General features: G+C 36.7%; 8 protein-coding genes and 2 non-coding genes across 19 annotated transcripts; 5 read left to right on the top strand and 5 right to left on the bottom strand.

Moving 5' to 3' along the window:
- The first annotated feature begins 5,251 nt into the window (after positions 1-5,251).
- On the top strand, positions 5,252-8,137 carry gpr101 (G protein-coupled receptor 101). 2 transcript variants are annotated; one of them, XM_055177264.2, is made up of 2 exons: positions 5,252-5,641; positions 5,991-8,137. In XM_055177264.2, the coding sequence occupies exon 2, from the start codon at positions 6,061-6,063 to the stop codon at positions 7,351-7,353; it is 1,293 nt and encodes a 430-aa protein (XP_055033239.1). In that variant the 5' UTR covers positions 5,252-5,641; positions 5,991-6,060; the 3' UTR covers positions 7,354-8,137. The 2 variants fall into 2 exon arrangements, with proteins under 2 accessions (XP_055033239.1, XP_055033240.1); XM_055177265.2 differs by having other exon boundaries at positions 5,252-5,787.
- Positions 8,138-12,166: 4,029 nt separating this feature from the next.
- On the bottom strand, positions 12,167-28,060 carry tm9sf5 (transmembrane 9 superfamily protein member 5). Of its 2 annotated transcripts, XM_073854218.1 has the most exons (18): positions 27,759-28,060; positions 27,446-27,513; positions 27,276-27,369; positions 25,558-25,685; positions 25,211-25,340; positions 24,864-24,989; positions 22,846-22,952; positions 22,369-22,455; positions 22,171-22,276; positions 20,366-20,407; positions 19,973-20,099; positions 17,988-18,113; positions 17,797-17,854; positions 17,556-17,715; positions 17,092-17,243; positions 16,880-16,991; positions 14,482-14,653; positions 12,167-12,840 (listed from the first exon to the last, which is right to left on the bottom strand). In XM_073854218.1, exons 1-18 carry the CDS (start codon positions 27,894-27,896, stop codon positions 12,773-12,775), a joined length of 2,001 nt encoding a protein of 666 aa, XP_073710319.1. In that variant the 5' UTR covers positions 27,897-28,060; the 3' UTR covers positions 12,167-12,772. The 2 variants fall into 2 exon arrangements, with proteins under 2 accessions (XP_073710319.1, XP_073710318.1); XM_073854217.1 differs by lacking the exon at positions 20,366-20,407 and having other exon boundaries at positions 27,759-28,059.
- A 614-nt stretch (positions 28,061-28,674) lies between these two features.
- Positions 28,675-33,653, top strand: rbmx (RNA binding motif protein X-linked). 6 transcript variants are annotated; one of them, XR_008637510.2, is made up of 11 exons: positions 28,675-28,824; positions 29,559-29,683; positions 29,868-29,974; positions 30,167-30,332; positions 30,508-30,633; positions 30,713-30,827; positions 30,913-31,047; positions 31,165-31,256; positions 32,583-32,708; positions 33,346-33,441; positions 33,526-33,653. XR_008637510.2 is itself a non-coding variant. In XM_055178744.2 (9 exons), exons 2-9 carry the CDS (start codon positions 29,575-29,577, stop codon positions 32,083-32,085), a joined length of 1,146 nt encoding a protein of 381 aa, XP_055034719.1. In that variant the 5' UTR covers positions 28,675-28,824; positions 29,559-29,574; the 3' UTR covers positions 32,086-32,371. The 6 variants fall into 6 exon arrangements, 3 of the variants coding, with proteins under 3 accessions (XP_055034719.1, XP_055034716.1, XP_055034718.1); XR_008637511.2 differs by lacking the exon at positions 32,583-32,708; XR_008637509.2 differs by having other exon boundaries at positions 32,583-33,441.
- LOC129422977 (small nucleolar RNA SNORD61) lies at positions 30,006-30,082 on the top strand. The gene has a single exon (XR_008637609.1). It is a non-coding gene; the product is annotated as a small nucleolar RNA SNORD61 (small nucleolar RNA).
- LOC129422978 (small nucleolar RNA SNORD61) lies at positions 30,385-30,447 on the top strand. Its single transcript, XR_008637610.2, has one exon. It is a non-coding gene; the product is annotated as a small nucleolar RNA SNORD61 (small nucleolar RNA).
- Positions 33,654-33,821: 168 nt separating the features above from the next.
- Positions 33,822-72,017, top strand: arhgef6 (Rac/Cdc42 guanine nucleotide exchange factor (GEF) 6). 2 transcript variants are annotated; one of them, XM_055178737.2, is made up of 22 exons: positions 33,822-34,151; positions 35,409-35,492; positions 37,377-37,461; positions 43,699-43,820; positions 44,291-44,495; positions 44,743-44,813; positions 44,906-45,000; positions 45,111-45,206; positions 52,537-52,659; positions 55,486-55,624; positions 55,713-55,772; positions 58,077-58,223; positions 59,672-59,758; positions 59,893-59,974; positions 60,054-60,169; positions 62,521-62,700; positions 63,131-63,151; positions 66,988-67,081; positions 67,436-67,528; positions 68,159-68,258; positions 69,967-70,021; positions 70,115-72,017. In XM_055178737.2, exons 1-22 carry the CDS (start codon positions 33,987-33,989, stop codon positions 70,238-70,240), a joined length of 2,346 nt encoding a protein of 781 aa, XP_055034712.2. In that variant the 5' UTR covers positions 33,822-33,986; the 3' UTR covers positions 70,241-72,017. The 2 variants fall into 2 exon arrangements, with proteins under 2 accessions (XP_055034712.2, XP_055034713.2); XM_055178738.2 differs by lacking the exon at positions 63,131-63,151.
- A 3,401-nt stretch (positions 72,018-75,418) lies between these two features.
- Positions 75,419-77,964, bottom strand: cd40lg (CD40 ligand). Of its 2 annotated transcripts, none has more exons than XM_055178746.2 (4): positions 77,680-77,964; positions 76,493-76,517; positions 76,320-76,397; positions 75,419-76,207 (listed from the first exon to the last, which is right to left on the bottom strand). In XM_055178746.2, exons 1-4 carry the CDS (start codon positions 77,854-77,856, stop codon positions 75,837-75,839), a joined length of 651 nt encoding a protein of 216 aa, XP_055034721.2. In that variant the 5' UTR covers positions 77,857-77,964; the 3' UTR covers positions 75,419-75,836. The 2 variants fall into 2 exon arrangements, with proteins under 2 accessions (XP_055034721.2, XP_055034720.2); XM_055178745.2 differs by having other exon boundaries at positions 76,320-76,400; positions 77,680-77,963.
- A 5,869-nt stretch (positions 77,965-83,833) lies between these two features.
- On the bottom strand, positions 83,834-90,519 carry tmtops3a (teleost multiple tissue opsin 3a). The gene is made up of 4 exons (XM_055178656.2): positions 90,020-90,519; positions 87,677-88,005; positions 84,581-84,814; positions 83,834-84,167 (listed from the first exon to the last, which is right to left on the bottom strand). The coding sequence occupies exons 1-4, from the start codon at positions 90,387-90,389 to the stop codon at positions 83,973-83,975; spliced, it is 1,128 nt and encodes a 375-aa protein (XP_055034631.2). The 5' UTR covers positions 90,390-90,519; the 3' UTR covers positions 83,834-83,972.
- Positions 90,520-92,883: 2,364 nt separating this feature from the next.
- LOC129422501 (uncharacterized) lies at positions 92,884-97,295 on the bottom strand. Its single transcript, XM_055178465.2, has 4 exons — positions 97,155-97,295; positions 94,437-94,640; positions 93,951-94,343; positions 92,884-93,866 (listed from the first exon to the last, which is right to left on the bottom strand). Exons 2-4 carry the CDS (start codon positions 94,624-94,626, stop codon positions 93,826-93,828), a joined length of 624 nt encoding a protein of 207 aa, XP_055034440.2. The 5' UTR covers positions 94,627-94,640; positions 97,155-97,295; the 3' UTR covers positions 92,884-93,825.
- On the bottom strand, positions 96,820-113,682 carry adgrg4a (adhesion G protein-coupled receptor G4a). Its single transcript, XM_055178464.2, has 27 exons — positions 113,524-113,682; positions 113,269-113,348; positions 112,487-113,110; positions 112,227-112,324; positions 112,014-112,072; positions 110,610-110,658; positions 110,498-110,526; positions 110,249-110,397; positions 110,096-110,182; positions 109,907-109,981; positions 109,525-109,610; positions 109,378-109,442; positions 109,122-109,270; positions 108,885-109,011; positions 106,954-107,063; positions 106,637-106,841; positions 106,267-106,432; positions 103,070-103,219; positions 102,606-102,725; positions 102,275-102,320; positions 102,093-102,196; positions 101,709-101,830; positions 100,207-100,475; positions 99,989-100,085; positions 99,615-99,895; positions 98,254-98,355; positions 96,820-98,136 (listed from the first exon to the last, which is right to left on the bottom strand). The coding sequence occupies exons 2-27, from the start codon at positions 113,339-113,341 to the stop codon at positions 97,979-97,981; spliced, it is 3,600 nt and encodes a 1,199-aa protein (XP_055034439.2). The 5' UTR covers positions 113,342-113,348; positions 113,524-113,682; the 3' UTR covers positions 96,820-97,978.
- Between the last annotated feature and the right edge of the window lie 4,635 nt (positions 113,683-118,317).

Genomic DNA, 118,317 nt, shown 5'->3' with positions numbered 1-118,317 from the left:
GCTTTGCTTTCTCGGCTATGACCGTGAGATAAAGGCGTTATTTTACATTGATGTGAACATGGATGCATTCTTATTCTATCATTCCTTCTTTCTTTTTTCCCTCTCAAACACACACACATACGCTGTGACTATTGTCTAGAATGGTGGTTTGTGGTTTTATTGTGTGTGGGGTGTTTTCTTTGAGGTTGGGGTGGCCGCACACGCCCTCCGGGAGGCAGTGATGGACACATGGACTGGTGCTTTGATGGAGTTATGAGTGCCAGCGCAAAGCTCTCTATAGTCGTCATTGGTAAGGGGGTGAAGGGTGACCTGGGCTAATCCTCTGATCGACTCTTTGGTGTGGTGCCGTCTTATGTGCTTTCAACTACAACATCATTACGAAGAGCTTTCAGGGGCATTTTTAATGTATTTATATAATTATCTGACCAAATTATATTTTATTTATTATAAACTTATTCTTTCTGTTTGTCAGCATAAATTGTCTGATAACACATCTGCCATCTTACAGGCTATTGTCTGTTTAGCACCCAGACAGCTAGTCGGACACCTCCCGCTAAACTGGCCATGCGATGTGTATGTTTCAGGGCCGCCTGTCAGATAGTGAGATTTAATTAAAGTCTACTTTGTTCCTTTAAGCTGTCTGACCATACAACACCACTACTCTGAAATTAATTAGAGCGGCTGTATTTGGTAGACACGGGGCGGACCCTTAATGGGCGATGGCAGAATCACCTTACTCTGAAAGGAGGCTTCCATTTAAGACACTTTATTTTAACACACTTGAGGTTTGTTGTTTTTTGTGGTCATTACCCTTTTCAATCTTGGCTTTTATGCAGCTGTGGCCCTGGCTAAAAAAATAAAGGCCTTTGTACCGGCTTCATGAATACAAGCAATGGCTCCATGGCAGGTAGCCCTTATAGTAAGTTAATCTCTTGAAAGAACCCCATACAAGTAGTTTAAATGTCTTCCTTTGGCCCAGTGAGGACTGTCATCAATCGAGCACTTCTCTCCTTTGTGGCCGCGGTCCGGTCGCATGAATGGGAAGCCCCGGCCTGTGACAATGGCTGCCAAGAGTGGCAAAGTAATCACCTTCCAGGGAAAGCATAAGTAATCACGTCTAAACTGTCTGAGCATCCATACAAACAGCATTGTGTGATCTGGGAATGTGAATGGGAGCTTTTCTAAAGTGCTTGTGCTTGCCGTGATTCTGTTTGTTTATCTGTCTGCACCAGAACTGCTCTGTCACTGTGCGCTTGGCCCTGAAAAGAAAGTGGGCTTTAGGCATGCACATGTCTGTCTGTGGTGGGGGGGGGGGGGGGCGTCAGGTATACTTTGCTATTATTTACTCACCCTCATGTTGTTTGATCCACCAGTCTTTCTTGGTTCTTTAGCACCTTAATGTATATTTAAAAAGAAAATGTTGTTTTAAGCTTCAAAAGGACCCTTAAGTGTTAAATAAAACACTCAACTTACTTTCTTATTGTGTATATAACCATTGTTTTAGTTGTTTTACTGTACATTATTTTAAAGAGCACCTACTGTCCGATTCATGTTTTTAAATTTCCTTTGGTGTGTAAGTGTGTATTAGTACATGTTAATGATATGCAAAAGGTACAAACCCCAAAGGAAAATATGACGCTTATCATCTCCAACGTAAATCTCTTTTCTTGGACTACAACAAACACACGGATTGTAGGCAACAGTTCACTTCCTGGGATTGGTGATGTAGACCAGACCGATATTATCATAATCCCTCCCTCTTCGGATTCACAGCCTGTAAATTAACTTCTGTTAGCAACCAAATCTTTCAAATATGGTAAGGAGTGTCACATTTCTATTGTATGATATGGTATTGGAATCTTTTAAAACCAGCCAGAGTGTTCAAAGGAAAGCTTTTTAAAACACATACATCTACTACAGTCCCTGCAGACCAATCACGACATACAGATTAGGTGGCCAATCAGGGACACAGAGCTTTTCAAAACCGTGCGTTTCAGGAAGAGAGTGAAATCTGGAGCTACAAAAATGTACGGTATGTGGCAAATAATGTGTTTTTTAACCATAAACCACACGAACACATTGTATTATACCAAATGCACAAAATAACGTTGTTTTTTAGCAATGAAATAGGTGCTCTTTAAGTATTTGAAGCTTGATGAGGTGGTCACCATTCACTCCCACTGTAACCAGAAAACGCAAAACAATACTTCAAAAAAAATCTGGGTTTCGGTTGTGAAGAACAAAAAAGACATTTGGGAATCAAACAACATGAGGGTGAGTAAAAAATTACACAGTTTTCTGTTTTGGGTGAATTATCCTTTTGCAAATTTAGGTTCGTCTAAATGAATTAAGTCAATAGAGACACTAGGTGGCACTGTTTTCCATTAGTGTTCAAAATATGGCTTACACCAAAACAAATTTGGAGTGTATTTTCTAGTAAAACCATACACTGAAAAAATAAAATTAAGTTATGTTTTCTTAAAACGATTTTTCTTTTAAATAAAATATTGGATCTACGTAATTTAATTAGGGGAGACCGGGGCTGGTTGTCTCACGGGTTGGTTGTCACACTGCTTATTCCAGACATACTACATGGCGCTGTGGTACAATTTTGATATCAATTTGTTAGCCTTTAATAGCTTACTCATTTGCACTTGCAATTTTGCTGAGCAGACAGAAAACATTGAGGTTAGGAGACAATTTTTAATTTTTATGGGTCAGAGTAAATTTTCATGTTGGTGTTGTTTTTGTGTTGAGATCTTGTAGGATATTAGTCATTCAAAAACAAAACACTCATTAAAAAGCCAAAAGTAGTAGCTTTATTTTGAGTCATCTTTTAGCGATCAAGTCAAAGCCGTGTGGCAGCTAGCTTAGCATGTTTGTCAAGAAGTCAGTTGGGGATGGTTGTCACATTGCGGGGTTGGTTGTCACATAAGAATATTGGACATGTAGACCTTTTAAGACTTTGTCTGTTTGTTTGTTTTTGTTTGCTGTTAAAATAAAATAAATAAAGCATTAAATAAAGAGGTTTTAACACTAAAAATTATTTCATTTTGTTTCTCAACACAGTAGACATTATGCCCAGCTGCACTACTTCCTGAACTTCAGCCAGCTTCTTGTTTCCTGTCTGCCATTATTGGACAAACTGATTAATCCAGGTGTGCCTGACCTCAGTAGTCACAACAATAATAATCAGACACACCTGGATTAATCAGTTTGTCCAAAAATGGCAGACAGGAAACAAGGAGCTGGCTGAAGTTCATAGTGCAGCTGGGCATAAAGCCTATTCAAGTAACTGATCACCCACTTTAATCCCATTTTTTAAACATAAGGGGCATTAATAACAACTATCATAGGGGTGGTATTCATATTAAAACTTATTTGAAGTTTCTAGCTTAAAAAACGAAAAAGTTACACATTATCTTTTCAGATCCCAATTTATCACTGAAATCCTATTGAACCTCAATAGGGACAACCAACCCCATACCCTGTGACAACCAACCCCGTGATGGGGTTGGTTGTCACATTGTGTCAGAGTGTCTTTGATGGTTAATTACTTTCTGTTACAATACATTCTAAAAGTAAAAAGTATACACATTTATAGCCAAGACTCCAAAGTTTCATTTCATGTAGGAATTACTGCTGAAAGATTTTTTGAAGATGAGCAATTCATGCATGAGTAAAAATTGTGACAACCAACCCCGGTCTCCCCTATGTACACCAGTTCAACACGATTGAATCAAGTTTTCTTAAAATGAAATTATTTTAATTAATTTTAAGAACCTAATTTAATTAAAAATCTGTTTTTTTCCAGTGTATTTGTATTATTTATTATAGAGCTTATATTTCTCTGATAACAACAGAACAAGTTTGTAGAGGAAATTAAGATTGAGATGGTATTTTAAGGTGTAGTATTTTAAAGACTTGATATAATTTCTCATCAGAAATCATAAAAAAATCAACAGTGCCTTAGTGAGAAGTATGAAATAAATGAACTAAATGAACTAAATTTTAAAACGTAAAGGGGTATTACAGACCTTATGCAATGACTCTCTTTAAACACTAGGTGATGCTAAACACCAGCAACACGTTGATAGCTCTCATTTGTTTGTCTGAGTGGCTGAATTTAATTAGTAATATTAGCACAACCCTAAAGTAAACATAACCTGATTAATAATAACCCCTGAGTCCACAAGGGTGTTCCAACATGGAGTGATAAATCGAATGCACAGTTAGGAATACCCAGTGTTATTATAGTATTTATTACACTTGATTTTTTTTATTTATGTGTTGACTGTTTTTATGGGAAAATTAGTCTAAAGTGTATGCCAAATATACTTGTTGTCACAGGAGGAATAGCAATTTGTGCTATACTTGACAAAATGCAGATTTATTGCTACTTTATGTCTAATAAACTCCAACATATATATAGTGCACAGGCCTTCTCTCCTGGGACCAAAATAGAGAGTGTTAGACTAAAGATCTTAAGGTCTCATGTTCAATCCCAGATTTTGGCATGGGTAGCCCAGGATGAACCGGTCGTCTGCGTGCAGAGGACAAGAGGGTTCGGGGAATGGATGGGTGATATGCACTACAATCAAGTTTATAAGGGGACATTTCACAATACTTTTTTAAAATGCTAAATCAATCTTTGGTGTCCCCAGAGTACGTATGAGGAGTTCTAGCTCAAAATACCATATAGATCATTTATTATAACATGTTAAAATGGACACTTTGTAGGTGTGAGCAAAATGTGCCACTTTTGGGTGTGTCCTTTCAAATGCAAATGAGTTGCACGAAATGGCAGTGCTGTGGTTGGATAGTGCAGAATAAGGAGCGGTAATATCCCCTTCTGACATCACAAGGGGAGCCACATTTTAATTACCTATTTTCACATGCTCGCAGAGAATGGTTTACCAAAACTAAGTACTGGTTGATTCTTTCACACATTTTCTAGGTTTATACAAGCTCTGGGGACCCAATTATAGCACTTAAACATAAAAAAATCAGATTTTTATGCTATGTGCTCTGCTCTTGTACTCTTTTGTATAAATACCTATACTAATGCATACTCTACATACAGAGGTCCGATTGAAGTATTAACCTCTGCCCAATGAGCACTGCTATGTGGTAAACTATTCCAAAGCGTCACTGTGTAATTTACAGCATTCTCTATTATTTGTACACGTTACAGCACACAGTGTACTGTATAATATGTTTGCTGAGAGAGAGAGAGAGAGAGAGAGAGAGAGAGATTCGGTCCTGATGATGGTTTGAATGCATGATGCTGTGGTGCTGATGAGGGACAGATGTTCATATTACAGCTGTAACACTGCTGTATTGTATTGCATTGTACTGTGATGTTCACAAGCAGGCTTCAGTAATCCACAGCGGTGAGAAAATATCAATGCCGACATAAAAGGCGCGAGCGCTGGGCTGTTTGACGGCTCTCCATCACTGAATGAGATCCTCACAATGAGAGCCGAGCAGAGGCGAAAGGACGCGACTGCCATCCATTACGCGGAAGAGACTGAAACAGGGGAACGTCACTGGAGCCCAAAAAGGCACAAAAGACGACCGAAAACCGACATCCATTCGGGAAAATCTGAAAAGACGGTTCGTTTTTAATGATCGTCACACGGTAATTGTCCCCCGTTCGTATTGGTGATGTTTGCATGAGAAGCCAGCGCGGTTAACAGTGGGATTGTGACAGCGGTGATTTCCAGCTGTTTCTCATTGTTTGCATGATAACAACCTGTGTATACCAACACATATTTGTGTTGAAAGGTAAGAAAAATGCACAGTAAGCTGTGAAAATGGCTTTAACGTGTTGTGTGCGTGTGGATGTATATATATAGGTGCACAGGTACTGTATTCACAATATCATGTTTCAATGGAGGATTTGCTAATGAGAGTATTTGTAATGAAAAATGACATGTTATGTTGAAAGCAGCCCTTTTTAAGTGTCTTTCTATCGCTTCACTCTCAAGGTGTGAACATATTCGACAGGTCGACCTGAAAAGCTCCTAATGTGTTATCTCCCACCTAGTTTCTATCACCATGCCCGCCTCTCCACCTCCCGGACCGGGCAGTAACTCCAGCACAGTGCCCTGGGACCCAGGCGCGCCACTGTCACCCTCTCTGGTAAACAGCACGGTAAAGATGGTGCTCATCTCTATGATCGTGTGCACCTCGCTTTTCGGAAACATAGTGGTGCTGCTGGTGTTTCAGCGCAAGCCGCAGCTGCTTCACGTCGCCAATCGCTTCGTGCTCAACCTAATCCTGGCCGACCTCCTGCAGACGGTGCTGGTCATGCCTTTTGCCATCGCCGCCACCGTGCCCGAGGTCTGGCCCCTGCATGCCCATCTGTGCCAGGCACTTGTGGTCCTCATGCATCTGTTCGCATTCGCCGGTGTCAACACAATCATCGTGGTGTCTGTGGACCGCTACCTTGCCATCATCCACCCGCTGTCGTACCCGACCCGCATGACACCCCATCTTGGCACCAACTTGATTGCTCTCACGTGGTTCCTCAGCCTGCTTCAGAGCACGCCACCGCTGTATGGTTGGGGAGCCATCGAGTTTGACCGCCGCCACAACGCATGCACCGTGGTGTGGTCCGCAAGCTACTCTTATTCGGCCCTCGTGTCAGCGCTCTCATTCTGGTTGCCCGTGGTGATCATGCTTTGCTGCTACTGGATGGTGTTTCGAGCTGCAAGGAGACAGAACGCTCTCGTTCACCCCATCCAATCAAATCCTCCGCCGGATTCCCAGGCATCCTGTCCTAGTCCTCAAAGGATGCCGCCTCAACCAGAGGGACCCTTCTCAGCCTCCTACCCAATGAGGACTCGCCACAGACGCTTCCATTATCACTGCAAGGCAGCACGGGTGGTGTTTGTCATCATGGCATCTTACGTGCTCAGCATGGGCCCTTACAGCGTTCTGAGCATTATATCTATTTACTCTAGCGCGTCAGTGCCTCCCTGGTTGGCCTCTATGGCCCTCATTTTGTTTTTCCTGCAGTGCTGCCTACACCCCTACATCTACGGCTACATGCACCGCAGCGTACGCAAGGAGTTCCTAGCCCTGCTCTGTGGGCCGCTGTGTGGACAGCGCAGAATCAGTCAAGGCTCTGCTGTGGACAGCTGCTTCACGGTGACGGATGGGCGTTTGCCGCACACCCACCTGTCGAGTCAGGCTGCCCGCGTATGCCCACTCCGCACCTGGGAGGAAGGGACCACAAGTGACTCCCCTACTGAGGGGAGGTCTAAGGATAGCCGTAAAGAGACAACCTCCATCAGTCTAAGCTCAGAGAAGGAGCTCACCGTTCACAGCAACAAGCAAACAACTTAGGACACAGCAGTAAGGCCAGTGAGATTTACAGTATTGGGGTATAAATATATTTATGGTTTCGAAGAGTTTTAAGAGGGGCACAATTTGACAATAAATCAAATGACTATTTTGGTGCCTTTTGTTGCCTGTATCTCTTAACCATATGTATTAATAAGGCTAAGGCTGTACGTAATTTTCTTTAAAAAAAAAAATCCAGATGATTTACCGCCATGTCATCCAGAGTGTTGGTGTCTTTCTTTGTTCAGTCGAGAAGAAATTGTGTTTTTTGGGGGAAACGTTCCGGGATTTTTCTCATTTTGGTGGACTTTGGTGGACCCCAACACTTGACGGTTTTAATGCGGTTAAAATTGCAGTTTCGGAGGACTCTGAACGGTTTCAGGCGAGGCATGGGGGTCTTATCTAGCGAAACGATTGTCATTTTTTGGCATGAAAAATAAAAAATATGCACTTTTAAACCACAACTTCTCTTCTTCCTCCGGTCCTGTTACGTGCCAGCGCAACCTCACGCAATACGTCATCACGTCAAGAGGTCATGGAGGACGTATCGAAACTACACCCCAGTGTTCAAAAGTCTGGAGAAAGAGGACTGTTCTGACGTTGTTGTATGTGGAATGATACCTATTAATGTCTTTGTGTCAAATGTGCGTTTCATATATGTAACACGTGACCTTTCGACGTCATTACGCAATTGCGTGAGGTCGCGCTGGGGCGTCGCGGGACCCGAGATAGACGAGAAGTTTCGCTAGATAAGAGCCTTGTGCCTTGTTTGGGATCGTTTGGAGTCCTTTGAAACTCCGTTGAATCTGCATTTTAAGCTGTTGCGTGTTGGGGTCCATTAGAGTCCATTGGAATGGGAAAGATCCTGGAGTGTTTTCCTCAAAAGGCATGGTTTCTTCTCGACTGAACAAAGAGGGACATCAACATTTTGGATGACATGGCGGTGAGTGAATTATTTGGTTTTTCTTTTAAAGAAAATGGAGTAATCCTTTAAGGGTGTTTTCACACCTAGTTGGTTGAGCCCTCCAAATGCTCTTGGATCAGTTCAGTGTGTATATGTGAACAAAGCAAGTGATCTCAGACACCCCTAAACTGACCCTAAAGCGAACCACGTCTGGAGGAGGTCTGAGTACGGTTCGCTTTTGGGTTCTTTGTGGTTCGATTTCTTTTTGACATGCGAAAGCAACAAGGTCGCCGTCCACTTTGCGTGTCATTTTATGTATCAAAATCAACTGCTGCACAGAAAGCTAAGGTCTTATGAAGTTGTGATGTGAACAAGAAAGGGTCTGAGTTCACTTCAATTCTAAAGAGGACCAAAAAGAACTGGGTCCTATATATTGTAAACACCAAAAGGACTGAGGTCACATTCGAATAGTTCCTTTTCTGGTTCACTTTAAGTAAACTGGGTTTGGTTCTTTTAAAATGAACTATATGTGAAAACACCCTAACCATGGGTTCACACTAGCCGCGTTTGAGGCGTCAAATTCGCGTCTACTGCATCTTGAGTTTACTCGCTTCATTCACGCGTGAAAGCCACACGTGAAATTCTAGTCATCGAGACATTCACACGGAAATTCGCGTCATGGGAGGGGCTTCTGCGACTCCGCTCGCTTCCTGTAATCACGTCACTACTAGAGCAAGCGCCTGATTGGTTAACGTGAAATGTTTTTCCGCCAAAATTTTTAACGCGTGTTTGCCGGCAATGCTCAGTTCACCCGAACTAGACGTGCGAATGAGGCAGAATCGCGTCTACCGCGCCATGCTAAACGCCTCATTCGCGCCGCGAGACCTCCAGACGCGCATCAACGTGTCTTCACAATCATTCGCGCTTGATGCCTCTACCGCGGCTGGTGTGAACGCAGAATTAGTCTTGTCAGGAACTATCGAGATTCATGCCAATGGTGAAAGAGTATTAAAAATTCTCATTTTAGTCATGAAGTAAGTTTGTGCACATGCACTAAGTCATGAAGTAAGTTTGTCATAATGGTTATTTACCTTGAAAACAAGGTCGAGTTTAAAAAGCAACTATGAAATACTTAATGTTTAAATGTATCATAATAGAGACATGGTATGAAGCGCTTCATCAAAGATACGTTTCTTTTGTGTTAAAATTGCAGGAATAATACACTGTCAGAATTAAATGGTCCCTTGCTGTCCCTTAGGGGTATCCTTTCAGAAAGTACACCTTTGCATATAAAGAGTGTATATTATTAGTAACTTGGAGGTACAGATTTGGTACTCAAGAGTGTGTATTAGTACCTCAAAGGTAGCCTATAGATATGGTACACATTAGGGCCTTTTTAAAGGGTACTGCCCCGATGACAGCTTGAGAGCATTTTTTCTGACAGTGTAGGGAGTAAACTGACTATATAAAGAAGTGTATAATATATCAAAACAAAATGAATGTTCTTTGTATAATGTACAGTACATCCGTGTGAAAAGGAAAAACTATATTGTTCTTAAACATTACAATTTAAAAACAAAAGATTTTTATATAGTGTTTATTAATTTATACAATCTAGAGTACACTCTCAGAAATAAAGGTACAAAAGTTGTCACTGGGGCAGTACCCTTTCAAAAAGGTACACCTTTGTACCCAAAGAGTACATATTAGTACTTTGAACTGCCAAAATGTACCTTTAAAGGTACATATTTGTACCTAAATGGTACATATTAGGACCTTTTTTAAAGGGTACTGCCCCAGTGACAGCTTCGTACCTTTATTTTTGACAGTGTATATGGAAAACTTTCAAGCGTACATATTTAATTTGATCAATAAATCACTGGAATCAAAATTCTCTGATAGAAAATGTGTATTAAATGTCAGACTGATTGTAGAGGTACAATCGTTTTTGTTTTAGAAAATGTGAGAATTTTAATTTATTGTTTATTAATTATGTACCAATATAATACTCAAGCATTGAATCTCATTAACATTATATGGGTCGGTTATTCAGAACTGCTGCTTTTCCAACCATTAAAGTCTCAGTAGAAATGTGCTGTTATGAAGTAGGAGAGAGTAAATTTTTATGTAATTTAGTTGTAAACCTTATAATTTATGTTTTTATAACCCTGGAAATTATGTGGGGTGTAGTTTACCTCCTTTCCAAAGTACACTCTCAGCTAAACATGACGTCCAGACTGTAGACTATTTAACAAAGGTGCTTTCTTGGCAGACTCTTCATTTGTATTGTATTTTTATTGAAAATGACACCACCATTATCCAACAGACAGCAGTATTACATTTCAATATTTTAACTAAGAGATTGAATCCCACAAAACGTTTTGGTGTATTTGTCATATTTCACCCCAAAATTAAAATATTTTTCCACACTTGAGCATATTCCTATAACTGTCATTATCGTAATGCAAGCAAATCTCATTGTTATTACATTAGTAAGAAGGAATGAGAATACTTTGATGTTCTTTTGCTTTTAGGGTAAAATGTGATCTGTATATGTGATTTTTTTTTGTTATTTACCCGAGCAGCCAGTGATCTCAGGGTCTTACGATGTGAGTGAGAAATGTCAGAGTGCCTCCCTATATAAATGACTTGGTTTATGAAACAGTATACTTGTAAATATGATGGCTTCATATTGTTATATATACACACCTGTTGGTTATAGTTTAATATACAAAGCGAGACAGCTAGTGCTCATTTTGGGATGTTCAGACGTCGACCTTAAAGGGCACAAATTATGCCCATTTTTGCAAGACGCCATATAAGTCTCAGGTGTGCCTAGAATTTGTCTGTGAGGTTTCAGTTCAAAATATCCCACAGACCATTTTATTATAGCATGCCCTATTTGGGAGCGAGCACAAAGCGCTGTTTTCATGTGTGTACCTTTACATGCAAATGAGCTACAGCTCCCCACTCCCTTACCAACAGACAGTGAGAGCTTATTGTTAAAAATAGATCTGATTCCTGTAAAAACAGTCGGAGGCAATAGTATTTGTGCTAACAAACACATTTAGAAAAGCCTTTGTGTAAAATTAACGCAGTTTGTCAGTGGCCTTGAGCGGGGCTTTGTTTGTGTGACATCACATTAACAATAGAATCAAAACAGCATATGAGACTGCTTTGGATTAAAACGGAGGGGGTGGATTTTTTTCACTGTAGGATTGTTGTGCCAACACACATTTATGTCCAAACACCTTGTAAAAGTGGATTTTGCATAATATGTGCCCTTCAAACAGTTTAATGTTTAACTAACAAATGAATCCTGCCATTCTTTTGCTACAACCTGTTATCATCTTGATTCCAGTAAGTGCTGCAATATATTATGGGCATTTGTCTTTCAGTGTCCATTGATGTCTGCAGCACTTACAGAACTGTAGACAATCAGACTTTCATCCGACATGGGTTTACTTCAACGGTAACACCAGACTGTTTATTAAAGTATGTTTAAGCATTTTTGTAGTGATGTAAGATGCATTTTATTTTCCTTTTATTAAGACATGTTTAAGAATGTTCATGTATACCTCAAAAACGTAATGAACATTTGGTAGGGTTTTTAAATTAAAGCTATTGGAAAAAGCAAACATGTATAGTTTTTACGTGATGGCTGTTTTTGAAACACACGTTGAAATAATTTAATAAAAAGTACAAAAGCACTAAACATCTCCCATTATTAAGATACTATTACTTGAATGCAAGTGTCCTAGTGAAAAAAATTTGTTTTTAAGTTTCTAATTGTACTTCCTCCATAAAAAGTCATTCAGTGAGATAAAAGCGTAAAAACACACAGAACAAAGCGATAACACAGCAACAGCAGCAATAATCAATTTGCCAGAATAGTAGATGACAGAAGAGCGGTCCCATGACAGATCTTTTATATACAACAGAAAAAACTATGGACAGGAATCATTGTATTACAGGAATCAACAACAACAACAATCATTGTATTCGTATTCAAATTATGTCATTACAGGTGAAGGATTTAAATAAAATAAGAAAAACATACACTGTAAAAAGTAAAACATTGTCTCAACTTCAAAGAAAAATAAAGTCTTCAATTGATAACACAAAAAATCAAGTTAGGTGTTACTAATTAAAGTTATGTTTCTTTTAAGTTGATCCAACGTTTCACAGTGTACATTCTGGTTTCAAAATGAGTATATTAAGTATATTAAGCCAACCTAACAAGATAAGGGCTTCTGCTGCGAGTACTCTGCCTTTGGAAGCTAAAATGAAGTCGGATAACGTAAAGGTCTTTGGAGTTCACATGCAGACCTACCGTAGGTCAATTCCCAAATTAAAACAGAGTGAATTGCAAACAGTGAAGCCACAAACCAGCAGTTAAGACAAGAAGAGGGTGTTTTTCTGTGATTCCTTAGAAATCTTTTCCTTCATTTTAATGTCTCTTCAGGGCTACTAATTGACAGCTGGTTTGTCGAAAGATGACGCCTTGTTGATCCTCTCCTAGTCCACTTTCAGCACACTGTAGATTTTATTTACAAACCAAAAGCAAGCGAAGAAACCTATGGTGCCTGTGAGGAAAAAATGCAGTTACGTTAGACAATGAAACATACTCTGCATACTCCAACATACTCCATATTACGATCAAATTGTGAAACAGTGTACATCATCAGACAGCACATCCATTAAAATCACATTTAGAGTAATTTGGGTGGCATTTTACAAGATAACCATCTGTGAACAGAGCCATTTCAAATGTAGCAAATTATCTGACGGAGCTAAACTGAGCTGAGCGTAATGAAGCGCCGGATTAAATCGGATCATCGCTAAAGGGGGGCTTGACAGATAAAAACCAGCTCTGTATGAGATGAGCCACTTAACAATAAGTCTGACATAAGTCTTGGCTCTGAATCTATTTTCAGATGTATTTTTATACCAAAGATTCACACAACTCCCCCTCACTTTCCACATATACTCTTAATCTTTTGGTTCGCTCTCAGGATCATGCTAGGATTAGAAGAAACACATCATTGGGTGGTATGAACATTATTTTCAATTTGGGGCAAAGAGATGGTGTTGTGCTTAGAGACTGACAGCCTCGTAGGCTTTTAATGGCAATCCAGTAAACCTCTTGTTTCTCTTCGGCCAAACATTTTTACCCCTCAAGCACCTGCGCATGGAAGTTGCCATAACAGCTGTAGCCAGGGATCCTATCCATGGCAACTAATAGATTGTGGCTAATAATAATAAAAAAAGCCTGATGATGTCCCATCATTCAAAGCAAAGCCGTGTGATGCCGATTACAAAAGATAACCTGAACCATTTCTGTAAAAGCCTCCACACTTAAAAGAGCTTGGGCCATATCACTGCTAGTCCTACTTTCATGTCCTGTAGTAGTAGCTAAAAGAAAATAACAAATGAAAGGAGCTGTAAAACCTCGGAGGACATGAGCAAGCATGTGTTCATGTTAGCCCTTTACAGCCGTAGGTTCTGAGGCCATGGCTGGCAGACAGCTGGCCGCCTCTCGCCACCTCAGTCTTGGCATATGAATGAGGAGAAGCGAGGTAGATGTGATTAAAGCCAGAGGAAGCGCTGCTATCTTTCAACAACAACGCTGAAGGATGAGCAGGAATATTTATAAGCGTCCCAATTACCCATGGACAAAACACAGTTGTCGGGCAGGAACAAAGTGGCTAAATGTGGTCACCTGCCAGACAAAAGCGTCAGCAAGGAAACATTCTGCTGCTTCTGAAGCGCAGACATTATGACCCTTTTATACAATGAAAAGGGTGTAGTTGAAGTGAACAACATGACCCTATTTGCTTACTTTTGAGGAAAGTAAACATTTCAACGTCTGTCTTAGAAAGGGGAGGGGGTAATTTGCAAGTCACACAAAGTATTGCTTTAAAGGAACAGGATGCGTATCCTGAAGCCTTTGAGTTGTACACCAATGGATTGACCATGACAGTCATTTCCTGTATCGATTTGTAAACATGGTAAAGGGTGCACACTCAGATATGTGGACATTATTTGTTTATTCTTCTTGCAAGGCAGTGTGATGATATTTACCAACTGTGTTCCTGTAGCTGAACTGGTAAAACAATGGATCGGTAGAGCAAAGGTCAAAAAATGTACTTTTTATAACAAATTTACTTAGATTAACAAAGTGTAAATCAATGAATGAAACATCTGAGAAAATGCATAAATCATACCTGTGAAAATAAAGAAGATGAGCACCATGATCAAAGTGTAACCAAAGTAGAGGATGGTGCTTGCGGCCTCTATGATTTGAAGCTTTGAGAAAAAGTAATGCACTGCGTAGATAAACAGATACGCGGCTGTGAAGCCGCTGGTCAGGAACGAACGCCACCACCAGTGGTAATCCTGTCAAGTAAAAAATGAGAAAGCTTTAAACAAAAAGGTTGCAAACTCTTCGTTCAGCAGTTAAAGGTGGACAAAATAATTATTAAACTTAAAGGTGCAGTGTGTAATTTTTAGAAGGATCCCTTGACAGAAATGCAAAATAATATACAAAACTATATTATCAGGGGTGTATAAAGACCTTTTATAATGAACCATTATGTGTTAATTACCTTAGAATGAGATGTTTTTATCTACATACACAGAGGGTCCCCTTACATGGAAGTCGCCATTTTGGGCCGCCATGTTTCTACAGAAGCCCTTAACGGACAAACTTTTTTCATTAAGTTGTCTCCGACGATGACCTGTTTGTCCGGTGGTGGCTACAGTAGCTTCTCTATGTGTTTTAAAAGCGAGGGGTAAGCAGTGGACTGAGCCGTTGGTTGCAATTCACAACCTCACCACTAGATGCCACTAAAATTTACACACTGCACCTTTAAAGGAACAGTATGTAGGATTGTGACCAAAACTGGTACTGCAATCACACGACTCGTGGCTAATACACAACATGACAACATAAACATCAGTTGAGGGCTGCAACTCCACTTTTTAAATGACAATATCCTGGCCAGACCACTGTTGTCAGTGATATAAGTATTTGACATGAAAATGATTTCTTAATGTCTAGATACATATCAGGGCCATTTTATGATTAATTGATATTAATTTCTTACATACTGTTCCTTTAAAGTAACACTTGAAGAAATGAATAACACTTCTGATACACATTTAAAATGATGTCTATTCCCATGAGATCACTCATATCAGTAACCATTTTATTCTACATAAGGTATGACCAAAGTCCTTTCGGGAAGGCGTGTCACTAGGCGGACATGTTTGCAATGCTTCCAGGTAATTATTTCAGTCACGACTAAAATCCTAACTTGAATGGGAAAAGACAGATATCTCTAAAATCATGTTCTAAAAATCACAATTATTATTATTATTGTCTCTAAACAATTAAACCTTATATAAACTGCTACATAATGTTTGTTTCATCTACTGCACATGCACACAGGTTGGCAAGGGTCTCGCGTGACTCTTTATATGGCCCCTCCCCCAGAAAATCGTCAGTCTATTGATTGATGATTGGTTCTTTTAACTGGAAGGTGGGACTTCTGTTGCCAGAGCTGTTATATTGAGAATTTCATTGTCCCCTATTCATAGTAACAGCAGTGCTTAATCTTGTTATATCCAATATTCAGGGTTCCCACACCTTGGTAAACTTCAAATTCAAGGACCTTTCAAGGACTTTCCAGGTCCAATACCATTAAATCCAAGCACTTAATGTGGGGACACATTCTAAGTGACAGCAATGTTACATTCTGTTACCTTGTAAGATACATTGTTACAGTTTTCACGTGTCAAACACAACTATGCACAAAAGCAAATTTTGATCCATACCAAAAATGCATACAGGAAATATAAGCATTTAAAACTAAAGGGGATCGCACACCGGACGCGCAGCTCAGCGCCGCGCCATTCTAAAAAAATGTAACACATTGTTTTCTATGAGTGTACGCACATTGGCGCCGCCAGGTGGCGCCTGTCCGCGCCGCCCAGCTGTGACTCAGGAAGTTGTTCAAATTCCTGTCGCGCCACTCACATAGTTTAACATTAAATAACATCATATGTGTCCCACATCATTAATGATTAACATTGGCTGCTAACGTATATTTTACATTTTGAAGTAGACGCTATCTGACGAAGCTCGCGCTATTTACTGTGCACTTCCGGTTTACAATACCTCCGAGTTCTCCTAGGCGCGACGCGGCGCTGAGCTGCCCGGCGGTGTGCGATCCCCTTAATAGTTTAGCACGTCACCTAAAAAAAGTCTAGAGTATTTATGACCTCATCCAACACTACCCAGGAAATAATATGGATTTTTTCCAGAGAAATAGATATTTCTTGCACAACATAGATTCAAGCACTTTCAATGACCTATATCTATTTATGTTTTTTTTACTACTTTCCATGGCCTTGAATTCCCCCCCCCCCAGATATATACAAACTTTCAAGGATTTCAAGGACCCGTGGGAACCCTGAATATCTTTGGTACTACTCACTTTGTCTCTGTATCCCTCTTATTACCTTTGCATGGGCCAAGACCACTGGCATATTAAATTTTTACACAGGCAAATGCACGCACTTAAAAACATCTATAAGCATCTGTCAAGCTTTCTCTCTCACCTCTGAACACAAATGAAAATAGCAAAGCAGAACAGTGGCCTCCGAGCAGGTTATGACCAGAATGATGAAGACCAGGAAGAGGAATCCAAACATGTAATACATCTGATGAGACCTACAAAGAAATATTTTAATGTAGCTTTTTGGTCCCAAAACATCTCCCCAAAGAATTTCAGATTTATATGCCATGTGAATTAAAAGCTGTCTGAATTTACCATATGCTGTTAAGGATGAAGAAGAGCTGGATGAAGATGCAGCCGAAGGGCAGGATGCCGCCCATGACGATGCCTGGCAGGGGTCTGGTAAAGAAGGACTGCTGGGGAATTTGCCGAGGGATCTGGTTTGTTCTCACCGGTGGCTCAATGCCCTGTAAAAAGCAGGAAAATAATAACACACCCACGTGCATCACAGCTTGCCAGGGGTAAAGGCACACACAGATGGAAAAAGCAACACCAATTGATGGTGACACAAAGCATTATGTAATATGCTGTCACTAATAAGCAAACGTAAGAATTGTGGAGCTCAGGATCTCTTGTGCATAACCTCCTCATCGTCATAATTATGATTTTTAAGGCATCCTTTCATAAAAACTCTGAACTGCTAAATGAATCGTTTTGTACACCAGCAATTACAGTTTAAACAGCTCTTCAATAACGGCTAATTATGGAGATCTACTCACCGGCTTTTTGAAGCCAAAGTATGCGCCAGCAAAAGTGAGAGGAACTGAAATGCCGAACCACAGTGCCAGGATGGCTACTAATGTACCAAAAGGAACTGCAGCAGAGGAGCCCTCTACCCACAGGATCAGATTCATCAAGAAGAAATCAACAAACACAATCCTGCAAAAACAACAAGTTATGAATTTAAAACGGTGTACATTATTTACATAATACTATGCCTATTTTCCTATTTTTACATACCCAGGGCAGAGAAAGGCTGTGAGGAGAACATTGGTTTTCCATTTCTCACCACCGAAAGCTGAAGAGACAGAAAAAATGTCTAATTATGACCCTGTCCCTAAATTGGAGTTATTATTATGTTGCAAAAAATATATTTTTAAGCCTAAAGCATGAAGGAGTAAGATTTTGTGTTGAATACTGTATATTCTTACTCTTATAAAGTCTTGCTGACACGTAGCCTGCAGGTGTGCCCAACAGAACCCACAGCACCACTGCACAGGTCATAAGAGCCCCTCTGTTGGCTGGAGACAGGAAGCCCAGACAGGCCAAGAAAAGAGAACAGAAGCACGAGTGTTATTCAAGTTTAGATAACTAAATTATACAAACTTACAGAAACGTGACTGGACCAACCTTTTTATAGTGCAGAATCAAGACACATAATTTATTTTAGAGGCAAGTTAGGGTTAGGGGAAATAAAAAAGTTACTATTGTTCCCCCTAAACCTAACTTGGCTATAAAATATGAAAGAGATCAAGATGGTGTACCTAACCCAAGTCCTAACTAGTGAATGACCAATATGGGTAATGAATGGCCAATATTGAGAAAGCAATTGTGGCCGATATAACACAAATGTAATAAAGTGAGAAAATTGGAGAAACTAAATGAACATTTACTTTGAATAACATTTATGAATATATTTTAAGTACTAAAAAAAACTTATAAACATTTGTACACATAAAACTAAATAAGTTGTAGTGCAACTTTCTCTAGTACAGTAGCAAATAACTATTACTAACTTGGGTCAAAGAATTGCATTGAATTAATATGTTTGGTCATTTTATAGGCTGTCAGATTGGGACAACCAATTTAAAGAGACACTCCACTTTTTTAAAATAGGCTCATTTTCCAGCTCCCCTAGAGTTAAACATTTGATTTTTACCGTTTTGGAATCCATTCAGCTGATCTCCAGGTCTGGCGCTACCACTTTTAGCATAGCTTAGCAAATTCCATTGAATCTGATAAGACCATTAGCAACACTGTCAAAAATGACCAAAGTGTTTCGATATTTTTCCTATTTAAAACGCTTCTGTACTTACATCGGGTACTAAGACTGACGGAAATTTAAAACTTGCGATTTTCTAGGCCGATGTGGCTAGGAACTATACTCTTATTCTGGCGTAATAATCAAGGACTTTGCTGCTGTAACATGCTGTACCGCATGTTACACAGCACCCAAAAATAGCCCGCTTGGTAACTTTCAATAGCAGGTGACTATTTTCGGGCGCTGCGTAATATCACTGCGAGATTACCCAGAGATCGGCTGAATGGATTCCAAAACGGTAAAAATCAAATGTTTAAATCTGGAAAATTAGGTTATTTTCAAAAAAGTGGAGTGTCCCTTTAAGGAACAGAAAGATTTATTGGTCAATGCCAAAAATTAAACATGTCAAATATCGGTGATATATCGGCCACAGCAGTATACTGACCTATTACTAGTTCTAACCCTAACCTTAACTCTAAATCTGATTGACAGGAGTTTTACTTAAAGGGGCCATGGCATGAAAATCTGACTTTTCCATGTTTAAGTGCTATGATTGGGTCCCCAGTGCTTCTATCAACCTAGAAAATGTTAAAAAAAAAAACCCAGTAACTTAGTTTTGGTAAATCATTCTCTACAAGCACATGAAAAAATAGGTCGTTGAAATTTGGCTCTCCTTATGATGTCATAAGGAACTCTTATTATAATAATACCACCCCTTAATCTGCACTATCCAATCACAGCACTGCCATTTAGTGCAGAGAAAAGCACAATTGAGTTTTAATTGCAACAAACCACCATCATTGTGATCATTGTTTGAATTTCATCAGCTCATTTGCATTTTAAAGGACACACCCAAAACGGCACATTTTTGCACACACCTACGAGGTGGCAATTTTAACATGCTATTACATTATATATATGGTATTTTGAGCTAAAACTTCACATATGTGCTCTGGGGACACCAAAGATTTATTTGACATCTTAAAAAAGTCTTGTGCCATGGCCCCTTTAAGGACCGGCAAGGATGTTGTTTTAGGAACATGTGCTACTCTACAAGAACAATAAAGCACAAAACTCAGTTCTGTCGAGTTTCGTTAGTCCAATACAGACACTACAAACAATTTAATTCTACACTTTTCCAAAACTTACAAAGAGTAATGAAGGTCATAATGAAGATTTGAGTGCCTTGTCCAAGGAAAACAGACAGAATCATGCCCATCCTGGGTGGCCTGAACACATCACCATGTACCTGCTTCCACCCAGACTCTTCCTGGAGATCTTCCTGTGGGTGATACAACAACAAACAGCCCATCAAAACCCCAATATGACCGCCGTTTCATTGACCATTATTACTGATCAGTTAAGGTCACATAACACTGCACTACCTCTGTGACATTACCCATTTACTGTAAATATTCAAGATCCCTTAATTTTCACCTTGATGGTGAGCAAGATTAGAGCAGGTTTTACCATACAAAAGAATATTCCCAGTAATTAAACAATCAACCAATCATAATCCCCAGCAACGGAATAAGCTTGTAAGCTTACATAGGTACTGTTTGAAGCTGTAGGGATCTTAACCCAGTCTGCCTGTGAATGTCACAACAGAGGTTTAAGTGTTGTCAGGTTTCAGTAGGTTCACTCACGATAAATACAAATGAAAAAATGATAGCTTGTTTAAACTAGAAGGATATTACTACAATCTCTCCACACCTGATTTAAAGGTGTCATATCATATAAATGTATTTTCATTTCCCTGATGTCCACTTATAATGTTAAAGGAATAGGTCACCCAAAAGTAGAGTAAATGACTACATAATTTACAGTTTTTGGGTGAACTATCCCTTTAATAAAACTTTTTGCAGCTAAAATGGTTGTTGATTACTTTTGTATCGCTTTATTCGAAAATCAGTAGGCGAGGAGTATTTCCAAATTCATAGTATTCGAAAAACTGTACCCCTTGCTACTTCCGACAAGATTTTGATTCGATGAACACTTTACTATCTCGTAAGCCCCTGGAAGAGGTGTCCACATATTCAACAATTTTGGAAAGCGGTAACGCGGCTCTATTCAAACGTAAATACATAAGGAAAACAGCTGTAAACAGAGCTCATAACAAGACATTGATGAGAAGATCAACAGCAGTAAGGCTTCAATGTATATGTATGGTAATTTTGTCAGACGATGTCGCGTTTATAAATCAGGATTTAAGCAGCAGTTGGATTAAACACGAGGTGTTACTGGGTGGTGTTTAGTAACTATTCTATAGTCTACTCATTTTATGTCTGACAACAGAACTGATAATACGTAAAAATAGCATTCAGTTGTGCTAAAATGCAATATAATGTGACAGATCAAAGAGTAAAAGTGAAACATATTTCAGGTGCCAACACTCGATCAAACGCGAACATATATGCTAATTAGCGTGTGACGTCATCACAGACACAAGTCTATCAAAATCCCGTGGGAAGCACTGATTTATCATTATCCTATCTCTATATTAATATGACCATGCTGGTTTCTATGGTTCATTCGCATCTGTTGTTGCCATTTTACAGGGCGATGTAATCTAATGGCTGTTCCCAAGCACTTTTAGGCTGAAATAAGCCACTTTTTATTTACATTATTAATGCCTAGTATGTCTATTTCAATGGTCGCGTGTGCGGGGCAGTGAGGGTTGTAAAAATATAGATACAGTTGTGCGGGGCGGGCCAAATATTTCATAAAAGCGGGACCCGCAGGTTGAAAAAAAAAAAACGCAGACCCGCGCATCACTAGTAGGTACTGTCACAGTATATGATTTCAGATTTTTGTTGCTGTGTCTCCAGGAAACATCCCTTACACACGTAAAATGTAAAACAGCATTCAATTTGTTGCTGTCATGTTAAATATATCCTTTACCTACCCCATCCTCCTTAACAATCTGTTTCACTGTTGCATCACATTACAGTCATTCGATCTTACAAACAGGATCCTTCATAATCAAATGCAAAACAAATAGCACAAAAACTCCATTTCGTACTTATCCATAGAAATTAAAACATCAACCGCTTTTACTCCTGATTAACTACAAACGTACATGCCGTTTGTCTCAAAAGAACTATAAAAATTTCATTCCTCGTGATATGACCCCTTTAAATGGCAAAAATTAACTGTAAAAAAAAAACCAGCAACTACTTGACACACTTGATAAACATTATCGAACATAATACAGTAAGTGTATGTTTTGTTTAGCTGCGCCCATGTGGGAGTGTCAACCCTATAGAGGCTCTATAGACAAGCTCTTTAGAGAAGAGGCTTAAGTGACGTTAACTATTCATCTCTTCTGTTATAACATAACAAATTCAATGTACCTGGTCCATCTGGTTGTACTTGGCAATGTCCTTGTGAAGTGTTCGAAGCATGATCATGGCCACCATGCCAGACAGGAAGAGCACGATAACCAATGAGTTCATGATGCTGAAAATCAAAAAAGGTTTGCCTATTAATGTCTAGTTACTGCTTCTTAATCTCAGTCGTACGATACTTTAAGCTAAACTCTTTGCATTTACCTGAACCACTGGATGTTGGTGTGAGGCATTGAAACCAAAATGTAATCCCACCGAGAAGCCCATCTGATCTCATCATTGCGCTTAAATGTAAAAAAAAAAAAACACTATTACACTCAGTTCTCTCCAAGCATATGTGACCCGTGCTAGCAAATTTAGTCGGAATGAGCTAATATAAAAAAATAGCTATTTATATTTTGAAATTCACAAAAAAACGTGAAATCTGACACAGAATGACAGAGCTACACCTGCTTGAAGTTAATAGAGTCAGCAATGTGAATTTTGAGATTATTTATACTATTAAGATCACTAGACGAGGCCCTAATCTACTTATTTTAATGAAATCAATTTTGACCAAAATCAATATTTATACTTTCTTTCGCCTGTAGCTCCAAATTAGACCACGCACATTCCAACTCTTTTTGCCAGCATAGGTCACATATACAAAATACGACTCACTGAACAGACTTGCGCTTAAATTGAACCGAATAGGAGTAGGACACTTTGAGATCAGTGGTAAATTCAGATGGTATGTCCATGGGAGATCCTTCACATGTTGGAGTGGACTCCTCACTATGTTTGACACTGTGAATCCAACAGAAACACATCTTATGAGCAGGACCACATCAAACCTGAGTGTGCATATCCAAAGCTTCTCAGATAACCGCAGGGCTTTCCATCATTTTCAAATTCAACCGATAATCCATCCTCTATACAGTTTGTTGTGCATACTGCAGCCAATAAGTGTATAGTATTATCGTCTCCTATCGACGATCATTTATCACATTTCACCATGTTTAAATACATTCCTCTGAGATCTTTGTATATCCACCTTTCCCAGGAGTTACAGCAGCATATCTCTTTGGCATAGTGTCAATATATTTCCTTAGAAGTTCATCAGTAATGTTATCAAGTCAAGTCAAGTCAAGTCTTAATTGTCATTCCGCTACATGTAGGAACATAGAGTGGAACAAAATGTTGTATCTCTCAGGACCACGGTGTTACAAATAGCGACATGAGGAAATAATACAGAATAAACAACATAGTATACCAGGAAGTATATCGCTATCTGAAATATTGCCAAAGACGGCATTACAGGGACGCAGGGATTATGGCAAGGGACGCAGTGTCTCGTTCCCTTCTCAGGGAACAACAGTTACATACGTAACTAGGGCTGGGCAAAAAAATAGATTTTTCGATTAATCGTGTTTTTTTTTACATGGTTGATTCAGAATCGATTCTCAAAGAGCAGAATCGATTTTTTTTCATATCTTGTTCTGCAAACATTGAACGTAAGATTAAGGTTAATCAAATTACTAGTCTTCTTCACTAGATGTCACCCTCTTTTTTGCCTCTTTTTTCTGCGATGTTACTAAGGAGCCTGTCATTCTTTCATTCAGTGCTTAAAATGGTGGTTTCAGGTGCTTCATCGACGTTGATGCCACCTTCACATAAAAAGTAAGAGGTATGGAAGCATTTTAGATTTCGCAAGCAAGACAACAACGATAGTGTTGTGGCTTTTAATTTCTTTTTATTAATTACCCACTTGTAAACTTATGTTCACGGTTTTTATTAATATAATATTTGTATTAAATCTATATTCATTGAGTTGAATCGAGAATAAAAACAGACCCGAGAACCGGAATCGAAAATTGAATCGAATTTTGATAGCTTGTGAATCGAAATCGAATCGATCTGGAACATCTGAATTGATACCCAGCCCTATACGTAACCAGAGACGTTTTCATGTGTTAAACACAACTATGCAAAAAAGCATTTTGGTATGAATCAACATTCGCATACAGAAGCATTTAAAGCAAACAGTTTAGCACGTGTGCTTAAAAAGTCTAGAATTTTTATGATATTATCCTACACTACACAGGGAATATGAATTTTTTCCAGAAAACTTCTTGCATAAAATAGATCCAAGCACTTTCAATGACCTGTATCTATATTTGTATATTTTCTAAAACTTCATAGGGCCTTGAATTATTTTCCCCAGATTCACAAACTTTCAAGGACCCGTGGGAACCCTGTTTAGGTCACTTTTCTTACTGGCCCCCTTAAAGTCCAGACCTCAACTTCAAATATGGGGCGAGTTGGAAAATAAACTGCACCTGAACACAGAAAAGCCTTTGGCTTGAGTTGCAAAGGGCATGGGAAAACATTACCTCGAAGTTCCGTGGAAATATATTGACACCATGTCATAGATATGTGCTGCAGCAACTGCTATAAATGGTTGACATGCCAAACATTAAAGTGGATAAAAACAATATGACTCACTTCATCTGATATTTATTGTTATTATAAAATTAAATCATGTTTTAGAGGCAAAAAATTCTATATTTTCAAATCTTTCAGGTGTTCTAATAATTGTGGTGTCGCCTGTATAAAATGTAGCTTCAATTATTGATCAAAGTGCATATATGTGACTAATGTCATAGAGTTTGACATTTGACTAAATGGTTTAATATAGATATAGTATGCTATCAGACACTCCGAGGTTCCAAAGTAGCAGCCACAAGCCGAGCACCCATCCCGTTGCTTTCATCTGCACTGTGGTAAGTTATTGTGATGTCCACGTGGTTGAAAATGTAGAAAGTGTTCTTTTTGTTGAAATCAGCCTGAAAGAGTACAGGATTCAAATTGATGTAATTAGGGAATCTAAACATTTATCTACCTCCACCCTACCTGGGTACACCCTTTGTTCCCAGGCCCAGTTAATAAGACCTCTTTTTCATAGGGCCCAACACTACAGTGGCCCTATCGGTTACTAGGATTTGCTTTCTATCCAAAAAAATAATAACTCAAAGTGTTTAGCAGATTATTAAACAGGCCCTCTTACATTAATAACACAGGCATCTTTCGGCTTTCCCTCTTGGTTTACTAGACATCCAATGGGAAATCCGGGGTTGCAGACTTTCTGATCATCCTCCACATTATAACACCACGTTACGGGCATGTTGTCCACAATCCTACAAAACAAAAGAATAATAAAAAAAACAAAGCTCACTTATCAGTTCTTCACATCACTCAGGTCAAGCATAAACTGAAGAAAAAATGGATTATATGTCAAACCCTAAAGTGACAGATTTTGTCATTGTTACAGTTTTTAAACGAGACATCTGTATATGCTGATAACCAGGCAAGCAAGATGCCACAACTGACACAACCACGCCCATGTTGACATACCAGTGGTGCTGGTAATTCAGCTCCATTCCTCTCTTTATAAAGTCCAACTTTAACTTATCTTCTTTTGAGGATACGTCATACTTTCTGGTACAAACCATCACACACTTCTTGTCCTCTTTAAATGAAAACTGAAAAAGGAGAAATTCAAATTAAGACCTGAAGGATGTTTATACGTTGTAAAACACCAATGAGCAGAAATACAAAACTACTATGATGAACTTGCCAGAGTAAAGGGATAGTTCACTCCAAAATTGTCTTCAGAATACATTTTTAGATATTTTTGATAAAAACTGAGAGACTTGTGACTGTCTTTCATTCCTTTCTGGGCTTAAATATTGACTATCGAATAGCAGCCAACAGGGCAGTCACAAGTAGTGATAGGACAATATATTGCAGAGGCCGATATATCGATAAAGATACATTTTTTTCAATCGGCCAGTAAATTTCTCTATTACCTTAACTTGATGTTTGTAATAAAAAAGACACTCCGTGTCACTCAATGAAAAACCAAAGTCTGACAGACAGTAAAATAACCAATCATTAATAACATTTTAACATGACATTAAAGGGTTACATTTATAAATGTTATGCATAACAAATGTTTTTTTTAAGTTTCATCAGTTTTCTGTTTGTCTCTTACGTACTGTAATAACATTTGTGTTATACTGGCTATAAAAAAAACATATTGGTCGACCACTAGTCACAAGCCTCCTGGTTTTCATCAAAAATGTATTCCGAAGACGATCGAAAAACTCACGGGTTTGGAATGACACAGGGGTAAGTGATATGATCAATTTTTTATTTTAGAGTGACATATACCCTTAGTTTTAAAGGTGCCGTGTGTAATTTTTAGAAGGGCCTCTTCACAGAAATGCAAAATAATATACAAAACCATACTATCAGGGGTGTATAAAGACCTTTTTATAATGAACTGTTATGTTTTTATTACCTTAGAATGAGACGTTTTTATCTACATACACAGAGGGTCCCCTTACTGGAAGTCGCCATTTTGTGCCACCATGTTTCTACAGAAGCCCTTAACTGAAAACTTTTTTTACTAAGTTGTCTCTGTCAATTACATGTTTTTCCGATGGCGGCTACCAAAGCTCCTCTATGCGTTTCAAAAGCAAGCGGTGAGCAGTGGACTGAGCCGTTGGTTGCAATTTGCAACCTCACCACAGGATGCCACTAGAATTTACACACTGCACCTTTAAAGAGCACATTACTGCATTTGAAAATTAGCATGGAATGTTCAAAAATTAAAATAATGCCAGAATTTTTATATAGATTTATTATGATAATGTTGAAGATAATTTCATCAATATTTTTCCATTTTGTAATATGTTTTCATTCAAAGTATTAACATCTGCATTTAGGCTTTTACAATTCTTGTTCTGGTAGCAATGCATTATTGCATATATAATAATAATATTATACTTTTTTAGTACACTTTAACTCACTTTGGGAAAAAGCATCTGACAAAAAGTAAATAAGTAAATGTAAAAATATATGTAATAAATATAAGCATTCAAAACCATGAACTATGCCATGATACCACGACTACGCAATACCAGTTAAACAGAAAAGCTATTTATGCACAGATAAGTTAGCATATGCCCTTTACATCCTGGGAAACTTGACAAACAAGATATTGAGGCAGCTAAAATGAAGACACTTGAATAAGAACAATGGTTGGTAAGATGAGAGACAACTCTTACTTTGTATGGGGACGTTTCAATTCTCTCTCCAAACAACACCTGTCCAAGGTTCTCTGAAGGCCTTTTTTCATTTGAATCTTGGCAGAAATCGAACCTAAATAATGGGAATTTGGTCATTGATGAGCTGTTCAAATAAAAAAGCAGATATAATTGTGATCACAGATACTTACGCATCATATTCATAGGGCAGGACTGATTCCACAGAGTCTAGTCTATTCACAAACAGTTGGATATTCGTCTACAGGAATAACACAGCATGAAAGAGAGATGGAAGCTGAAAATTAATCACAACTCAACTTTTTCACCCAGTCTATGATTGCTAAATGAACCCGTTTGTCCAATAAGAACAAGATAGGGACTGATTTACATAAGTTTGCACTGCAGATGGGCCTACAGAAGCGATCCAGAAAATACTTACTTCCTCGGTGTCTGAACATTAAGTATTTGTTTATAATACTTTACCAATGCAGCAAAAAACCTCACCTCACATTGCCCCGCTTCTCCCTCGGAGGGTTTTTCACAAAAACTCACTGGCGCTAAACCCGGAAGGTAAAATCCAGAGCACGAGCTAAATATGACCAAACTCCACGCAAATATAAAACACGAATTTGGTGACTTCATTTTGTAATGCTGTGGTCGTACTTCCGGTTCAATTTGTTGGAAAAAGCATGAAAATAACCGGTGAAATGAAAAATTACAAAAACATCGAGTTCGTAGTCGTCTGTGTCTGTGATGGAAGATTCCTGGATCACTTCCTCACTGCGCTTGTAGCTCCGCCTAATCATGTCTCCGCCTGTATCTCTTCTTCTTCGGGTGTTTCTCAAACGCGAGGACGCGTCCTTTTTTATTAATATTATTTATAAGCCATTATTGACACATTGTAAACAATATTTTAACAGCCAATATAAATGCACAAATTACAATTTTGAAAAAAGATGTAAATAAAATAAATAAAGACAACGCGAGGATGCGTCCTAGGAAGGCTGCATATCTCGGCTTCCACGTCATCATGCATCGCTGATGCATCGTCGTATGACGTTTCAATTTGCAGGATGTTTCGAAGGCAGCCTTCGTTTCGTGTCCTTCCTACGACCTCTTTTAAAGGACGAAAAAAAAATCACGCATTTGTCCTAAATCACGCATTTAGAACTTTCTCAAAAAAAATGATGGGTATAATGGTTATATTATAATAAAAATAATGATACATAATAATTACAGAAGTAAGGAATAAGTTAGTATTTTATATTAATATTTAGTATTATGCGTTTAGTGAAGACACGTCCAACCTTTATATACGTGGCTGAAATTCATATAATGAAAAAGGGATATCAGTGGCTGGCGTTAATAATCTAATGAATTTTATCACGGACTGCGCCATAAATACTAAAATCAAGTGTAATCTTCAAACATACCGATAGATGGCGTGAGAGTCTTTTAAACTGTTAAAGTCCGCCCTCCTACCACAGAATAAGTGGCTGTGCTTTGGGCGGACCGAAACACGAGATACATAAACCAGTGGTCTCTTTTGTTTCTATCTATTGATCCTGTGGTGAGTGAATCTTGTTGGTGGTCTGCTGCCATCTAATCACGCATTGAGATTTGTTTTATAGACGAGTCGCGATTTTACAATGTTTGGTTAATTTTAACTGTCTTAATTTGTCTATGCATATATATGCATATATTTTAGCAGCTGTAACGTTACGTTAATCGTCACCGAAAATGGCCTCGTATAACGTTAACTGGACGGTGGCAAAATATTTTAAAATGCACCATTCTGATTATTATACATTCAAATCTTGAGGTGGTTGCGTGCATTTTTGTTTATGTTTGTGAATCTTTTATCAAACGTTTTGCAGCGAGTTGACTTGACGAGGTTCATGGCTGCTTGGTCTGCACAGTAGCCGTGTGATTTTAAGCGTCGGCCATTTTGTGAAGCATGCTTTTAAAAACTAACGGTAAATGACTACAAACTGCAACAAACGCAGTTGAAGTATATTTTAAGTTCCTGACTTGATTCATTGTAATTCCTGGTGTTCGCATTAAAATGAAACGCATGTAATGCTATTACCCTCAATTAGCTAACGTTAGCATCGTATGCTTTAGATAAAGATGATGGTAACGGGACCTTATCTAAACGTTACATTTAGGCACTATTTCCAACTCGCTTTGGAGGTGTAATACAAATGCACAGACAGTTTTGAGTTTGGTGTCTGCAATTATTCAGGTCAAAACACTTGACTGATTTTAACAATGCGCAAATATCTCTTTCCCTCTCTCTTCTAGTTGCATTGGGGAAAACATGGCGGAGGCAGACCGACCAGGGAAACTCTTCATCGGTGGCCTCAACACTGAAACGACCGAGAAGGTTCTTGAAGCATATTTCAGCAAATTCGGCAGAATAGCAGAAGGTAACAGTTAGTGTAATGTAATAAGCGTGATGCAAGATCCAAACTACACGTGTATGAGAGATCTGATTTGGGCACGTGTACTAAAACGTGCAGTAAACTAAGCTATGAGAGTCATTCGTTTGTTTGCTAATGCTTGTGCATAGAATATAAGACATTTGGTGTGACTTTCATGCTTTTATTTTAGTTCTTTTGATGAAGGATCGAGAAACAAACAAATCCAGAGGTTTCGCTTTTGTAACCTATGAGAATCCTGGCGACGCTAAAGATGCTGCAAGGGAAATGAATGGCAAGGTATGTACTGCTGCTTACTCCACATTTGTAAGCTGTGATGATGGCTTGTGGCATTGATCTGTTTGAACTGATTTAGTCCACAATTGTCCTCTAAGAAGTTCTGAGCTTACATAAAAATGTGCACAATTGCATTTATTTATTTTAGTTTACGTGTCAAATTTGTCTAAACCCATATTCCTTGTGTGTTTCAAGCCCCTTGATGGAAAGCCTATTAAAGTGGAACAGGCCACAAAGCCCCAGTTTGAGTCTTCAGGACGTCGTGGTCCACCACCAGTTAGTCCAAGAAGTCGAGGTCCTGCCAGAGGCCCACGCGGGTCCAGAGGAGCACCAAGTGGAATGCGAGGACCACCTAGCAGAGGTTATTATTCACCCACTGCTTGCTTTCCTTATGGAAGTGAATTTTTCTTCATGCTATGATGACACTCTTTTGATGATCTTTTTGAACTGATTGTCCTCTAAGAAGTTCTGAGCTTGTACAGGATATGCTTGCTTGTATCTGCTAAATCTTTACAAAGATAACGTAGGGATTGTAGAACCCTTTTTTAAAGGTATATCATCCAGAGGTCCACCCCCACAGAAAAGAGGACCCCCTGTGCGAAATGGAGGGCCCCCACCCAAGAGATCTGCACCGTCGGGGCCAATGGGCAGACGCGATTTTGGTAACATACTGTTGTGAGCCGTTTTCATTTTCTTTTCATCTCTTGAGCCATTAAAACTTATTTCTCAAATATTTAACAGCACCAATGTCAAGGGACAGGGACCCATATGGTCCCCCTCCCCGCAGGGATTCACTGATGTCGAGAAGGGATGATGGTCCTTCACCACGTGATGATCATTACAGTACTAAAGACAGGTAGGGTGACGCATAGAAAAGTTTGAATAATCCAGTGTTTGGTCTGCATTGAACATTAAAACTCACAAGCTGTTTTCCTATTTAGTTATTCCAGCCGTGACTACATGAGCTCACGTGACTCTAGGGACTACGGCCCTCCTCCGCGAGACTACCCATATCGGGAGTATCCAACCCATTCCAGTTCCAGAGATGAATATGGGTCAGCATCCAGAGGCTACAGGTAATCTTACTTCCTCAAACGTTAGAGGTCTTTGAAAAGTGCCAGTTCTCAGAATCAACGTAAATAAAAAGTAGGAAAAATCTAGATTGGAAAACTTAACATTCTTTTGTATCTTAGCGATCGTGATGGCTATGGTGGTGGACGAGAGCCTAGGGGTTATATGGAGCGACCCAGTACAGGCTCCTATAGAGAACCCTACGATGGTTACGGTAAGATGAAACTTTCAGTGAGGTAAAAATGTGTTAGGGGCTGCACTTAAGCTGTCTCAAATGCACATAACAAGGGCTGTCTCGTGTGATTAGCCAAAAAATGGAAACCTCAAATGTGGCATCCTGAGTGTACCAAACAAATCGCACCAACAAGGAATCTCTCACAAGCTGCGTTTTGATCCCTAAAGCCTTGAGTCGTTCCGGTAGCTCTGTCTGAACAACCAAAGACAGAAACCGAGTATCCAATCTACCATCTAACATGGAAATCAGTACCAAAGGAAAATGCATTTACTCCACAATGGCACGCTAAAAGGCTCTGATTGCGCAATTGTCAACACTGTCGTTCTGTAGTTGTTGTCTCTTAAGTAGCACCTGGAACTTCAAATTAATTGTTCCTGGTTTGGATAGTTTACAACCTTGAGCTAACAATTTTGGGGAAATGGGCACTTGACAACGCAGTATCATGCAAAGAATGTTTAAGTAAATTTTGCCAATTACATGACCCATTGACCCTGCAGGTAACTCGCGCAGCGCCCCACCCTCAAGGGGTCCGCCTCCATCCTACAGTGGGAGTGGCGGAAGCAGTCGTTATGACGACTATGGCAGCAGTTCCCGGGATGGATATGGCAGTCGTGATGGGTATCCCAGCAGTCGGAGTGACCCATACTCCACTAGTCGTGGTGACCGCCCGGGTAGGCAGGAGCGGGGACCACTCCCTCCTCTCGAGAGAGGCTATCCTCCTCGAGAATACAGCAGCTCAAGCCGCGGGGCACCTCGGGGTCGCGGAGGCGGCCGGGCAGATAGAGGAATGGCCCGGAGCCGATACTAAGATGAACTTAAATGGAGAAATACCAAACTCTCGTTGAGATGTTCGAAAGACTCCTAAAAAAAAAACACCCTTTTAAACTCTGGATTTCAAGCTTTACCTGGACTTGTGAAAGTTTTTTTTTCCGTTCTTTTAAAATGCAAAGTTTATTTTCCCATTGCCCATCTACCATTTAATAGTACCATTTGCAAATTTAAGTGAGTGTTCTTTTTTTATTTGTATTGTAGTGTTTGTAACTGCTATGCCCTGAAATATGGCTTTCATTTAACAATAAAGTGTTTTTATGAAAGATTGAGCAACGCTGCTGTTCAAGGAAGTGAGAAACTATGAAACTCATTCAAATTTGATATCAATTCACCCAGTTGTCCTTGGTGAGCACCCCCAAATGGCATTTAATGATCAAATTCAGATTCTGATGCAAAATTCATGTAGACATGATTGTTCAGATTGTTGAAGTCAGGACAAATGTCACTTTTTTCCCAAACTCTCTATGGGTGTAGTTTTCCTCAGTGCAAATGGATCCTTCATCGCAAAGCCTAAACATTGACTGCTTGCATCGACCAATCCAAAGACAACCAAAAAGCAAGAAACAATTCAGCACCACAGATAAAACCTGTCGACAGCTGGTAAGCAAAGCAAACCCTTTTGTTCTGGTATAAGTGGCGTCTCGGTGTAATTTGAAGCCTTAAGGTTAGTGTAATTTTAGTCAAACGCCATCTTTGTTAACCTGGCTTTACAAATGCAGTTCGGTTGACTGAAATGTTTTAAAATTTCCAACATGCTTAACCAAACGTCACCTGTCTACAAAGGAGTCTATGAGCCACTGGATCATTGTGTTTAGGAGCTCTTAGTCTAAAAAAACTTCAGATTTCTACTGTTGCAAAGGAGAAAATGTCTGGATTTTTACCCCTTCGTCACATTTTAAATGCAAAAAATGCCCCTATTCTTTTAAAGGATATTAAGATGAATCTCTTCAAAGGATCTATATCTACAGCAAAATGTAAAGCAAATCCCCGCAAAACTTCTCAACCTCACAATGGGACCATTTTAAAGTTTTAGTAAATTCACTTAGTGTTAAAAGCCAGAGTTGCTCTCAAAGCATGCAAATCCTAAAAAGGAGACCACGTGGAGAAAAAACGCGCCTTTTCAACAGCCTGGAAAACCGTTCAGATTGTATTGAGTTCTTTTTGTAATACACTACTTTTAAATTTGTCCCCCAAAGTCTGCTATAACAATTTGCTGACTGTAACTCTCTTATTGCAGGATAAATGGAAGAATCAAAGCCTGATGATGATCTTCTTACTTTGCTGATCAGCACCTGTTGGTCGCAGTGAATAAGATGCTTGCGTTACGAAGCAGGTATGATAAAGTCCTAACTCATACAAATTTGTGTTGTAAAATGCATTTCTATACAACTAACTTTTTTTTGTTTTTTTTATTCAGATTGTCCGGTTCCGTAGGCAACAACTGTTTCAAGTTCATGTGGATGGAGTCATTTGGGATGCTGCAGATTTACAAATGAATATTTGACTGACTTTGTTTTTTATCCCAATAAACTAATTTATTTTAAATGTGTCTCTCTTATGTCTATGCATTTATATCTATATACCCCGTATTAAGCATTAAAGTGATGCATTTATCTGGTTAGAGTACATAATTTATTCATATTATAAAGCCCTGTGGCATTTTTACAGCAATGACAATTCCCATTGTCTTATTTAAATGAAAGAGGCTTTATACTTGCTGTAAGGCAGACGTCCGCTATAGCGCTTCCTTATGGGGCTGAATGGTCGTTATAACATCGCTGCAAAAGCAGAAGCGCGACGGATGTGGGGAGCATCACAAGCATAGAGTTGGCACACCAAGGGTGCTGTACCATCTGCAAGGCCCACGGAGCCCAAACTATGAACCCAGAGGAGCAGGCTGTTACGTGGCTAATAACGTTAGGCGTGCTAAATTCTCCTAAAAAGACTATCGCTGATCCCGAGGAGTTTTTGAAGGCATCTTTAAAAGATGGGGTTGTGTTGTGTAAGCTTGTGGAGCGGTTGCTACCTGGATCCATCGTAAAGGTAATAAACATTTACGCACATACGTCTCTGATTAAAAAGTAACTAGTACTACCAAATGTTAGTTTTTCTTTAATGCGTAAACATACGTCTACGACACTGATGTTTCGCGTTGCTTATGCTATTGTTGGGATACCTTATACGATACAAGTATGTTGCGTTATGATATTGCAAAATGTAGATTGTTGGCAAACATCAATATGAATGCGTTTACTTTGTTGTTTAACTATTCAAGACGCACAACTAAACCATGATAAATCTGACTTCCTGTTACATGAGGGTAAAATTGTTCCGCATTCTGAAAAGATAAATTTCTCTGCGCTAAACGTATTACAATCATATACGAATGACTAAGGGCATTTGTAAAAGCAATTCCCTCTTTTTTTGCTAAAGCTGTATATCATAAAGAAAACCTGATTGGGTCGACAGCAAGCGAACTGCCAGAACGGACCCCCCTTAATAGCACAAGTTGTTATTCATCCAATATTTACGTACACTTTCGCTGTTTGTGTTTAATTAAAATTGTTCAAATCCGTGGTTTAGTTCAAATGAGAGTTTGTTGCACTCAGTAACAAACGTGTTTTGCTCGAAGCAACAACCTGTAAAAGTTATTCTGTTCTGCAAGGGGCCGTTATTGGTTATTTTCCCCTTTATTTTTTACGTAAACCTATAGGCCAATCTATGTTTTACTGTTTACGATTTAAACAGGAACATTTTAAAAGGATATCTTCTTGATGCATGTATCCATATGCAGCATAAGCGGTCTGTTTTAGCGCACAACGTCACTTCCTCCTAAATATCTTCCTGGTGCCGGAGGGCCCGATGAGATCAAGCTCAGATACGGGCTAGTGTGTGCGTTGGATATCATTCGGCGCTGTGCAGGCCGATTTTACCTATGACATCAAAGTACCGCGAGAGCGACGCAAGAGCTGTTCCACTCTCTTATCGTTCTCGCGATACTTAATGTCTGTACTTGCTCGGTTTGCGCAGCTCCGCATAAAGAATGTGTATGTGTGTGAACGCATTAGGACGAAGCGCACGCGAAGAAATAGTTACTTGTTAACTGAACGGATGCGGTTTATAGCGTGTGATATCGGACAGCAGCGGCTGGTACTCAGTGGCTAATAGGCTAGACTGACATTCTTACCCAAAAACAAGATCTTTGTGATCTTGTCTGATTCTTTGCTTCGCCGTGGGGTCGCAGCGAGGTTTTCAGCAAAGTTGAGATTATTTACATCCTTGATCTTTCATTGCTTACAGTACTGTCCAGATCCCCGATGCGAAGCGGATTGCATTGCAAATATTCGGGAGTTTCTAAAAGGATGCAACTCCTTCAAGGTTGAGGTAAGATCATTTTGCGTTTGGATCTACTGTACGTTTTTTGTTAACCCAGGGTAAAACCTTAAAAAAATTAAGAGATCATGTTTGCTGTAAAGTGTTATTTTTGCAGCATGTTCATGAGATTTTTAGGTAGTCTTTAGTGCTTGTGGCACAAAACATTTCATATTAAAGCTGTAATGAACAGAGCAGTGGTTTTGTAAATGCATACTTTATGCATAATTTAGATTATGCAGTCTTTTAAACATAACAATTATATTTATATTTATATAGAGTCTAAAAACATAAACTTTGGCCTTTTTTTGGTTTTGCTAATCTGGCATGGTCTTCCATACTAGTAAATAATATTTCCCCTTGTCTGTGATGTGCATGTCAGTGTAATTTTATGTGATTTTATTGGTGAGGATTAATAAAAAGTGTCTTTGCAAAGAGAGATCTTGCTGAGGCTTGTAAATTTTGCTGAGTATACAATTGCAGCTCCTTTATACAAAAACTATGATCAAAATGTGGTTACACACTGATTAACTGTGCAGATAAAATTGGCAGACATCACTTAATGAGTGCCATTTTATTTATGTATAAGTATAAGTTTGGCTTTAAACATTAATGCAAAATATTGTATGCAAAATACTGATGAAGAGAGCGAGGTTGCAAGAGTCTATGTGATGCAATGTATCTGTGTACGTTAACACAAATATGAAAGTTTTATGCCAATCTGGCACAGGTGCTGTCCTAAGTCAACATTCTCAAAATGGCCAGATATCCGCAGATTAATCCGTCTGGTCGATCTTGATCAGCATATTAAAACAACTAACAAATGAATCTTGTTACAATAAAAGTGTTTTGCTGAGATCTTCACTGGAAAGTGTTTCCTAGCAGTTTAATTGATTGCTTTTCTGCCCTATAATTTGTGGTGACATTGAATTTAGTACTATGGACAGGGAGGGCTGTGAGTAGCTCTTACCAGCTCACTCTCTGGTCATTATTGTTTGGAAAACGCTCCTCAAGCTATGTGAAAGGCCCAATAGGCCTGTGGTTGAAGCATATCATGTGATTGGACAAAGCATAACTTTCACTTCTGCTTTTAAAGTAGCTGGAAACAAGAAGTAACCCAACACAAGCTGCAAAGCTTGATATGAGGGGGATAGAAATATTAATTTTAAAAGCAAATATTTGAAATGATGCTTACATGAAGAATTCATATGCAAACCCCTAAGTGCGTCTGACACGTTTTCTTGTAAACATGCATTTTTTATCAGACTCTTAATGGTTTCTGCCAACAAAGCGGTATTTTTGAATGGCCTGCCTGAGGCTGGGATTAAGATGATTTGAAGAAAAACTATTCGATGAACATAGAGCGGAGATGACGTTTAATGGCTTTTGCATCCAAGCTCCTCATATGTTCTCCAACATATCCCCATTTTCACAAATCCACAACCCAAACAAAACTGCTTGTTTATCTGCTTACACATCATTCTGCAGTGGTCTATAATTTTACAAGAGGTATTTAAAAAACACTGAGTGATGTGCTTCCTACAGACGTTGCTTAATCGTAGTCTCATAGTGAAACAAGTGTTCAGCGAACACAAGGACTGATGCTACTTGTTGCTGTGTAAACTCTTTAATGTTTTATTTAAAATGTGAAACCTTACCCTTCACGAGAAAGTAGATCGCTGTCTGCTCCCATTGAGTGACCGGGACTGTGAGACCAGACCACATGGCAAACCTGCAGACACATCTCAGTGCATGACATTATAAAGATGTTTCCCATATAAGCGAGATTTTATGGAGCTCTTTCTCCTGTTGATGCAATGGGTGGTGAAAGTTTCTCTGACCGATTTCTGCTTCGTGCTGCTTTTTCATGTTTAATTTGGTGTCTTTTCTTCTCAGGGCTTTGAACCAGAGTGCTTATATACTGGGGAGAACTTTGGGAAAGTTTTATCGACACTCTCAGCAATAAACATCGCGACCCAAGGTAAGTGTCAATGTTATAGATGTGCATTTTAAATGTTGTTTTGGTTTCGCTACTTGGGTGCTCATCAGCTTTGTCTTTTTTGGTTAGTGGTTCAGAACATCAAGTAACACCCAGTCACAATGTTCAGTCCATCAAAATACTCATATATGCCTCCTTGTATGTATGCAACATACTCTATATCATTATGGGGCAGTTTCCCGGACATGACTACTAATCCTAGTTCCAGATTAAAATGCATGTTTGGGCTGCCTTAATTTATAAACATCTTGCACTAACATATCTTAACATATATTAATGGCATTGATTTGTCTCAAGATGCAGAGCAGTGGCGGCCGATGACTACTTTTTTTCGAGGGCGCACAATGCGAAGTTTGTCACAATATGTATGTAGCCCGTCATGTGTGTGGTCTGTCATTTCAAAATATGTTTTCGGCGTGTCAAGTGAACCGATGTGCATTACGTTTTTTATCAAAAAAAGTGCCTGCTGCAGACGCATCTAAAGGGTTTATGATAAAAGAGACGCTCACGTTTGGCAAATACACGCATATAGTTTACTGTTAAGGGAGTGTCTTGCGTGTATTTTGTGAACTCTCTTTTATCATAAACTGTTTTGATGCATGTGCAGCAGGCACTTTTTGACAAAACACGTAATGCACATGGTTCACATGACACAACAAACACATATTTTGAAAACACGAGCAACACACATGACACTGCAAACACATATTTTGAATTTGCGCCCCTTGAAAGAGCAGTCACCAGCCGCCACTGCACATCATCAGTATTGTTTTTTGTACAGTATGTTGGCAAAAATCATCTTAATATAACTAACGCCTAGTCTTAGGTTAATCTAAACACTGTCTGGGAAACTGCCCCTACATGGTATATATGTTCAAGTGTTGCATTTAATTTAGCTGTCCATTTCAAACACATAAATGTTAAAACTCTGCTTTCTAACTGGTTACATTATATATGAGATGTTAAAAACTGAATTCAGTGTTTCTGGGTCAAACCTTAAAGCTTACCCTTGTAATATCAAGCTATATCGATGGTTACCTTTGGAGCAAACAAAATATAATCTTTTTGTTATGTTCAATAGGCTCATTTGTTTCTGCTTGCTAAAGTGTGCAGAATAAAATGACGTGCAGACACTACAGAGTGCACAGCTTGAAGACACAATATTGTTTAAAATTATCATTAAAATGTCTATAATATTTAGTATAGTAAATTTCTCTATGCTTTACATTTGATTTATATTTATGTTCGCTGTGGTAATATTTGCCAATACCTGTTCTCCTTTTTCATTACATAGCAGACAATTTCTGAACTGTCAGTCATACTTAAGACGTTGCGTCAAAGACATTTTTTTGTAAAAGTAGCTCTTGCTGTTCACTTATAAACCTATAAAGATTGTCTTTGTTTACAAGCTGTTAGCATTTTAGGCACGCCATAATAATGTTACTGGGTGAAATGAGGCATACATTTCCTGCTCCATGTCCCTGAAGACTGTCCTCTTTCAACCTCTCAGCATCAGCAGCATTTGTTTTCCCAGTGGATACAATGATTAGATTTTAACATGGTTCAGTAAACCGCTTTTAATTCCACTCTCAGGTCAAGTTCATTTTTTAAAGCCTGCAAAATGTGGTTGAGCTAGATATCACTTATAGATATCACATGCCCATGCAGGTTTATCTGTGGTGAAATCCACAGCACGCATTTTAATTCAGTGGAAGAGTACTGTAGGCATGAGATGAAAATCACATTTTTGTGAGGATAAAGATGACTGACCACTTATATTTACTGCGTGAACATCAAGAGTCGATTTGTCTAGGGCTGCGCCTGCATCTCTGTTCTTTAAACGCAGCTGCTCTCAACTACTGGAGGCCAAAGACAGTTGCTGTTTGTAGGGCCTGTCTGGGCAGCTGACTGCAGCTGCATAAGTATGCGGAATCCGTGAGGCATGTAGCTATTCTGAGTTTTTGCTTCCTTGTTATGTGTTTCCCACAGTCCATTGAGGCTTGTGCCTTTTTAGGAGAAAGTGTCTTGTAATTGCGCAAGTCATCCATCACAAGTTAACCCCACATCAGGTCTTATGCATTGACCTCTTGATTTTTCAGCTTTTGCTAATGGTATCCTCAAAGGAATAGTTTTCCCAAAAGTGATTTTTTTACTCACTCTCGTTTCTTGTTGTTTCAAACCTGCAGAAACAAAATATGAGGTGCTTGTACCATGTGCTCTGTCTGTCTATCTATCGCCATTTTTAGGCCCAATCCCCCTTGTTTTCATTATATGTAGAAGACAACCAGAATTCTTTTCAAAATTCAACTTGCTTGCTCTTTTCCTCTCCTGTTACAAATAATGCCAGTTTTCATTTTGTGCCATTGAATTATTTTTTATAAATCTGTAAGATTCAATGATTTACTAATAAATATATTAAATACATATAGGTTTATTACTGGGTGAAAGAAGGTGTTAGCCCTCGATCGTAGACATTGGTGTTTTAGTGCTGGGCAAAGATTAATCACAATTAATCGGATACAAAATAAAAGTGATTTTTTTTTGCATAATATATGTTTGTGTACTGTGTGTAATTATTATGTATATTTTACCACACACATATACATATATTCATTTCAGAATTTTAAATTATACACATATACACATATACACACACATGTAAATGTTCCTTAAATACATACATGAATGTGTATGTGTTTATATATACATAATAATTACACATAGCACACAAACATATATTATGCAAAAAAAAGTTATTTTGTATGCGATTAATCGCAATTAATCTTTGCCCAGCACTAGTATGTATCCATGAAAGCAAAGCACAATGAACGTGTCAACGTGAGCTATATTCACACTTTAAACGTGTCATTTAAATGAGTGGACCAATAAACAATTGATCGAGTGGGTGTTTGAATAACTTATGTTCATAACTTATTATTCACTGCATATAAATAACATATCACTTAACAAGTTAATACATTTTAATTATGTTTTGCAATGATTTAAGGTGTGAGTGTGTGGTGTTTTTTTTTTTTTTTTTGCTTCAGGCTTAGAGTAATTTAATTTTATTAAAGGGTCCAGTGTGGGTTTTGTAACAGAATATAGCGGGGAGATTGCAAATTGCAACCCACCTTATTTTGGAAAGGCAAAGAGAAGCTACCGTAGCTGCCATAGGACAAACATGTCGACGCCCAAGACAACGTAGGGACGAAATGTAGAACAGTTTAAACATGTAGAAAACATAATAGAGGCGACCTGCTGTGTGTGTAAACAAAAATGGCTCTTTCAAAGGAAATAAAACAATAAAGTAAGGTATTTGTACTCCATTGATAATATACTTATGTAGGGCTGGGAAACCCTAGCGCCTTAAGGTCAATCCAAAAAAGGCCATCAAGTGCATCTTCGAGAATACCGCGGACGCACTTCACACCGCGAGCAGGTACGCACGCCAAATGGTCAAAATGAGAGACAGACGTGTTGTCTCTGTCTGGAGGATAACTTGCCAACTAATAAAACATCTCGGAGAATAGCGCGGACGAACTTCACATCGCAAGCGTGCACACGTGCCACACGGCTGAAATGAGAGCCATGGTCCGTTACTGTCTGGAGGATAGCCAGTTGATAAAACGCGTGTCTGGAGAACTGTAAGTGGACTTATGTTTTGGGTTTAAGCCTGTTATTCTATTAGTCTATAATTCTTGCAAATTTAAAGCAAGTTAGCTGGTGATTTTGTAGTTTGAGAAACCTGCTAGCTAGGTTGCATGTGCTTGTTGATTTCGATATAATTGTTAAGCACTCTTGCTCACGTTATTTATGTGCATTATTTACATGCTACAGTAGTTACACTCCTTTTAAGATAATGTAATTAATAGTGGGAAATAATCAGTTTTTACAATCTTCGCGCTATCTATCATCGTTCGCCAGACGTTCTACAACATCTGCTTCAATTTGTGTTTATTAAGCCTTTAGTTTCACTTCATCACGCAGCTATTCCCGTTAGAGGTATCTGTTAAAAACATTTAATTCATTAATTATTATCTAGTATGTGTTCATCTTGTCATAGTTTCTTCAAAATTAAGTTTTATTTGAGGGTTTTAAATAAAAATATCATGACGCGTACGCCCTGCCCCTTTGATTGCAACGCCCCTGGCCCTGCCACCTGCCCAACCCTACCACCTAAACTAACAAATTTTCTGCGGGAAACCCTGTATTGTATTGCAATTCTGTCAAGAGATCCTTCTAAAAGTCCCACGTTGCACCTTTAAAAATAAAGTGTTTTTAAACTTCATGTGACATGAAACACAACTAAAAATCATAACACAACTAAAATGTTCAAAAAAAAATATTATGCATCATATTGCTTATACAACAAAAATGTAAGATCTCTATTTATTGCTAATTCTCACCACCATCTAATCTTGCATCTTACCCACATTAAGATGTTGGCATCAGTGATATTGATGCATAATTTTTTTATTTGTAAATGCAAGAACACACTTGATGTGAGCTGTGCAGAAGAGCGAGGTTATCATGAAACCGTGATATTAAGAAAGTATAATACTTATATAAAAATAATAATAATAATAATAAAAAAAGTTTTAAACAGTTCTTCCCATTAACCTGTATGTCTTGTCTTCAGAAGTCTTGGAATATAAGACTTTAGTTTGAACATGAGACTGAAGAAATAGTGACATAACGGACTTTTGTTAGACTGTAGCACAGATTTAGTTTATAAGTGACCTTGTCTGTGAAAACTCTGCTAAAGTCATTTTTATAGTGATTTACTGTTTTCAACATAAATCACCTTACATAAAAACGCAACATTCTGTGAAAATATAACCTTGGTATATATTAGTGCTGCACAATTAATCGCATCGCAATCGCGATGTCAGCCTGTGCGATTATATGACAGCAAAACGTTGCAATTATATTAAATAAATAAATGTGTGGACTTGTTAACACAAACTTTCTGATAACAGTTTGATGATTTTCCTTGCTGTTTAAAAAAAGAAAAACGAACAAAAAAGGCAGTGCACGTGCGGCATGCACGTGTGTGGTGTGCGTCGTCACTTATACCAGAGCGAAGATGGATGCAGAGGAGGTTGACAGTGATCTGGTAGCTAAAAAAACCTCTATGTCTGTTGTATGGCGGCATTTTGGAATTAGGATTACTGACACTGAGCAGTTGCTACATCACGTGGCAATACGAAAACATTTCTAGTTTTACAAATACACATTTTAGCTAAACTGTGTGTGGATTTTCCTTAAAACCCATCAAGTTGACTCATAATACCATTTAGTATAATCGCAATCGCACATCGCAATATTAGCATCAATAATCGCAATGGGAAAAATTACACAAATCGTGCAGCCCTAGTATATATTTTGTCTGAGTAAGCTCATGTCAAATGAAATCAAACTTTGGTGCTCCCAATCTCATAATTAGACATTACACTGGATTTCACAGACAGGGTCACATATGCAATGCTTTTCCTTTGATGCTGATGTCACACATTAGCAAGTATGTGGAGCGAGAGTGACTGACTGCCATCAGAGGATATCTGTTGTGACCCAGATGTAAATGCAGTGAGCTGTGTCTATTGACAGTTGAGCTAAACAGAAGAAGTGTATAAGTGCAGCAGATGTGAATAGAGAAGTGAGCATGTGCTGTGTGCCGCATGCGGGTGTCAATATTACAATTAAATATTCCTTTAAATAGAAGTGCTGAGATGTCAGTCACTCAGAATGGAAATAAGTGTGAAAAATTCATATGGGTATATTTTTCTCTGGTAGCGGAGGTCAAAAATATACAAACATGGTTGTTAGCAAAGCTATAAATTAGAAGGTTTATAATGTCCATAATAATATAGTGTCATACTGCATGCTGTGCTTTTTGAGTGGGGCACAGCAAGTTATTTGGACACTTATGACATGTACCGTGAAATATGGTGTGACATTGAATCATTTGGTATGATGGTAATTTGCCAGTCACAGTGTATGAAAAACCAGACACTGTTAAATGTAAATTGCAACAACATTACATCATGCATTAAATGCATGCCAACCACCAATGCTCCATGTGCTTTGAAGTGTAACAGGCTAAACTATAATTTTAAAGAATCCACCCACAGTCAAAAAGTGTGTTTTTTACAAGACTGAGCAATGCTTACAAGCTTTCTTTACCTTTATAACTTCTCTTTATTTTTTTCTCATATCCAGACTGCGTCCCTAATAGATCATGTCCACGGCACAGTGTTTCTGCTCCTAGTCTGTCAACCTCCTCACAAGCTGTTCCCACCTCACAGTCTATCAGGCACCTGCGGAGGCAATCAAAAGCTGTGGTAATAGAAGTGATAACTGCTACCCTTGAATTTTGTCATGTTGATAGACTATATGGGTTAAGCACCAGTTATTATTTATATATCAAAAAGACCAACCAAACCAAGTAGCTTTAGTATGTGCAAAGGTGTTGCGGTGCAAATAAACCCTGGTAAGAGCAAAATATGATAACCAGTTACCTTACATTCAGACGTAACACTTTAAGTTATTTCAGAAATTCAGTTCCTTTATAACCATTACTCCTTAAAATATTACTACGTATATAGGGTGGAAAGACTTTTATCCTAGAGCACTCGGGTCATCACATTATTGTGGGCTCGTCCGGGATTTATTATTACCTTGAGATGTTTATTATTGTGTGTTAGTGGTATAGGTTTGTGTAAATGGCTTGGGGTGCAGAAACTAATTTGGTGTTTATTTTTTATTTAGCAAAAGTGTTGCATAGGTTTTTACCTGTTGCTGTTTCGTCCAGGAAATGTCGGAGAATGGCGGTGGTGGGCAGCTGGTCGTAAAGGCACGCTTCAATTTTAAGCAGAACAATGAAGACGAGCTGTCTTTTAGCAAGGGTGAACTCATTCATGTGACACGCCAGGAGGAAGGTGGATGGTGGGAGGGAACCCTTAACAGCAGGACCGGCTGGTTCCCTAGCAACTATGTGCGAGAGGTCAAGGCGTGTGGTGAGTGGGCAATTCAAGATATTTTGTTACATGGTACGCATAGTTAAAAATGATTTACCCTGATGTGCATAATTAAGCAATAATACGATGTTACAGCACTATTTGTTCACTTGTTGCCAAACATGGCATGGCACCTATAGCACGCCTTATTGAATTTCTTACCTGTTCAGATGTAATTGCATCTAAATGGTTCCTTAGAGGTAATAATATACAATAAACCTGTGATGTTTTACTGTCTTTTGTCTAGACAAACCAACATCTCCGAAGGCAATTAAAGGATTTGATGTCCCTCAGCTAACTAAAAATTATTATAACGTGGTGAGTATTTTTTAAATAACTGAACATTAGCCCAGGATTGCTTTTCAATAAGTTCTTATCTTATAATGTTGCAATTCTGTTTATTTAACAAGGTTGTGCAAGACATTTTGGAGCACGAGAGAGAGTTTGTCAAAGAACTGCAAACGTTACTTGGCTGCTACTTGCGCCCACTACAGGCTAGCGACAAGTAAGGGAATCGCATCTGTTACCATGGTTACAGAGACCCCTTTGCTAGCAAAGTGGGTTGGTCAGTGAAAACCCATGCACAAAATGATTCTTCTGTCGCTTTCTCTGCAGGCTGTCTAATACGGACTGTTCCAGCCTGAATGGGAATTTGGAAGACATACTTTCTTTTCAACAGGGCCTGTGTCTTGCCTTAGAAGAGTGCTCCAAGTAAGTTATTTTTTTGCATGTACATTTTTTACTCTACATTTAAAGGTGTCGCGGAGGATTTTCTCGAATTTTAGAAAAGAACCTCCTTCTTCACTTTTGCAATTGCGCAACACTCCTGATTGACAACTAGGAGGACCATATTCTGAAAATATGAAGGTTTTCAAATATTGTCCTTTCATAACAAACAATACATCAATGGACAGCTTTCAGATGATCTTTAAATCTCCATTGAAATGACTGGTTCTCTGGTCCATGGTTATGTTTGACTTTCTTTAGCTGAATACAGACAAATAATTTCATATAAACATGCTGTCATGTTACAAATAAAATTAATAAACAATTAATCGTCGCTGCCCAATGAAACTCACGTATGTCCAAAACAGTAACTTTTCAGGAAGTGAAAAAACAACGTATATCAAAAGCAGTTAAATGTAGCGTTGTCATACTTGGTACGGCATCTTTACATGTAACCATATTCTTGCCAGTGTAATGATATAATCCACATTTGACGAAAATTGAGTTTAAATGGACATACGTGCATATTTTACAGTAACTGTGATCGATACGCGTTCTTCCGATCATTAATTAGAATGGCCAAGTCGCGTTTCATATTGACAGATGAATACGCTCAGTTCATTAAATAGCCTACGTCTTAGTTAAATACGCTTACTTTATTTAATATTTATTATAAGTGTATTAAATGTCTCTTGCAAGCTATGAAGGGACAATGAATCAATACACTGACATGGTAATGCTACACAGCAGGGGCGTCAGTTTGTGTTGAAAAGTGGTGGGGACAAAAGATCAGATATAAAACATTATTGCAGGACTGGAAAAATATTGAAAAACGGCGCATCAAAAATGGGCATAGCGTAGGCTAGTCAACAAGAAAATACTCAGCATAAAACCCTCAACAATGTCGACTACACATGTAACAGTCCCTGCAACACCAGCTCAACCGAACAGTGCAAAAGCACCATACCATAGAAAACAGCAGCGCGTTTAATAAATGATTACAATGAATTTTATTACATATGTACAAGAAAACACACCATAAGCATACAACGCAACATATGTGACACTAGACCACAGGGTGGTCGCTTGATTTTTTTCCAGAACATTTTAACCAAACGCCTTCAAAAAGCGGTGGGATGTCCCCAGCATAAATAACACTATGCTAGACAGATGCTTTGTTTGCACAGTCCTACCGTAATTTAGTCACTCCTAGACGTACGTCTGGCGTCAGGGGGAACATTTACCTCGATGAAGGAAAGTCATTGTCTCACCAGGCTATGTTTATTCGGCTATATCCAGTGCTGCGCTTCAATGAAACTTTACGAGACCGGCGAGACGCTTCACAGGCGGGAGATACGCGGCGTGATTGACAGCTTTGACACCAAATGGATATACGTGAAAATCAGATGACATGATTTCACAACTTTTCATTGGCCATTTAGGTATGTGACGCATACTGTATACGGAAATTAACCTGGACATTCAATCCGTCGAAAAATCTCAAAATCGGCAAAATGGACATACGTGGTTTTTATCGGATAGCGACATAATGTGGTACGGAAGCCGAGAGAGGATATGCACTATTATTATTTTTGCTTGCTTGTTTTCTCGTGATCACAACTTAATTTCTCGTGATCTCGAGAAAACAAAAGTTGTTTTCTTGTTATCCTGACATGATAATCCAGATGTCATAATGTAATTTCCTGTCCATAATATTTAGTGTATTTTGAAGTAGACTGCTAATGCATATGATTTGGGGTCTTCGCCATTACCACATGCGTAGCTGTGTAGCCGATAGACTTAATAAATAAATAAAGTTGGACGGTTCTTGTTCGTGAATTTAGGGACCATCTCTAAAGTAATACTGTACACGTTTCTATCTTCAATAGTATTTAACAGTTTATTTAAATAAATATCAACAATCTAAAAAGTGTGCATTATAGCTGACAACCACATAAACACGTTGGTTTTGTGACTGTTTGTTGATTTTCAGTCATTCCATTTAAATGAAGCACGTTTATTGAATAACTTAAAGATGGTCCCTAAATTCCCCATTGTAAAATTGTAAATATTGACAAATCTATTTCAGCTTGAGCGAATCTCTGATCCAAGTAAAATCGTATTTGTTCATCCATGCTAATTTAGCAAAATATGCTTTTGCTGTTTACAAACAAAACAACACGTTCTATCGAGTACACGTAAGCTTTAATCACATCTCAAGAGTAAAAATTTTTTTATGTCGAGATCATGAGAAAACAACTTTTGTTATCTCGAGATAACGAGAAATTAAGTCGTGATCACGAAAAAACAAGCAAGCAAAAATAATAATAGTGCATGGCCTCTCTCGGCTTCCGTAATGTGGTGAGCTTATTTATTAACTTTATTGAAACATACAGATTATTGCTGTTAGTTTGAATATGGCAGCATGTTAGTAACGTCAAATCTCATTGGTTTTTAATCTTGCATGTTTTGTAAGCTAAATGACCTCAGAATACTTATTGAAATTAGTATACAATTTGACCAGATTATGAGACCACCCCCTACGAATTAGAGTAACGATTTCACACTGATCTCACAGAAACTTACGTGGTCAAACATGACAGAAGAAAAACTAAAATTTTGGGATAGTTCTTACAGGACACATTATATATAAACCTTTGTGACAGCTATGAAATTATGCAACATATGGTTGAAGCTTGCTCGTTCTTATTGGCTGTTGTAGGTATCAGAGGCGGCCCGATCAGGGGTCGTAAATGTCAAACTCATTTGATCTTAAGGATTTGTAATTGGAGAAGCTCTAACGCATCAGAAGCAGTAAAATAATCACAACAGTGACATCATACATTTATGGAATTTTTGGACAGAAAGCTTGAATTGTCCCGTGCCACCCGATTATGTGACTGATCACCTTAATATGCAAATAAGAAGGGGTATACAAATGACTACCAAAGGATTAATTTCTAACCCAGTATAAGCATGAACATGGAACAAGATAACAAAATTACAATAAAGGTTAAGATAAACCCATGCTTAATATGAAGAGTTTGGTTCCAAAACGCAATAAATCCATTTTGACAAATTTCGGTAAAAACGTGTTTTCTATACCAAGAAAGTGACAAGATGAAAACCAATATTTTCCGTTACAAACTAGGGGTGTAACGGTACGTGTATTCGAACCGGACCGTTTCGGTTCAGGGCTTTCGGCACGGTGCGCACGTGCACCGAAAGGCCGAATGCATTTTGTGTGCGCCTGTGCGGAACATAATACGTGCGTTTCCGCACGAACATATTAAGTGGCGGAAGTCTCCGCGTTCAGCGCAAGTCTTCTGTCAAACATATAACATAATTCGGCCCGCAGAAAGATTTTTATTTACTTAGTTGTCTATCCGTTTGATTTGATGTAAACGTTTACGTGTCGTATCTAAAGGCGCGTGTTAAACGTGTGTCAACGCGCTGCTTTGTTCTTTCAAAAGTGCGTGAGAGGATGCACGTCTTTCGTTGCTACGCATTCATGAGATGCGCTTTCTGTGACAGCAAGAATAAGGAATGCGTGATCAGATTTTTCATCTGCACCTCACGTCATTCATATCATTGTCACAATGCGATCAGCTGGTCGGGACAGAGAAGAGCTGTAACCCGGGCTTACTCAGCTGTTACTCAGCTGCGGAGGGGTTCGTAAGTAAAGTCACAGCTTACATTGATGACACAAGCAAAGATTAGGAGAAACGTGCAAAAGATCAAAGATGGCTATGTATGCAGCTCACTAATCTCAAAATGAGTGTATAATAAGTATATCATCATGTTGCTTGCTATGCAGTTACACATAGAGCAGTAATATTATTTTTATACAGAGATGGTCAGTGATGCCACAGTTACTTTGAAAAAGTAATCTGATTACTGATTACTGATTACTCCTTTAAAAAGTAACTAAGTTACTTTACAGATTACTTGATTTTAAAAGTAACTAAGTTAGATTACAAGTTACTTTGTTAGTTACATTCCAGTAGCTGCCAACACCCCCACTGCCTCAACATAAAAAAATGACAGCCGGTTTTGCCAACACTCACTTTATTGGAAGTGCATTTTTAAAAGTAACGTCAACAATGTATCTCCTGACATTTTAAGTTGAACTGTTGTGTTTTAAAAAACTAAAATATATATATATATATATATATATATATATATATATATATATATATATATATATATATATATATATATATATATATATATATATATATATATATATATATATATATATATATATATATATATTTTAGTTTTTTAAAACAAGATATATATATGAGTCTTTCTTGACTTCACTAAACATAAATAGGGGTAAGCAGGGGCCATTTTCAGAAAAACTTAATTTTAAAAGTTAATGTTTTAGACAGAGATATATTTTTGTTGTGGTCAATAACTCACAAGTGTGGTCTATCAAAACCAGCTGAAATTTTGAACAAATGTAAAACGACTTCTGTATAATTTCACTTTAAACAAGAGTAGTGAATTGTTACTTTTGACCTTGACGGCAGGGACGAAAGTAACACACAGGTGGGTCAAAAGTAACACAACAAAACATGATAGATTTTTGTGTTACACTTGTTTTTATTAAATATATATTACTATGATCTCTTTAATATGTAACTGCAAACTTATTTTGTCATTTATCTTTGTAAAAAATAATTAAATTACATTTTTATTTTAAATTTCAGTTTTATCAAATGTTTCAAAAGCAACCAACAGTACAAACTTAAATTGCTGAGACAAAAAAAATTCAATAGTTTGAACACTATGAAAATAAATTAAATCAAATTAGAATAATATAAATTTTTTACCATATTATACACAGTATTAGCAGCGGGACAAAACTAACAAGTGTTACTTTTGACCCGACAGGATCTACTTACTCTATAAACTCGACTTACTTTTATTTTGAAAAACTGAGAAGTCTTCAGGATGTTATATACCTTGTAGATTTATCAGTATTGTAACACATGAAACGAGAAACACAACGCGTTGTAAGAAAAAAAGACCGCTTTTGGAATGTACTTATCATGGTTGAAAACACAGTTCTGGATCTACACGTGGAAATCGGTGAGTAAATAACGCGATATTTGTCAACTCTTTCAGAGGTTATGTGCTAATATGCTGTAATAGTGAGATTTAGATGTTATCAGGGCTCGGAGAAAATCGCTTTGTTACTTTCGTTCTTCAACTCTCCCACACTTACTGGTTTTGCACTGAAGTCCAGCTTTTTGTTTTTGTAGCTGCATCTCTCTTCTCTCTCCATTGTACGTTGTTTACGTTTGTGTCGCTTACACGTGACCTGAATTATCCTCGTGCTGAAAACGTGACTTGTCACACACCTGACTTCACTTCCCGAGACGCAAGAAGAAATATACAAGAAAATATATATTTTACTAAGGAAAATTTCAAAAAAAATAACGCACAGTGACTTGGATAAGTAACTTTAATCTGATTACTGGTTTGGAAATATTAACGCGTTAGATTACTCGTTACTAAAAAAAGTGGTAAAATTAGAGTAACGCGTTACTAAGTAACGCTTTACCGGCATCACTGGAGATGGTACATAGCCAATTCAATTCTGTGAGTTAAACAATCCAAAATAAATTAAAACATAAAATTTTTAGTGGCAAAAATGTAGGCTAATAGTTCATAAATGTATTCAGGAATTGAATTTGTTAGTTCAAGGTTTTAGTAGAAAAAGTTTAAGAGAAGGTTAAGATAAGAGTTACCCTCTGTTATAAAATAATGTAAAAAAGAACTTTGCAGTAGTATTTTATTTATTATTTTTTTATTTTATATATATTTTATCTGTTATATTTTAATAAAGTGTTTTAAAAAGTGTACACAATTTGTAAAAAAAGTTTAAAGTAATAAACAACCTGCAGTTTAATGTTTGCATTTCTCCCTTACTGTACCGAAAATGAACCGAACCGTGGCTTCAAAACCGGGGTTTGCACCGAACCGTGATTTTTGCGTACCGTTACACCCCTATTACAAACTTTCACATAGCATCTTTAGGTTATAAAAACATAAAAAATTCAAATCCATAATTTGATTTTCAAAGATTTATTATAAAAACGAATTTTTTTTCCACAAAATGCAATAAATCCATGACAAGTTTTTTTTTCCAAATGCTATAAATCTATTTAATCAATGTATAAATGTGCATTCATCTTTGCCATGATATATTCATTTAGTTGACTAGTGGTATACACTGAATAAACATTAATGGCATTAATCAAAACACTTACTTTGTGATATTAAGAACACTGTCAACACTGCTGCCATTATACTTGACGTCGTCGCTTAACATTTTTCACAGCTATCAGCTGTAAAAAATATTTTGGTCCTGCTCGATTTTCGTTGACTTTGAGTACAATAATGGAAAGTTTTTCATTAGATCCCCTGGGGTCAATGTGTTAGCATGACAGAAACTTGCTGGGAGAACAACCGGTCTCCGGAGTGCCTCTCGCGTAAATTATTAGATGTTGATGGCTTACATTTACTTCCCATCACAGAAAACCATCACACGTTTATCAATGCCATTAAAGTATTGTTTTGCTTTTGTTTGTTTGTCGATCACAAAGTACAAAGTAGATGAAGAAAACTAGGATTCCATGTACTCAACCAGCCGCCATTGTTTGTTTACATTGCTTCGAATGGTGCACTGTAATTTGTGGAGCGGATTTATTGCATTCTGTAGAAAAGGAAGAGTGGCGTTTATTGCGTTTTGGGAAAAAAGGGATGACAGAATAACATTGCGGATATTGGGTTTTGCGTAAAATTAAGAATTTACTTTTTTAAATACTGACCTGATATAATACTGAATTTGGCAGTAACTCATTTTTTTTTTTTCAAAAATGGCGTTTATCGCGTTTTGGAACCAAACTCTTCATATGTAGTATATGAATCCTATAAGAGTGTGTATAGAGCAGGGGTGTTCAATCCTGTGTCTCTGCAGACTTTTGCTCCAACCCTAATCAAAAACACCTGATCCAGCTAATTAAGGTCTTCCTAGGCAGACTAGAAACTTTTAGTCAGATGTGTTGAGGGAAGTTTCAGCTAAAATCTGCAGGACACTGGCCCTCGAGGATCGAGTTTGGACACTCCTGGTTTAGAGGATGATGACGTGATTTCTTGGGTTTCCTAGCACCATCTGGTGGTGACTTTAAGTATTTATAATCTGTTTATATCCATGTTTATACAGATAATGCATAGAAGAGAGTCCTTAACGAAATCTGAGCTTCTTTTCTTTTTTATTTTATTTTTTGTATTTTGACTTTAGGATGCCAGAAGGCCAGCAGCGGATTGGAGGCTGTTACCTGAACCTGATGTGTCAGATCAGAACACTCTACTTGTCCTATTGCTCCAGTCACCCCTCTGCAGTTTGTGTGCTGACTGATCACAGGTCAGTGTCCGCACAGCCATCAGCATTTGCATGAAATTTGCATGAATAATAAACCAATGGCAGAAGTTTGAGAAAGGGACCCAGTGTTTGGAGGCCACTAGTGGTGCAGATTTCGTTTTCTAGGTACGCTAGGACGTGGTTGCTAAAGTATAAAAATAAACCACCAGGTGTCAGTGTTAAGCTTTAATTCTTGTATAGATTATAATGGCAAGTGACTGAACAATCTTCCTTTACTGGCACTGTGCCACTGCACATTTTCACTCTTTTCAGTTATTTCCCTTTGTACATAAAAATTCACCAGCATTCAGAAATGTTTTACACACTTCCTGTATGGTGAACTTCATAAAGGTTTCTGTTAGGTTTCTCCTTCCATCTCAAAAATGCTCCACGACATAAGGAGGGAGTGAAAAGGCAAGACTCACACAGGAAGTAACGCTAACCCAACAGGATATCTATAGCTGTGGTTATGCTGATGGAGGCAGAACGCACACTTTTGATTTCTTTGCTTGCTTACTTGCAACGTTTTGCAGCATTTTCCATTGTGTAGTCAGGGTATACGATACGTTCAGATGATTCATCTTTAATCTAACTTAAGTTTATCACAATTCGGCATCAGTGATGCGCTCTTCATGCTAATTCTGTCACCTTACCCCAATTGTTATTGTTATGGTTCAAAGATAATGTTGCCATGCTGCAAATCGATTAAACCCCAGTTTACAAAACTGGCAGTTTCCCGGACAGGGTTTAGATTAATCCAGGACTAGGCCTTAGTTATATTAGGACATTTGAGTAGTTTTTACAAACTTTACCCAAAACATTGGCACAGATCTATATTATTGTCAGTGTAAGATGTTTTTAAATTAAGGCATGCAACAAACATGCATTTTAATCTGGGAAAGGGTAGGCCCTGTCCGGGAAACCGCCCTTAAGTGAACATGTGCGTCATTTTCTTAAAAAGTCCATATATTTGATGACGTCTTTATTAAAAGTCATCATGCTGTACCGCTATTGGAATCAGTATAGTTCAGGTATAGGAAAGACATAAGAAACACATTTTTTCCTGTTATTCTCTTCTGGAAACTTATGAGGAGTACAGGTGCAAAACCCGGAAAAAAAGTGCGTTTGACATGTTTTCTTGTAAGAATTGTTTTCATGCTCGTTTAGGTTGAGTAATTTCAGTGTGATGGCAATGAAAAGGTTTTAAAGGTTATTTATACAAATGTCACTTTAGTCATTTCGTTGGAATTTAAAATTGAAACAACGATCGTTTCGCATGCAATCATTCATCCAGTTTTATCTTCCGTGCCCTTAGAGGGCTTTGCTGAAAAATCAATTTGCGGTTTAGCGGATTTTGCCAACAGATTTGTATTTCTGAAAGGCCTGAAACTGCTATTAAGCAAATTTGATATGAAGGTATTTAATGAACATATAATAAGTGCCAATAGCATTCAGTTAACATCATTGTTTCATTTTTTTACAGAGGTGGCATTTAGCGGCTTTTGCATCTAAGATCCTCATTTATTACACTGCATTTTTAGTAATGTGCACAGCAATTTAGTTTACTCATTCATATCATAACTATACCTAAAGAGGTTGATAAATAGCAAAATAAAGACCATTGTTACCAAACTTTTACACTAACACAGCTTACAGTCTCATATTAGGGTCATTCTACAGAAACGTCCACTTTTGGTATGTCAAGATGTCTTAAAATTTATTTATTTTTCTAACATTTAAACTTAGAACACATTATTAGAGTACACATAAATGACAGCTTAGTGATTTTTTTATGTTTTGTGTGCATGTACTTAAAGACTGCATACACCATTTTTTGTCACTGGTGTTACCTTACTTCTTTAGCAATATTAAAGGTGTTTATGAAATATTATTTAATTTTTTTCAGCTTTAAAGCTTAACTCTTAAGTGTAGCAGAATTCAATGCATTTAAATGTATCATCAATATCACCAGTATCAACAACGAATCACCAGTCACTGGTGTTACTGATCTTCACTGGTGCTACCCATAAGGAAGGTAACACCAGTGACAGTAACACCAGTGACAATGTTCATGAAAACTGCATTTTACACAATTGCTGCTGCAAAGTATCAAACCACATGTTGTCAATCATTGTATACTCACAAAATTAAGTAGTTTAATTCATTTGTATTCTAGTTTTTTGCAATTCCCAAATAATAAAGGAGGTCATACCAGTGACTTAAACTAAAAGCTTCATATGAAATCATGACATAAATGAAAAGATTTCTGATAACTGAAAAGAGACAGTGGACTTATCATGGGCTTCTCTTCATAGATCTTCAGGAAAGTGAAAGAAGGAAGTCAAGTGATGTCATCAGTGTGATTTTGATTTATAAATAAGAGCTTTTTGTTAAACTGTAACACCAGTGACACAACTCCAGGGACCACTACTTTCATTGTATATTTTATAATATTTATTTAGCATTTTGATTTTTAATGTAATTTACGTCATATATTTGATAGTTATGGACACGTTATTGTATTTTAAATGGAAAAAAAAACACTGTTTTTGATCTCAAAATAAAGCTTTTTCCCTCTTTACATGACTGTGGGGACGAGCACTTCTATGGTGCTTAGAAGTCTAATTAATTAATAAAAATCAAATATTGCTACATTGATGGCTCAAGAAGGTGTAATTGTTCAAATAACATATTGTTTCATTTTAAAATAAAATAAAAAATTGTAACGCTAAAGTGTTTTTCAAGTGTAATATTTCTGTAAAGGCTAGGGACAGAAAAATTGACATTTCTGTAGAATGACCCATTAAATAAAGTGTTTGTCATACACAGTGAGGATCTGGACAAGTTCATGGAAAGTCAGGGTGCTACTGCTCCTGGTATCTTGACACTGACCACCAGCCTTAGCAAGCCCTTCATGAGGTTGGACAAATACCCCACCCTTCTGCAGGAGCTTGAGAGACACGTGGAGGTAACAGCAAGTGGCCAATCTCGAGTTTTACAGTGACTTACATAATGTTTTAATGACTTGTTTAAAAACGACCTCTTTTATCCTTTAGGAAGCCCATCCGGACTACAGCGACATTCTGAAAGCAACCAGCGTTTTTAAAAATCTTGTGGTATGTTACAGTTCTCTATTACTTAAATGTGCCTCCCTGACATTTTAAACTCTCCATACCTAAAGAAACATTTGTCATTTCATTTCTTAGTTTTGACCAAAATGAAAAAGTTTCCTGCCAGGGTGCTTTTGAATCTTTTCTCTCGAAATACCTTTTACTCTCATGACTAAACCACACAGCAGGTTCACTGCACTTTACAATTTGGAGGAGATCTATGTGTTACATGAAATGTAAAGGTTAAGGTTTAAGCGTGTTTCTATAAGTTGCGGTCTAAAATAGACAAGGAATAGATGAGTCATTTTGCAGACAGAAGCCTCTGAGGTCAAAGGTTTCAGCACAGTCAATTATAGTACAGGGTTATGTCTTTACTAGTGTTTGGTGGAACGGTTTGATGTGCTTTTTTCTGTCAGGTAAGGGAGAGTCCCATTGTCATGGTTTAGATCATGCTAGTGCAGGCACCTTGTAGGTTTGGTCTTCCCCCGTGCCTATGTATTTTCAGTTACATTTGGTAGTTGCCCATAATATGATTTGCATGTTATTTTAAGGTGCTCTGGTAGGAAACTGTCAGCTTGGAACATAAATGTGTAGCGTGTTGCGAAAATCGCAATGTGTAGAAGTGGTATGACAACCTCTTCATTTTCCAGGATTATTGTGTTTTGGATATGTTTACTTTACAACTCGGTGCCAACAATTATTTTAATATATGCAGTAAACAAATGTTTAACCGAAACAAATGGTTAACAAAGATTTTAGCCATCAAATCCCATACAAAGATTTTAAAATTGAACACCACACCGAGTGCAACATTGTAACATAATATGCATATTTTATTTAATTGTTGTTATCCGGTGTTGCATATCTGCTTCAATGGAGTGCCACAGGCATGACATATTTTTGTAGGCCAACCTCGGAAGTTAGTCGGACACAGGTTCTCCCGCTAAAATGCCCATTCATTTTTCCAATAGACTTTTGGACTATTGCAAACATTAAGCTCTGTGGGTGTTTAACAAAAAGTTTATGACACGTTTTGTTCAACAAGATCATCTTCACAGATGAACACAAAATTTTAAAGTCAAATTTTTTTCTAGAAATTCTTAAAAGTCGTGTTTCTCTGTAAAGTCTTGTTGGACAAAATATGTAAGCGTCAAAAGTCCATGGAAGAAATTAATGGTCTTTTTAGCGAAGGAAGGCATAATCCCTGCAGCACTTTATACTGTTTCAAAGCTATTGTTGCCAAATATTAGGAATCGGTTCAATTTACACCTGTGTGAAGATTTCCTGGACAGGGTTAAGATTAATCCAGGACTAGGCCTTTGTTATTTTAGGCCATTTAAAGGGACACTCCACTTTTTAAAAAACATGCTAATTTTCCAGCTCCCCTAGAGTTAAACATTTAGATTTTTACCTTTTTGGAATCCATTCAGTTGATCTCCCGGGTCTGACGCTAGCACTTTTAGCGTAGCTTAGCATAATCCATTGAATCTGATTAGACCATTAGCATCATGCTAAAAAATAAGAGTTGGGGTATTTTTCCTATTTAAGACTCTTCTATAGTTACATTGTGTACTAAGACCAACCAAAAATTTTAAGTTGTGATTTTCTAGGCAGATATGGCTATCAACTATACTTTCATTCTGGCTTAATAAACAAGGACTTTGCTGCTGTAACATTGCACTGCCTGAAAATATTCCCCTGCCATTGAAAGTTACTAAGGGGACTATTTTCGGCTGCTGCTGCGTAATAATATTGCACCTCCTGCAGCCATTTTACAGCAGCAAAGTCTTTGATTATTACACCAGAATGAGAGTATAGTTTCTAGCCATATCGGCCTAGAAAATCACAACTTTTAATTTTCTGTCGGTCTTAGCATACGATGTAACTACCGAAGTGTTTTTGAGCACGATGCTAATGGTCTAATCAGATTCAATGGATTATGCTAAGCTATGCTAAAAGTGGTAGTGCCAGACCGGGAGATCAGCTTAATGGATTCCAAAACGATAAAAATCAAATGTTTAACTCTAGGGGAGCTGAAAAATGGGTATAATTTAAAAAAAGTGGATTGTCCCTTTAAGATGTTTTTCCAAAAAGCAATACTGATGTGCACCTTAAGACAAAACAATGGCACTGAAGCATGTTAAGATATTTTAAAAACCCATTGTACTGACATAAGGCAGCTCAAATATGCATTTTAGTCTGGGACTAGGATAAGCCCTGTCTGGAACACCCTTAGGTGTTTAACTTTTGACTCATATTATGACCTGCATGTCACCGCATATAATGTTACTCATTCTTGTTTTTTTCCAGACTCAGTGCCAAGATCTGCGAAAAAGAAAGAACCTGGAGTTGCAGATCTTGTCGGAGCCAGTGCGGGGCTGGGAGGGCGAGAGCATAAAGTCTCTGGGTCAGGTGGTCTACATGTCACAGGTTCACATGCAAAGCAGCTCTAGCGAGGTGAGGACGAGGGTGCGAACCTAGAGTTAACACTGCAGCAATCGAAGCTGAACTCATCTTACTTTCACATATGTGTGGTTACAACGCTTCTTGTTTACACAACATAAGTGTTTCAGCCATGCTGGCACAAAATTACAACAGACTGTATGAAATCAAAGTTGTATGACAGGGATTGTATTGCACAGAACAAGGTTTTTCATGGTAAAGTTTTATTAAAAGTAACGGCCAAATACACAAATTCCCTTCTTGGATTTAGTTGCACCTTTAGTTAGTTAGTCTCTTTATTCAGTTAGTCTTAGCCCACGGATGGAAAATGATGAAGTGTAAATAGCTCAAAGCCCATGCAAAGTTGTGCATCTGTGGTCAATGAATGCGTTATCAGCTTATAACAAAACCCCCTCCAGATCTAACTATCTAGTTAAATCTAGTTAATGGAAAATCCAAAGTGCAATGTGATTGCTGATAACATCTTGAAGGGGTTTCTTGAAGCAAAACTTATAGGTTGTATAGAATAGCATTATATTGACTGTCCTAAAGTCTAGAGTTTTTTTTCCATTCCTGCTGAATATGTTCCCTTTTTCTTTCTCTCCTTTGCTTTGCTGATATTTATCTTGGTTTGCTAAAGACGAGGTATGATGTGTGTTGATCACAGGCAACCGGTATAGCAAATAAAGCAGTACACAAACCCAAAACCTTGTGTGACATAGATACATATGGTGTGTGTGTTTGATGTAAGTGCCCAGTAATGACATACAGCTTATTATAATTGCAGGTACATTTGGTGTCAAAATTCATTATTTTCTTCTGCATTTATGTTTTATTATTTTAATAATTTGGTACTCATTGTCATGGTTTACAAGATGTTACAGGTCATAACAAAATGGTATATCCATTTATTACATGGCTCGTTGGAATGCTTGATTCTGATTGGCCAGTCGCGACATTTGCAGGTTTGTTATTCCCAGATAATAACCATTTTAAAATAATACACGGTAACACGGATGCTGCAAATCATTTTGACAGATAACGTTGAATATTACCCAAAAAATACATATAAATGTGTCTCTTAATAACATATGTGATATTATATTTGCAAAAATTAAAACAAATAGCGTGTTTGTGACATTTGAATGTCTTGTCCTCTCTTAAAACCAAAAGTAAACAGGTTTTCCCCATGGATGGTTTGCATTTGTTAAAAATTAGCAAATAAAATATTTCAAAGCAATATAATGTTTCTAACCTTATTTCTGTGATAACAACTGGCTGTTTATACATTATCCTTACTCACCACAAGTTGAAAAAAAATTGACTTTAGACACCGAATGTACCTGCAGTATAATCACTCATGCACCTGCCATGAACATCATAACAGATGTGATTGTTTACATGTATTAAAATTTAAACGTGTATTGTGTATGTGATTGTGTATGTAATGTGCATTTGTTTAGGATAAAGAAGAGAAGTACCTGATGTTGTTTCCAAATGTGGTAGTGATGTTATCTGCCAGCCCAAGAATGAGTGGTTTTATCTACCAGGTGACTCACTTTTGCATTTAATAAAGACGTGCAGTATTAATGATCCAATTTCATGACGATCAGCATATTAATTTATAAAGCATGGGACAGGAGCCTCCATGTGTAACCTAACCTTACTCTATTCGGTTTCATAGGGACGGTTACCTTTGACAGGAACCACTGTAACCAAACAGCCCGAAGATGCCGAAACAAGCTATTATGCCTTTGAGATAACAGGTTTGTGTCAGTCCATATAAACAGTCCCGTTCTCGCACTTAAACAGTTGTGGATGATGGTGTTTTGGTTGTGTTTTCAGGAGGAACGTTAGATCGTGTTATAGTGTTTTGCAGCAGTTCACAGGAGCTGCAGGAGTGGTTAGAACATCTTCATGCTTACTCCAAGGAGGGAAGCCCAGTTGGTACAACACTGAAGGTAATAGACCATGATATGTTTTAATCAGATCTATTTGCATAAGAGATTATTGTAATGCATTATGGGATGTGTGAGTCATAAGAGAAGGGATCAAGAAATTGGTTTTATAATGTACTATTAAGGAAGCTTAATGGAAACTTTAAATTAAAATAATAAAAAAATGTAAAAGTCTGTCAAATGTTAGCACTATATTATAGTTTTGTTGTTGAATGGAGCTGTTGAATGCTTTATTCAGATTGGTTGAGAAATGTTCCACAGGTGTTGATTATTTTTTTGTGCTGTATCAAAATTACCTTAGAATTTGACTAAAGTTGGGTATCTTACAGTGGGTTCACACCAGCCGCGTTTGGAGGCGTCAAATTCACGTCTACCGTGTCTAGTTTGCCGCTTAAACAGTTTGAGTTTACTCGCTTCATTCACGCATGAAATTCTAGTTATCGAGACATTCACGCAGATATTCGCGTCATGCGAGTGGCTTCTGCGACTCAGCTCGCTTTCTGTCATCACGTCACTACTAGAGCAAGCTCCTGATTGGTTAACGCGTAGTGTTTTCCCCCCAAAGTTCGGCAAAGCTCAATATGCGCCATTCGCGCAAACTAGACCCGAGAATGAGGCGGAATTGCGTCTACCGCTCCACGCTAAACGCCTCAAGTCCTATTCAGACAGCCAGCGATGTTATCGCTGTGTGTGGCCCGTCTTTTTCATTGAGGCATTTTTAAATCTGCTTGTCATAAACAAATGAGTACCGTCCACTCCAGTAACTGACAAGAGAAGGATGACATAAACTCCACTGCTTCATTCTCATTGGTAGTCGCTCCTGAAATTCGCTCAACATTTGCAAGTTAAACTATCTTAACTTTCTTGCATCGCAGGACACCCCCATACAGTCGTCAACGGTCACTTTCGCTCGTGCCGCCAAAGTCACCAGGTTCCATTGAAATGAATGAGGTTGCATCGGTCTGCTACCGTTAGTCGCTGGCTGTCTGAATGGGGCATCATTTGCGCCGCAAGACCTCCAGACACGCATCAACGCATCTTTACATTGACTTAACATTGAAATCACTCGTGCTTGACCCTCTGCTGTGGCTGGTCTGAACGCAACATTAGGACAGTGGTTCTCAAACATTTTCGGCAGGGGCCCGTATACGTTCACAACGTCACCAGCAAACTGCCCTGCCAATAACACTAGAGCCCGATCGATATATCGGCAGGCCGATATTAGGCATTTTCCAAACTATCGGTATCGGCATTCATAATGGCCGATAAATGAATATTTTGTTTAAAAACGGACGAAACAGCCTTCAACCATGTCATGAGTGTTGCCCTTGTATAGTTTGTCCACAAGAGGGCACTCTACAACCTCCCTGTTGGTAACACTCGTGTATAACGCGTCACACATCCTGCAACCTGCTGATCCAGCCGGGCAGAGAGAACAACAGTTAAGTGAGTTCATGGTGAGTTGGTCACGAGATAATAAAAGAAACAAGTTCTTTTTAAAATGCATTATCATATTATTATAATTAAAACTCATAAATAACTACAAATAACTAATGTTAGGGAAATCTGTTAATGTTTTGTTGCGTGTTTCTGAAATAAAAAAAATCGTCCGATATATCGGAATATCGGATTTTTAAACCAATAAACATTTGTATATGTATCGGCGTTCAAAATCCTTTATCGGTCGTGCTCTAAATAACACTATAGAAAAATATTAGTGGACGCTCTGACGATTAAATGCAATCTCTGCAATACTCTCATATGGCAAGCCGCGGAGGACTTTTATTGGTTGCCGCCAAACAAACCGGGTCATAGCTCATTACCATAAAGTTGAGATGATTTCAACCCTCCTCGACGATCATACCGTCCAAGACCCGGCGTCGGAGCCACCAGCCGGCTCTCACTGAAAATAAATGACTTCCGGCCACTTTGGCGGCATTGTGAATGCACAGTGTGTACGGTGCATCCCTTCATTGCCTCCCCAAGAAAATTAAATGAAATAAAAATTCAATTGAATAAAAATATTTAATTATACAATGTAGTGCTACTGGTTAGTAGCCTTATTTTTCTGATGTCTAATTACACATAATTCATGATAAATTAATGTATTTTTATAAAACTAGGCCCCCCGGCACCATCTCGCGCCCCCCAGTTTGAGAACCATTGTCTTAGGACACAGAATAATTCAAGTTTTTGTTACTGGCTGCATCGGTAAAACATGAATGTGATTCCTTAAAATGTGACCTACAAACACAGCTCACCCCAGTATTTGATGTCATTAATGTGGTGCACTTGTGTGGTGCACACATGCTTGGGAAACTTGTCATTTTCAAAATGTGTTTTGTTTTTGACAGAACGTTGAGGGTAAGTCTACAACCACGTCTGGTACAGCATCCCACCACTTGCACGGTTTCGGTGCTCCTGTGGCTAACCGAGGCCCGCTCGAACCCCCCAAGATCACCAAGCCATGGTCCTTAAGCTGCCTGAGGCCGGCGCCCCCCCTCAAACCTTCCGCTGCTCTGGGTTATAAAGAGGTAACTGCCACCTCACCCAGTACAGAAAACAGTCATAAGAGTGGGAGCGTAATTCACCACTGTGTACGCCTGGTGGTCCTAACAGGAAACCTGTGCACACACAAATTGTGCTTTGACTGTAAGATGTTGTAATAAGAGGTGCGCCTTTCAGTAGGTAGTTTCCTTCATCCTCAAAGTTATGGTACCAACGTTGAGATGTTATCTCTGGATTAAAAGGAATGATTTTTGAGCTGCCAAAACTACCCAAAGCACACTTTAATATATCTTTCTACACGTGCATTGCATCTGAATAAGATGTTTGAGCTATATGCGCTCTCGTGAAATGCATGTATATACACTTCTGTTTCCATCACTGATGTTTCTCTATCATATTTCTGTTCCTATATTCTCACACACATCTTCATTCTCTCTCCATTTTCTGCTTCTTTAGAGGATGTCTTATATCCTGAAGGTAAGAAGAGTTGTGAGTCAGTGTTTTTGTGTGCGCGTGCGTGACAGTGTCTGTGTGCTTGGCTAGCATTGGTGTTGCTCGCTGTATCCATGCCTGTCTTTGCTGTAACACACTCTCTTGTTTTTCTCTGTTCTGTGGCACTCTTGTTTTTGTCCACCCCTCCTTCTGCTGTGATCGTGGCTTTGAGATTTTAATTTAAAGTTATTTATTGTTGGGATGGATGGGGTTCTAATACAAAAGGGCTGGACGATATGCTGTATATGTAATAATTATGTTTAGTTATGATTTAGTCATCGTCTATGTGACTATAGAACCGCTGAGATACATGCACAATGTCAAACAGCAGACGGTTTTAATTATTCATTTGGGGGAAAATGCATCTAAACACCATATTTGCGAGGTAGTGATTTCCTGCTTGTCAACATTCAAAACCTATCTTCGAAAGTTAAGATACCCACAAACCCGATCAACCGCTTTCATGCATGAAAAACTTGCAGCGGAACAAGTTACAATACTTAACAATACATGGCAAAAGAAAATGTATAGTAGTCAAATAGTTTTTGCCAACTTTGCAACAATAAATAAAAACTAATTTATTTTACTTGTTCCGGTGTTTTCAGTTCTCTTTCAAAATAAGAGTTGATTAATTTATGCATTTATAAAGTGTTTGACTGAGGATGTAAAAAATGAATTATATCATGAGAAAAAACTTTTTAAAGGAAAACACCACCGTTTTTCAATATTTTACTATGTTCTTAACTTTGCTTAGATCAGTGCTTCTCAATTATTTTCTGTCACGCCCCCCCCTAGGAAGAAGTAAACATTTCACGCCCCCCAACTCTCCGCCGCGACTGTAAATAGTAAATTTTGTCTATAAAATTACACATCTGCAAAACATTGTATCCTTATTAACATTAAAGAAAACACAAAAAAAGAAATATCGATCAACTTACAACAAAAAATAACTTTATTAACATTGTTTTTTAGTCTGTAACAGAAAAGACTTAAAATGCATCAATTTGCCTGAAATAAAAAAATCAATCCTTATTTAAAGTATAATATTTTTTGACCATTTGATACTGAAAAATTTTATTAAATATAATCAATAAATAATAATAAAAAACTCATGCGGCTTATCAGCGTGATTGGGGTGTAATGTCTTTAAGTGACGGTGCAAAAAAAATCACTTCCTGAAAAAGTATTTTCCCCGGGGTTTCGTGCGCCCCCCTGGTGTCGCTTCGAGCCCCCCCTGGGGGTCCCGCCCCACTATTTGAGAAGCACTGGCTTAGATGAATTAAAACCTTTTTTCAATGTGTAGCCTACACAAGTCTTTGTACTGTGCATTGTGAATGTGTTAGCATTTAGCCTAGCCCCATACACTTCCATGTTTTCCCTGTTTAAAGACTGTTACATGAGTGGTTGCACGAGTAAGTATGGTGGCACAGGATAAAAAGTAGCGATTTTTTTAAGCGGATTAAAAAAGAGAACTATATTGTATGGCGGAGGAGCGCTTGGTTTGTAGCACTTCGACCTTGGCGTGGAGTAACATCATCACTCCTTACTACTCCCCCTCTTGTTCAATCTTCCTTCAATATTACTGCGCCAAGGTCGAAGTGCTGCAAGCTGGGTGCTCTTCCGCCATACAATGTAGTTCTCTTTTTTTGTCCGCTTAAAAAATCGCCACGTTATTTTTTTTTGTGCCACCATACTTACTTGTGTAACTACTTGTGTAAAAGTCTTTAAATAGGGACAACATGGAAGTGTTTGGTCTCTTCTAAATTTATCCCTGTTTGGATCCTAAGGAATTAATGGGGCTAGGCTAAATGCTAACACATTCGCGACACGCTGTACAAAGATTAAGGGCATGCAATGAAAATGACAGGTATGTATTAATTTGTTGAGGTAAGAACATAGTAAAATATTGAAAAACTGTGGTGTTTTCCTTAAAGGTTTAAATCTATTTTTATAAAAAAAGATTTGTAACTAAATCTGATGTGGTATAAAATTTAAAGAATACTAGGATACTTAAAGGTAGGGTAACACATTTTGAAAAATGCTAACGGTAGCCGCCTAGCAATGAAATCCCGATCCCACCCTCAAGTCAAACCGCCATCCAAAGTCACGCCTCTTCCAAAACACATGAACACGCACAGATCAGACGATCACATCTCATGTCTCATTCAGCAGTGAGAAAACTTTGCAGTACAAAGTCGAATAACACTGCCAAAATAACCAAACAACTGGTTTACATCAGAATTAGTTTAAGCACACGTTCGGTTGTGTAGACGTAGTAACTATATCGTTACGCTAATCCGTAAACGAACACAAATTTCATAAGCAACACAATGTTTCATCAAAGTAGAATATCTGAATCCATCTCAATACAAACATATCGCGTACCTACCTTACCAAAATAAACTGTGCAACGACTCTTTCAGACCCTTTGCGTCCTGCAGCTGTTTTCATCTCGTGGTAAAGCAGTAAAGTTACCGATGTTCATTTGTCGCCCAACTACAAACAGAAAACTATTAATTTGTTATGGCCCTTCATATACACAGCAATGGCATTTTTTTAGGCCTGAAAGCGCAACATTTTAATAATGGATTTCACAGTGCAAGTTGTGGAAAACTACACTGTTGTCGGCTCGGTCTAAATAACAGAAACAAGAATTTGTATAAATGGTGACATCATGCGCAGGTGTATTACAGTACTTGTTCAGACATCATGTAAAATCACGATGATACAGCATGCGTAATGCAGCGTTTTTAATTGTTTTCCATTTTGAAAACATTGTCGTCTGTACGTGAAAAATTTACATTTCAGTACATTAGGAAACGTTGTTGTGATTCCATTACTACACAAAGAAACCGTGATCATGATAAACTTGTGACTAGTTAAACTTGTTAAAATGAACACTTTACAACAACATTGTATTTGCAAACATTAGTAAATGAATTAGCTAACATAACCTAACATGTAGCAATCTAGTTTTCCAGCATTTATTAATCTTTGTTACTGATAGTAATTTCAATACCTTGTTTCTTAATACTAGAAATTAGCTGACTCAAAAGTTCATGGATTTCACTAGTTGATTTTTAAGGGTGATGACATGCATTGTTTAGTCATTCAACTAATACAGTATGCGGCTTAAGTGGGGGCTGCAAATACAAAAGGTCTGGTTGATTGTTTTCACTTTACTTTACCATGATCTAAGTGTAATATCACCTTAGTCATTTTCGGTGTGCTTTCCATTTTCTCTATCTTTAGAGAGTAAATCGTAAAACAGAAATGACTAAGGACAAAATTTACCAGAAAAAATACATTTAAAATTTTGAAAGAATTATTTGAATCAGCTGCAACCGTTTGTTTTTTTGTTAAATTATAACACTTTCATTTACAGCTGTGTTTTTTTTTTTTGTATTGCAGTGATGAACAAGAATAGCTTTCAGGAAAACTGACCATTAAACAATGAGGTTCAGGAAATTAATTAAAAAACTTTTTATTAAGCTTTCAAACAGGCGGTTTCATATACATGACTCACTCTATTGTTTGCATAAATTAAATCATAAAGGAGGTGAAGCTTTGAAGCTACTGTAACAAAGTCACCAAATGACTCACACTGAAATAATTAGTTCACAAACAAAACCATCACTTAACTGCAAATTGATTTGATTTACAAATCCCTTACTTAACATTTACATTGGCGTCATAACTTATGTTAGGTACCACTTATTGCTCTCATTACTTGGCATCCTCAGACACAAATAAAAGTTTGCAGGTTAGTGGTTTTATTTTGAGCTCAGCATGCACTTGCTTCATTAAGACTGTCTCCTCAGGACACAAGCAAAAGCCCCAGACCCATCAAAAAGTTTCTTCCCAAGAGAAAAACGGAGAGAAAACCGTCAGATGATGAGTTCCTGCTTAGAAAAAGTAAGTATAGTAACATAATTAATGTAAGGTTTTTCTCAAAAATAAGATCTCTTGAACTTGAGGTGTTCCTGCAGCACACCTGTATACGCACCGTGAATGCAAGGTCATGGGTTCGATATCAAGGAAAACCCAAAAAGTCTATACCTATTTTGTTAGGTGTTTATTACTTATATATTACATAATAATTATTATACGTAGGCTAGCTTTTGGTAAAAGTGTTTGAATTAAAATAAAATAACTCCTTATATGGTATGAGCCTATAACTGTAGTAGGATTGCTGGGTTTAAGACATTAGCGTGAAGAAATGTCATAATATATGCATGTCTCTAAATTCCTTGTTTGTATGATGGACAGGCACGGCTGCTCTGGAGGAAGATGCCCAGATACTAAAAGTGATTGAGGCTTACTGTACTGGAGCCTCACCAGGTCTTCACCAGTCCACCACAGGTAAGAGCTACCAAGCGTCTGTACTACATTATTAGAGCATCTTCAGTATGCATTGCTGGTTTCTGGAAAACCTTTGTTGGGTATATACCTTATTTTCCAGACTATAAGTCTCTCCAGAGTATAAGTTGCATCACTGGACTATAAGTCGCGTTTATTTAGAAAATGATTTCACAAATCCAAGCCAAAAAACAAACATTTAATCTGGAAAGGCAAGTTATTCAACTAAACAATAGCACAGAACAGCAGGCTGAATAGGTGTCCATGCATGTTAAAGTAACATAAACAGTTATTTACACAGTTATTTTTAACACGACAAGCCAAATTAAGTTCAAAAAGGTCTCGAAGTCATTCCGCATCACTGAATCCATTGAATTACATAAATACAGGAGCAGCATAGAGCGGACTCTCGCAGCTGTAGACGATAATGGTTTCTATTGGTTCATATGAATTAATTTTGACGTATACTCCGGAAAATACGGTAAGCCTAATAGAAATGTTACCATGTGCAGATTGACAAATTTTAAGCATGTATTGGTAGCTTGGCAGTCTTTGAATGCACTGCAACCAGCAATATGAATCCAAGACGGTGGACGAAGAGCTACAATCTAATTATTATATTTATGCTCTTAGCTGTTCGTAAAGAAAGTGTCCCCCAAGTCTTGCTACCAGAAGAAGAGAAGATTATTGTTGAGGAGATGAAGAGCAATGGCCAGACGGTGATTGAAGAGAAGTATGTTTTCATGAAACAACTCCTAACCTCTTAAGACCCGAGCTTTGGTTTGTCTTTTTTTCAGATTTCTACCAGCTATTTTGGCGTTAGGAAGAAACAATAAATATAATAACCACATTTTTTCTAAGAACATGAAGTAGTGTATTTGTCCATGTTTGTGTACAACAAGTTCCAGTTACACAGAATTAAGTATTGTGGTTCAAACAACAACAAAATTGGATGTCCACATATGTGGACATCCAGGTCTAATGCTGCGTTTACACCAGCCGCGGTAGAGGCGGCAAACACAGGTGATTTACATGTTAAGTCAATGCAAAGATGCGATTAGGCATCCTGCAAGGTGGTAGGCACGGCACGTAGCGCGCGAATTGAGCATTGCCGCGGGAAACGCGCGAGTTGAAAAATCTGAACTTCGGCGCATTTCCGCGCTGCGTTAACCAATCAGAACCTTGCTGTAGTAGTGATGTGATTAAAGGAAGCGAGTGGATTCTCAGCAGAGTCGTAGAAGTCTCTCCCATGACCCGAATTTCCGCGTAAATGTCTCGAATGACAAGAATTTCACGCACGAATGAAGCTAGTAAACTCAAATGTTCAAGCGTCCAACTACGTGGGTGATTCTCACGAAAACTTGGTTTTAAAAATGTCAAGCATGAAAATGTAAAAATTGCTTAAATTTACTTTTTTTTCGACCAGACATTGAAAAACAAAGTCTGGAGTAAATGGGAACATTCATTTAAAAACTTTTACTTATCATTTAACACTTTTTGTAACATAATTAAAAAAATTAGTCCTAAAAAATCTCATTACCGCAACAGTCAGAAAACATCAACACTGACATATTTTCAAAATGACATGACAAACCTGAAAGAACATAATTTGGAGATTCTGCAGATGCATTTAAAATCAAAGTATTATGCTTCTATTAATTAAATTAACATTTAATAAGCATCTGTTGCGGTAATGATCATCAAAATGTCGTGTAAGCATTCTGACAAGACAATATTTCAAATTAACTGTAAAAAAATGATCTTACCTGGTAGCCATCTTGAAGTAACTGGTCCATGTGCTTGGTCACTCAAAATCAAACTTTATTAAAATTCTGTATGTGTGCTTAAACTGTTCTCAAAATGTGTTGCGGAGGATGAGAACATCAGGCATGGACGCATAATTTTCCTAATTTTTCTTCATTATTATTATACATGAATATTCAGTAAATATTTTTTCTGTCATCTAAAGTAGTCTAGCAAAACATCCATTTATTTTTTTTCTTAATATTTTTGTGTTCATTTGATTAAATTACAACATAACGCATGTTCAAACACAGCCGGACACATTGCGGTAATGAGAATTTCAGCAGAAAATGAGATAAAATTTACAATTATAAATTCTTATGTTGAAATCACACATTGTGCAAGGTAGAACACAGTATTGTGTTAATTCTGATGCTTTTTAATGTTACTATATTACACATTTTAAAGCTAAAATCATTAGTGCCGTGGTGTTTCAATGGTTTCGTGAGAATCACCCACGCGCGAATAGCCGCCTCTACCGCGGCTGGTGTAAACGCAGCATTAGGAGGATAAAGATGTAATATCAACTTCAGAAGATCTAGCATCTATTTAGTTTTCAATGTATGAGTAGCATTTGTGCAAAGATATTATTTTGAATACAGCCAAAAAGCCTTTTTTTTATGTTTTTGTTTTTGCAGAAGTCTTGTTGATGCAGTTTATGCTCTAAAAGATGAAGTCCATGAATTAAAAAAGGTACAGTTGGATATTTATATCTTTATGATTACCTGGACTATAATAGGCATTATGGTAAGGTACTCTTCTGATGGTGTGCGCTTGTAAATTTAGGAGAGTAAATGGATAAAGCAAAGTCTGGAAGAAGAACAGAAGTCCCGTAAAGAGTTGGAACGGGTGGTCAGGAAGTTGCTTAAGCTGAAGAATGACTCTTCCTGGGAAGAAGCAGCAGCCCACTAAAAACACTGTGGACATTCGGTGGTTTTTGCCATTTATGTGTTTTTTGTGTCTGTCTGTGTGTCCTGTATCGTGTTTTTCAAAGCGGTCTACACTGAACGTCATTTTTGGAAAATCACCAAATCTGGGATTTTCTGCAATTGCGCAAAAATTTTTAGGACAGAGATGCGAATTGCAACCCTGTGAACCCTTATTTGTGCCGCAGAATTTCATTTTTCCCCTCTGCGGAAAATTATCACTGTGCTGTTTCCTTACGCTCCTGTGATGTGCTCGGTACAAGAGAAGATGCAGCATTCCGGAAAAAAGCTTGGAACACCTCAGGAAACTGATGGATTTCTCTCCTAAACTGCTCTTTTTTTTATTTCTCTTCCGGTTAACCGGCCGTCATTCAACTCATGCACCGTCTGCACAAAAGAAAATAGGTCATCGTGGAGCAAATGAACAAATATCTGCCTCATTTTATGACTGTTACTGATTTCAGTCATGGATTTAATCTATGTCATCTACTAAATCGGAAAAGTCAGTGATGTTTTGCTCATAAACAGCATATCAACTCATGCCGCTATTGTACAAATGAGATTATTCTGTGGATCACATAGAAGTGATGGAGGTGTTGGACTTCATGGTCATTGCAAATGTTTGTGGGTCTAGGTGCACTGCAAAGCTCCAGTGATGACAAGTATTACACAAATACATCTTTCCCATTTCTGCTTTTATAATGTGAAATCGTTCTGATTCTCGAGGATCTTTTACATTTTGAGATATAAAGATGGCCTAGTTTAAATTTTACAGTTTTTTTCATCTACATGCTTGTAATCCACCATTGGACTGTAGGTTTAGATTGAATGTTTTTAAAAAGTGTGCTACGCAAACGATCCCTCGCATCAGCATTGCTTGTACAGTATTTCTAAAACAGCCATTATATTACATAATCGTGCTTTGATAATCATTCTCATACTAGTCTAAAGCTATCAGGGATATAGTTGTCAAGTTTATAATACTATACTAATACGATACATCATATAATGTCTGTATATCATATATACTTGCATACAGTATAAATATGTATATATCATAGATACTATGACAACCATAGAACATTTTTAAGTAAAAAAACTACACTCAGAAAAAGGTACAAGAAGGTACAAAAGTTGTTTTTTGTGCCTAAAAGGTGCATATTGGTTTCTCAAAGTTACACATCAGTACCTTAGAGGTGCATGCTGGTACCTCAAAGGTACATATCTGTTCAAAAATGGTACATATTCGGACCCAGTGACAACTTTTGTACCTTTTTTCTGAGAGTTTAAGAAATGTCAGCCTCTTTTTACCGAGGTATTTCATACGTATCTTGAACCAAAAAAAGAAATTTATTGCAGATTTGGTTCTTAAAGGACATCTCTGTTGAAAACACAACTATAGGCACTGATATTTATTCCTCCCTATACATAATAGGCTCATAGTAAATATAAATGCAGTCAAATCCCATTTTTAGATTTTATAAGCAAACAGTAGCCACCGGAGGTGTAGTGTGATCTAAGTATGTACTCATTTTCACTGTGGCACAGTCATGTGTGGCATGTCTTGCTTTGTTCTTGAATTCTTGCCACAATTCATAACAGTCATGTTCAGTAAATGAGTAATTACAAGGGTGATTACACAAATAACATCATGTTAGTAGGTGCTGAACCCCTTCATCTATTCATTACGACACTGTAATACATATGCTGTAGTCATGCAGCTGTTTCCCAGTAACTTACTGTAGATTTAAATGTATGTTATTTCCAGGCAACAATTTGTTCAAAGTTAAATGAACATTAAACATTAACAAGTCTTTGTCTTTACAGAATAAAAACACCCTCGTGCAAAGTATGAAGGCTTTGCATTAGAGCCCGACCGATAAAGGATTTTGAAGGACGATACTGATACAAATGTTTGTTTGTTTTAAAATACGATATTCCGATATATCGGCCGGGGTTTTTTTCAGAAACGCGCAATAAAACATTAACAGATTTCCCTACCATTAGTTATTTATGAATTTTAACTAAAATAATATGATAATGCATTTCAAAAAGAAACTTGTTTCTTTTATTGTCACAACAGATCAGAGGAACATCAAAATATATTAAAGTTCTGATAAATAAAATGTATAAAAATACAAACTTAAGATATGAAACGTTAAGGCCTTTGAACAAAAACACAAAAACGACAACAACCAAATCAAAGTTACCAGTTTTAAAAGACTTATATATATACTTATATATAACTTTGAAAAGGACTGGAGACAAATTCTGTTAAGTTCTAATAAATAACAACAGCAAAATATAAATTGCTGATCACTTGACTCAGGCAGCTGCTAGACACCTAAATCTGGACCCCACCAGCAGCTACTGGTTCAGAGCGCTCTGTCAAAAACACCAACAATGAGGAAATCTAATGAAGGCTGTTTCGTCAGTTTTTTTTTTTATATTTATTTATCGGCCATTATGAATGCCGATACCGATAGTTTGGAAAATGCCTAATATCGGCCGATATATCGGTCGGGCTCTACTTTGCATGAGTTTAATGTTCATTTAACTTTGAACAAACATAAATAAAATAAATTTAAATCTACAGTAAGTTACTGTCAAACAGCTTCCAGTAATACTGTAATTTCTACAGATATTTTGTACACTGCAGTGTAACATGTATGTGACTAATGCGTTTTATCGCTGTGAATTGGAGGAACATAAGCAGTGCATTTAAAGAGCCATATGAGAAGAGTTTGGTGGGGATTATTTCCTTTTCAAACCCACCACCAGTGCTTAATTTTGGAGCATTGCTGGTGAAAAAGCAGCGATTCGATGCAATAGATGACTGTTGTTATACTTACTGTGTGTTCATAGCCGGTTCCTCTCTTGGAAGGAGTTGGTTATACTGTATAATCGAATTAGGCAATAAGGTGTGCGCTAAAGTGCACGATATAATGCTGTTACTGTGTTTAAATCTGTTTGTGTATGTGTGTGTGTCTATTGGTTTTTCGAATTGTTTTACAACAATTAACCTTGCATGCCATGTATTAGCCTTAAATATTGTTTCAAAGTGTTAACTCCAATAGATTGTATTGTTATTGTTATTTTGGAAACTCCTGCGTTTTAAAATCTGCCTTATAGTGTGAATATAACCATGTGTTCTTCCTGATGGTCTGTGTATTTGCGTGTGTTATGTGGGATGCGATGGTTGAAATGATCAGTGGCTTGTGTGATGAATATGCACAATGCTAGTGCCACATGGAAACGTGCAGTTCGCTCGACGTGACTGCTGATCTCAACAAAATCCACTGTGTTCAAATGTCATGAATGTGTCAGGAAAAGAACTGAATACCTGATATCTGTAGCACTTTCAGGAGATCAAAAACGATGGGTCAAGAACATTCATGTCTGGTTGCTCTTTTAAAGTGTCGGCAAGCAGAGCTGATCTATGCAATATGAATGCTTATATATCATTTGTTTTTCTAATGCTTGTGTTTTTATTTTGCCCTCATTTCAATAAGGAATTGTTATAATAATAAAATAACATGATAAGATACTGTTTGCTTACTTGTATTTGTGCCAAAATACTTTTAAAATATGCAACCCAACGTGTTTCTGTGTTCCATTGTTGGGTCAAATATAAACATTTTTAAGGATAATTTAACCCTGCAGCTGTATTTGTCCCTTCTTGACCCAACGCTTTTTTTTTGGAGCGTGAAGAAGATCATTTCCAATACAGTTTGTGTTACTCATCCTGGATCGGAGTTAAAATAAGGAAATTCCATGAAACTTGGAGGTCGCAATGTGTTAATGACATCAACTTTGTGGTAGTCGAGGAAGGACAGACAAACGGATGGCAGGTGTGGAGTGAGCGTAGCAAGCTGTAAACTTCCTGTAAGCAGAGGCACTAGCGGGGCTCTGAAATGAACACGAATTTGTCACTTCAAACTCAGTGTTTCCATGGAGGAGGATCGAGGCACTGCAGAAGTTGGTTCATGATAACGTACGGTATTAAACGTAAGGTAAAAACAGAACTTGTAGGCTTGGACTACTTTCTCTTTAAGCCCGTCCTACACACTCATTCCACATGCATTCACGTTTTTTTCTAAACCGTGTGGTTAGGACTTTTTTAAACCTTTACACATACGTAGCAATGTTATGTATTAGGCGTAACTGGACCGGTGGAGACAGTGGGGGTAAAGGTATCAGAAAGCCTAACAGGAGATTGTGGGAATTGTGTGGTAGTAAGATTTAAAAACACGTTTAAATAGGGATTTTATTTTTTGGTGACACTATTAGAATTTATTTCAATTCAATTAAATAATATGTTTATAATTAACATGTATTATAATTAAATCTGCACCTGTTTTATAAAAAAAAAATTAATGAGATTTTTCACATTTTCATCTCTTAAATGGCCTTAAACACAGTTGTGTTAAAACAACACATTTTGTGTCTAATTAAAGACAACATGTGTTTTCTTCAACTAGACACATCTCTGTGTTATCTATGGGAACAACACATTTTGTGTTGTTTTAACACATTTTTTGTTGTTTATTTATTTGAACACAAAATCAACACATAATGTGTTAAAATAAGACATAATGTGTGAAATAGCATAACACAAAAAATTAACACATCCTTTCTAAGAGTGTACACTGTCAGAAAAAGTGGCCAAAATATGTATCCCAGCTGTCACTTTAAAAAAAGTATAGCTTTGCACCTAAAGCAACCTCAGAGGTATACTGTAAAAATACTTTGCTGCCTTAAAATTGTTTTGTTGAATCAACTCAGATTTACAAGTCATTTCAACTTACTATTATTTATCTTGACTAGAGATAAGTTGTTATAAATACAGGTGAGTTGATATAATTTATAAAATTAAGTTGACTTTTCTCAACTATATTTTATAAGTTGTGACAACTCATCTCTGTTGATATGACTTATACATTTGAGTTGATTTAACAAAAAAAATTTAAGGCAGCAAAGTATTTTTTACAGTGTACATATTGGTCCTATTTTGACAAGTATAGTTTATATAGCAGGACTTAAGTATATGTGTTATCACTATCAATTTAAGTACAATGTATATAGTTTTTGCTTTGTTGGATCAGGCGTTCAGTTTAGTTCAATTAGTTGCACTATGTATCAACTTAAAAAAAATCAAGTATAATTTTGTCAGTATCGCTGAATAAATATGGATAATACTTTATTATTATTTCAAAAAATAGCAAACAGTAAAAAAGGAATCTTATAAAAGCAATAAATAATTTAGTACAAACACTAGCATTTATAGGATGAAGACATTCATAGTATTCTTATCAGGTTGTATTTTAAAACTAATGATATAATTGAGCCATGAAATTCTGGATAATTCCTAAAATATTTCCATTTCCATAGAGAATTCCTCGCCTAGATTGTGATGATGACATATAAATAATAAGAGAGTGATGCATGCAATGTCTTCAGTTTAATGTCTTTTTCATGTCATGTTCAATATCCGCCATGATAGTGTCTCTGTGATCCAGTCAGTCACCTGATGATCTCATTTTGTCAGTTCTCCCTTTGACCGTTCAGTCATTCAAAAAAGTTCATTCCTGTATTTTAAATAATCCAAAACTGCATGAGCTCTTGTTCAGCAGAGATGTGTTTGTTACTTTAACATAGAGCTGTTGTCCTTCCTCAAGACGAAACACTCCTGACAGAGAGGCAGTACATAAATCTTCATTGCTTGGATTCAAGCTGCAATAAGATTTAAGTATCTCCTCGTCTTTTTCCGTGGGTTTTTTCTTCCATATACCCTGCTTCGATGAACTGATAGATTTTCTGGAGAACGTGATGTGGGAATAGATAAAGTAGAGTCCAGGATGTTGAATAATCAATGTGTCCCCTGTACTGCGAACAGCATTCAGCAGTGAATGTTCTTCATCCCAAACAAGTTGTTGGTTTGGAAATCTGCCATCTAGAAGGATGATCAAAGAAATAGAAAATGTATGTTTTGTATTTTTACCTCATTTTACTTCACATTATAAAAATAGTTGTCATTTTTCTTCATCTGAAGTGTTTTGTCTTACCTTTAGGTAGTCGTTCTTTCAGACGATACATGTGTGCTGCTGGCCTTTTGTAATGTGATGCTTCAGCTATCATAGCTGCTGCTGGAAAGCAACACAACGACATTAAATTGTACAATATGCAAAATAGTATAAAGTAAGGCTACTGTATAGAGAGGGACCATCAAAATACAAACCTTGTTGTGGACTTGTTGATGTAGCCTGTGGAATAAAAAACAAGCACATTAATAATAATTCACTTTACATCCTGGTGGGTAATTTTCACATTTTATGATTCAGATGTAAGTTTTGAATACTACTAGGACATAACTAATCCACAGTTATACATTGTCTCTAACTAATATGAAATCAATCTGGTTGATTCTATAAAATACTGAACCAATACTGAAACAAATGTATGGGTTGAGAGATGGCTAGATGTGGCTCAGTGGTTTGATTTTAAAATGTATGAACATGAGTTGATTTTTGCTTGAGCCTTTACATTTTTTTCTATTTTATTCTTTATTTGTATGTCTATTTTATTCTATTCTATTCTATTCTATTCAGAATTTGTAAATATTTTCTTGAATATTTTTGTGTTATTATTAATTATTATCATATGTGGTGGTAAAAACCAGTAGCATCTTTTGTCCCATGAGACTGCAGAATTTGTAGAGTAATTTGGTTTTAACTTCCTCTTGTGCAATAATGTTGGTTTTCGATACTTTTGTTTCTTTGATGCTCAACGTGGTGCATTGTGCATCTAACCACCCAGGAAACTGAGAACAGGCCTTCATAGGCCTTTAAGTATAAGTGCTGTTCTTTTGAGAAACTACAAATGTAAAAAATTTTAAGCTTTTTTGCTGTTATTGTTATTTGTATTTGTCTATATGACCTACATTTCCTAATTATATATAGTATACAGTAAAAATTATGTCATTTAAAAATTCTTTTATGTTACTTTAACTTAACAAATTAAGTTAAACAATTTCAACTTGTTTTTATAATTTATGTAAACATGTATGGCAAGTCAAAACTTAAGGTTGAATTGACTTGTAAAACTTCATGCTGTATTTTTTACAAGGTATGTATGTTTTAAAGACACTGCACATCTGTACGAAACATGAGTTTAACATGAGATAGAAAATTTAAAAACTTAAAAATCGTTAAACTAAAGCGACACCTGACATAATTTACATATACATCAATTATTATTTAGTTTTTAATATGCCATAAAGTATACTTAATAGTTAAAAATAATGATACAATTACAATGTAAATTTTTTTTTTAAATGTACACATAATTTTTTTCAGGTCTTCTATATACAAGTTGGAGTAAATAAATATTAAAGTTAAGATCCACCAAGAAAAGAAGATTTCTTACCACATTGAGTTTTTGGAAGAGGTAAAGAAAACCTCCGAAGGTCAGCATCATGAGAAGTAGTAGCATCACAGATAAAAACTTGACTAAAGGTGTGTTGCTTGGCAGTGGAGGTCTGCTGTATCCTGCCCGTGGAGGCACCGGCGGAGGATTGTAGCTTGTGTGAAAGGTGTTTATCATGATGGAGATAAGAAGGGTTGATGCGAGAAGGGACGTGCACTCCAGAGAAACCCATGCAGTTCTGAAGAGCTGCTCTCACCAGCAATAGAGCTCATTTGAGCACAACTTCCTGAAAGATGTCAACTTTTTAGATGGGCGAGACTGACGTTTAGTGTTTACGCAATTGTGTCTAAATAAACATGCATCCTGTGCTAAGACCTGATCAAGAAGGCACTCGTTTTTTAAAGGTTTCTTAAGCATAAAGGTCATTGTATTTCCATGCTCGTATTCTGTTCACTACCTTTGATATGTGTGTAAGTCATTTATTGTAGTTAATTGTACAATGGTCCCAAAATGCATTAAATGCCTCATAAGTTGATTTTTTTTTCAATTATGTGACAAATTTCTATGTAAGATTGTATAGTTGTATCTAATCATGTTTGTTGAATGCAGCTAAGCTATTTTTACTATTATCACAATTACATTTAACTAGTGTAATTTGGCTTTATATATATTACATTGATCCAATCCAAAACCGTTTTCTTAAATATGTAATTAAAAAAATTAAATACCTTTTTAAAACATATTGTTTATTTGAGTATAAGTAAAAAGGGTTTAACAAATAAATTGTAATGTATATGTTTACAAACATTTATTAAATATAAGCCATGGTGTAAATGAACAATAAAACAGCATTAAATCAAATTACAATGCATTTCTATGATACACTCACCTAAAGGATTATTAGGAACACCATACTAATACTGTGTTTGGCCCCCTTTCGCCTTAAGAACTGCCTTAATTCTACGTGGCATTGATTCAACAAGGTGCTGAAAGCATTCTTTAGAAATATTTGCCCATATTGATAGGATAGCATCTTGCAGTTGATGGAGATTTGTGGGATGCACATCCAGGGCACGAAGCTGAATGTCTCACAGAAATCGAGACTCATCAGACCAGGCAACATTTTTCCAGTCTTCAACTGTTCAATTTTGGTGAGCTTGTGCAAATTGTAGCCTCTTTTTCCTATTTGTAGTGGAGATAAGTGGTACCCGGTGGGGTCTTCTGCTGTTGTAGCCCATCCGCCTCAAGGTTGTGCGTGTTGTGGCTTCACAAATGCTTTGCTTCATACCTCGGTTGTAACAAATGGCTATTTCAGTCAATGTTGCTCTTCTATCTTGAATCAGTCGGCCCATTCTCCTCTGACCTCTAGCATCAACAAAGCATTTTTGCCCACAGGACTGCCGCATACTGGATGTTTTTTGCTTTTCACACCATTATTTGTAAACCCTAGAAATGATTGTGCGTGAAAATCCCAGTAACTGAGCAGATTGTGAAATACTCAGACTTAAATCACCTTTTTTTCCCATTCTGACATTCCGTTTGAAGTTCAGGAGATTGTCTTGACCAGGACCACACCCCTAAATGCATTGAAGCAACTGCCATGTGATTGGTTAATTAGATAATTACCTTAATGAGAAATTGAACAGGTGTTCCTAATAATCCTTAAGGTGAGTGTATATGATATTGTATATTAATATTAGCCTACAAAAATAAGGCTAACATAAAGAGGAACAATAACAAAGGGTTAATAATACCAACAGGAAGGGTTTAGTGCAATTAAACCATGTTGCAACCTGTTAAAAACAGAAGAATGCATGAGAACATCAATGCGTTTTTGTACAGTGGTCCCACAAATACATTGAATTTGCAAAATACCAAACCTTGTGACATCTCCAAAAAGAATGTAGCTTTTAACATTTGTCTGCTTTTGTTGCTATTTTACCAACACTAGCCAGCTTTAAGTTCACAAAGTTGGCCTTTGATAGTAACCGTATAGTTTATCAACTATGAGCATATGACTTTTGCATTGTAATTTACAACCCAATGCATTTGTCTGCATAAAATTTTGGTAACTGGCACAAGTTGTCTGAAACATTGTGTTGAGAATGAGTCTAAACCACAGGAAACTGTCTACATGCAAACATCTACACTATATTTATAACCTTTGTTTAAAAAAATCTGACCACATATCAGGTGTAAAAAAAGGTTCAGTCTAAACACGAGATACACACATGAAACTTCTTGTTTTGAGGGTGTGACTTCTCTTATAGATTATCATTGCTGATAAGTTTCCACTTTACCACATCTATAAAAAAATCCTCAACAATGTATCAAATGCATACTCATTTATGGTATTGGCCTACATTCAGCTTCCAATTTCTGCCCTCATTTTAACCACTCAGTGGCAGTGGTCTTCTCGTAAACACATCTGGTCTGTCATTCTCTGACGTAAACTGCTGTTGCTGTATGTAAATGAGAATGAGCATAGATGCACGCCAGTACTAGTTCGGTTTCTTGTTAGTGCTTGGACCTTCAATAACATAATAACTTTTATTAAAATCATATACGTTTATTTGTTAAAGTATACAGTATGTGTGCGTGTGTGTGTGTGTGTGTGTTAGGTGTGGTCTGATGTCTGCTCCAGAAACTGCTGATAAACTAGTCTCGAGAAACTCTGGCAAAGGAAAAAACAACAGGTTTCATATGAACTAAGAAGCCTAACCTCATTTCCACCCCCACTCTAATTTATATTCAGTCCCTCTCAGAACTCAGATTTTCCAAAGTCATCAGTTTACTTTCAAACATGCATTTGTTACAATCTTCACGCACAGGTTTCACCAAAGACACAACAAGATTCTGGTGAGCGACCTTTGACCTTTATGAACAGAAAGAGCTGCAAATCACACCATGTGTTTTCGACTCAGTTTGCATGCATCAGTATATGTGTGTTTGTGTGGGTGTGTGGATGCACTTTTACATTTAGCAGTTGTATAATGAAATCTATGTAGTAATCATGTGAAATGTGCTGTGATTTTGCAATTGAAGAGTTTCGTTGCGAAACGAGATAACTCAGTTTTTAATATTTTTGTCAAAACATGTTTATTGTTATTTTATCATGTTATTATTTTGTTTTATGGTGCTACTTAGCTGTATTTTTTAAGTTATGAAGGCTTAAATCAAAACAAACCAACTGCAGTTGAATTGATATTAATTGGAATGCACAACCAAAAAAGAGATTTCTGAAAATTGTAAAAAGTCGTTTTGCAACAAAACTCTTCAATTATTGTTCTTTATGTGGCATAAAGATTTTTATCACAAACGAAATCTACACAGGCCAAAATAATTTTTCTTTTGCAAATCCTAAATTTACATTTAAATGAACCTTAAAATGTATAAAAATTAAGATGTTTTTTTTTCAATTTACAAATATTGCAAGTACAATGTTATTTCTTAACCGAGTCATTTAAACCCAGCTATTAAGTAATCAAAACTGAGTAATCCATCATGTTTTTTTGTAGATATTATGCGGTGTCATACTGTACTAGCATAATATTACAGCTTCTTTCCTTTAAAGTGAGGGCTAGAGGACAGGGAAGTATGACTGACTGCATGTGACTCACAGAGGCTGAAGCGTGTGGTATATTTCTGTGTACTTATGTGCGTGCGTGTGTGTGTGTGCGTATGTGTGGAATCAGCTAAATGAGAATGGCAAATGTTACAGTTCACACCTTTTGGAAAATTATGCAGGATTTTAGTCAGGGGATTGTTGCTGGAACAATGATGTGAAACATGCTAAAATAAAAAAATGCATTACTCCATATGTTATAACAACACTAAACATAACAATATTAAAACAAGAAACTCTTATAGTCTTCTAACAAGTGAAAAACATTACAAAAAAATCCAGATATACAAATTCCCACTTCTGACATACAAATACAAACTCCAGCTTGAAATCTAAAATTGGATGCAGCATAATTCACAACACAACATTACTCACACAGGAGATTAAATAACACAGAATGAACAAAGAGTAAAGAAAAACATTAACATCTTACAAAGCAGCATGTGGAAAAACTTTCCAAAGTTCTGATATGATGGCACCGGCATCATTGTTAACTCACTGCTAATACTACTGAATGACATGGGCAGTGGCTCCTACTCTTGGCAACAAATGTTATTACAATATGGGTCTGTGTCTATTCAGCACAGTCTAGCTGCTACATTACATGTGTGATGGCAAAATGAGTCGGAATGAAATTTTCAAAAATAAGTTATTTATATTTTGGCATTCTCTATTAAAACAAAATGTTAAAACAATGTATGAGACAGAGCTACACCTGTTTGAAGTTGATAGAGTAAACAAATTCAATTTTGAAAAAAAATCTAAGATTTCAAAAGCAAAATCACTGCATTCATACCTTAAAATCATTGGTAAAACTAATAGATTTGGCACACACAAAGTCAAAAACAACATCTATAGGAAAATATATTTTTTTCTCATTTTTCTTTCCTTTATTGTTTGATGTAAGATCTACTGTAAAGCAAGGATCTAATATAATGTTACACATCAGATATTTTTCCCAACAGTTAACCAAACTGGGGAAAACCCCGCTGTGCGCCGGTGCAAAATACGAATGATACATGCGTCACTGACAAAGTCAATTGCGCTGGGTGCAAGATAGTGCCCTATATGTTATGTCTTAAAGGAAAACACCACCGTTTTCAACATTTTACTATGTTCTTACCTCAACTTAGACACATTAATACACACCTATCTTTTTCCAATGCGTGCACTTAATCTTTGTACGGCACGTCGTAAATGTGTTAGCATTTAGCCTAACCCCATTCACGCCTTAGGATCCAAACAGGGATGAATTTGGAAGCTACCAAACACTTCCATGTTTTCCCTATTTAAAGACTGTTACATGAGTAGTTACACAAGTAAGTGGTGGCACAAAATAAAACAGGGCGATTTTTTATTGTATGGCGGAAGAATACTCCCCCTCTCGCTCAAACTTCCGTCAATATTACTGCGCCCGAGGTAATTCGTCTTAGTTGAGGTAAGCCAAAGCCCCCAAACCCTTTCAGCGGTGAGGGTGGACGCAGCGATGTCCTCTGCTGACGTCAGGTCATGTGAGAGGCAGATCAACCTAACCGCTCCTGGCGTGCGCCTGGTACATCTGTCATAATAATAGCAACCTGCCATGGAACTTATTGATTTGCGCCCAAGATCCGCCCACAAAGTCACTTGCGCTTTGCGCTTCGCACTTGCGTTTCAGATCGTTAAAATAGGGCCCATACTGTATCTGTGTTTTGTCAAAATAGATATATTTTTTAAAAACTGTAATTCTGTGTATCTTTGTATACATCTGTGTACATGCTTTGGATCTGTCAATCAGCGCCAAGAAGATTGTTTTCATTGTTTATCGCTCTTAATAAATCTTTTAACATCAATCAGATCCCGAACTTTATCTCTCTTAATAACTTCGTTAACATCAATAAAGTCTTGCAGATTTAAAACCGAAACCAAATTGTAGGATGCGCATGTAGATGGGCACGCATCTTTGTAAGCATTTAGGATGGTATAGACCTCTCAGAAAACGTACAAATAAAGATCATTTTAGATGTTTAATGACTATTTAGAGCATTGGGATCGCTAGATGAGGGCTTAATGTACTTATTTTTATGAAAACCTCCATTTCAACCAATTGACCGTTTCATCGGGCGCACGTGCGGTGACGCAATAAGTGTCTGGTCCGAACTTTACTTCCGGTTTCTGTTTGTTTAATGGTCTGACCATAGACTGTAAAAAAGATGGACGACGCCCTTTCGCTCTCTTCCATTGGTGAAAAGTGAAGCCGTCAGTGTCCCGATACGGCACTGACATCTTGGATCATGAGTCTGCGCAGTAGCGATTTCGGGACCAGTCCAGGGCAGTAGTGATGACCACGTGATGACCACGAAAGCCGCGTGTTTATGTTGCTACTGCTGAAACCGTCTATACTTTCTTTTGGCTGTAGCTCAAAATTATACTGCGCGCATTCTGACTCATTTTGCCAGCACAGGTCACATATCTTCATTCAAAATTTCCTCAACATACAATAGGCAATTGTATGCAACAAGTGTACTGTAAAATAGTAATTGCATGTTCACAAAATGTAAACATACTACAAAAATGAAATAAATAATACACTTAAATGTAATTCTGATTAAGAACTGTGGTTTCTGCGTGGACATTTTTTTATGTTAATACATTGCATATTTGACAGTATGACCGTTTTTAATGGGGGTCATGGAGTGTAGTGTACTACTAAGGACAAAGTGTGCTGCTCCTTCATCTGAATCCCTCTGAAGCTGTGTTTCCATAAGTGCCCATCACAGGGCTGAGGTGCATTTGGATCGTCTTTACTGCTCTGATGAGGATTCTGGTTTTGAATAGATGCTGCTTCTTCACACTTCAAAAATGCTATGAAACACCTGTAGAACTGATGGGTACATTGAGTAAGGCTTTTTATAATGCTTTTCATTTCACATTTGTACAGAGATTTGCGACCCTTTCTGTGAAAACCAAGCTAAAATAATTTTTGTAATTTACTGTTAAAAAACAGCAAAAAAATCATCCTACATAATGCAAAGAACATTCTGTAAAAAATATTTATATTGTGACTGTGTAAGGCCATGTCAAAAATTGTAATCTCATATTAGATTGAGACTTTAGCCTGGATTTCTCAGACAGGGTCACATTTGTGATGACTCTTTAATACAATTCTTGACTAAATAAATCATTAAATCTGAAAATGTGATCACAGTGGTTTTAATAGTTTTTTTATTATGAAACATGGCACTGGAGGTAAAAATCAATATTTTTTACACCCAATTTCTCTGTGTGATTCCTCACCTGATTGTTGAAAAGCACATAGATGACAGGGTTGATAACAGTGCTACTCTTGGCCAGGACGGAGGGCACCACACTTGCTATGGGAGTGATCAGTCCCCTCCTGCCAAAGGTGGCCAGCAGTGCCACTACCCCATAAGGCATCCAGCAAAACAGGTAACAGGATACCATGGCGATTACCATAAGAAAGATGTGGTTCTCACGCCGCTGTGCGGTCAACAGGTTGATTTTAGTTACCTAAAGAACAAGAAGTAAAGAAAGAATTAAGTTAAACGATTTAAACTTGTTTTTCTAAGTTATGTCAATTTATCACAAATAACTTATATAAGTTGGTTGAATTGACATGGATAATTAAGGGCCAGATTTACTAACAGCTTGCACCAGTGCAAACCATCATAAAGACACTGAAAAGGTGTGGTCTAATTATTTTTGCGACTGACCTTATTGTATATGCATAGGAGTTTCCCTTTCAGATGCAAAATTTATGGGAGTAGAGTGTTTAAATGATTTACGCAATGCGATTTACTAATGTTTGTGCATGTGATATTACTGGTATTTGCGCCATTATTTAAGCATGTCTTAAATCATTTTGCACTTGAAATGGCTGAAATTGTAGCTGATAGTAGAGGCATCAGAGCACGTGTGGTACAAGGCAGATGATTTTTTTAACATTGATTAATTTATTTGGAATGCCAAAGGAACATTTTATTCAAAAATATTGTTTGCCAAGACATTATTTTTGATTTGCTAGAAGAAAAAAGAGGAGTAACAAGGAAAAGTCACACAATACCAAGTGTTTCAATATTGTAAACCTTCATTTTTTGCCCTCCAGTTCTTTATGTCTTCGTTGGGATGTGCGTGGTGCTGAACTCAAGCGCATTACAGGTGTTTGTATCACCCGCAACTGTGTTTTCAAAATATGTGTTTGTTGCGTCATGTGAACAATGTCCATCACATGTTTTCTCAAAATAAGTGCCTACTGCACACCATTTATGATAAAAGAGACACTCACGTTCACAAAATACACGCAAGACACTCCTTTAACAGTAAACTCTGATTACGCATGAGATTATGTGAGTATCTGGCAAACACAAGCATCTCTCTTATCATAAACCCTTTAGACACGTCTGCAGCAGGCACTCATTTTGACAAGACACGTAATGCACATAGGATCACTCGACGCGTAGAACACATATTTTAAAAAAACAAACCACACACATGACGGGCTACATACATGTTGTGACGAACTTCGCAATGTACGCCCTCAAAAAAAGAAGTCACCGGCTGCCACTGGGCTGCAGATATTGTTCAACAATCTAAATAAAGAGTTTGCTGCAAAGTTGGTTTATACTAGATACTAGTTTGGTTCTGGTCTAGCCATGATGTTAACCAGCAACAGTTAGAATTGTCATCAGGGGTAAGGTCTATCTATCTAATAATTTGTAACATAAAGGGGCTTAGAATAAATTAGCTTGCTATGTGTGCAAGCTGTCAATGAAATCTCCATTTCATGATTCTATTGTCTGCTACCTGTTAATATTCCCAATGTTCTTCCCATTATGAAGTATTCTGCACATCAGACACGGAGTGTGAACTTCCAATCAGCAGTGATGGCAGATGAGAGCGGATCTGACCAAACACAACATCATTTCAACATCACTTGTCTCTTTCTTTCTTTCTTTCTTTTCTTTTTTTCTTTCTTTCCTTCTTTCTGTGTACATGACTCTTTCTTCTGTGGAATACAAAAGAAGATATTTTGAGAAATGCCTTGGTGGTTTTGTGTCCATACAATGGAAATCAATGGAGCAAATGTTGTTTGGTTACCACTGTTCTTATCTGTGTTCAGCAAAAAGACAGGTTTGAAATAAGGAAAACATTTTTGGGTAAACTCCTTAAAAAGCTAAAAGAACGAAAACACCAAGATATAAACATTTTATTGCTGCTAAATTATTTTAATTTCTACGTTTCCATTCTATAATCCAAGATACTGCAAATAATTTACATAAAATTATAATAAAAAGCGACACATTCAAATATGAAATAAAATCACTGGTATTGAGGATGTAGTTAATTGCATATCCATAGCCAGCTTTTACTCTTTATATTTCACCTTCAGACTTCTGACATAATGGGTTCAATTTCATGTTTCCAAAAAAAATCCTGAGAGCTCCATTCAGCTATGGCAGGCCCACTCAGACGTGTAATGCCAGCGGCTCTTTTCATTTGTCGTATACACAAAGCTGCTTGTAGACCGAATCTTGGAGGAAATAAATTTGTTACCTAACAGCTTGTCACCAATAGTAACAGGCTCCACATTCTAAAAATACCATCAATGGTGATTCATTCACAGAAACGCATCAGGCACCAGTGGCTCACATCTTACAACCCACTGGAAAACTGATTACATATTCATTCACACAGCGATATGTTTATGAAATTCACTTTATGCATGGAGGAGTCACTAATATAGGAGACTTACTTTTTATTCTGAACACTGTTTAACCTAATGCATCAAAATTTTAGTTTTTTGTTCAGCTGGACAAATCGATATCAAGTGAACAAAAACAGAAAGTTAAATACTGTTGGATCTGCTGCAGATGAAAACATGGGGTTGAAATGTTAATTGGAAACTGGCTGATACTGATCACTGGAGATATGGAAATAAACTCCCTGGGGTTAGAAAATGGTACTTTAATTTTAAACAACCATTCATGTTCTGTAAAGGTATTTATTAAATGTTTCATTAGCAATTCCTTTGATATCTGCATGGGAAGTTGTCTGTGGCTTTCCTGTAGGTTTTGTAAAATCATGGAGAAATGAATCAGATTAACTGGTATTAGGGACATCACATATCCAATGAAACCTAAAATAAATACAAATAAAATCTTTATTTTTATCATTAAATTGTACAATTATTGTAGATTTTTTTATTTTGTGTGCAATGCTGTAACAGAAATATTCCTTTATGCTGTTGAAGGTTGACATATTATCCCAAAAATGTAAAAACTGCTCAAACAGTGTCTGTCAGTATCAATTTAGCTTGGTTTATTAAAAACATTAAAATGTATGAATGATTTTGCAAGCTAAATTGAATCTCACCCCTCTAATAATAAGCAGGATTTTGCCATAGCAGAAGATCATGAGCATCAGAGGCAGAAGCAGACAGAAGATGAACAGGCACACCACATATGACACGCTGCTGGTCGAGCGAAGCTGCCACTGTACCGAGCATGAAGTTCCGGCTCCTTCCGGACCGTAGCTACTCCATCCGAGGAACGGTGGCACGGTCCATATCAGTGAATAGAGCCATGTTCCGGCCACACAAATCCAGGCCCTGCGGAAATCAGACGAGTCTGCCTTGGAAGGACGCAGTAGGGCAGCGTAACGTTCATATGACAGGATAGACAGAGACATCAGAGACACAATTCCTGTTTGGGATACAGAAAATAAGTATGGGAAAATTGGTCACTGAGGTGGCAAGTTAGTAATAAAGGCATACTAAATGCTTTTCATAAAAAGCTTGTCCTACTGCCCACTACTTGCTGCTAGGATGTCACAGCCAGGTGCAATTTCTCAGGCCCCTTAAGATTTCTGTGGTATGTATGTAAAAAATGCTTAGAAATGTGTCAAGCTATTCTGTCAACAGATGCTCATTTTCAGTCACGCAGGTGAAAAATAACAATAAACCCAAATTTTAGACTTTAACAACGGAGCCTAGATTAAACAGTATACTGTACTGTACATGTTATTCCCAAACTGTTATAGTGCTGAATGATTCTGTCAACAACTTTTCTATTTCTGTGCCTGTCTGGCAACCTGAAACCCCTGCAAAACATCAGTGAACATTTCAGACACCCAAAATCAGACATGCATAGCAGAGAATCAGCCGTGTGTAAATGGTTGTGTTCACAGACTCAATAGGTTCACTATAGGGCAGTTTTAAAGGGGACATTTCAAGACTTTTTAAGATGTCAAATAAATCGTTGGTGTCTCCAGAGTACGTATGTGAAGTTTAAGCTCAAAATACCATATAAATAATTTATTATAGCATGTTAAAATTGCCACTTTGTAGGTATGAGCAAAAATGTGCAGTTTTTGTGTGTGTCCTTTTAAATGCAAATGAGCTGATCTCTGCACTAAATGGCAGTGCTGTGGTTGGATTATCCCCTTCTGACATCACAAGGGGAGCCAATTTCAATTGCCTATTTTTTCACATGCTTGCAGAGAATGGTTTACCAAAATTAAATTACTGGGTTGTTCTTTTTCACATTTTCTAGGTTGATAGAAGCACTGGGGACCCAATTATAGAACTTAAACATGGAAAATGTCAGATTTTCATGATATGTCCCCTTTAAGAAGAAGGAAGAGGTGGAAGTAAAACATGACATTGTACCTGTATATGTACAAGTTATTTACATCGTCATCATAGCTCATAGACTTGATGCAAAGGTACAGATAACAGAACTACAACACATTGTTTAGAGATGTTTAGTGATTAAAAACGTTTTGCATGAATAGATTTAATGGTAAAAAATGTTGATGGGTTTGTGGTTTTATAACACTCCCACTAGAGTAATAAATAGTATTAAATGAGCTCTTCGTTCAAATGTCAGATCACTGGGAAAAGACTGTCATTGTGTTGACTTCTTAGGTAACTCTTAAATTAGCTAAAAGTAGGCTAGGTGTGAAGTTGGCTTGTGTCTATTTTGAGCATATGTAAAAGACTTCTATCTGTGAATTTAGCAGTGAATGTTTCGGAAATATTTTTAAGAAATGCAAATGACAACACTGCTGATGATCATTCGATTGTGGTTTGGAAAACCTCAACCTCAATAATGGAAATCAATGTTGATGAAATGTTGTCTAAGCTTTATTTAATAAGAACTGAAGGTCAGTCAAAAATATGGTTCACCGCCAACACATGATACAAAAAATATGAGCTTAAAATTTTACTATGTTGAATATGTGTCAAACTTTTGTGATTTACATAACACTAAAAAAAAAGATTTCAAGCTATTGATTTTGAATGAATATGTGGGCGTTACATGGAATAACAATATGAACACGAACATAAAAATGAATCAGTGGTTTAGCATTGATACAGTAAAATAATGCTTGTTAATAGTATCATTATTATTAAAACATCTCTTGTTGTCAGACAAATAACAAGGAATTACATTTTATCAAAGTATATAAACAGTCTACAAATTCAAGTTTGCTTTAGCAAATATTGACTTTTTATATGCACTCTACACTAAATGAGTAGACAAGGACAATAACCGCCAAAATGTTTTATATTATTTTAAATAATGTTTTCCATACAACTAAATCAACTGTATACGCTATAGTTAGTGCACATAACAAAGAAAGTTGAGCTAATAAGTGTGAGATGACAATTGAAACCTGTTACGCGGGCATCTTTGCCAACTGATGCAAACTCACCAAAAAGCGAATTGGCAAATCCGTACCACTCGCATCCGTGCTGTCCCAATAGCCATTTCCCATAGAGACTGGAGGCGAAACTGAAGGGAGTCCCCAGTAAACATACCAGTACATCACTCACGCTGATGTTAAGCAGTATCAGATTGATAGGCGTCCACAGTGAGCGAAATCTCACGAAGATTAGTAAAACAAAGAGATTGTTTAGGCATCCAAAGACCAGAATGAATCCCAGACAAACGGCTATCACCGTGTGTGCGGTCCTGCTCAGGACAGGAGCTGTATCGTGGGGCGTTAACGGGTCTACTGAACTGACATAAGCACTTTGAGTGTCTCTGCTGCTAATGTTCTGACTCGAAACGTAGACGACCATAGCAGCGTGGTTTCAGTGCACTTGTATGAGGTGTAAACAATGACTTTACTGCAGGTCTGGACAGCTCTCGTCTCTCTCTCTCTTCCTCACTGACACTGACGCGCGGAATTCTCCCGCCATAAAATCCTCAGCGGCCCGTGTGTCTGCGTGAAAGCATAACCACCCTCATCACATTTCATCTCATTTATTCACTGACTTTTAAAGTTATTATTAAGTAGCATATTGCTTAAAACAAATATAAACTGTAATAATTTAAATACCACTTCACTCTTTAAAGAGTTGTTTCAGCCCATCCGTAACGTAAAAATAGATTTAAATACAGAAAAAAGTCAATACTCCCTGCTGGAAAACCAGCAAGACCAGCATATGTTGTGTTTTGCTGGTGCGCCAGCAGTACCAAACCAGCAGGGACCAGCATGGAAATTATGCTGGTCTACTAGTTTTTTTCTGTAATAGGCTATTTGCTTTCCCTTCTTAAAAGCTAAAACCAGTCTAAGCTGGTTGGCTGGTTTTGCTGCTGTACCGGGCTGATTTAGATGGGTTTTGAACACTTTTTAGCTGCTGGAAGATCTGCCCTAGCCCTACCAGCTTAAACCAGCTTGACCAGGCTGGAAGCTTGGCCGGCTTGCTAAATTAGTTGGCTGGTCTCTCAGTGTAAAGTATTACGTTGTCACCATCACCATCACAGAAATTCTATTGGTTTCATTGGGAATTTTATTGGTTCTAATGGAATATGGCCCAAAACACACTACAATGTATTGGTCTTTGTTGGTCTCTAATGCTATTGGTTCTATGTATTGGTTCTAATGGAATATGGCCCAAAACACACTACATTGTAGTGGTTTTAATGGTAAAAGCTAATGGTTCCTATTGGTATTTTAATGGAAACCATTAGAATTTTTTGTAATGGGATTATTGTTTTTTTTTTCAGCAGGACTGTGTTCTATCATGTGATATGGTTGAGTAAAATATGGACAAACCCAACCTTTGGTTTAAATTAAACTATAAAATGACCAAAGTTAACCCAACCATTAAAACAGCCTTGCATTTTAAAGTATGACATATCAGCTGTTCACCATTTACAGCCAATCCTTTATGTAGTGTGTTTTGGGTAGTATTCCAATAGGATTTTATGGTGTTCATTGGTTCCCTACCGGCAGAACCCAATATATTATCATATTGGTTTTAATGAATGTATGGGTGAATGTGAGGCAACTTGTAAAGCGCTTTGGATGGCCATAGGTCTGTTAAAAGCGCTATATAAATGCAGTCCATTTACCATTTACCATTTAATTCAAATCTATAAAAAAAAATGCATTAGAATATCTGCAATGGTTTCTTTTGTTTTCCATCAGGAAGAAAGCATTTGAGTTGTGAAGGTTTCATCTCACTGTTGTAATGTTTATAATATATTTACTTAATATAGCAGGAGCCCATTGGCGAAAACAAATTGATAAAAACTCATGCACAGCAGTTAAAGTATAGTTTTATGTAGAAATAGTTACATGGACAGTAATAATCGATAGTCTAAGCTGGTCAGTGTTATCAGTTATAGCTCACAGTAGTTACTAAAATGTGTTTAGTCCCTACTGTCAGACTGTATTGTTTTACACATTATCCTGAAAATGGCAACACTGGCAACAGAGGTAAGATAATGATGCATAATGTCAAAAATGAAATATGTCCTATTAATTATGACTCATCCGTAGGTCATCCCACTAATTGAGTTGTGTTCTGTGCATTCTCTGAGGTGTCACTGCAGACTATGAGAAGAACAGATAACGTGGAAAGAGGAGAGGGAAGGTTTCACTAGAAATAGACACAAAAGGCAAACTGAAATGCCAGAGGATTGATAAAATCTCTCTGTTGTGCACATTAACAGCGCTCGTCTTTTGAGAGTGTGCTAAATAAAATGTAGTACAGCATGGTACACATGACTTCTGTGATCTAGAGTCAAACAGAGACACATTATCATACAATACATACAATATGAGACACACATTTCTTTCAACCAATGGTATAAGAAGAGATGAAATATGGTAAAAAATATTTAAAAATATTACCCATATCAATTTTATGTCGATTGCAACCACAAAAGGGTTTATTTTAAATTATAATTTAGCAATATTATTATTAACCAAGTAAAGAGTTACAAGTGTTACTATTCATGGCGTATATACACATAATCTTCCACAAGTTTCAAATTGACACACCTTACAGATATTATTTGTTATACTTTAAAAATGTATATATATAGATATATATATTTGCTTAACAGTTGTATTTTAGGCGTAACAAAGCCCAAATGTTGTTTCTATGACTCATAATTTCCATTGAATTATGAAGTTATTGACCACTGTGTTGAATGCTGCTGACCAGAGGCGAGTCTGTATCTGTTTTTGTGATTAGCCTTGGCTTTGGTCATTTTAATTTGGAAATGGCCATGTGTGGCACCAGATGGATAATTGCTAAATATACGGCAAGGCAAGGCAAGGGCATCAATAATTCACATGCAGGGGTGTGGCTGTTCGTCCATCTGCGTTTATGAATTGGAGTCATGGTGGGGAATAGAGTTTAATAGCTAAATCATAATGTGAGATGAAGACTTCCTCCAAGACACAGACTTGCTTGTGTTATTAATTTAATTTTATATAGGCTGATGATATGCAGTGCATTATTCATTTTAGCCACTAGGGCGCAGTGTTTACATTTTCAATCCATTACATATACTGTATATAAAACCATCACCAATGCTGTTTAACATTCTGTTTTAAAATGTGTTTAATAGCACTGAATATATTTAATGTATGCACATTGGATTTATTATAATATAGCATTTTATTAGTATGTGTTTTCACAGCCTGCAGCCATCTGGCTCCACTTTATAGATTTTAATGCTGCTTATTTCAGTCCAAGTGGATTTACACTCTGAAAAACATGCTGGATTGTTTCATCCCATGGCCAAATATGGACAAACCCAGCCACTGGGTTAAAATGAACCAAAAATAAAATATAAGATATCATGAATAGTCAACATATATTGCAAGTTGCTTAATGCTCCAACCAGGTTGTCTGACAGGTTCGATCATGTGTCTGTGAGACATCTGTCATAAAATCTTCAAAGAACAAGAAATCCATCCAGTTGTACCAGATAAATTCTGCCTTAAAATGTTTAAATTTCATTTTCATCCCATGCAGGAAATATGTTTGCATGCATGTTCTTGTGTACGTGTGAAACTGCTTTAACCAAAGAGCCTAAGGCAAATCTCTTGTACAATCTCCTGTTTCTGCGATACATGCAGAGCTTGTTTTTGAACAGGTTGTCCACGGACGCCTCCAGGTTAAGCATTGCATGGTCTTTTAGTCACTTTCGTTCAGTTAAACGAAAGAGAGATACACACTTCCTCGTTCTTGGTATACAATCTTCAGCATTCAATCAATACCAATAAATATTCTTCTTTTCTATCACCTGTACACCTAAAAGGGGATCACAAATGACATTATTAACATTATGGAACAAATGTGCATTAAAAAGAAGTTAAACATGTACAGAACATGTACCAGAATCAAGGCTGACATCAGAACTCATCTGGTTGCCAAATCCAGGATACTTAGTCCATCCAGAAATCAAGTCTTGTTTGGAGGAGCCCACCACCACTGAGCCAAGGTCAGGTCGATCATTGTGAACCAAGTTTAATAGAGAATTAGTATAATGGTGTTCTGCCATCATTAAACCCTCGGTGGATACAGCTGAGGGGTAAACCATGGGCGGCAGAGCCGGACTCATGTCCTGTCTAGAACCTCCTGACCATAGGAGAGCGCTGTTTGGAGGGCGATTTAATGACATGTGAGGGTCTAATTGAGGATTGCTGCTTGTTCCTGGATGGAGTCGTTCTGAAAAAAGCATGGACTGGAATCCTGTGTGTGACTGTGCTCCCCATGGGCTTGAGTCATCTAAAAGAGCAGAAATTAATCAGTTTGACTGACTCACTGTATTTTTGTTTGTATACTACTAACAAGTCAAAGATTATGAGTAAAAGCAGTTACTTGTTACAGCAGATTTTTGGTTTCGTTTGTTTTTGGAGCGTTCTTCCTTTGGTTTTGTTGCTTTGCTCAGTGCACGGGTGAAATGTTCATCCACCATGCTGCTAATGTCTCCTTGGAAGTATGTGAGAAGGACGCTACCTGACTGCTCTTCAGTCTTCTCGGCCACACGGCTCCCTAGATCGTCTGCCATCACTGATGTAGGGACTGAGGTAATAATGTGGCATGTGTTATTTAACCTATCATTTCATCCATCTAACAGCTTCTACTGATTAGTGAGTGATTATAGCTTTGTGTAAAATCTTCATTATAATATAATCAAGCAATACTATGTCGGAATAATGACATCACTTTTCTTATCTTTGTATATACTGATGAGTAAACCACACTGTAAAAAATATTTTTAATTGGCTGCATGTGCAAGTTACTTCAACTAGCTTTTTAAAATTTGGCTTGTGGGGTAAGTTTGCTATTATTTATAAAAACAAGATTTTTGGAAAACCCTGATTTTTATTTTATAGGTGTTTTATTTCAGTTGGCACTTGGCAGAGCATTTTGTCAGCAGTGGAAAAGTCACACGTTCGATACCCAGGGAACATACATACAAATGGTTACCTCGAATGGACTGTAAGTTGATTGGATAAGAGCATCTGCCAAAATGTATGAATTAAAATAAATGGAAATAATTTGATAAGTTAAAGTAACCTAAAAACATATGACATAATTTTTACAGCGATATCATAGCCATTTGACAGTGCTTTGGTAGTGGAGAATGCAGATCTACATTTGCTAGCTGGATCACTTATACTGAATTAATCTATTATTTATGAATATGATTATTTATTGAAGCAGCTATAGATTTTGCACTGAAATATTATAATGAAGGAAAATAAAAGATAATGTAATTGAAAATTGTTGACTATACAAAGAGAAAGAAAGTTACACCCACACTGTTAACCCTGTCTTTACTTAAACAATCAAGTAAACATCACTTAATATTTTCTGTTTTGAAGCCAAAGCTTAAAGAGTTTAGTTGATTTAACTTTTAAGCTTACAAAATCCATTAAACTAAAACATTCAAGTAAAATGAACTTAAAATTATTAGTTAATGTTGTGAGGAATACCCATAATCCTTTGCGCCTGAATATTTTGATTTATTTTCTGCTTTTTCACAGAATAACTTTCTCTACTCAAATATTTGTTAATAAAATGTCATATAGGTTCAAGCTCTTATATTATTGATGTTGATTTGTTGTAAATTATAATTTTGTGAAGTCACCATTCAGGTGATCAGTGTTTCCGTACATGAAACCTGTTCAGAACATTTTATTGTATTTCTCTCCACAGCACTGACAATGTATGTCAAAAACACAATTTTGTGTGTGTTTCTGAGAATCATGTTTATTCAATGGTTGACTTAAAGTCAGTCATTAACTTTGTGTTATACCATTTATAACATCAAAAGTAATATAAAGTGATAAAAACTAAAGTTATATGTAACGGGTTTCCTCACAAATTTCTAGTAATGTCAACTAACCCGGGTCAAGAGTGCAGGAATATTAAAAGAAATTAAAACATAAAAGTACAATAAACTTAAAATTAATTGTTATTTCAACCAGGCAAAATTAACTTTTTTAGGGCAACGAGTTTCCATACATTTTTTAAGTTTAATCAACCTGCACAGACTTTTAATACACTTTAAAAAATGCTGTGTTATTTTCAACCCAGTGTTGGGTTAAAACAACCCAGCATAGGTTAAATTACAACACATCAGGATGGGTTCATCCTTTTTGAACCAACGCAAGGTTGAAAATAACCCAGCATTTTTTTAAGTGTTAAATTCCATCAGTTCTTCTCTATCAAACTGATGTTTCATGAAATAGAAAATATCAAATAACCTGTTTTGTCAGGCAAACTAATACAGTATCCTGTAAAAAGTAAAAAAAAAAGTAAAAAGTATGTGAGCAGTAGCCATAAACATATGTTTGTATGTTAATTTAACATATAAAATTAAGTTAAACAATTTTTAACTTGTTTTTATAAGCATCTTTTTATACTTTAGATTTTGCTAAGAAGGTTAGTTAGGTAAATTTCTGCCTTGATAAGGTAAAGGCAATAGCAGTCGGAGATAACACGCTACAAATTCTCCACAGTATTATTTATGTAAGCATTGATTTACTCTAACAAAAGCAAATGCTTTCAATTAGGAAGGAATCTTGAGTAAAGCAATGATTTCATTTAAACACTTTACATTGTATAGATCTGCATTATGAACATAAGAGAGAGGGAGAGAGAGAGAGCACTGTGACGCAGTTATTTGTTTACAGTACAGGTTATACACTCATCAAAAGCTGCACATTTTCTTTCTAATAATACAGTCGCTGGCCAAAAGTGTCTAGGTTTTAATCTAAAAAAATAGCATTCCGATGTAGAATAGACATGCATGCATTATATGCACCTGCAGCCCTTAGTTAAACATTTAACACAACTACTTTAGCAATATAACATACAAAATAATTAAATAGAAAATAGCTTGCATCAAATAAAAATGTAAATATAAAAAGCTTGAAGTAAAAAACGTCTAGTGACAGCAAATACTGTACTCATTTATTATACATTAGGTTGCACACAGAGCTCCTGATAATTATACAGGCCCTTGACCGACTCCAGTTGGTTTTAAAATGGTTTTACTGCAGTAATCACCATGAAATTTGTACTCACTGTGTGAAAAGTTGATAAATCCACAGTATGATCAATTGATAAGGTAAAGGCAATAGCAATTGAATTCCATAGGAGATAACACGTTACAACGCTATCTTTTTCTGAGGTTTCTCTTTGAAAAGAAGTTTGACTAAAAGAAACTAGTTTACATTCTGCTCTTATATGTTGGGGCGTAATCTCTGCACTTTAACCAGTATGAGTAGAATGTGCCTAAACAAGTCAGACCATTCAACTGTCAACTCTTTGTCTGGATAAACCACACAGAACTAATGTTTCTTCAGGGCATATGTTGTTAAATTCATTTTTGTAGAGATTAATGGTCAGATATGATTTATCAATTACATTGATCTAATTTAATGGTCACAATTTTGTTCATTAATATCACAAAATGAATATAATATTTTAAATGAATAACCTACAATAATGCAAGCACATTAAATGTTATCAAAACCCAGTTGCCGTTCATTATTATATTATTATGATACTTAAATGATTTCTTATGGTTATAGACCTGACAGAAAAATCACCACCTTTCAAATTTCTAAAAAACAGTGCTATCACTGGAGCTGAAATAATATTATAATAGTGTAAACACATCATTTCATTACTTCTGATATCTACAACAAACAAATATTTAATTTATAGGCCTACTTTTTGTATTCTATCAATACAATTTTCTGACAAATTACCAAAAATACACATTTGTACAATTTATAAAAATTATAGATTTAAACTTTTTTTATTTATTATGAGTATCTGTACATTAAATTAGTGGAGACATATCGACAATATTAAAGAAAAATAATCTGAATTCTTCCTCCTGTTTAGTTTCTGTTGTGTGTCAGGCAAACGTGATCATGGTTGGACCCTGAGTGGGAGGAGTCCGAGATCTTCCTGTCACTGGATGTCTCTGACTTTGTAGATGTTGAGACTTGTAGACCTCCTTTAACTTTGGCCCCCACTGTCACAGAGCGGCTCCAATCTAGTCAAAATTTAAAAAAAAAAATCTTGTTCTCAACTATGTTGGAGTTGGTAAATGGTTTATACATGCAGTTTCCTTTTATAAAACATTTGAAGCTAAAACACTCTTGAGACAAACCTGAGTATTCAGTGAGTCTGAAACTTCCACAACAGAGGTGTATCCTCCACTGTTTCCTTACATTGTCTTTCATCAAACAATAAAACAGGAAGATAAAAAATCCTGAAACACAATAAAGTACAAAGCATTTGTCTTGTATACAGTATATAATAATGAAAGCAATATATGAACGTCTCAGATGCAAAACCCACAAACAAAATGCTCATTTACAAGAAAACATGTCAGACACTCTGTCTTGGTTATTAGTCAGTACTTGAAATGCTTTATTTTCACAAAAGTCACTTTAGACATTTCGCTGCAAAACCCTCTAAGTGCATGCAAAAAATGTCTCCAGTCACTCTTCACTGTTCTTTCTGAAAAGACTCAAAAATTTGTTCAATATTCTAAAATATTTAGTAAACCTCCTTTAACTAGGTAAAAACTCTTGCGTCTTTGAGGACTTTGCTAAAATCGATGTGACGTTTAATGGATTCTGCCAACAAACTGGTATTTCTGAATGGCCTGAGGCTGGAATTAAGCAAGTGAAATTTGATTTGATTTTGATTTGAAGTGAAAGTACTGTATGATGAACGTATTTGTTGTGAAAAGCGCTCCTCAGTCTTTGTCGTCGGGTCGTCAGAGGGATCACTCGCCTAAATATTAACATTCACTACATTTCCCATTTATTCGACCCAGACTGTTTACTGGATTACGGTTATTGGATTGCCGCCTGCCCTGACCTGTGCTTCATTTTTTTGGATTTCGTTATTGGATTGCCGGCTGCCCCGACCTTTTTCACATTCTCTGGACTCTGTTATTTGGTACTGCCCTACCTTGTTTTGTCGAAACACCTGCCAGGTGTTAGATATTTCTGTGTGATATTAGGCCACTGTCTTTACACTCTAAAAATGTTTGGGTTATTTTTGACCCATAATGGGTAAATATTGGACAGAACACATGCTGGGTTTAAAATGGACCCAATGCTGGGTTATTTTAACTCAATTGCTGGGTTATTATACCCCATGGTTGCAACATTGGGTCATTTTTAACCCAGCACGGGGTAATTTTTAACCCAGCATGTGTTCTGTCCAATATTTACCCATTATGGGTCAAAAATAACCCAAACATTTTTAGAGTGTAATAAAGCTGCAGATGGATCCCAATCTAAGTGACAGTTCATTACAGTATTATAAATGCTGAGAGGATTCGGTCAATATCATTATCTAATTTTTTTGCAGCTTTTTCATTTGAGCTTTTCATATTATCTTTGAAAAAATACATGTTCACATGCTTATCAACTCAAACTAGTTATATCAGGAGTTCAGTTACATCTATTAAACATACAGCATTAGAAGACCTTCTCTGTCATCACTCACTGTTACCTTGAAGACTGTTCAGGATGGAGAACACGTATAGAAGAGGTGTTTTGGCTGGACCCCAGGCTAAGAAGGCTGGTAACCAAGTTAGTCCCAGCAGGAACGTCAGGCTTGCCACCACTCGTAGGTCATGCAGCAGTCCTTTTCTGCTGCTTAAGGGCTTATTAACCCTCATTTTCTTGATCTGGACAAGCACCACGATGAACACGGCAATATTACAGATCAGTATCAGAATCACGAACGAAACCACTGTCACGTAAAAAGTTATGTCCTTGTTTATCCAGCAACTAGGGGAGGATGAAAAAGTAACATGCAACAGTTTACGATCAATTGTACTGTACATGATGGCCTGTAATAGCTTGTGTTCATATGGGACCTACAATTGAGTGGATTTCTCAAAATGTATATTGGAGAAACTGTTGCCGTATGAATCTGCATCAATAGCAAGTACTAAACTCACAATCACCAGAGGTAAACCTGCAACCAAGTCAGAAATTAACCAGGAGCAAAAAAAAATTCATACTAGTCTTAATTGTAAAATATTTAATGTCATACAAATATAGGTGTCACTATAAAAGAATCTGCTGAGATGTCTCACCCCATCCAAGAGCACAGAATTTAAGAATGTATGATGGCACATATGAATTAAAGACCTTGACCAAGGCCAGATACATGTTGATTGCCTCGAGACCCATCCAGGTAAAGGCAGCCAGGAAAAAGTAATGTAAAACGGCAGCTACAGCAATACAGAGCCCATTGCTGTTAAACGAGGCAAACCAGGAGTTTACCAGGAAAAACATGTTTAATCCCAGCAAGGCCACGGAGAGGTTGATGAGGATCTTTGAAGGATTGTCCCGCCTCAGTTTCCTATGTTAGAAAATCACACATGGAAAGAGCAACAGTGGATGATGAATCAAAGACAAACTTTATTTTAAATCTACAGTACTGTGCAAAAGCCTTTGCCCACCATCACCAGCTTTGTTAGCAAAGTTTTAATGTCCATCCATATTTATTTTGTCACTCTTTTTTAAGATACAAACAGAAAATACAGGAAATATGTACACAAAATTAAAAACAAAACTATTTTCAGAACTATGACATCAGTCAGTATTTACCCTGCTGAACAAACCAGCATACCAGCAAGACCATATGTTGTGTTTTGGTGCTGGTATGCTGGTGACCACCAGCTAAACAAGCACCAAACCAGCATTAGCACCAGCTAAACCAGCATCAAACCAGCATTAGCACCAGCATCCCATGCTGGTCATACCAGCAAGAACAGGATATGTTGTGTTTTGGTGCTGGTATGCTGGTGACCACCAGCTAAACAAGCACCAAACCAGCATAAGCACCAGCTAAACTAGCATCAAACCAGCATTAGCACCAACATCCCATGCTGGTCATACCAGCAAGACACAGCATATGTTGTGTTTTGGTGCTGGCATCCTGGTGACCACCAGCTAAACCAGCATCAAACCAGCAGACCAGCATAATTCCCATGCTGGTCCATGCTGGTTTGTTGATGTTTTTTTCAGCAGGGTAGTGTTGACCTCTCTTGACACGAAACACATCTTGCGCTTTTTTGTGGAGACTGAAGTCCTGAAGTCATTCGATTAGAATTAGAAATTAGGATTTAATTTCATTTATGTTTAAAAGATCCTGCAGCTGCCTGCTATTGATCAAGTGGAAGTGGAGTTTACCCTAAATAGGCCTACTTGACAAATCAGCTTATACTTTTATACCGTTTTAATACGACATACACATTTACAGTATTTTCTGGTTGGATTCTAATAAAGAGACTGAGAAATAATTATATATGATCACTATACAATTGCAAAAACAACAAATCTAATGGTAGCATGGTAGCCTAAGTCTTTTGCACAGTAGCCTACTGTACATCATGGTTTTTATATTCATAGCAGGCCATGCAAATACAGCTAATGCATAACTCAAAGTGACTCATTGTTCAGCAACTATTTATAATGTAGTTATCCCAATTCTGTTTTTACAGCATTTACAGTAAATCAGTTAGTAGTTAGCATTAGCAGTTAGCATTGTTGTACTGTAGGCCTATTGCAGCAGAAAGTACTTTGAACTTACTCAAAGGCCACATAGGTCAGCAGGGTGACTCCAAGAAAGATGCAAGATACACCACTTCCCAGATATGAGATAACAGTTAAAATCTTTTCATCTTCTGGTTTTATTGGGGTTTTAGAGATGTCCTGAAAGACAGGGGGGACGTCAAATGATTCAAAGAAAAAGATATAGGCATGCATTATGCATTATACTTACTTATTTTAATTTTACAATGCTATAATCATGCAGGGTTAATTTACAGATGATATTCAAATCGTCAGTTTTCCATCATTGACATTGTACTGATGCAACTAAACACTGAATGTGAGATGCTGATCTGATGTCAATGCATTTCATGCCTGTTGATCTATGGGGCCATCTTTTGTTGGGTAAACAGTGTGAACTCACCAGAAGAACTCCAAAATGTGTGAGGTGATCACAGACACAAAGTGTATGAGTGGTGTTTGACGTCTTCACTTCACATCCTGTATCATTCCATCCGCCTCTGCCATCTATCAGACACATAAACTTTCACTGCCCAGCACATATGAACATAAAAATATGTTGAAATATGTGCTTGTATTACTCACTGTTCTTACTGAAATCCCAGAAGACACATTTGACAATGCTCTGATCCTGTAGCAGTAAAAGAGTAGTGTATGTGTTGAAGAATGTACATGTTTGAAGTAAATGATGACAGCATTTACATTTTGGGTGAACTATCATTTTAAATCCAAAAAATTTTTTTTATCATTCACACAAGAACTGTATTTTAGGAAACTAGTGAAATAGTTGTTTGACCAAAAGATGACATTTAGGGGGGAAAGTTTAATTTTCTTAAGTAGGCCTACAGTTGCATATACGACACAAACCGTGTTGGACACAGTTATTATATGTACTGTAGTATGTGTTTACACAGACCTCTTTTGGTTGAAGATTTTGGAAAGTGACCACCACTGGAATCTCAAGATCGCTCACTGTGGCGTTGGTGATACTTGCAGACACCACGTAAGAGTTCAGGATAACACCGCTTTGAGTGTCCTAGATGTTTTCAGTCAAGGGTAAGTGCTTATTAAATGCATACACTCTCAGAAAAAAGGAACATGAAGGTACAAAAGTTGTCGCTGGGGTGGTACCTTTTCAAAACGTACACTTTTGGACCTAAAAGCTGCATATTGGTACCAGCCACTAAGGTACACATCGGTACCTTAGAGGTGCACTGCATACTGCTACCTGAAACTTACATATCTGTACCTAAATGGTAAATATTAGGACGTTTTTAGAAGGTACCGACAACTTTTGTACTTTTATTGTGTAGAGTAGCAATTAAACGCTAGCAAAAGCTAAAGTTTTACTGTGGTTAATATAAATTGACTTGAATTTACCTGAAAAAGATTTTCTTTGCCATAGAAATGAAACTGGACCCGAGGTATGGCTTCATTGTTTGGGAAAAAGTTCTCAACAGTAGAAGGTAAAGATATGGATGCAACATGTATTGTGTTTGGCTCCTCTGAAAACACTTTGTTAAAAAATATCTGCAAAAAAATGGCAGAAAATTTTACTGCAGCTGACAGAAAAAAGCCAAACCTGATAAATTATGATTATAATAGGCACAGTTATGTTGATTCAGGTTTTTTAAAGACCCACTAAAGTGTCTTAAAATTTATGGGAAGTTTCAGCCTGATCTTACGAGAAATCTTAATTTTACGAGTTGGCTAATTTGTATCAATTCATACGAAGTTAATTGTGCAATATCGTATGATTCTCATGACACAACAACAACGAAACCGAACCCCTAACCCCGTCCCTAACCCCAACGTCACAGGGGTCAAGGCAAATAGTACCAAAACTTAAAGGAATAGTCTACTCATTTTCAATATTAAAATATGTTATTACCTAAACTAAAAAATTGTTGATACATCCCTCTATCATCTCTGTGCGTGCACGTAAGCGGTGGAGCGCGCTGCGATGCTTCGATAGCATTTAGCTTAGCCCCATTCATTCAATGGTACCAATCAGAGATAAATTTAGAAGTGACCAAACACATCAACGTTTTTCCTATTTAAGACGAGTAGTTATACGAGCAAGTTTGGTGGTACAAAATAAAACGTAGCGCTTTTCTAAGCGGATTTAAAAGAGGAACTATAATTTACGGCGTAATAGCACTTTTGGGAGTACTTCGACTCGGTGCAGTAACACCCTCCCTCTCCCATTATGAGAGGGAGAAGGGGAGCGGACTTTTCAGGCGAGTCGAAGTACTCCCAAAAGTGCTTTTACGCCATAAAATATAGTTCCTCCTCCAAATCCGCTTAGAAAAGCGCTACGTTTTATTTTGTACCACCAAACTTGCTCGTATAACTACTCATCTTAAATAGGAAAACCGTTGATGTGTTTGGTCACTTCTAACTTTATCTCTGATTGGTACCATTGAATGAATGGGGCTAAGCTAAATGCTATTGAAGTGTCGCAGCGCGCTCCAGCACTTACGTGCACGCACACAGATGATAGAGGGATGTATCAACAATTCTTAGTTAAGGTAATAACATATTTTAATATTGAAAATGAGTAGACTTTTCCTTTAATGTGGTCGTATGAATTAATACAAATCAGCCAACTCGTAAAATATGTACGAATTCTCGTGAGATAGCGTTGGAAGTTTTGGAAAGTTATGGCTCCTCTCCCTTTTAAAATAGCCAGTCAGGTTTAGTTTACCTCCCAACCTGGTGAAAACTGCGAATGATGTCATAAAATCATTGATCCTTATTGGTGGTATATTTAGATTTACATCACATTTACTTTAAATGCCTTTATTTTCTAAATGCACACATTTGTAAATGTTTGAAGCACATCGGTTTATGGATATCCTTTAGATTAAAATATTCATACTTAGAGCCAAATCTTTCCATTTATAAAAATATAAGTTTATTAGCCATATAATACAACACTGTAAAAAAAACTAACTCCTCACTAGAACATTGAAATTAATTGTAAATTCAAGTTAATTAAACTTAAAAATGTAGGTGCAACAAGGAATTTTTACAGTGCTGAGGACTAAATACATGGACAATTTCTGGAAAAGAGTATCACACCTGAGATGCAAAAAGTATTAAAATAACCCTTGAATAACGCACACAAGGTCACAGAAACCTTATGGTGATAATAGTGTGAAAAAACACTTAGGTACTGGGACATTTTAAAGTGATACCATGTAATTTTTCAACCTTCATAATAAATTTTCAAGACCCTTGTGATAGTACATCGACTTTAAATAGGTTGAATGACATGTCTACCATAGCCTGACGGGGTCTGTATCACTTTTACTCGTATTTTAAAACTTAGGGTTTGTGGTAGTAACCAGAGCACAAAAAAAACTACAAAATTCGACTGCTTTACGGCATACGTCACTTCCTCCACACAATTTGTTTTTAACGTGAATTTTGCTGGAGGCTACTTAAGGAGTGTAGAGAGCAGTTTCTATTATGTGACTCTGTGGCACAGTCTTTAGTGTCACGGACCTATGACACGGGCGACCCGGGTTCGATTCCCCTTTAAGGCAATTTTTTATATAAACTGTTGATTCATACATAAATGCGATGTTCTTTATAAATTACGGCGATTATATTGCATATAGTTCCCTGTATTCAGATGCTGTGTTCACGTATTTACCTTTCTTTTTACTGTGTCTATGATATTTACATTACAATCCAGGATGCTATAGCACTCAAACTTGCTCACAGTGTAAAACCAAACCCTATTCATTCACCAATCAGATCCGAGCGTTTCTCTCTTCTCTCTTCCTCATTTGCTGCGTTCCGCTGTCACTCGCGTGACGTATTACAAAGCGGCAGACCTAAACGCATCGGTTTACTTGGATTTGGAGCGATTTTCACACAAAAAAGAGGAATAACGAGCGCCATTGCGGAAAATCCTGGTGGCGAGGGAGAGAGAGAGGATGCAACAATATTTGTTTGGAAAAAGGCAAGGAAATACGTCTGGTCGTTTCTGAATTGGAAGGCTGCAGCCTCCGGAGGTCAAATATGCAGGCTGCACACGTCATCAAGCCTGGGTTATTAAGGTAAACTGAGCATTACATTCGCAAGTCATAAGCATACTGCAACAATTTACGATTAACTAAGTATAATAGTCAACTTTGTAATTGTTAATATTGTGAAATAAGACAGTCTTGATGACGTATTAGAAATACGACATCCGGAGGCTGCAACCTTCAGATTGAGAAATGGCTTCTGCCACGACGAGTTCCTCATCAGAAAGTTGTAACATGACTGCGTTTCTCCCTGTTGTCTCAAAATGTTGATCGTTTAGCATTTTAAATGTTTAGTTTTTAGTTTAGTTTTAAGGTTGGCCAGTTCCTTTCCTTTGCGACAGTGCTGCGGTGCTTGTGGGCTCTAGGGGCGCTAGAAGTGAAAAATACGTGTCTAGCACCCCCTAGTGGCCAAAGGTTTCATGGTGTCCCTTTAATATCACACCTCTATTTTAAAAAAAAAATAAATTTAAGGCATCCAAAATGATTGTGGTCTGATGCCTTTTAAGATACTGTATACACTCTGTCTTTGTCTCTCACCTCAGGGTTGGAACCAGTCTGAAAGGAGGACACCCCAAACGTTAGGCCGGAGAACTGAGAGGTGTCTGGGTTAATCAGCTGCAGAGCTAAAGAAGGTGCTGTAATGTTAAGTTCAGCCCCATCAAATTCTGTTCTGTCTCCCATAAGATCTGTGATATAAAGAATTCTGACAACACAATGGACAGGACAGAGAGATAGGAGGCAGTGTGGTGAAGACACAACTGAAATCAGTGATATAGTGCAATTCAAAAATCTGAGACAACATAAATAAAAAAAGAAACACAAAAACCATCATGTCTTCCAAATCCATAATTATAAATGGATTTAGTTTGTAAATGGTCTTAAATTTGTAGTATTTAGCTATACTTACTCATTGGTGACTTGGGCGAGGTTAGTTGTGTATTCGCAGATCTGTGAAAGTATATTAATAATGCTGCTGGACAGATCTGTGGTCAAGGTGGCAATCTTAGTGACTGCAGACAATTTATTAAGCACAATGTTCAGCTGCTTATCACTCAGACTGTTCTGTTTATTTAGCAGATCCGCAATCAGATTCACAATATTTGCCGAATTGTCTGGGGAGAGAGGAATCAACAGAGACGAGAGAGATAAATTTATTTGCTTTTGGTCTGTGAAATGTAGGCTACTGTATGCGTTTTAATAGGAAAAGCCCATATTTATACTTACTAACTGTAACTTCAATATTCTCTAAATCATCAAAACCTGATACAGTCGTCATACACATGCTCATGTCTGGTGGATCCCAAACTGCTCTATCAGTTGCCCCGTTTAATTTACTGAAAGGAATTTGGTAAATGTGAAACAGATTCTGATTCCACACTTTCAGAATAAAAGGTACAAAAGGTGTCACTGTGGCGGTACGGTTTTAAAAAGTACACCTTTGTATTTACAGTGTAAAAAAATGCAGCATGAAGTTAAAACAACTTAATTATGCAAGTCAATTCAACCTACTTTTTAAAGTTTTGACTTGTAAGTTGAAATAACTTAGAAAAACAAGTTTAAATTGTTTAACTTAATTTGTTAAGTTAAAGTAACAAAAATACAAGTTGATATGAAATCATTTTACAGTGTAAAGAGTACATATTAGTACCTCAAAGATACACTGTAAAAAGTAAAACTTGGATTAACTTTAAAAAATACTTCAATTGGGAACATCTAAAAAAATAAGTTGTTTTAACTTATATGTTTAAACACATTAAGTGAAAAATATAAGTAGAAAATTACCAACTGAAGCAATTTTAAGTTGATCCAATTTTTTATTTTTCACAGTGTACATTTTGGTACCAAATGTTTATCTTTACCTAAATTGTACATAATAGGATTTTTTAAAGAGTACCACCCCAGTGACAGCATTTGAACCATTTTTAGACCATATATACTGAAAAAGTATGTTTTGCCTCTTTTTAAACATATAACATATACCATATTCCATATACCATATACCATATATGATATAACATATAACATATAACATAACATATAACATAACACATATAACAATTATGTTATAACATATATGTTATATGTTATGTTATATGTTATATATGTTATGTGTTATATGCTATGTGTTATGTGTTATGTGTTATGTTTTATGTGTTATATGTTATATGTTATATATTATATGTTATATGATATGTTATATGTTATATATGTTATGTTATATGCTATGTGTTATATGTTATGTTATGTTATGTTATGTTATGTTATGTTATGTTATGTTATGTTATGTTATGTTATGTTATGTTATGTTATGTTGTGTTATGTGTTATATGTTATATGTTATATGTTATATGTTATATGTTATGTTACATAACACATAACATATACCATATTACACATAACATAAAACATAACATAACATAACATATAACATATGACATATAACACAACACATAACATAACATAACATAGCATAGCATAACATAACATAACATAACATAACATAACATAACATAACATAACATAACATAACATAACATAACATAACATAACATAACATGTAACATAACATATAACATAACAGCAATTCAATAAAAAATAATCGATTTTAGCATAACACCTTTCTATAAAGATATTCTAATGCTAATAAAAAGCCCTTTTGTTTTGCCTTGTTAGTGACAAAGCTATCTAAGTCAATGAGAATTAATTTTGTAGTCCAAGCAATAATGTCAAGCTTATTATTCAATTATGGATATTGCTTTCCATAAGTGTAAGATAAGACATAATAATAATAATGAAAGCTGACACAGGACTGTGTACAGAATATAGACTGTGTGCTAAATGACGCACAAAAGACAGATGGGAACTGAGTTTTATCTAATCAATTTTTTCAAGGCAACTAAACTGTACCTATAGAAACAAGCAAAACCGCTTACTTAAGTAACTGTAATAAAAATCTGATAATAAAAATTAGGACATCCATAAAACAGTCACAAGTCTAGAGTATGTCCACATAACTAGATTGATAGATGGATTATTTCATGTTTCGTTTATTTCATAAATTCAACAATAAAACGAACAAAAGCAAACCTTTTGCAACAACAACATACATAATAAAATACAATGGACAATAAACAGTACTGTAGTAACATACTTACCAAAACCTTGAAGCATCTTCATCGCCTTTCTCACAACCCATTGAATATGTGTTTTGAGCCGTCATTTCGGGCCATGTGTAAATCCCATACACTGTGTGCATAGTTTCCTCAGGACAAAGACCTGGTTCTGCATCAATAAAAAACAAATAGAGAACCTAAACACATATTTGTGGCTATATTTACTTGTGTACTAAAATTTAACATCAGTGCTGAGTTTTGGCTGAAATAAGGTAATACCTATATGGAGGATGTTGACTTCATTATTTGGAACAGTGATATTAATGGTGGCGTTGGAGTATCCTTGTGTTAAAAGATTAACCATTAGCCTCTTTGTCTCTTTGACATCCACTTTTCCAGATGCTTTAACCTGAAAGCTGCTGATGTATCTGAAAATCATTTTTATTTTGATACATACAGCAGTAAATTAGTTTTGTCTGCACCACTTTATAATAAAACTCAAAGTAGCCTATACATTGTTGATTGGGACATTTACTTTGATAATCTTGTTAGCACAATATTGAGTGGTTCCATTGCATGATCTCCCAGTGTTTGCTGAAGCTGAAGACAAAAGAAGCACATTAAATACAAATGAAGGCTCTGATCTGGGTTTTAGAAATGTTTACTGTTTGTATTTACTCACCCATTGCTGTAGTGTGGTTTCTGGGAATGTAATACTGCCACTCATTGTTAGGTTGAGATAGACTCTAAAAAAAGTGTCTCCAAAATCTGATGAAACGTCAGTGAATTAAAACGTAGATTAAAATTTCTAAAGGAAATGTGGTTGAGGTTCTTGCATGCAAACTCAATACTGGATTTGTGCCTAGATGCCAGGGGTCCAAATAGCCCACCTTCATAATTTTATACATATGGGGATTTTTATTTATATCCATTGCCTGACAGGTGTTCAAAGTCTGTATAAAAAACTTAATTGGATGACATCAATGTGTTATATGACATATGATAAGACATGTTATGACTTAAAAATTAAGTCGTATTTAGTGTTTCTGTGAAGCATAACTCACCTGTATCTGTCTTTGAAATTGTAGTTGAAGACCTTGCACTTTCCATTACCCTTGTCTGTAATGATGTCGGAGTTACTATAGATGATTTGTCAGAAAATAAGTATTTCTACATGAGTATACAGCTTTCCCAAACATTTAAACAATTATTTTAGCTGGGTTTTGTGTTAGAAATGAATGTCTGACACGGACCTGATGCTGTAATGTTAGTAGTTCCTATGTTTGAATACTTAGTAGTGACAGCAGTAGTCAAAGCAGGGTCATCATTGGGAAAGTAGGCTGCAATTTTCAAAAACAGACTTAGTTTTGATATACTTAATATTGTAGGAAAATCCCCACACACACCTACTGAGAGGACGCTGATAGATGTTGGATCGGTTTTTAGGATGATGTATTCATATTTGTAGCTGGGTTTTAGGAGCTTCTCTATCTCAGCCTCTGTTTCACTCACGTCAGCACCCGGTGTTTTTTTTACAAACACCAGACAGTCAAACCTTAGACCACAACAGAGTTATGACAAATACACAAAATATATTATGGGGGAAAAACAGAAATTATATGTATACTGGAGGTTTGTGAAATTTGGGATGTTACCATTGTTTCTTGTTTGATTTTCTTTCAACCTACAAAAATAATGTTACATTTACACAGCGCAAAACAGCAAAATTTAAGTGACAGTGTTGTGTGATTTTGTGTAATACTGCACCTTTTTTTGCATATCATTGTATTGATCTAAACCACCACCTGTTTGGGAGCTAAATTAGAAGACAGATAAGATAGGAGATTAAAATACATTTCCAGAAATCAATGTAAAGATAACAGTACAAGTTGTCGGAACTAAATGTGTGCATACTATTAAGTTGCCCAACCCACTATACTCTTAAAACAATACTGACTCGCTGAAACAAACAATTATTATTGCTAAAATATTACACATTATACAGTCACAGACATCCAGCCTTTCTTTGAAAAAACTATTAAAAAAATAGGGTTGTTAAAAGATTAATCACGATTAATCACATACAAATTAAAAGTTTGTGTTTGCATAATATATTTGTGTATGTTGTGTGTAATTATTATGTATATATGAATACACACACACATGTATACATATTGTTTATATATACCCAATATTTATTATATCAAAATCTAAATATATACATGTAAATGTTTCTAAAATACATGCATCCATGTGTGTGTATTAATTAGGGCTGGACATAGATTAATCTAGATTAATCTCATACAAAATAAAAGTAATTTTTGCATAATATATGAGTTTGTGCTGTGTGTTAATATTATGTATATTTAAACATACACACATACATACACATACATACATATATATATATATATATATATATATATATATATATATATATATATATATATATATATATATATATATATATATATATATATATATATATATATATATATATATATATACATTTAAGAAATGTTTTATTTATATATCATTTTTTATTTATATATAATATAGAATATATAAAAATATAAATAAATATATAAAGAGTTTTGTTGCAAAACGAGATAACCACCGTTTTTTTAATTGTTCAGAAATCTCGTTTTTTGGTTGTCCAATTAATTTCAATGCAACTGCAGTTGGTTTGTTTTGATTTAAACCTTCATAACTTAAGAAATACAGCTAAGTAGCACCATAAAACTAAATAATAACATAATAACATAATAATAAACATGTTTTGACAAAAAATTTAAAAAATTGATTTGTATATTGTACATGCTTACATTGGAAAAACATGTCAAAAAAAAATTGATTTATCTCGTTTTGCAACGAAACTCTTCATATATACACATGTAAATATTTATATGTAAATACATACATGAATGTGTGTGTATTTATATATACATAATAATTACACACAGCACAAACTCATATGTTATGCAAAAATTACTTTTATTTTGTATGAGATTAATCTAGATTAATCTATGCCCAGTACTAGTATTAATATATACACAAAATAATTACACACAGTGCACATTCATATATTATGCAAACACAAACTTTTATTTTGTATGTGATTAATTGGGATTAATCTTATGACAGCACCACTAAAAATATAATAAACCTTACCTTAACTTTGATAGGAACACAGAATGTACTGATATGGTTTCAGGAAAAACGTTTCCAAGCTGAAATATTGTAAATACAGATATAATAACACAAAATTATTTATATACTTCCCTTTTTTTAAGGGTACCGTGACAACTTTTGCACCTTTTTTCTTAGAATGTGTAGATCAAATGCTACAATTTTTGTTAATCAAATCCATAAATATAATCTTACCCAGGTCAGAACAATCTTCTTCATTTCATTCTCAGTGTAGTCATCATTAGTCTTTTGTGTAATAGACGTGTTCATTTGAATTTGATATTTTGACCATTCTGAAATTTAGTTAAATATACAGCCCATTAGAGTCCAATCAAACATCAAATGTTAAATGTTTTTTTTTTCTATTCCTGCGAATATTCTATAGTCTTGACATCTTGAGTAAAAAACAGACATAGAGAGAGAGAGATAGTATTAAAGAGATTAATGTCTCTTACCACACTTTAAGCTTTTGTCTGAAATCGGTGGGCATTCCTGATAGTGCCAGTCTTTCTCTCTCCAAGTCACAATATTCCCATCTACACACTTCCTTGCATCCAGCTGCAGAGCACTCAACTGCTCGCCCCACATTCGGAACAGATATATATCCCCGAGGAAGTTTTTCCCAGTTTCAAAATCTATTACACCTCCAACATAACTATGTGACACTCCTAAAGTTAGGGTTCCATTGGTTTCAAGGAACCTTGGAAATGTCTCGTTTAAATGAAACGTGTGATTAGCTCCATTTACGATCAGCTGGAAAAGCCTGGCATGACTTGACCATGTCAGACACACCGTGTGCCATATGTAAAGGGCCAGGTCTTGTGCAACTATCCATTCTTTTCCAAAAAGGGAGACTTTTAAATTGCCCCCGACCCCAGCCAAGCCAAGTTCCACATCCTGTCCCCCGGGACCTTTGTAAACAAAAGCAGTCCATTCAGAAGTACCAAGCTGTCGCCTAAGGTCAACACATACACTGAGTTCCTCAAGAGGTGGTATAATACACTGTTTACGCAGCTGCCATAGACAGGTTTGACTCCAAAAGTTCACCCTTTTTCCCCATAGGCTTGCATTTGGTACATCTGAAAGTTAGAATACAAAATGTATTTTACAAGCTTTATGGAATATGGCAGTGGATTCATATTTTAATCTTCACATGACACAAATAGGATGTGCAGAATTGTACAGACTCAAATGCAAATGCAATGAATGCAAATGGTTGATAATTAAAATACTGTACCTGCACGAATGTAAGAAGATACAAAAATCCACGTGTAAAGAATCAGAGGCAGGTATTTTATAATTATATGCATGATAAGCCTTGAAAAATTAAAGAAAAATAAAAACATTAAAAGCTGGGTTGTCATTACATATCTCTCTTTCATTTATCAGAGTAAAAAGTATTACATTTTGAAAACTAAACTGAATGAGAAAAAACATTTAAATTATAAATTGTTTTCATATTGTGAAATATATTACTACTTCGTCTACTTACTGTTTTATGGCATGTCTTCAGAATTCAAAGATGCTTACATATTAACAAATTAAAATATTAAACTTTGCAAAACGACAAATGTAATCTAGATTTGACTCCGAATTAGAATAGCCTACAGCAGCCGATGTCTTGCTTTTAATATATTTAGTGCAGGACCACCTTTCACATGAGACCAAATCCACGCCCTCTCTACTGTTTGAAAGTTATTTATTAAACGTTGAAGGCAATAATAGTCATAAAGGATCCACGGATCCATCAATACTGATTTAAACAGAAATCAGTTTAGTGAAGTTAGTTCAAACTTTCCATTACATAAATCTGTAAACTTCTTATTTTTATATCAAAAAGACCCAGAGACACAATAGTTGTGACTGAGGTGAATGCATTTTTTTTACATTTATAAATCACTCATTAAAATGGAAGAAGACACACCTGGTATGGTTAAAGGTTAATGGTGTGATGACATATTGCTTCAAAGGCACGACTATTGCTAAATAAAAATAAAGTTTTTAAGGGTCTCTATACTAGGTCAGATGGACAGTATAAAAGTGTAATAAAAAGTATGCTGTATTTTTTTGGAATATATATAAAAGCTTTGCCTTTTTTATTAGATGGACAGCATCACATATGTTTATGTGTGCTGTGTGTCCAGCAGGATGTTGTTTTAGATCTTACGCAAACAGTTCAGGCAATGTTCTTTCTCAAGTGTTTAGATCAGAAGCAGCTTTTCTAGATAACATTCTTCAAACAAATTTAATTACTTTTTATGGTGGCTTTGTATGTGATGTTGGAGAAACTCTAAAGGTTAAAAAAGTGATTTCAACTTGTTGACACAGTTCCCATTTACACATAAATGAACATAAATACAAAAACTGTGAATATTTTTCAGCACATTTCGATTTTATATTATTAACTACATGAAAAGTCATGAAATTACATGAAAATGTTTCTATTATTTAATTGTATAGTCATATACAGTGCATTCAGTAAGTATTAAGACCCTTTCTTACTTTTCTCAATTTTGTTATGTTGCAGCTTGATACTTCAATTGCTTAAACTATTTATTCCCTCATTAATCTGCAATCAATGAGTACCCCATTACAACAAAATGAAAACAGAATTGAAGAAATGTAAATTTATTAAAATGAATTATCACATTTCCATAAGTATTCAGACCCCTTCCAACAACACTTGAAATTTAGCTCAGATGCCTCCTATTTTTCTTGATTGTTGGTGAGATGTTTCTACACATTGATTGAATCCACCTGTGGTAAATTAAATTGACTGGACATGATCTGGAAAAGCACACAGCCCTCTAAAACAGTGGTTCTCAAACTGGCGGCCAGGGCCCCCAGGGGGGGCCGCAAGATGGTGCCAGGGGGGCCCCAGTTAAATGACATTTTAGAAAATACATTCATTTATCATGAATTCTGTGTAATTAAACCTAAAAAATAAGGCTACTAACCAACATCATTATTTTGTATAACTTAATATGTTTTGTTTAATTAAAATGTTACGTTTTAGAACACATTTGTCATAACATTTTTTGGGGGGCTGGGAAGGAATGCACCGTACACAAGGGGGGCCGCACGTTGAAAAAGTTTGAGAGCCACTGCAGCTGACAATGTATATCAGAACAAAAACCAACATGCGGTCAAAGTAACTGCCTGCAGAGCTAAGAGATAAGATTGTTGCAAGGCACATCTGCTTTCTTGAAAATAAAGGTACAAAAGCTGTCAGTGGGACCACACCTTGTACACTTTTGTAACCGAATGGTGCATATTGGTACCTTACAGATACACATCAGTACCATAGGGGTTCATGACAAGGTACATGGTTCCTCAAAAATGAATATCTGTATCACAATGGTACATTTTAGAACCTTTTAAAAAGCTACTTTTCCAATTACAACTTTTATACCTTTATCTGTGAGTTTAGGGAAGGTTATGAAAAAATCTTGCACTGAAGGCTCCCAAAAGCACAATCAGGAATTTTCCAAGAAAAGGTCCCCTGGTCGAACTGAGCAATATGGGGAGAAGGACTTTAATAAGAGGTGTGACCAAGAACCTGATGCTTACTCTTAACTAAGGTCCTGTGGAGAAATGGGACAAAGTTCCAGAAGGACAAGCAGAGGAGTGGCAAAAAGAAGCCTCTCCTCATGAAGAACCCTTATCAAACATCTCTATGTAGAGAGACCTAAAAATGACAGATGTAAAAAAAAATGTAAAAAAAATCCCCCTGCTCAGCTGTGCAAAGCTTGTTGCGTCATACCCAAAAAGACTTGAGGCTGTAACTGCTGACAAAGGGGCTTTAACTAAGTACTGATTAAAGGGTCTTAATATGTAAATGTAATATTTCCTTTTTTTCAGTTTTATCTAGACATTTTTAAATACAGTCCACATACAGTATAACCATACAAACGCCATGGCTTTTCTTTAAAGTGCCACACGGGGTCGCCATATTGTATCATTTCAAACTGTGTATTCCTAATAAACTGGCTTAAAGGGATACTTTCCCCTAAAATAAAAAATCTGTCATCATTTTCTAACTCTCATGTAACAGACCTGTTTAAATTTCTTTGTTTTGGTTAACATAAAGAAAGCTATTTTGAGGAATGTTTGTAAACAAACCGTTCATGCGTCCCATTCGCTTCCACATAATTCCTTTATCCTACTATGTAAGTGAATGGGGCTTATGATCGGTGTGGTTACAAACTTTCATCAAAATATTTTCCTTCATGTTCTTCAAAACAAAAAAATGTATACGGGTTATGACAGAATTTTTATTGAGTGAACTATCCCTTTAAGGAGTGCAGTTTTCTTTCATGCGGATGTGTTTCCTTTTGAAATGTGAAGTCAGTAGCTAATACACTTTTGTTTGTGGCTCATCCAAGAAACTGTAACCCTACTAGTAAAAAAAACAGCTTGTAGTCTTTTTTTCTACATAACACATTTCTTCATAATGTAATGATAACTCTTTGAAAAGTGAATAAGGCCATGACAAAGATTTTAAAGTGAAATTAATAAATTAAATCAAACTTTAATGCTAATTAGATTATTATAATAATTGGATATTCTGTATTGCTGGTGAAGTACAGTAGGTGGAGTAGGAATTTTTTTCTTGGTACATAAGAAACTCTATTTCTTAAAACTCATGACCTCAAAGCTAGTAGACATTGATAAGCTGTCAATTTTTATTTAATGTGGTCTTTAGAAATGATATTTACATAGAGTTGCATGTTTAGTTACTCTTAACTAAACAGACAAACTGACTTTTTGTCATGCCCAATGACACAATCTATTGTGCTTTATTGCAAAATTACTTAATTGTACACTGACCAATGCAGTATAACATTTAAAATAGTCTCCACCCATAATCATCTTTATCAGAGAGTTAAACAACTATAGTATAAATGATCCATTGAGGTAAATGAGTTTTAAACAATTTAAAGACAATCCAGAGCTATTAGGGATAATCTTTGTTAAAATAAATGACTCAAAATAGAGCAAGTTGAGAGGGCAAAATACTCTATTTCAGAGCTAAAATTTTAAACGTGTTATGGTAAGGGAGTGTTGCAGTTTTAAAAGAAAAATCATCTTTAGATTAAATTAATCTTGAGATACTTTTAACAGATAGAAAGGTTTTGTGAAAATTTTAAGTCTCCACCTCATTATTTCCTTTAAATTTCCCAATCAGTGTATTTCTGCAGGAAGCTTGGAGGAATTTACTATAATACACAGACAAATTGCATGCCAGTGTCCTATGGGGCCCCAATATATAATGTTAAACACTTCATCAATACAATATTTTTCACCAAGTCTAATAATGTAAAGATGACCTTAAATAACTTTGTGTATAAACTTTTGTAAAATTCTTAAGGTTTGTACCTAAATAAAAAAGATTTGGTATGAATATACGTATAGGCTATTCTCCAAATGTTTCATTGTTATCTTGAGCTATTAAAACCACCGGCATTAGTTCAAGTCATGCAAGTCTGTTAAACCAGTTTTGTACTGATCCCTGAATTAGTCATAGCTGCTTTTGTCATATGATCCTGAGATTATACCTGTATTGTATCTCTATGGTATGTGTGAGCAAGGGCTTTATAAACTCTGCTCTCTGTTCCATCTGAACCCATGACATTCCCTCACAGCCACATCCATTACTGTACGCTTTAGTGTTAAATAACAAAGGTCCCGGTGCATTATTTAGTATGTGTAACTTATACAAGGCTCAACCTGCTATAAAATATAAATGACGAGTGTGCAAGCATTGGCTAAAATAAGAGAAAATTGTCTGAGATGCCTGGAAAACAGTACAGCCTAGTATAATATGGTGTTTTCCTTAAAGGAGGGGTTGACCACAGTTTTACAGCTGGTCATATCAGTTTCTCATTCATGTTGTCAAAGCACCAATGGTAGTGGTGAAAAAATGTGTGTAATTCCTTACAGTCAGTACAACAGGAACCACTACTCATGTTTTTTCACGTTTCGTTTTTCACAAGTCTGATTTAAGAGGACAATGGAGACATTTTTAAAGTTGGCATTAATGAGACTTTTTAAGATGTAATATAAGTCTTTGGTGTCCCCAGACTGCGTATGTGAAGTTTTAGCTGAAAATACACCTTAGATATTTTTTAAGCATGATAAAAATTGCCACTTTGTGGGTGCAAGCATTTTAAATGTAAATGAGCTACTAAAGTGCAAAACCTGATTACCATGATGCTGGTTTGTTAAAAATGAAACTCAGTTGTGCTGTCAATTACTTTTTTCTCTTTCTTTCTCTCTGCACTAA

Source organism: Misgurnus anguillicaudatus, chromosome 16 (assembly GCF_027580225.2).
Source record: "Misgurnus anguillicaudatus chromosome 16, ASM2758022v2, whole genome shotgun sequence".
NCBI classification, from domain to species: Eukaryota; Metazoa; Chordata; class Actinopteri; order Cypriniformes; family Cobitidae; genus Misgurnus; species Misgurnus anguillicaudatus.
The sequence above is the reverse complement of the archived record's forward strand: the minus strand, read 5'-3'. Positions and strand labels throughout refer to the sequence as shown.

Coding starts and splice junctions, on each gene's coding strand:
- LOC129422501 (XM_055178465.2), bottom strand. CDS start 94,626: ATGGCAGACGATCTAGGGAGCCGTGTGGCCGAGAAGACTGAAGAGCAG. Junction 94,344..94,436: donor CCAAAAATCTGCTGTAACAA/GTAACTGCTTTT, acceptor CTGCTCTTTTAG/ATGACTCAAGCCCATGGGGA. Junction 93,867..93,950: donor TGATGTCAGCCTTGATTCTG/GTACATGTTCTG, acceptor ATCCCCTTTTAG/GTGTACAGGTGATAGAAAAG.
- tmtops3a (XM_055178656.2), bottom strand. CDS start 90,389: ATGGTCGTCTACGTTTCGAGTCAGAACATTAGCAGCAGAGACACTCAA. Junction 84,815..87,676: donor TCCTGCTTATTATTAGAGGG/GTGAGATTCAAT, acceptor CTTGTTCTTTAG/GTAACTAAAATCAACCTGTT. Junction 84,168..84,580: donor ATGTGCTTTTCAACAATCAG/GTGAGGAATCAC, acceptor TGTACCCATCAG/TTCTACAGGTGTTTCATAGC.
- cd40lg (XM_055178745.2), bottom strand. CDS start 77,856: ATGATAAACACCTTTCACACAAGCTACAATCCTCCGCCGGTGCCTCCA. Junction 76,401..76,492: donor ATCAACAAGTCCACAACAAG/GTTTGTATTTTG, acceptor GTTGCTTTCCAG/CAGCAGCTATGATAGCTGAA. Junction 76,208..76,319: donor GAAAGAACGACTACCTAAAG/GTAAGACAAAAC, acceptor TCATCCTTCTAG/ATGGCAGATTTCCAAACCAA.
- arhgef6 (XM_055178737.2), top strand. CDS start 33,987: ATGAACCCAGAGGAGCAGGCTGTTACGTGGCTAATAACGTTAGGCGTG. Junction 55,625..55,712: donor AGCTTGAGAGACACGTGGAG/GTAACAGCAAGT, acceptor TTTATCCTTTAG/GAAGCCCATCCGGACTACAG. Junction 68,259..69,966: donor CAGACGGTGATTGAAGAGAA/GTATGTTTTCAT, acceptor TTGTTTTTGCAG/AAGTCTTGTTGATGCAGTTT.
- rbmx (XM_055178741.2), top strand. CDS start 29,575: ATGGCGGAGGCAGACCGACCAGGGAAACTCTTCATCGGTGGCCTCAAC. Junction 30,634..30,712: donor AATGGGCAGACGCGATTTTG/GTAACATACTGT, acceptor AATATTTAACAG/CACCAATGTCAAGGGACAGG. Junction 31,048..31,164: donor TCAGCATCCAGAGGCTACAG/GTAATCTTACTT, acceptor TTTGTATCTTAG/CGATCGTGATGGCTATGGTG.
- tm9sf5 (XM_073854218.1), bottom strand. CDS start 27,896: ATGAAGTCACCAAATTCGTGTTTTATATTTGCGTGGAGTTTGGTCATA. Junction 17,716..17,796: donor ACAGCCTTTCTCTGCCCTGG/GTATGTAAAAAT, acceptor TTGTTTTTGCAG/GATTGTGTTTGTTGATTTCT. Junction 12,841..14,481: donor CATCTTCTTTATTTTCACAG/GTATGATTTATG, acceptor TTTTCCTCACAG/GCACCATAGGTTTCTTCGCT.
- gpr101 (XM_055177264.2), top strand. CDS start 6,061: ATGCCCGCCTCTCCACCTCCCGGACCGGGCAGTAACTCCAGCACAGTG.
- adgrg4a (XM_055178464.2), bottom strand. CDS start 113,341: ATGCATATAATTATAAAATACCTGCCTCTGATTCTTTACACGTGGATT. Junction 112,325..112,486: donor AGACAAAAGCTTAAAGTGTG/GTAAGAGACATT, acceptor ACTAAATTTCAG/AATGGTCAAAATATCAAATT. Junction 106,842..106,953: donor GAATATTGAAGTTACAGTTA/GTAAGTATAAAT, acceptor CTCTCTCCCCAG/ACAATTCGGCAAATATTGTG.